Source organism: Frieseomelitta varia, unplaced genomic scaffold, assembly GCF_011392965.1.
Source record: "Frieseomelitta varia isolate USP_RPSP 00005682 unplaced genomic scaffold, Fvar_1.2 scaffold_195, whole genome shotgun sequence".
Classification (NCBI taxonomy): Eukaryota; Metazoa; Arthropoda; class Insecta; order Hymenoptera; family Apidae; genus Frieseomelitta; species Frieseomelitta varia.
Window position 1 is genome coordinate 45,573 of NW_025109694.1, and position 107,442 is coordinate 153,014.

At 33.4% G+C, this 107,442-nt stretch overlaps 11 protein-coding genes across 23 annotated transcripts in view; 4 read left to right on the forward strand and 7 right to left on the reverse strand.

Moving 5' to 3' along the window:
* The window catches only part of LOC122526824 (voltage-dependent calcium channel type A subunit alpha-1), a gene marked incomplete at its 3' end in the record, with an annotated part of 65,162 nt that extends 42,486 nt beyond the window's left edge, over positions 1–22,676 (reverse strand). The window contains exon 1 of the mRNA XM_043650385.1: positions 22,438–22,676. Coding sequence (XP_043506320.1) covers positions 22,438–22,652 — 215 coding nt within the window. The remainder of the gene's footprint in view (positions 1–22,437) is intronic.
* A 32,020-nt stretch (positions 22,677–54,696) lies between these two features.
* On the reverse strand, positions 54,697–58,343 carry LOC122526816 (F-box only protein 25-like). The gene is made up of 3 exons (XM_043650369.1): positions 57,830–58,343; positions 55,509–55,555; positions 54,697–55,311 (listed from the first exon to the last, which is right to left on the reverse strand). Exons 1-3 carry the CDS (start codon positions 57,949–57,951, stop codon positions 55,214–55,216), a joined length of 267 nt encoding a protein of 88 aa, XP_043506304.1. The 5' UTR covers positions 57,952–58,343; the 3' UTR covers positions 54,697–55,213.
* A 38-nt stretch (positions 58,344–58,381) lies between these two features.
* LOC122526814 (18S rRNA aminocarboxypropyltransferase) lies at positions 58,382–59,795 on the reverse strand. Its single transcript, XM_043650367.1, has 4 exons — positions 59,387–59,795; positions 59,135–59,307; positions 58,681–59,068; positions 58,382–58,605 (listed from the first exon to the last, which is right to left on the reverse strand). Exons 1-4 carry the CDS (start codon positions 59,508–59,510, stop codon positions 58,490–58,492), a joined length of 801 nt encoding a protein of 266 aa, XP_043506302.1. The 5' UTR covers positions 59,511–59,795; the 3' UTR covers positions 58,382–58,489.
* Positions 59,796–59,897: 102 nt separating this feature from the next.
* On the forward strand, positions 59,898–63,725 carry LOC122526812. Of its 2 annotated transcripts, none has more exons than XM_043650364.1 (5): positions 59,898–60,130; positions 60,654–60,963; positions 61,041–61,336; positions 62,116–62,340; positions 62,436–63,724. In XM_043650364.1, the coding sequence occupies exons 2-5, from the start codon at positions 60,713–60,715 to the stop codon at positions 63,440–63,442; spliced, it is 1,779 nt and encodes a 592-aa protein (XP_043506299.1). In that variant the 5' UTR covers positions 59,898–60,130; positions 60,654–60,712; the 3' UTR covers positions 63,443–63,724. The 2 variants fall into 2 exon arrangements, with proteins under 2 accessions (XP_043506299.1, XP_043506298.1); XM_043650363.1 differs by lacking the exon at positions 59,898–60,130 and adding an exon at positions 60,161–60,324 and having other exon boundaries at positions 62,436–63,725.
* Positions 63,726–66,165: 2,440 nt separating this feature from the next.
* On the reverse strand, positions 66,166–68,396 carry LOC122526815 (nucleolin-like). Its single transcript, XM_043650368.1, has 5 exons — positions 68,157–68,396; positions 67,138–67,395; positions 66,912–67,052; positions 66,706–66,830; positions 66,166–66,599 (listed from the first exon to the last, which is right to left on the reverse strand). Exons 1-5 carry the CDS (start codon positions 68,262–68,264, stop codon positions 66,581–66,583), a joined length of 651 nt encoding a protein of 216 aa, XP_043506303.1. The 5' UTR covers positions 68,265–68,396; the 3' UTR covers positions 66,166–66,580.
* A 467-nt stretch (positions 68,397–68,863) lies between these two features.
* LOC122526813 (dipeptidase 1-like) lies at positions 68,864–72,045 on the forward strand. Of its 2 annotated transcripts, none has more exons than XM_043650365.1 (8): positions 68,864–69,030; positions 69,280–69,406; positions 70,082–70,253; positions 70,335–70,772; positions 70,943–71,201; positions 71,303–71,387; positions 71,526–71,601; positions 71,673–72,045. In XM_043650365.1, the coding sequence occupies exons 1-8, from the start codon at positions 68,947–68,949 to the stop codon at positions 71,905–71,907; spliced, it is 1,476 nt and encodes a 491-aa protein (XP_043506300.1). In that variant the 5' UTR covers positions 68,864–68,946; the 3' UTR covers positions 71,908–72,045. The 2 variants fall into 2 exon arrangements, with proteins under 2 accessions (XP_043506300.1, XP_043506301.1); XM_043650366.1 differs by having other exon boundaries at positions 71,526–71,591; positions 71,673–71,878.
* Positions 72,046–73,974: 1,929 nt separating this feature from the next.
* On the forward strand, positions 73,975–85,654 carry LOC122526818 (neprilysin-4-like). Of its 8 annotated transcripts, XM_043650372.1 has the most exons (18): positions 73,975–74,326; positions 76,302–76,344; positions 76,589–76,791; positions 79,057–79,127; positions 80,945–81,120; positions 81,355–81,600; positions 81,717–81,922; positions 82,043–82,219; positions 82,289–82,387; positions 82,504–82,648; positions 83,561–83,826; positions 83,927–84,103; positions 84,160–84,322; positions 84,403–84,451; positions 84,531–84,598; positions 84,748–84,884; positions 85,127–85,291; positions 85,413–85,654. In XM_043650372.1, exons 3-18 carry the CDS (start codon positions 76,783–76,785, stop codon positions 85,587–85,589), a joined length of 2,331 nt encoding a protein of 776 aa, XP_043506307.1. In that variant the 5' UTR covers positions 73,975–74,326; positions 76,302–76,344; positions 76,589–76,782; the 3' UTR covers positions 85,590–85,654. The 8 variants fall into 8 exon arrangements, with proteins under 8 accessions (XP_043506307.1, XP_043506312.1, XP_043506305.1 ...); XM_043650377.1 differs by lacking the exon at positions 76,589–76,791 and having other exon boundaries at positions 78,974–79,127; XM_043650370.1 differs by lacking the exon at positions 76,589–76,791.
* An 812-nt stretch (positions 85,655–86,466) lies between these two features.
* LOC122526819 (p21-activated protein kinase-interacting protein 1-like) lies at positions 86,467–87,973 on the reverse strand. Its single transcript, XM_043650379.1, has 3 exons — positions 87,556–87,973; positions 87,278–87,440; positions 86,467–87,180 (listed from the first exon to the last, which is right to left on the reverse strand). Exons 1-3 carry the CDS (start codon positions 87,631–87,633, stop codon positions 86,495–86,497), a joined length of 927 nt encoding a protein of 308 aa, XP_043506314.1. The 5' UTR covers positions 87,634–87,973; the 3' UTR covers positions 86,467–86,494.
* A 2,066-nt stretch (positions 87,974–90,039) lies between these two features.
* LOC122526820 (mitochondrial enolase superfamily member 1-like) lies at positions 90,040–92,014 on the forward strand. The gene is made up of 6 exons (XM_043650380.1): positions 90,040–90,248; positions 90,345–90,447; positions 90,529–90,644; positions 90,716–90,870; positions 90,987–91,570; positions 91,640–92,014. Exons 1-6 carry the CDS (start codon positions 90,165–90,167, stop codon positions 91,936–91,938), a joined length of 1,341 nt encoding a protein of 446 aa, XP_043506315.1. The 5' UTR covers positions 90,040–90,164; the 3' UTR covers positions 91,939–92,014.
* Positions 92,015–92,799: 785 nt separating this feature from the next.
* On the reverse strand, positions 92,800–93,862 carry LOC122526821 (histidine triad nucleotide-binding protein 3-like). Of its 2 annotated transcripts, none has more exons than XM_043650381.1 (4): positions 93,740–93,862; positions 93,295–93,412; positions 93,018–93,211; positions 92,800–92,939 (listed from the first exon to the last, which is right to left on the reverse strand). In XM_043650381.1, the coding sequence occupies exons 1-4, from the start codon at positions 93,845–93,847 to the stop codon at positions 92,901–92,903; spliced, it is 459 nt and encodes a 152-aa protein (XP_043506316.1). In that variant the 5' UTR covers positions 93,848–93,862; the 3' UTR covers positions 92,800–92,900. The 2 variants fall into 2 exon arrangements, with proteins under 2 accessions (XP_043506316.1, XP_043506317.1); XM_043650382.1 differs by having other exon boundaries at positions 93,634–93,831.
* Positions 93,863–96,716: 2,854 nt separating this feature from the next.
* On the reverse strand, positions 96,717–101,138 carry LOC122526822 (phosphatidylinositol 3-kinase 3-like). Of its 3 annotated transcripts, XR_006306221.1 has the most exons (7): positions 100,842–101,138; positions 100,477–100,714; positions 100,060–100,215; positions 99,214–99,552; positions 98,644–99,094; positions 97,293–98,225; positions 96,717–97,149 (listed from the first exon to the last, which is right to left on the reverse strand). XR_006306221.1 is itself a non-coding variant. In XM_043650384.1 (6 exons), exons 1-6 carry the CDS (start codon positions 101,121–101,123, stop codon positions 98,021–98,023), a joined length of 1,650 nt encoding a protein of 549 aa, XP_043506319.1. In that variant the 5' UTR covers positions 101,124–101,138; the 3' UTR covers positions 96,717–98,020. The 3 variants fall into 3 exon arrangements, 2 of the variants coding, with proteins under 2 accessions (XP_043506319.1, XP_043506318.1); XM_043650384.1 differs by having other exon boundaries at positions 96,717–98,225; positions 100,060–100,194; XM_043650383.1 differs by having other exon boundaries at positions 96,717–98,225.
* Between the last annotated feature and the right edge of the window lie 6,304 nt (positions 101,139–107,442).

Here is a 107,442-nt window from a genome sequence, read left to right on the forward strand (position 1 = left end):
AAGGTGTTTAAAATTTTTTTAAAAAAAAAAAAAAAAAAAAAAAAAAAGAATAATCTCGCGTCTGCCGACAAAATCGCGTCTCCAGAGGAAGGTGGATATCTGGCAGCAAGTACCTATACATATATCTATTGATCGTTCATTCATGCCGCCCTTTCGGCCCCTCCTCGGCCGACCGAGCGATCCTCTTCCACCCCCGTCGCGTGTCCTCTTCCTTCGTCCACGGCTCCTCCAGCGTCGTCGTACTCCCCGTTCTACGGGCGTCAGAGTCAGTTCTACCAACTGCGAATCTAAGCTTGCCTGCTCTCACACGTGCCGCGCACCAACCACTCTTGCCAACCTCCTACACTTGCTACGCTCGACCCATCTCGAGAAAGAAATCAGCCACGACAATCGGTCTGATACGAGTCGACGTAACACTTTCCTAGAAATTTCGACCCAATTTCGTGGCTTTTTATCATCCGAGACGTGATCGATGAGAGGTGAAAGAGCGTCGCGTCACGGACGGTTGTCCTCCTTCCAACCTCCCAAAACGTCCGATGCAATTTTTGGGTCGTCACCTAGGCACGAGCTTTCTTTGTCGGCTGAGAATTTTTTTTTTTTTTTCTCGTCTAGATAAGAAACTTTGCCCATTTTCCTTCCTTTCTCTCTCTCTCTCTCTCTCTCTCTCTCTCTCTCTCTCTTTCTCCATCTATCTATCTATCTTTTTTCTTCGTAGCAGCGACTAAGTTCAGATTGTGAAAACAATTCCGACAGGAATTAAAGGTGCCAAAAGTCTCGAGTCAAAATTCGGGGAAAATTCACAACAGACGAAACAAGATGAAAACGTACGTGACGCGAATGAGAAAGCGATCCGTTTTCTCGCACGATTCACCGATATCATCCTGGAGATCGAAAGTATCCATGGGATCAAAATTGAATGCACGAAGGACGCGATTAGTCGAGTGAACAGCGAAATGACCGACCAGCACGCCTCGAGCCATTATTTAATTGATAGTTACGTAACGCTGGCTTTTACGTGACAAACCAGATCCGCTAGTGTCTAATAAATTAACATCCGCACGAAATACTTAAACCGAGATCGTCGACCTCCTTTCGCAACTCTGAACGAACCTTTCAGAAAAATTACTTCGTCACATTCGCACATCCGTGGAAACTTTCATATTTCATTTCATTCTGGGGATGCGTTTTATTCTCGTTGCGCTGGCATGGAAATTTCGATTGCACACGAACTGTTGTAGTACTTGACAGTTTGCTTAGGAGGAGCAAGTTTTCGCTTTTAAGTATTCCACGAAGCGCAAACTTGGTGCGTGGAGTTTCAAACTTGAATTGTTTCGAGTGCAATCTTCGATATCGCGTTCGACACCTTCCTGACATCGCCCTATGAACAATTTGACGATGTTCAACATTATTGTGTCCCGAAACAGGTCGCGCAAAATCTCACGTTCCAGCGGATGAAATTAATCCCATTTGTTTCTAAGTTCGTTAAATATTGCTGTTTGAGCCATTCCTTTTGCACGTTTATTTTCATAACACGGGACGCTGATTTAAAATCGAGAGAGTTGAGTCGAAAATGGAAACAATTTCGCGTAACAGACAACTAGTGCTGCAAATGAAAGGGACGTTGGACAAAATGGTGAAAAAAAGCGAGTTAACTCGAGGATGGCAGAAGTAAAAGCTTGTTACGTGTGTTAACGACAAACGTTTGCGATTGCTCCACGTTTTAATGAAAGCGATAAATCACCCCGTATAAAATAAATTTCTAATGCGGCACACGAAATTACAACTGGCTCGACGAGAAATTCAGAATGGATGGTCCTTTTTATATCTCTCGGGACTGTTGGCCAACAAGAAAAACGACATCGCTATTTGTTCTTAATTAATCTTAGACTTCTACAGATTATTCAACAGGCGCGATTATACGACACGGACGTGAGAGATGTGTACTCCATTTTGTACGATTTCGCGTGCAAAATGCCAAAGATAGAATTCCCGTTTGACGTGTATCGAACTACTGTCTGATCAAATCTAGAGATTTCTACTGCGGCCGAGGGTGGCAGTCGAATTGTCGTAGATCGAAAAGCTAATAGATGGGCGGTGAATTTTTTCTATCGATTGTAATTCCAGAGATCGATACAGACGAGTGTATATGGATATTTTCGAATACGAAAAGTAACGAACGAGTCTACAATATTTCATTACAATCTGTTAGTGTTTAAGTATGCATCCCTATGGCCTCGTAACATGGCAAAAACTTCGAACCATTTTTTGCTTAATTATGTTAATGTTGCTCTGGAAAACCGGTTGGATTTGCCAATTGTACGACCAGATTCTGCTTTTAAACAAATCTTTTCACCACTTTCTATTTTCAATATTTTCAATTAATTTAAAAAAGTAACCGACAAGCTCCTGTTTAGCATAGCAGTGAAATAATTATTTATGGAAACCATTGGAGCAATTATTTATGGAGAAGTTACGTTCAAAGGTGACACATCAAAATTTAATCAATACGATTAAAGGGCAAAAAGAGGACAACCTGTAGGCGTGAGCGTAGGTTTATTGCAAAAACTCGAGAATTTCTCCTTCGGGAAATGCAATTGTTTCTTTGGTGAATATTTAACAAAGAGAGCTAGAAGAGAAACAGAAAGAGAGAGAGAGAGAGAGAGAGAGAGAGAGAGAGAGCGCTGAGAAGACAAAATGAAAGATTCAAAGCAACGAAGCGAATGTCTGATATGAAACGTCAACAAGCGAAAAGTCTTTTTGTGCCTTCGTAATTTCTTCGGAGCAATCGTGACGTTCCCTTTAACTGGTCAGCTGCGTTGCATTCGTGAACACGAATAGACAACACGAGCTGATAAGTAACGCGATGAAAGCTCGATAAGAATAGTGGAATAAACGGGCCGACGCGATACGACAAACAAAGACGGAGAAACTACCTCCCATAGATAGATGAAAGATACACCTCGTGGTATCCGCGCTATGTCGTTTATCGGTAATTTTCTTTCCAAGAATCCGCCTTAGCTCGCATTTTCGGTTCGCCGAACGAGGAAATCGATGAACAGAGTCTCCAACAAATGGAAATAGGATTGGCCTTTGACAATCAGTCTCCCATGGCTCAAATATTTTGTACAAACGGGCAAATGAGATACCGAAACGATAACATAAGCCGGTGCTCTCGAAATGTTTATACGTCGAATGGATATAAGGCGATTGATCTTGTGCTGGATTCGTAAGGAGGTCAAACCGAAAACAGCGACACATCATTTAATTCGAATTTCAAAAGCTTCAACGGCCACGAGTATCAATTGATACAGGCGTGTAGCAATTTGTTGAGCGATTCTTTTCTTTCGCATAGCGCAGTACGAAACGTGGGGAGAAAAAGGTCGAGACGGTACGACTCGTCGAAACACAAAGAGTCAGAGCACGCTCGTGTATAAAACGAATGATCAGACAATTTCGTAGACGTCAGTTAACAGATCCATCCAGAATAAGTATAAACGTTTTTCGGTAGAATAACGTAAAGAGGGGCACAACGGACGATAGTGCCCTGATTGATCTACCGACATGAATAGGTTATAAATTTGCGACGAACAGGCATTAACCACTTTTGTAATCGCGTAACGACGATCGACGAATGACAGATAAGGGAACGATAAGGTATTCCAGATAACAAAGTGATTTCGCAACGAAATCGCCAAAGCGAGGAATCGGAATCAAAGACAGTCCGGTTTCGCTGGACTCACCTCTAGAGGGAGGCAGGGGCTGGTTGCGGCCATGTTCCTACATGCGTTCGAGCCTCTGCCCTGTTGGCGATTCTCTCTTCGTGCTGAGGCACCACTTTAAGAAACCACACTACACTCGACGAAAGGCTTCGTCTCCACAACGAACACAGAATAGTCCTTCCCAGTGAAAACGAACGGAAAGAAACGAAAACAGGGGAGGAAAAAAAATATCACCACATACCACTTTTCTCTCTTCGATATCCTTCCTCTTTCGTTTCTTCGTTCCCTTGTTGCTCGATCTGTCGATGTACACACGTCGTTCTTATCGTTCCTTCTTCCTGTTGACAGCTCGTTCGCGCAAAAACGATCACTCGGAGAGACTCAGAGAGACTGGAGAGAGGGAGAGAGAGAGAGAGAGAGAGAGAGAAGAAAAGGGGGGATGTGCCTCTCTCTCTCCTAAGCTCTAAACTCTCTCGATCTCGGCAACGAGACAAGCGGAACCAACCACTACCTTCCTTTTCTTCTTCCTCGTCTTCCTCCAGCACCTCTCTTCCTCTCCTTCTTCCTCCTCCTCGTCGTCGACGTCGTCGTCTTTCCTCCCTTTCGAGTCTCCCTCCCCTCCTCCCCTGCGACAACACACCAGAACGCTCTCTCGATCGGTCGCGCAACGAGGATGACTCTTTCCTCTCCTCTGCTCCTGCTTCCGTTCTCGATCCCGATCTCGATCCCGATCCCGATCCCGATCCCGATCCCGAACTCGCACCCAAACCTGTACTCGTGCCCGCACCTGCACTCGTACTCGCGCCTGTTCCTCTTCCACCGCCACCGCCTCCTCCTCCTCCAGCTCCTCCTCCACCTCCTCGTCCGCGTCCACGTCCTCCTTGGAAGCGGTCGCTGCTTCTGATCCTGCCGTTCCTGTTCCTCCTTCTTGTCGTCGTTCTCGTCGTTCTCCTCGTCGTTGTCGACTTGGTAGCTCTTCCCTTTCCGGTGGTTCTCGTTCTCGTTCTCGTTCTCGTTCTCGTTCTCGTTGTCGTCGCCGCCGCCGCCGTCAACCGCCACTGTACCACGTTCTGGCACGCATAACAAACGCACTCGCGTCCCTTAGCGTCTCCAAAGGCGATCGAGCGGCGACCACGAAAACCCTTTCACCAATACCCGCACACTCTCTCTCCCTCTCCTCTTCGTCGCGCAATAACCACTCGTCTGCTCTCTTTTCCACTAAATTCGATTCGATTCACGCTCGTTCACGTCCACGCGTCCACACACACGCACACGCACACGCACACACACGCACGCACACTTTTCGCGTCTTTGTCTTCTCCTTTCCTCCGATCTTGATCCTGGCTCCTCCACCTGTTCCTGTTTCCCTGCACTTTCTAACTCGCTTACGGAACGAACTACACTCTGTTTCGTCCTCGCGCCCTCTCGTTTCTCGTCCTCGTCCGCGCGCGGCGAACGCTTCTCAAGGGCCGTCGTCGCGGATCATCACCCCGATGCGCGCGATCATAAAATCCAAACCAAACCGGAGGCAGAATTCCGAACTTTCCAATGGAATCGAATGGTCCTTCTTTCTACTCCTTATCCCTTTCTCTCTTGTCCATTTCACTCGGCCGGAAGTTCACGCACTACCTACGTTCCCCGAGCGTCGGAGCTCGTGGCCACAGCGGGACGGTCGCTCGACTACGCTCTCTCGTTCTTCCACCACCACCTACACATACCTCCTCCATCCCTTTTCGCTATACCTTCCATCCTTCTCTCTCTCTCTCTCTCTCTCTCTCTCTCTCTCTCTCTCTCTCTCTCGCTGCCACCACTACCAACCGTTCTCTCTCTCTCTCTCTCTCTCTCTCTCTCTCTCTATGCTCTTCTTCTTTCTCCCTCAATATTGTGGCGGCTCTCGTCTTTCCTCGTCAAGCCACCCTCTCGCGTCTTTTCTATTCACTTTCTTCCCTCCTCTGTGCGCTCCGTTCTCTTCTTCCCTCCAACCGATTTTTACGTGATTTCCTCTTTACTCCCTAGCCTTGTAACTTCGCGAGCTTCTCTCCTCTGCTTCGAAATTCCGTGGTTCAGCATTTCTGTTTGCTCGCTGCTTTCCACGTATCTCGCCTCGACATTCTCTATTTCTCTCGCGACTTTTCCCCTTCTCTATATACATTTCTCTCTCTCTCTTTCTTTCCCGTTCCGATTCCCTTTCGCTCCTGCGATACCGAGTATTCCCCTCTCCTTCTAATCGACTAGTTCGCGCCCGTTCGCCACGTTGCTCTATCCTCGTCTCTCCGTCTCGCGCCGCCAAGTGGGGAGGAACAGGTGCGTATCGCCATCCATTGGACACCCGGGAGATATTTTTCGAAATTCGACACATCGGCGAATTTGGAAAGACTCGATGTTATTCTCTCAAGTGTACTTTTTACAAGGGACATGAATTTTTTCGAGATAATTTGAACATTTATTTCGTGTTTTGGTAGATTGTTCATACTCGTGAATTGAATTCTAACGGGCTGCTGATAGATCACGGGTATAGTTTTTCCGCTGTTGTCATCGTAAAGTTCGACCGCGTCTTAAACCGGGCAGCGACCAAAGTTTGCAAACTACTTTCTTGCTTATAGCCCCGAGTGCAACGTGGTCGATGCCTATTAGTCCGTTGGAAATGCGTGTCCTCGCACGTCACGCGTCCCGCTCAATTCATTTAAATTTGAACGGTGCGCCGCAGCTTTGGCACAATTTCTAAGAAGGAAAACGTTGCATTTGTAGAAAAATTTCCTACCTAAAATGACCTGTTTATTTACCAAAACGAAAGAATATACACGAATGTTATTTCATATTTCTTATTTAATGTCTCGAACGTCTTCGATAAATCGCTCGTAATCGAATTTGACAAGAGTCTTTTCGGCCTTGAAAACGCAGTTTTCAAAACAGTCGGCGCTTATAAGGAAAAGCGCTTACCAAGTCGCTTCTTTCGAACATGCGACCGCTGTGCGTAAGAATTCGTGACCATAAGCGAGCTTTCGCTCTCGTAGGTGTACGTCGAACCGATACTGCTGGCAGCGTCAAGAGACATGCGCCACTGCGCTGGCTAAGGGAAGGGAAACGAGCTTTCGGGGTGCATGAACGTTCCATGCAGTCCCGGCGCCCCGTTCACCCTCTCTGCCTATCGAATAATTCATAGAAAACCGTCGTTGCCAATACGGATCTATTTCTTGCCGGCGACCGTGATTCGAGTTTCGCGCTCGGAAATCGCGGGACGTCACCAAGCGCAGATTATCGAAAATCCTGTCAATGGCAAGAAATGTATTGGCCACACCGGATGATGCAACAATTCCATTGCGCGAGCATTGTCTATGCAAATGAGACGAATTAACGAGTAGATGGCCTTTTCTTCTGTTTTCTCTGATCGAAACCGATATTTTAAGAATCTTCTACGTCATATAGAAGGTATTTGTATTGCAATGTAATGACTAAATGTAACTTCAATACCAGATTATTTGACTGAGCAGGTCTGAATATTTCATTGTGAATCTCGTTTCCCATTTTCTCATTTTTTAATTAACAAGATCGGCGGGCCTGCAGAAAAAGGGGTGGTTTGTAATACGGATGTACGAGTAAAGTAATTACTGGCCGATGTCCGAAATTGAACCAGGTTATCGACACGGTGCAAAACAAGCGCAATCGATGAATCTTGGAACACCATTAAGTCCCTATTTCCCGATAAACAGTCGATCCATTGTCAGTGTTGATCCAATCTCGGATGGGCCGAGTCGGAGGTTTTTTTTTTTTTTTCTAAGAGGAAGAACCGAGTACACGGCTTAGATGCTCGGTGGAGAGGTTCTGTCTTTGTATGCGCTCGTATATTTAGAAGAAAAGAGAAAAGAAAAAGAAAAAAAGAAGGAACAGAAAAAGGAAAAGAAAATCATAGCGTTGCGATGCGATGCGCCCGGATGGCTGCGCTGTTCCGCGCGATTCCACGGTATAAAGGATTCAGCTTTAAATCCGCGAGACTGTAGGGAAGCGAGGGTATATAACGGTAGCAGAGGGGAGTGCTAGAGAGAAGGAGAAAGAATAACAGGCAGGTTTGTAGGAAGAAGTGAGAGAGGGTTAGTGGTCGAGGGGTAACAGAGTCGAAGAGTGAAGGGGTAGAGCGTTCTGGGTTTCTGGGTTCGCTCCGCTACGAAGTTCGAAAAGGCTGCTGTGTGCGACGAATGTGGAACAGTAGGTCAGCGCACTCCGTGACCCCCGCCGCGGCCTACCCCTCTTCGGTACATACACCCTGATGCGATACGTACGACCCTCTGATTCTCCCGCTGCTTCCAACTATCCCCTTCCTCCCTCTCACTCTCTCTCCCTTCCCTTCTTTCTCTCTCACTGTCCTTCTCTTCGACGATTCTCTTCCTTTCGACGATTCTCTCCTTCTTTCGCATATTCACCCAGTACCTCTCCAACCCCCTTTCACACTCGTCAACCCTCTCCTCTTTTCTCCTGTTTTCTGTTTCCTCCTTTTTTTTCTAACCGATCGCGTTACCTTACGCCACACTACCAGCCACGTACATAAACGCGACATTATACATTAACGTTCTCGTTGTTTGGCAATCGTCCGGAATATTGTACGAGATTAGCAAGTTATTCCTCTTGGCTTCTTAAACAAACCGCGAGCGAGAAACCGTTCACACCAATTCCAAACGGGTCTTGGAAGTCTGCGACCGATTGGCCATAACCTATCGTTGTCTCCGTTTCTCGTCTGGATGCAGGTGATCGTCCCGGTTATTGACTTGTACGGTTCTATACCCAGCATTTTCGGCTCTTGCGCATCGTTCATCTGACGTTCAATTCCCGGCATTGATCGTTGTCATAACAAAAATGTTCCAGAGATGTCATGCTACCTGTATAACTGCTCGTTGGTTGCTTCAGTTTCTAAACTACAGAGATATTCAGTTTCTTTGAGTTTCTAAACCATGGACATCCGTTCGTACGGCTTCAGAATGTTAACGTGACAAAATTGAGACGATCTGTCACATCGAGACCCGTGGTTACGCGTCTGCCCGGCATATGCACGCGTGTATATTCCCCTCCAACTGCTTTTATTTAAATCGTTTGGCAAACTATGGCTCGTGGCACGCACGACTTGCTCGAGGACCGAGATTATACGATCCGGTACACGCGAACACGATAAAATCAATATGTTTCCTCTCCTCTCTCTTTTGTTCTACACGCTGTATTATTTCGTTTTCCTCGTTTCTGGCCGAATTCGCATCGCGACGCCATCGATTAAACTTGCCCAAGTTCGGCAACCGGCTAGCTGGCTGCTAGGTAGAGATCGATGCGCGACAGGTACTAAAAACCACCTAAATCTTTTCTTGTCTTACTCGAATGCTCTGCTATGATTGTTCGTCATCTCGTCCCAGCCATGAGATAATCTACGATGGATGATAAAACGTACTTCTACAAACCCGTGCAGCAATTGTTTCTGTCGGCTATTTCAGCGTTTCTTAACCACTTGCGCTGGCAACTGATTGCGGACCATAACGAGTGACCAAACCGTATACAATAATTCGTCGTTTTCTTTTTGAACTCGTCGGTCACTGATATCACTGGATAGAAATTATCGAGAAGCAATAAATTTATTATTTGTTTTGCCTTATATTTCAATATACTTAAAACTGAGGAAATATTGCAATTTTGGGACAAAAAATTCTCGACGTGCGCGGCACGTCATTTCAGCGCAAGAGGTTAATTTGTGGAATGCCGCAAAAAAATCTTCACTCACGCATGCCTATGACTGAGAGGAAGTGGACTTGGGAACATATTTGAAATGAAATAGAAATAATTAATAATTATTTCAAATAAGCTAAATAAGATAATATAACTGTAAAAATAAGATGATATATTATTCAATTCATCGTTTTTGAAACATATTATTATAGTTGAGGGAAAGCATATCTACTCACAGACCAATAAAAAAATGTTTGAAAGCAAGAGAAATTAAGTAAAATTTTGTTCATCAACAATCGATTAATCAACATCGTAATCTTCAAGTTTTTCAAAGTCACTCGTTCACGACTGCCTTCGACTTTAAATTCAAAGTTAATTTATGGATAATAATCACATTGAAAGAATGTTTATAATGAAATTCGAGTACGAGAAAAAAAAATTCGATCATCGCTTTCGGAGGAAATATGCAACCCTCCCGATTAGGTATATATGTATGTAGCTAGACAGATCGTTCGCTATGAATAGTCGTTCGCTTGGAGATATATCGGACAGATGACGGTTTCATCGTAGCGTCACCGGTGACGTTGTTCTGGCAAGAAAAATGTAGAGGAACGTATCTGTAACGCCACCACTAACCTCGAAATCTGAAATATGAAATACAATGCCTGTGGGTTTTCGGTGACGCATCGTAATCACTTCTACGTTGCTCGCCCACGCGTGACATTCTCATTCCAGAGATATTAGAATTGCCCATTAGATCTTTGCGGAAACACTGTTCACGGAACACATTGTTTCTAGGAATAAGAAAGACCAATTGTTCTTTTCCATTTTCCATTGACTGTCATTTTATAATAATAAAATCGACCAACGTGTTTATTTACAACTAACTTTCTCATATTTATGATTAATGATTTCTTTTTCGAATAATTAAGTCGTGGATGTTACGAGAAATTCGCCTTTTATATTTGGATTGGTGGCAGAAACCACAATTCGATTGATATTTCGATGGAGTAGAAAAGACGCTGATTAACACTCGTGTATAAGCGAATGATCAGCGACGCGCGAAATGTGAATGTGAGATACTTGAAAATCGCGACATCGCCAGTTCCTGATCAAAGCCATTCTTCGCGGACGTTTAATTTTACATTTTTCGTATAATTGATCAAAACCCAATTGGCCATTCGAGAGTTTTCAACGTGGTAATACGTGTTAAAGTGAAACTCGTTGAAATAGCGCAATGAGTAATAACATGGTGCTTTTTTTTTTTTTGGCCGAAAAGATATTTAGGGCACGTTAGACAGTAGCGAGACTTGGAATTACTTTGTAAAAATCTTAATCAAGGTGATTTACGAGCGCGTAAAGTTCAAGTGCCGAAAAAGCTTTAAAGCGTCTCTCTCTCTCTCTCTCTCTCTCTCTCTTTCTTCATCTTTTTTTTCTATTTTCCCTTTCCAATATACACGTGGCAAACTTTGCTCATACAATTTTTACACGCAGCAATTTCTGTGCTCTGTTTACTTGGTAGGAACTCGTGCGCGACTATCTGTTTGGAGGCAGATTTTCAGACTCAGGTACGGAGAATCCACGGAGAACAGGTTCCGAGGGGATAAAATACGATCGGCCGGCTGATTTACACGTTTTCACCGCACGTGACGTCAGTTGGACGACGATCGATGTTATCACTCCTAGTGATATCTCAGGGAAACCGACGGACCGTCGCTCATCGATCTGTTTTTCTACCATACGCTAAACGCGATATAAATACACTCTATTTATAAGCGCAAATATTTGCAAAGAATGAACTTTGAACGAAAAGTTAGATAAAAAAAAAAAAAAGAAAAAAGACAACATTGAAAGCAAATCAAAAATTTAAAATTTTGATCTCGCCAAAAAGCAATTTCGCCGTGTATCACCCCCGTTCGTACGTTAAAAGATTTATGCCTCTATAAATATATTCGACTATAAATATGCATATATCGGGCGATTTACCCGTTCGAAAGAGAAAGTAAAAGAAATACGATTTCGATCAAGGCGAGGCTCTAATTATAAGGGAACAACAGCACCGGAATAAATTCAACCTCAATGCTCACGATGTACAGAGTTTAATAGGTTATGGGAGGGTGACACGCACTCGACGCGAACATGGGGATTTTCATACGCAAAGGTTGCGAACAAGGGGAAACGGCGAGGCGAGCGAGGGAGGGAGAGGAAGCGACAGGGCAAAATCTGGGTCGCCCTGCACCGCGTGTGCCTCGAAAACTCGGTCAAGTTTTCTGCACCTGCAGGTCGAACGCCGGGACATTCGCCACGGTCTTCATCGCCATACTTTTTCTATTTGCGATACCGTCTACCCCACTCCCTTTTTATTTTTTTCACCCCTACGCCAGTAGTTGTTGTCTTCGTTCTTCTTCTCGCGTCCTCGCTGCCACGCCAGCTGGAAATCGTTCCATAAACCTGCTAAAAAACCGATTCCAACCAACACTACTCGTCGTATCTTCCCTTGGACTCGCTGCTGGATCAACTACAGTTTCACATATTTCTGTTGGTAGTTATTCGAAATAGTTACAATAGTTGATTTCTGAATAGTTCTCCTTGTTAAAGTTTCCCTTTAATATTTGTATGAAGAACGTCTCGATCGGTAACGAACCTCTTGGACATATTTTAACTGGGTCCACGCTATAAAATACACGTGTCCTCGTTTGGAACCGACTACTAGCTGCTGTGTATCATATACAGCGGAGATGAACGCCCCGTGCAATCTCGCATGATATCTTGCCGCACCGATTCCAGCCCATTTACTGTTCCACATACGATATAACACCTCTCGAGCAACTTTTTATCATAATCGTCCTTAATTTCCATATTAATTAGCAATTCAGGTTTTGTCGTGTTTGCAGCTCTGCTGGCTGTGGATCGAAACGAGGATTGATTTCGATGATCTCAAATCGCACCAAAGGACAGTGCAGTGAAACGATGATGAAACAAGAATTGTGCGCAAACGTTTGCTAAAATGCGCAGTTCCGGCTGGGACGTGAATTAAGCGGTAAATTAATTATGGTTCGTCTTGAAACACAGTGGTTCGATGTTTACGCAAGTATCGATTACTAATGGCTGCTTGCCCAGGTTTCGAATCTGCTCTCGCTGCCTGCCGGCCTCTCTGCCAGCCTATAGACACCATAATCAATCCATACTGAATTCCGCGAGCTCGCCATTTTGCGCGCGTATGCGTGCGTTTCACTATTTTTCTTTGAAACTTTGAAAAACACTAAATCCATTATTTTTGCAGTTTTTCTAATATCACATTATCCACGTATTTACCAATTAGCTATTTGTGTCAAAGTTTTTAAGTAAAGAAAACTACAGGTTTCTACAATTAAGAAGACAAAAATTTTGGAAATTTCTTTCTTCCTTCACAATCGACTCATCTAATCATAATTCAATCATTTAAAAAAAAAACACTTATTCAAATCGTCATCAAGATAACAAGGTTCAATGAAACTTTAATCACGATTCTGGTGCGAATAATTTCTGAAATGAGCGAAAATATCATAGATTTTCAATCTCATGGAAGCAAGGAGTTGAAGGAAATTAGCAGAGTGGATAAACAAAGGGTGTTCCGAAAGGGTTGCTCCGAGTTGAGATAAAATTAAGTGAACGGCTCGATTCTCCAATTATGGCTTAGCTAGTACGAAAGTTTCGATCGGATCACCCGTACTCGTACGGGAACAATGAAACGGTTAACTATGCTATCCGTCTCCATGGTAAACGTAGCTTCGATTCGAACAATTGAATAGACGTGCTGGTTGTAGTGTTTTACGCGATTTTGAAATGAACCAAAACAGAAAGCTGCATCGAGTCATATCGACTCGAGCTTTGGAGACTTGTAGACGAGTATTACAAGGTAGAAACAACATCGCTGTAACCAGACGACGATCGACATTGGTGTATCGCGTGACGTCGCTCTCTGCCAAAAATTATTATCCCAATTATCTTAATTACCGCGGTCTGTAAGCTTTTCGTGCACGAATTCGGGTGAATGAGGCTGGCTAGCCGGCCAACGAAGGAATTTTCTCCCTAACCGACCGTTCGCTTGCAAGTATTTTCAGAGAAGTGAGATGAAAAGTGACAAAAGCGACGAACGATGGAGGAAAACGGAAAAGAGCGACAAAGAGGGCGAAAGAAATCGATCCTAAGTACGCGTGCACCTTGACAACGTAATTATGAAGATGTTTTCGATGTACCATTACGTCCGTTGATATTCTTCTTTTTATCTAATTTAATATAATTACGTAATTTAATTTATTAATGTATCTAATTATACACTAAAATGTAATGATATAATTTTATTAGATCCTAATGAATCCAAATTCTTATAATATATAGCTAAGCAATAAGAATTGATATAGAAGAGAGTATATAAAGTTAGATTACGTAATTTAATTTACTAATGTATCCATTTATACACTAAAATGTAATGGTATAATTTTATTACATCCTAACCGGTCCAAATTCTTATTATATATAGCAATAAGAACTGATATAGGAGAGAGTATATAAAGTTAGATTACGTAATTTAATTTATTAATGTATCCAATTATACACTAATGTAAATGTAATACTACAATTTTATTACATCCTTAACGGATTCAAATTCTTATAATATACAGCTAAGCAATAAGTATTGATATAGAAGAGAGTGCTATAAAGTTAGATTACGTAATTTAATTTACTAATGTATCCATTTATACACTAAAATGTAATGATATAATTTTATTATATCCTAACGGATCCAAATTCTTATAATATACAGCTAAGCAATAAGTATTGATATAGAAGAGAGTGCTATAAAGTTAGATTACGTAATTTAATTTACTAATGTATCCATTTATACACTAAAATGTAATGATATAATTTTATTATATCCTAACGGATCCAAATTCTTATAATATACAGCTAAGCAATAAGTATTGATATAGAAGAGAGTGCTATAAAGTTAGATTACGTAATTTAATTTACTAATGTATCCATTTATACACTAAACTGTAATGCTATAATTTTATTACATCATAACGAATTCAAATTCTTATAATATACAGCTAAGCAATAAGTATTGATATAGAAGAGAGTGATATAAAATTAGATTACGTAATTTAATTTATTAATGTATCCAATTGTACACTAAAATGCAATGATATAATTTTATTACATCCTAACGGATCCAAATTTTTATAATATATAGCTAAACAATAAATATTGATATAGAAGAGAATGATATAAAGTTATACGAGTTAAATACAACTAAGAGAACATGATTACTTAAGTGCATCAAAGACCACGTTTCTACATCGCCTACGTTTTCTTACATTAATTATAAATAAAAGACATTGAAAGACATCAAGTAGTCAGAGGAATCTCGTGAAATGTTCACACGAGACCGATAAAGCGTTACGTTGAAGTAAGCTTCGGTGATTAATAAATTACCGTGAAAGCTCAATTCCATCGAGACTAACTCTTGTCGTGTCTGATTCCGTCTGGAATTGCAAATAACCGAGTATTAAATAACAACCGATTGGGGAAGTTATTCGTAACAACAGCGTTTTCTCAAAAGATCGCGTTGCTTCCCAGCGACATTTGCAGACTTCTCGAAACGTGTCGATCGTTTCGCGAGGCTGATCGCATTACGGTTCATCGTTTCCACTTCTATTCCGCCCGGAGGAGATAATAAATGCAACGAAGTACACCACGTCGTCGCGTCTCCGGTGCGCTGGTAGATCTTCATTCGTTGATGGGATCGCGAAACGCTGTCGAGACTGGAGAAGCTAGCGGCACAGAGGAAGGGGTGGCCGTAGCAGGCCGTTAGAAGGGATGGATAGACGGTGTAGGGGATGAAAGAGATGGAAGAGGAGCCATAGGTGGTGGGACTCGGTGTTGGCAGGGGTTGGAGAAAATGTAGGACATCGAACTCTCCTGGACTGCCTACCCAACAGTCCCCTTTCGCCTCCAACACGTGCGCGCGCGCGCGCGCTCTCTCTCTCTCCATCCCTTTGCTCACAAACAGCTCTTTTCGCCTCGTTCAATCCATTCTATAGCCAACTGATAGTCGCGTAGACCACGAGGAACACCGATATCAATACCACGAATTTAATCGTTTCCAAGATATTAGATCACTCTTCACGTATTGCTCTACGATCCTTTGAGTAAGCCTAATTAGAGAAGTCGTCGATCACGGTTACGAAGGCTTCTCTCACTGATCGGGCAAACAGCTGTAAAAGTTGAAGAACACGACCTCTAATTCTTAGGAATCAGCCCGTGTTACGATTTAGAGAAAATATCTAGTAGAGAGTGAAACGCGAATTCGTTTATTACGTTGGTAATGTCTTTCAAAGTGAGTGTCGTAAAATTCAGTCGGCGAGTTTCTCCACGATGTAGTAGTATAGTTAATATATACACAATCGTAGATATGTACACCGAAGGTAATTGAAATTATAACTTTCCCGCCTTTCGTCGATGGTGAATAAAATGTTGAAAACTGTCAATGAAAACCAAGATTGATAATCAAACGGGAGAATTTAATTATGAGATTAACCGTCCCGTAGCGTTGACGAACACCCGATTCGTATTCCGACAACAAAAAAAATTCTACTCGCGATTAAAAAGGAAGAAATAACCGTCGAATGTATTCAATTTCTTATCCAATATGGTGAATGACTTTTATCGTAGCTCAATACTTTATTGCCAATTATTTAATAAGAAAAATAATTTATTATATATATATATATTTATTTTAATATTTATATATTATATAAATATTATATAATATTTATATATTATTTATAATTATTATATAATTATATATATATATTTTTTTTATTTAAACGATTTTCGAAATTTTTACTGTATGTACCATGACTCTCTTTATTTGCTTCTTGCACAGTAGCCAGTTACTTTTCTTCAATACCTTCGATAAAAACTTGGTGACTTTCCACATTAAAATGAAAGTTACGTAAGGAAGAAACAAGAAATTGAACTCGACGAAAAATTTAGACAGACGTACAAGAGGACATCTGTCCACCCATACATCTTTCTCACTACTTGCCACATTAACTCATTAACGCCTAGCTCTGAAATTTGGAATTATTGTGACAATGTTTTTTCTAAAAAAACTTCACTAGCAAAGTCTTAAATGAAAGGAATACACTTCACAATAATCGTATTATGTTTATTGTTAAAAAAAGCGATAAATTTGCTCGAGTTCTCTCATATCTCTCAAAGAGTGATATACATGTGACGTTGTCATTGAAAGGCAAAAACATTTTTTAGGCTATTGGTACCAATTGCTCGTTAGTCTCTAATATTGCATTATTTTTAAACAAATATATGTAAATATATGTACAATATATTTATCTGCAAAGATTTTAATAAGATGTTCACTTAAAACGTACGCGTCAATATTTTTCGAATATATTGACAAAGTAACAAACAGAGAAACAATTCAAAGTGAAACATCTGGAAATTTCATCGGCAGATAAATAACAGCAATCAAAATATCGCTTATACTTCTTTCATTACAGCGGGCGGTTAATAGATTAATAAATTCGTTCGATCTATCTTATTTAAGTTCGAAATAGATTTAACTTCGAATCTTTTACCAAACTGATTTTTTACTAAGTTGCATTAGCGCATTCGGTGTGTTTGTTTTTCGATTTTTTGGATAATATCCAAAATATCTTATCAAATATTACCAAGAAATAGAAATAATACCTTATCTTTCGAACAAACAGTCGAAGAAACCTTGGCTGCAAAATTGCCTGATTTATTCCTCGAATTTGGTTCCTCGTTTTTTAATCTCAAATCGTTTTTAAAAGCTCAAATTGATTCTTACTATTGATTCAAAAAAATATTCATCATCGGCAGTGAATCAAAGTTGTATCACCATATAATATATAATCAAATTGATAATTGCACATTTTATTTCACTTACTAACGAACAGAATGTTTCTAACCACGCAGAATCAATTTCACTGCTGATCTATATCGTGAAAGATTCATAATCAAAGCTTACGGAAAAAAGTACAATTTTTCATGGCTTTCATTCGAATATCGAATGTTTGTCAATATTTAATCCTTAAATCATTATAATATGCAACGTTCTGCATCATTAATTCTAAACTTATAATTTAGAATAAAAAAAAAAATTGCATTTAAGGACGATGACATTGGCGATTCGAGTTTGAATGCCGACGTGTCTGAGCATTTCCGTCATATTCTACTATAGATAAACTTTTCCAGATAAAATTTGAAAGAAAGAAGGATGAAACATTCTTTTCATTCCTTTGACGGAAATACAAATTTCGGTAAAACGAGGCTACTTGTTTGTTATCAGAACAAGGAACTATGTGTTATATCGTGGGAATAATTATCAAAGCAAAGGGGGCATGGTATTTTATAAATATCGCTTACGGCGCAATATACTTGACGTGAAATTTGTACGGTAGCTACGCAGTCCCGTTTATCAGCTGTAACTCTATATTCAAGCACAAAGAGTTAACTTCAACCCATTAATTGCGGGCGTCCTATTTATAGCATGATACAGCTTCAACTTTCGAACGCGCACACGCGGATTGCGTAAAGTCATATTTGCATTATCGAGCCCCCCTTTGGTTTCATCCCCTGGCAAAACAAGCGATCTTCGCTATCGATGTCTGATCGTTTCCACTTTCGTTGAAACGTGCAATCGGCGAGATTGAATGCTTCTCTCGTAAAATTGCGTTCCGTCGTGACGATATTCAGAATTATACCGGTGTCGAAGCTTTCCCTCTCGTCCAACGAGCGTGAATTCCTATCGATACGAAAGATACGAAACAGAAGATACGTTGTCGTAGTTTTCGTCATTCGGTGGATGTCGCTGGACGCGGTCAGACGAAGAGGGATAAAGCGAGAGAGGTGAAACAAGACAACCTCCGTCGAATCGCGGTTAATCAGAGGCAGGCCTGAACTGGGAGAATTTTAATCGAATTATTCGATCGGTCTGTCAAAGCGTACAGGTGACGTCACTGGGTCAGTCGCCAATCAAGATCGGCCGAGGGCGTTGGATGTAACACAGCCGATCGAGCAGCCTAGCTAAAATCGTCCACGGGATAACGCGCTTCGTTAATTTGATATCTATCTATCGATCGATCGATCTGACGCTGATCGCGCCATGCCTTCTCTGTCGTTCATATACTTTGGATTAAGCCGATGGGCGGCGAAGAGTCACGCTGTTCAAAGATGCTCCACCGATCAAAAGAATGGACAGCTCTCGCGTCAAGCTTTTGATACCTCGGTGTAAGTTTCTCCGTTCCCTTCGACGATCGCTTTGGATCGTGAAAATCAATAGCTTTGGAACATGCTGAACTGGCAATGGACAGCGTAAATAGGAATTGTTGGGCATCAACGATTCGACGAATCCCCTTTAAACGACGAGAATCGAGAAAAATGGAACGCATTCTGTGACCTGCATTCGCGACGACTTCATCGCTGGGGCATAACGAAAGGAAAACGGTACGTTGCACCGTGGCATGGTCGGGGCTTCGTAAGTCAAGTCATCTGAACCCCGTTAGCTTCGTCATCTATTAGTCTTCTAACGTACGGGCTGCTCTGCATCATAGCAAAGCCAAATGGATTTACGTCTCCTTATACCGAGGATAGAACCATAAGGTTTCCGCGTCGTACCATCTCTTTCGCTTTCGATCGGTTATTCGCAAATTAATCCGTTTCTCTCACGTTAAGGTACTTATCGGTACACGTGATACGTGTACTCATTCTTACAAGATTCCTTTTTCCTTTGCGCCTTCCTGTCCCCTACTTTGATGTACATTAGGTCACTGATTCGACATCTCGCGAATAGGGCATCGCTCGTGTTAACGCGGGCCTAATACCGTAAAGCCAATTATCCTCGGGTGCTTATGAAAGTATATATGTAACTGCGAGGTTCATGAAGTCGTCGCGAATGCTTTTGTCTCTGTTAATTAGTTCGTAATTAGAAACTTATGGGCTTGAATTGATCTTCAGATAGAAGGAAGAATTATTCATTACTAGATCAATCACAAGCAGCTGGTGCAATGAAATTCAAATTTAAATACATGTAACAACCGCATTACTGCGTATACATTCGCATATCCTTGTCAATTAATAATTGTTTCTCATTCGTTATTTATTATTCTAGAAATATCGTAACTAACTCCAGTATTATAGTTCTCAGATTCGCGTTTCTTAGGTTTACAAGTCCGGAATAACATTTGAGACGGAGTATCGTTTTATTTTCGAAATTAAATCCCAACGAGTAACCCATCACGTTCTCACTGTCTTATGAGAAAATATCATTCCCAGAAGAGGCTGCGCGAACCTCTGCCCACCACCGCAGCCAGCAACCACAGTCCTCGAGTTTACTGACCCCACCACATTACAGTTGTTTTCATCGCAACGCCATCGAGAATCAACAGTTCTGCGAAAATCTTGAAAAACGTTCGAAAAGAATCGACAGTGTCCGATTCAAGTTGGGACGGTGTTGAAAAATATCAGTGCCGAGTGTTTCAAAATGCTATTCGTCCTATCTATCCAATATTATTCAGAGAAAATCTCTGATTATTCTAGAATGACCATTTCACGATGATCTTTCGTGGTTTCTACAACCCTCGCTTATTTAGCCAAGTCTGTTTGTTTCGGTTTTATTTTTGTTCATTTCTTTCATCCAATCAGAGAATTTGGGTAACTCTTGGAAGTCGGTGATATCCGCCAGCTAGATCCTCCTTTCCACATGGTTCTATCAACTAGACTGTACACGTCCCTTGCTTGTCACTTTCTCCTCTTGCCTATCTTCAGTCTTGCTCCTTTATTTTTACCTCTACCTCAGTTTACTATGTCCGCTTTCTCCGAATAAATAGGAAGAAAATCGAACGAACATATTCGTAGACAAAAGGAGAAGGAACTGAGAGAACGGACTTTGTTATAAGACGACCGAGATAGAAAATATAGAGCAATAAAGATAGGTAGGTAGATAGACAGATAGACAAAGGAGAGAAGGAAGGGGAGAGAGGGAGAGAGAGAGAGAGAGAGAGAGAGAGAAATGAAAGAAAGAAAACTACAGAACCAAAAAAGGGTGCAACGTCGAAAGAGGACGCAGGAGAGAAATACGTAGAAGTGGTGGTTGAAACGAGAAAGAATAAAGGAGAGACAGAGAGAGCCAGACGGTAAAGTGGGAAAGAGAGAATGGCATCGTGAGAGACAGAGACGGCCACGCAGAGAACAGGGTTGGGAAGGGTACAAAGAGCGAGAAGGGAAACGAGGGAAAGAGAAAGAGAGGTGGCACGCGCAATGCGGGTATTGATTCACGACGGCAGCCGGCAACCAGCCTGAAACACACGACCGAGTCGACTCGACTTCACGACTCTGAGACCCCGACTCGATTCACCACAGTGACATACCAGCAACCATAGAAGGGGAGGGACCAAGGCACGACTTGGCTCTACACTTTCCTACCGATCGCGTCTAAACCGACAATCGTATGTCGGACGTCCCCGAATCTATTTGTGGTTTCACACAGAATCTACCAGTCCTTTTCTCTCTTCGTGAGTCCAACGCGTGGATAAACGGACCACGTAACCAGAAACCTCTAAGAGGCTGTGAAGCACATTGCCCGACTAAGAATGCACGGATTCGATTGCGACACGGTTCGATTTACTTACGCAAACTATGCTTCCCCTCTCGTTGATTTTGTAGTTGCACGCTCGTTGCAATGTGTTTTTTAGGTACGTTTAAACATATAAGCGAAACGTGTCAGTCTAAGTTCGGGAATAGTTTCGAGGGTGATTGATTTAATTAGAAATCTCTGCGTGATTGTAACTATTTCGTAGGTATCATTCAGAATTCATCTTTGCGAAATCGACAATGACATGTGCATTGGCAACGATCCGTTTGTTAACTGAGACAACGTCGATTCGAATAAAAATAGTTAAGGGATGTCTATAGCCGTTTGTCGATAGCAAAGGTCGAGGACCTTGATGATTTTGGTCAAGATAGCGCAGATCTACTTGCATGTAACGTCGATTTTCATTATGATAAATACGATAATGTGTTGTTATTACTGCGAGAAAACATCAACATGTAGGGCGTTTTCAATTCATAAGTTTAGGATACAAAAATAATCAGTCGTTTGATTTATCAAAAATAGCTAAGTAACGCAAGGAAAGAAAGAGCTTCACAAATGATCGAATATTGCACTTAAATTTAACGAAACGGACAACGACAGTCTGTGCTAAAAATAAAAAGTAATGGCCAAACAATCGAAGACTAATCGATAACATAAAAAGCACCGAAGACCGCGCCGAGAGTACAGACACCTCACTATGTACATTAGACCTTAATTCAGCTGCAGTAGTACATGCTCCAATATGATCAGCCGCAACTTACGCCTGCCGCCATCTTACAGAGCGTAAAATGCACGACAATTAATCTTACAGAGCGTAATTTTTACGATAATAAATCGATTACGATAAGTTAATTACACATCGATGATATTAATGCATCGATGATATTAATACATTGTGATTAAATTTACGAATGTCACAAAGTCCAAAGTGTTACTATCAGTAGTACAAGCAAACTATGATCAGACGTTCTGTAAATTTTGCTGTATCTCCTATCGATTATCCACGTCCTACTATATCTTCTACCGATTCATAACAGTTGATACTCTATATTGCTCGTTGAGTTTAAGTTTAAGTTGTGAGGGTAACTACCCTATAGTCTGCTATAAACAGTATCCTGCATAACCGATAGTTCAACTTACTAAAGGAACACGAAAGGTCTGGTGAGAATATTGAAAACATTGCTGTATTATCGACCGGTTTACCATTGTTTCCAGCTTTCCTGGTAAGTAGATACCGACCGTGTGAGTCAGACTACCTTACCCTGCCGAGTCGATTGGATTATATAGAAAAAGGGAACGAATCGAAAAAAAAGATGTAAAGCGAATGAAACTCACATGATATCGCCGAGCTTGATGCGAGTCTGCACAAGAGCGCAACTCTTGTGATCGCTGGTAGTAACCGCCCCGCGCCTCCTGGCAGCGTATCTTTGTACATCCGGTGGTATCGTAGCAGCATCGTTGGAATTTCCAGAGGCCCCCGGTCCGATATATCCTGCGAGGCCCGCACTTCCACGCACCAGCGGGCTACTGCCACGCCGACGCGTAGACATGTGCCGGCCTCCCACACCACCCAACATCCTAAAAATAAACCAACATCATTTTTTTAATAAAGCGCCAGGTATCTTAAAAATTTTCATAGAGTATTTCTCTTTTCTTTTTGTTCAAGTTGTAAACCAGTGATTCTTTTAAGGGAAATAAAAGTCGTAACAAAAGTGCTAACAAAAGGAAGATATGAACAGAGAAGAAAAATTGTATAAATATTCAACTAACGTTTTATCAACGGGGAAATTAGCACATCTGATGAGACGACAGATCGAACGAGAATCGAGAAGATTAGGAAGAAAGAACCGTCGGTAGAACCGTTTCGCCTTAATTGGGTTAGGTTGACTAGCCTAATCTCGAGGTATCAAGAGCACGTCAAGTCACGCGATCTACCATTTGTACTCGCGCATTTATTTAATTTCCTCACATACTATGGGTAATCGATAGGTTTCTCCGTTTTCAACTTTCAGTTTTACTTTGCCTCTGTGCAAACTCCAATATAGAAAAGCGATACACCGAATCCGATTACCAGTTTTTGTACGCTTCTAACACAATCGTCGATATCAGTTTATCGCCGTTGCATAGGAGAGTTTGATACTATCATTCGTTGCCCGATGCTGTTCGACGCGGAAAAACTAATGCGTCAGAGAAGCGAGACGGCTCTTTTAATTTAATTTAATTATAATCATGTTTATCGAATCATCGACAAGTCACATCGTGGTGTCCACTCGTCCTTTCATCGAAATCAATTTAACTAGCAGCGAATTCGCGTATAAATAAAATATATAAAATTTTTAATATTTAAAATATATATATATAATTTTAAATATATAAATAAAATATATATAAAATTTTCGTTTAATTACCACTATCTACAAAATATTGAATTTCACGATTCCTCGGACACTTGAATGACCATTTCTTTGATTTTACTCTTCTTTTGAGTCTCTCAAAAGATTATAAAAACTAATTAAAAGACTAAAATATTATGTTAAAGATAAATAGAAACATAATTATATATTAGAGCAATCAATACTCCCATAAAATAAGAATAACGAGAATTAATTTCTGGCTAATAAGATTGTAACAAGTGAAAGAAATCTTCGCCTCAATAAATTTATTTGCTTCGTGATTAAACTCCATATGTGGTCAAATAGCGAACTAAAATACAAACTGGATAAATTTCTTTGTTGTTTTGTTCAAGAGATTCTTAAAGTTTGAAACTACAATGACACAATATCCAAATTCTTCTTTCTTTTCCACGGAGAAAAAATTGTTGCAAAAAACGTTCAATGTTTTTCGTGTCATTTTTTTAGCACGAGAACAAACATTTGAAAATAACATGGGTTATTTTAAGAACTCTATTATCCATTATCTGGAATAAGCAAAGTTAGTATCTTTAGATTAAAAATATTAGTAATTCAGTTATCAAAACACAGAAATATTTTACACATCAGAATCGTATAGTTCCGTGAAACTGCCAAATAAAAATAATTATTCGTCGGCATTTATGGCGATAGTTAAAATAAAGGCGAAGGTTGAACAGTCTAATTATACAATATCACTCTCTCTCTCTCTCTCTCTCCTTCTATATATAATAATCTGTAGATATGAAAAAAAAAGAAAGGAATCAGTAGTCATCATAAATTTCATTCTCAGTCCTCTGTCACCACGCAAACCCTTGTTATCATTATATATCTCTCCCCTCTCAGCTATCTAACGGTACGTTCCACTTATTGCAACAACTTTCTTTATCTACTCTAATCTCCTTCTGGCCATTTGTCCTTATTATGACACTCCATACGAATGTATCGTGTGTTCTTTATCCGCTCTTAAACTGGTAACGAATTTCTAATACCATTAGTAGCCAAAATAAAGGAAATGTTCTGTTGGACAATAAATTACGAATTTTAAACATTATTCTCTGAATCGTTCCGCGTCATCTTCACCGTCGGGCGGTCGAATCGATACTAATATATTTTTTTAATTAACCAACCTTTTCAAAGTTCCACAACGATCGTTTGAAATTTATATACACTCCGCGGACTTGGAGGTAACAAGTAACTAGGAGAATCCACGGTTGCGTGCATCCGGCAGCTTTGAAATCTCATTAAGAGTTTCTTCGATTTCCGCTTTAAGTAAATTGTATCGAGAATCTGGCGAGGCTCATTTTGACATTACGCAAAAGTAATTGAACGCCACTATTGTGATAAAAAAAAGATTGAAACATTTAAATTAAACGAGCTCTCAATAAAAGAAAAAGGAAAGAGAAAAAAAATCGTTTGTCGAAACAAAGCATCGACCAGCGATTAAAAACGAAATACTATTCGATTTGAACAATATTCTCGACGAAGACAACAATGCGTGATTTTCGATTTGATTCGACTGGCAGCCGATAGATTGAATCGTGCCATGGAATATTCATTGACGATAATTTCCGCACTAACACACCACATCGTCGTTATTTGCACGAACGAATTAATACCTAGCTCGTCCATTACCTGTGCAAAATAAATTCCAATGCATTACACGCGTAACTAACTTATATCTGCCTATCTAAAAGTAATTGTGTGCACTTTCGATAATCTCGAACAGGGATTTATCCATTTTTAATTGTCACCGAAATATTAAAAATGTACATAATTTTCTAACAATGTTGTAATTATAAAATTAATGTCCATAAGAAATGGCAAAATAAAAGAATATATCACTTTTCCATATTTATGGTAATTTCAAACTTGTTTATCTATTAAATGCATTTCATAATAATTCGTTTGACTATTTTTCGAAAAATATGTATTAAATATTTGTCGTACTTGTCTTTCATATTGAAATGTTGCAAAACATCAGTTACCTGATATTTCCTCCTCTATTTTTTATTAAAGGTTTATTCGTTTTCCACGTTCTGCGTTTTAAAATTCCACTTACGATAAAATGTACTGGTTCTGGCGACCGTTACCAGGTCGCTTTATCAATAACAGTGCGATTGACGTTATAATCGCACAACTGCTGGACTATAGTGCGTTAATTTACGCTCGTAGACCTGTCCGACAACAGCTTTCGACAGAGTAATGTGCAAGGCATTAAGATGCGGTCGTCGATGGTGTTCGTGCAAACATTTATCGAGCACACTCTTAGTAATAGACTTAGTAACAAATAGCACTTTCTGCAGCCTTAAACACGCAAATAATAATTACAGCAAAACACACTTCAACTAAGGACGTATTACTTTTTGAAGTTGCTAACGTGAACCTTTGTTTCTTGCTAAAGAAATTAATACTGAAAATATATACAAAAAAAAAATATTCATTTTGATGTTCAATTGTTTGTTTGTTTACACCTCCATTCAACTAGAATTTATCATAGTTACAATTTCTTTCTAGCGGAGACTCAATTTGAGCAATATAATTTTGACAAGAGCACCCGGTATATTTATAGGTACTCTCATCCCCACCCAACCACTTCATTCCTGCCGGTCGAAATTTTAGGGTAGCAACCTGTTGCTAGGCACCCCTGGGAACTCTTATCCCACCACTCTGTTACCCAGCAACCCCTGTTTCCCCCTCTCTGTCCGCCTTTCTCTCCCTCTCTCTCTCTCTCTCTCTCTCTCTCTCTATACAACTCCCCTTCATTGACGTATACAAAATATCTGAAAGAATCGCTTGGTTCGTCTCCGTCCGATATTTCCTATTCGAATCCATCGCCATCTCGCTTTCCCTACGATCAAATTTATTTTCTCTGGGCATCCCACAGTGAAAGAGAAAAATGAGTCGCAAGGGCGACAATGAGCTGCCTACTGAATTAATGAAGATTTAGATAACCAATGACGTATATGCTCGCGACGTATTCCAACGCTACATCATGGACATAAACATAATTCCTGGATTATTCGTAACTAAGCCCGGTCGAAACACGAAAAGTTCAATTTAACCTCTAATCTTTTGCAAATGGCTGGCAAAATTTATCGTGCTTGTTTTGGTTATGCTCTGTTGTAAAATTATGTCTTTTGCGTTAATCGTTTTTTGGAACATCATGTTTATTCTCATTCGATGTCATTGTACACGCAAATCAACATTTATTCTGACAACACAAGAACTGAAATATACTTTAATTTGCATATCTTTTCATACATCTTTTATCTTCCTGTATCGATTATATTTTTTATTATATTTTTATATGTAATTATATTTTTTTATTTCGCCTATTTCACTTTGTTCTTTGCTCCGATTAGCTTTTCTTTTTCTTTCAGCAACTTCCTTTTCATTCAAAATTTTGTTTTATTTCTCCCTACCAGTTAGCATTTCTTTCTTTTGCCGCCATTTCTAAGCAAAACTAAGGGACTTGTTCATTCCGTTAATGTACACTAGTCATGATGAAATCTAATAACAAGGCAGAAGGATCGAGCGACTCGCCGTGAAATTAGTTCCGCCCTCGTAAAACGTGGCCGAAGGAGCGGGCCGAGCCTCGAAAATCTGACCTCGAAAATCCCTTCGAGGGCTTCACGATAACACCGTTGTCAGGGCACGACGAAACAAAACAAACATGGTCCCCGCTGAATCAGAAATTCGATATTTTCCGACCCCTTATGATCATAGATCCAAATATTACTCGTTCCCGGTAATCTTTCAATAGTTTTTATTGCGAGAATAAATTCGTTCTCTTCCTTCGTTTATCTGTAGAATCGCGATACAACTTTTTATCACAGGATCACTTTGACAAAAGTTCTGAAATTTCAAACACGAACGTATCGCCGTGTAAATCACGAATTACTGTTGATATAAAAAAAAAATTTCTATTAAGGAGAAATGCTTTTTTAAACAATTTTTAATGTACAAGATTTTTAAATAATTGTGAGCTGAAAGGCCTAAAGTATTTATACATATTTGTTAATATTTAAAATAAATATTTTTTAATATACTTTTCGCAATGTTACGCATATTTCATTCGTTTGAAACAGGGAAACTAAAGAAAATCTTAATTTACATAAGTATCATTATCATCTTTATATATTATAAGCAATGTATTTTAATCAACAGCAACAAAAGGTAAAAATATCCGTGTTGAGATTATTCAAGTTTCCTCAAATCACGTTTCAATCACATTTCGATTTTACAAGTACTTACATGCAAAGTGCTGTCTATGGAAAATAGAACTCCAACAGAACACTAGCAATAAGCGTAAAGTTTTGCTCAAGAATATTTGATCAATCTTATACTTTTTATTTTTTTATATTCCATCATGCACAATCACGGCCTGTTAATTACTTTTTCCTTTTTTAATTGAAACGTGGAAATTGCTTTTTGATTAAAAAATATAATCCCAGAACGAATGATGTGTGTCGCAAGAAGAATTGCTCACGAAATGAACCCTAATACATCTAGAGAAACGAGATAGCTTTTTCCCTCGTACTCGTAATTTTTTATTACATAGCAGATTCCGAGGGAAGGAAGAAATGTATCATAGTTCGAGATAATTTCTCTTTCTGTATGTTTCGAACTTTTCATCTAAAATAAAAATTCCATTAGGTTCGCGACAATTTGATATTAGTATTACTTAATATTAACATTATAATAGATATTCCCTATAATGATTACAAAAGGAAACAACATGACAGATTATGGTTACAACATAACAGAATTATCTAACAAGCATAGATTCGTTATTTTTCGTCTACATTCGATTTCTCTCTTCACTTCTTCTCTTTCTCACTCCTCTTCTTCGTTGACTCTATATTTCCCTCGCTAACAGGATTTAATTTTCCTTCTCTCCCGATCGTCGACCTCATTGACTATTAATAGGCAAGAGGAAAATCTCCCGACGAGACCCTGTAGGATCCGTTCGGTTATCATCCTCCTGCAACCGACACCTGCGGAATAGATCGGTGGTATATAAACGTGTGACGCACACTATTACGCTCCTCACACGGCAGAAAGCTTCTACGACTATTGAGCGCGATACGGTTATTTCTCGGCTCGCGTAATTGAGCTCGGATACCTCTCATCTGAATTTTTCTACGTAAATTGCCGACCTTCGCATCATTCCTGGAACTCCACTTATCTTGATTGAAAACGAGACAAGATTCATAAAATCACCAAGAGAAAATTGCCAAAGAAATAACCATAACGAACGATACAAGGGACGTGGGAGAATTATAGGAGAGAAGTTGTTGACGTTGCGCAGATAATTCTGGGTCACAGGTTCGTGTCACTGAATCTTGAACAGACACGTGTAAAACTGTCTCTTGGGATGCGTCACGCCTCGTGATTACTAACGTCGAATTATATAACGAGTAGATACTTCGAAGGTACGCGTGATATGCTGCATTTCGTTACAAATTGATGAACAGTCTAACAATACTTCAACATAACAAAGAACGTCTAGATGTTTGACAATCATGTTTTATTTTAATGGAACGACTCCGAAGCCAATCAGTGTGAATCATTTCTTTTATTGTCAAAATCTTCAATCGATGGAATTCGTTCAATTACACTATAATTATTACAATACTACAATTAAACCGTTCCCTTCCATTAAAGGTTTTGATAACAGAAGCATGCTTGTGCGAGTACAAGTCATTTTTAGTGAAAAATAATTTACACCGATTGATTTCAGAGTAAGCCCTCCACATATGAATGTGTAAGTATATTTTAATTGATAATAATTGATAAATTTAGTGATTATACTGCAAATGAATTGAATTCGTTAGATTTGGATTGGATCGCTGTAATAAAAGAAGAATAAACTATAATTTCTATCAAAGACTAGACTCAAATACAAGAGTCAACACAATGAAAAGATTTCCAGAAAGGAGAAGCAAAAACGGATAGCTTGAGAATCAAAGTAAAATTTTCCGATTTCTTGATCGATCGATACATCGATTTTCAAGAGTTTTGTAAGCAGAACAAAATTAACCCCTTGCGCTGGCCATAACGAGTTCGCGGATCATAACGAGTGACCGAACTCGGAATCCAATAATTCGTCTCTTTCTTTTTCTTTTGCACTCATCGGTATGATATCACTGGATAGAAATTATTAAGAGTAATATACTTATCATTTTTCTTGCCTAGGTTACGTTTAAATATAACTTAAAACTGAGAAAATGTTGCAATTGGGGACAAAAAATTCTCGACGTGCGTGGCTTTTTCTCGTCGTTCTAGCATAAGAGGTTAAGAGTCATTAAGAAGTCATGATAATTTTTGAAATGATGCTTCTATCTACTCTTCTAACTACTTCATTTCCGGTTATTTGTTTGAAATATATAATTTTTATCATAAAAATATAAAATAAACACGAGAACAATAAATAATATGGGTAAGAGAGGATGTTTTTTTGCGGAAACGACAATAACAACTAAGAAGGCAGCATTAGAAATATCTTGGTACTCTCAACTCCGCAATTTCCAGCGAAGTGATCTGAACGACTTTCATAAAAGGCTTTTCTAATAAAACGGAGAGTAGATCAGGACAGTTTAATTCCAGTAAAGTTCACTTCGCTTTTCTATGAACTGAAGGCACATGTCAGATATAAAGCGATGTTGATTTTTTTTATTTCTTGTAGCTGGAACGTAATGAATGAACGCTTGAATAATTCTTTACTCTTCCACGTGTGCCAACGTAAAACTAAAAATTATCCGTATCATATTCCACGTTGTGCGTTAAACTTGATATTTTTTTCAGATTTGATGTATCGTAATTTATCAGAAAGCATTTCGATATTCAGAAACAATGAATTTTCCACCAGTACGGAGTCTAGATGCAGATCAGTAACTCATACTCATGCATTTTTTCGTTGGAAATTTTTGCTAACCCGCTACACGGGATATTAACATTTTTATTGCGTTTCGTTGCGACCATTTTTATGGTTTTCATAATATGACAGAGATAGTCTATAACATTTTTATGAAAAGGAGCATAAAATTGAAGATAAATTCCAAAACTCAAGTACATTAAATAAGCAATTTTTGGAGAATCGTCTGTAGTTCCGGAAGAATCTATGTAGTTCCGTAGATCCGGAAGAAACTAGCCCCCTAGTTTTCGTGTACGATTCGTTTACTCGACTTTCGTACTTCTCCATGTCGAAAATTTGTCCCACGGCAATCGCGTTACGAAGTACTGAATAGAAGATCCAACGCGAAGAATCGAGGCAATTGTTTCGTCGATTCATCGAGAGATACGAATTCGAAGCATGAAGCACAGAAGATTAATGACATTTGACCGGCACGCATCAGAAATGCGATGACGCAGCTTGCATTACTCTGGCATGCCCCTATGTAATTTGCAAAAGAGCAACCATGAATTCCATTAGTGTTAGCCATTGTACAAAGGCAAATATGTATCTACGTTATAGTCGCTCCGAATTGTTCTTACGAAAGCTACCATTCAAATCATTCTCATTACCAAACCGTTGCTTCGTTTAATCATAGGAAAAATACGCGCTCCACCAAGCGTGTTAATATTCGTTTTTAACATGATCGACGGTTGAAAAGAAGGCTGACGAAGTATTATTCTTCATAATGAAAGATTATTTTCTCCTTTTACTATATCCTCCGTTTGAAAGAGGATTGTCGAACTTTCGTGTCGCTGTACAAAAATACACACACTCGCACTTATATATATGAAATACACACACAGCTATTGAGCGTGCCGACGTGGCAACGAAACACGAACCGATCGAGAACGGCCAATTCGATTAGTCTCGAGTTGCTCGCAACAATTTCAAATACATTCACAATTGGGGATTTTCATCGACACCACGTTCTTACGAATATACGAGCACGAAGGGATATATAGAAGACGAACTGGTAACCGGCAAGAGATTGGCAGCCTATTGTCGGATCGTATATGCAGACTTCAATCGGAAAAGCTATTTCCCGATCGGATTCCACGGCACGGGCCGAACGAATCGAACGGTCGAATCGAACGGTCAGCCGGTAGGAGCGCAGTGTGCCACACTCAGCTATTAAATTGACTGAAGCGGTCGAGCTTTCAAAGCAAACGCGCGATATCAGAAGAAAAAATATATGAGAGCCTCCGAAGAAACACGAGGAGAATCCACCTTTCAGTGCTTCGGCCGAACAAACGGATCCAACAGACAGCCTACTGATCGATTCTTCGTCAATGTACCTTTTTTATAGAACTACTCTGTGTATTGTCTTCCATTTCTCACATTTTTACTTTTCTTGCGTCTCGTCGACGATTTAAACTATTCTAACGGCGAACGTGTCCGTGTCAAAGGCTAATTGCAAATAAAATCAATGGAAAACCAGCGACGATACAAATTTCTCGACTCTTTTCGTATTCTTCTTTCGTCCTTGAATTATTTCCCGATCGCGAATAGAGAACGGAATTCTCCGATATATATATCGAGGAGACGTCTTCTCTCTCCTCGTTAAACTGCCACCTAATCGAGTTTACGTGCATCAAAGGTTCGGACAGTGACCAACTCGAATCTTGGGAAGTCGTGGAATCTCAGAGACCGTGTAACTTCATTTTGTCTCCGGCGCCCCTTTATTGCCTCGCTTCCAGTAAACTTTGGCCGCCTTTCTTACCCGTTTCGGCTAACGCGAGAACTCCAATTATCATTCAATCTTTCGTTTTATTGAAACTTCGCTATCTTATCGCGGTTGCAGTCCATATCAATCGTTTCACTATCGGGAAGCCTAAAGTGCGGTGATAAAAGGCGAAAAGATATCGATCATCGCATCGCACTTTTTAACCGTAATGTTGTCCGTGTTCATCAAGATTGCGGTAATTTACATTCGTTGCACACGATCCAGCTATTACGACATAAGGGACGACGCCGTAAAATTCGTCGTTAAGGTGCGCACACTTTTAAACGATCTCCGAAGCGTAGAGAAATTACAACACCAGCAGTAACTTGCAAACTTTTTACTATACGAAAAGCTACTTCTCATTTCCAGGACAACGTAAATAATAAAGTAATCGCCTTGGCTCCGCTGCTAGACAACCAACTTTGATAAAAGATAACTTTTTTTCTCTCCCCTTCTCAGTTTTAATTTTTTCTTTTAACCGTAAAATTCACGTTCTAAGGATAATTAAAGTTTCTCTTCCGCTTTAATTATTATCTATTTAAAGGATTCTAGTCGAAGTACTGGATACAAATGCGCGATTAAAATATCATGATATTATCAATTTATCATAATATTTTTATCAAATATCTATGAAATTTTTAAGAAATTATAGCAGGATAATTTATCGTATTATTCTTTTTTTTTAATCTTTTATCTGGAAGAAAAATTTACCGTAATTTAGTAATAAAATATGTTTTATACTCGAACAAAATATGTTCAATACACAAAGACTATAGAACTAAAAATAATTATGAACTTTATATTCTGACAAAATAAATTACTATAAATAGCACGTGCATGTGTCAAACGTATAATTTTTTACAACACATAATAAAATGAATATCAAGTACATAATGCACGCATGATATTGGCGTACTATATTCTATGCTTCTTTCATACGACTATAAAAATTTCATACCACCAGGATGAAACGTTGAATCTAATAAAAATACATCTTATTGAAAAATAAGGATATGTAATAAACACTGTACATATGGCGATATCGTGCATTTGAGAGTTAAAACTGGCTAGTAATCGCGTCGAAAGTAATCGCATTTCCATAGCAGGCGTGTAACGTAGCAGGTTGCACGATCACGCTGATGCCTCGAGCCAACGAGTTAAATGAAAAGTGGCAGGAACGCTGAACAATTCCATTACGCGCCGGCCGGAACCTTCGTTTCCGAGATATTATTGACACGAGCAAAGGCGATTGGAAATAGCATAGGTGGTAAGAGGTGTTATGGCTGACTAACACCCATACACTTTCCGACGACAAGCGCAGCGAGGTCGAGACGCTCTGCTTTTGCACCAACGGTTTCGTTCCCTGTCATTTCCTACACCTTTCCTTACGAAACAACCACCACAACGACGGATAATCGACCGTTAAAATGTGCCGCGGTTAAACACATTTGCATGCACACGCAGTCGCGTAATTTCCTGAAATTCTCTCGTTTTTTCAAAATCTCTCGATGTTAAATAATGTTGAAAATTACGGTAGATTATTGAAAGGAACGAGAATTCTTAAATATTATAGTTTCGTTATAGTTGCAAGATTGTCAGGAGACAAAGGGACAAATTTATTCATTAAACAAACTATATAAATGAAGTTTCTCCTGGTGAACCGATGAACAAAGCCAAACAATAATCATGAACAGATATGTATATCAATAGTGGGATTTACGACACCGAAAGCTCGTTTTATCGCCAACGAAGGAACTATCTTCTCCCATTTCGTGCATTTCGTCCTCTATGAAGTCGTACGAACTCGTTATATAGTCTTAAATATAAGTCTTCAAACAATTCTTCGCTATTGCAAATTCATTTGTGAGATCGTGCATAATCAATCGGCGAGAGCTATGAATATTTGTATATGCGTTCAACGTTATTCTTCATTTGTATCGTGAATCTTCGATCTAGCACACAGGCAGAAGAATTACGAATTGTATCGACATAATTCAATCTACTCGATATTGTACTTTACATTCTGACAACCGATTAGTCGGACAATCTAAGTTTTGGAACTTTCGTAAACGTTGCTCGAAAAGGAATTGTAACAATCGAGGAAATTCTATAAATTAGAAAACTGCTCGACAAAGCGTGTTTTGGGCACGTTTAATTGTCTCGCTTGCAAAACTTGTTGGATGCGAAATTAATCGCGTTGCCGGGGCAACGATGTCTAACGAATTTAATGCTTATAAGCGGTGAGCTAAATTACACGGCTGTTTTACTTCTTGATTTCAACCTGATTAAACGGCGCCGAGCCATCCTTCTGCCCTGCCTTCGAGGCAACCGCGTACGCACGATGCGCTACCAAGTTTCCCAAAATTGCTTTCCGATAAAGAATCAACCATGTTCTCGTATTTTCAAAGAATGCACAAGCCGAGTTTGCGGACGGAATTCATCTCACGATCGAAAAAAAAAAGAAAAACGCAAAGCCTGAGATTTTCATGGAATCACTCTACGCGATTTCTATTGCAAGATTTTATAAATTGTATAAAATAATTAAATTAGCTAATAGAATTTAATCGGAAACATCCGATCTGAGAAATCGGATAACGAGTCGCATTACTTTCGATACAATTCGATTAACAAACAATCCGATTTTATAATTTTACAATACTTTCACTTCACAAATGTACAATTGCAGATACTATTGGATGCAAAATCTTCAGGGCGCTTTCCGAGTTATTACAGTATTCTATATATAAAGAAATACTACATGTGACTTAAACTGTGTTAATGAAATTGTGTTGATAGAAAATATTAGATTTTCTGTATCGAAAACAGTCCTGCAATAACTTCGCTACGTATAAGAAATATTTGCTTTTTAAACGTAACTGACTTTAAACGTCACTTCTTGCATCCAATAATATAATTGTAACGAGAGGTCAACGATTAGCCGGACGGAAATATCGGAGATACTCGCTGACGTTCGTCGATGTATTAAAAATTACTTCGATTCGTAGAATCGTGGAATTAGTTACCCGAAGCTTCGTCGAAAATTAGTTGATCTCATGCTGTGCGCGACGAAAATACCCTGTGCAAAGTGTATCGATAAAGATGTTTTTCTTCTACGAAAGGAGGATGTTACTCTGGCTGCAAATAGGTATCTCATAGATATTAGAAAGTACTTTTCTCGACTAGCGACTCATTTCATATCATATTTAGAAAAATACAGCGAGAAAAAATAAACGCAAAGCCTGAGATTTCATATTTCAACAATTGAAAATTAAAGACAGCACTGCAGTATATTATCAGCTGATTAATAAAACTCTGTGTATACGAACAAACGGTGATAGTGCAAAGTTCCTGAACTATACAGTCATCCAAAGGAAGATGCCAATCACGAAAACAGGCAAATCGACAAGTAATCGATTGACAGGAGCGTGCATGTATTGGATTTTTTTATTATATTACCGAGATCGGGAACCACGGTATATTGCACAGAGACGTATAACGGAAACCGACAACAAGGTTAGACGGTGAGGTCGCCAAATTGTCGGTTTAGTCGATATACAAATTTCCAAACAATCAGAAAACGAGATAGATGTATTGGCATCCTGTTGCTTCTATGTATCCATTCCAATGTCGATCGGAAAATCATGCGTGGTTCTGCGTTCTCGTAACAATGCTCGTCTCCCACTCTTCTTCCCTCTATCCCTCTCTTTCCTCTTTCTGTCTCTCTCTTTCGCAATCAGCCAGTCAAATATCGTCCGATCGATAGTGTCTGGGTCAAAATAACAACCATCTCCGATACTCGCGAACGAGCGGCACCAAGAATTCGAGTATTGTTAAAGACTTTGCTCGATTACCTAAAAGAGTCGTTATTTCATTTCATCCCGATGATTCATTACAGCAATTAGTTTTGCCAATATTATGTTGGTTTTATCGAAATAGATACATATATATATACGCCTGAAGAAACGACTTTTTTATAAATACAATACGACGCGACACACTATTTCGAATTTTTATAATTTATTTGACTATATTTTTGTAGATTTGTATTCATTTAGTAAATTAAATTATTTTTATAAATAGTCACTGTAATTACTGTAATTTCCACATAATAATTATTATTGTTTCACTATTATTGTATAAAATTATTCTTTTTATTATTGCATTAATATTGTTTTTTTTTTTATCGAAAAAAGTCAATATTTTTATTTCTCTAGATACAACGCATTGTATAGTCTTCAATTATTTATTTATACATAAGTAAATAATTTATAATAAATTATTGTATTTTGTATTCTTTTCATATGTAAGTAATTAATTAAATTATAAAATTTAAAAAAAAAACATTCTAGTTTCTTCTTCTTACGAATAGCTTGAAAACTATATATGTATATTAAAAATAGATCTATTCGTAATAAGTCATAATAGCCGCCAAAAAAAATTATTAAAATTGCTAAAAAAAAGGCCATAAGATGGTAGAGGCAAGTAGGTAATTTTTGCGTCATATTTTACAAGCTACATATCTATACATATTTCCACTAAAAATCATGAAGGAGGTTTGAGAAATATTTTTTAATAGTTTAATCAAAAGCGTTTCTTTGATCTCAAAGGATAGTAAAAAAAAAGTACTTTCTTTCACAACGCGATAGAAAAAAATTAAAAAATTTTGCTTTTATAAAACAGGCACACTAAAACAATTCGAATTTCAACAAAAACTTTTGATTTGCAAATAAAATATCCAGACTGATAGTCATTTCTTAATTCTAATAACATTGCTTACATTTCTAATGCATAGGAACATTCTGATAGGATTGATTTTTTGACTTTTATATATTGAACAATTATATTGAAAAACATACGTTATATAAATACTAGATCTGTATTAAATTATTAAAATTGTCTCTTACTTATCAAACAGTAATCAATATCAAATTCAATTTGATAATATTGACTGACAATATATTGCTAACTAGAAAAATCAAAAATTAACTTACTGATTTATTGAAACTGATTAATTCTCAATAAACAGCTTTTACAGATATTAATACATTCACATTAATACATTACTGAAATATTGAAATATTTTTATTCAATTGTATACACGTAAGAACGTCAAAAATTATATTTTTTATGTTAGAATTGAAGAGTATAATGTAAAATAAAATATCGAATATAGTTTAACAGATAACTGCGTAAACTTAATGATGTCAGCTTACGCCGAACAGATTTTCTAGACGAGTGTTGACTTCAGTGTGACACAGAAAGTTTGCAACACTTAAAAAGTAAATCCAATACGGCACGTGAATTTGACTAATTATAAAGTTAGCTCATGCTAAAATGTCCTTCTAGTTATTATAATTTTCACTATGATGGTTCCGTAACGAGGTATAAGGCATAATTGTATATGACGCGACTTTGTAAAATGAGTTGGGAAATGTGATTAAAAACGTCTGCGCATAAGTTGATAAATTACGTAGTTAAATGAATACGCGTGAATATGCATAAATAATATAGCATGTCATTAAAACATAATTTAAAGTTAAAGAAGTAATACTCAGTCTCCGTACGCCCATCAAAATGAAATTAAATTAAAATTTATTATCGTTCATAATATCAAATCGTTAGAATATCCAAGTTTCTTGAAAAAGAAGAACTGATACGATAGAACGAGCTCTCTCATTTCACTGATTCGTTTAATTAACAGAGGTTACAACTCGTTAAAATTCGTTCGTCATTGGAGATCAAGTATCTCCCATGTACTAAAACCTACTTCATTGAAATTATCGAATCAAGAATCAAGCACAATATATAACCAGAGTAAGAACAAAATAATTAGAGAATTACACGCGTAGTAATTGTTATTGTCGTTCTTTTTAACTTTACTTTATATATTTCTTTTTATATTTAGTACGCATGTTTCAAGATGATTCACTCCCGCTCAAAAGTCTTAGGATGCCTTTATTTTTTACATTCAGTCATACTTATCGTTCAGTATTATTATTGTATATACGTATTTTATAATACTATATATTGATATTATATTAACAGAGTCTTTATTGTATAATGTATGTTTTATATTTATATTATTTCATTTTATTTTTATTTTTATTAAAATATTTTATTTTATTTATATTAATTTTTAAACTTAAATAAATTTTTAACTAATAAATTTTATTTTATTTATATTAATTTTTAAATGTAAATAAATGTATTTTGTATTTAATTTGATTTTATTTATATTTTTGATTTTATTTATATTTTATTTACATTTATTTTTATTGATATTTTGTATGTATGTATTGTAATATAATATATTAATATATTAACAAAATTTTTATTGTATAAAGTATGTTTCATATTGTATTTAATTATATTGTATGTATTTATCGCAAATACAACAATTTGTATTGTATATTGCATATTGTGTATATAATTTATACTTTTATATTGTGTAATTTGTATCGTAAATATTGTATTTATTGTATATAATTTATAATTTATTGTACTATTTTTTATTACATAAATATAATACTTGTCCTAAGATTTCTGAATGCGGGTGTAAGTATTTACTTCCGCAAAGAAACAAAAGATTTCGCGCGATATGGAAGCAATTCTCATATCTTTCGTCTGGTTTATTGAAACTTTCTTTCTTTATTCTCCTCTGTGCCCGTATAAAGCGCAACAAAACTTATAAAGAAGTTCATTCGTGTCACTTTTCGCGAAACGAAAGTTCACGAAAAACATACTTCTCGCCATCAGTGCCAAAGTCGAGGAAGGTTTATTAAAAAAGGAGAGAAACGAAAAGAAAAGAAAAGAAAACTGGACGCAGAACAATCGTGACTCTTCTGCGTTTAAAAAGTTGGAAATACAGAAATAAATTATGTGATCTTATCAACGATGTAATTCAAATAATTTTTCACGGAAAGAAACGAAGGTGAGACGAAGTACACTGAAACTTTCGCGTAATTGTTTTCGACGAAGAATAAAAAGGACCAAATAAAGTTGAAACAAATGTCAAAAATAAAACGTTCTTGGCGAATTAGATGGGATCGTGGCAATGATACAAGGCAACAATGTGAAGCAGCTTGGAATTACTCTTAATTTTTATTTATTCACAGACGCTTTCAGCAATTTCTTTTGGCATCATGAGAAATCTTTGTAGCTAAAACGTTTCGTTATGGACTACGCGAGACGAACGTGACCAGCATTTCAGAGTAATTTTCTAGAAAGGCAAGACACGGACGCTTGTAGCAGATTCCTCTCCCTCTCCCACCCCCGCCCCTCCGCTCCAACGCCTACAAAAAAAAAGATAAAGAAAACGATCATACGCAAAAACACCAAGTTTCATATATTTTTCTCACAAGGGAAACTTTGGTAACCCGAAAATTCCGATTTTTTTTTAAACTTTGCAGTTTTGAAAGGAATCTCAAGAGAAGCATCAGACAATTTTCTTTTTATTCCTTTTCAGTTTTTCAGGATGAAAATAACCCCGGAATGGAAATGAAGTGTTATTCCGTTTGCCTTTTTGAAATTATAACAAACAGAGAAAAATGTTTAGAATAAAAATTGAATGATTTTTTTTAGTCTTTACGAGACAGTGTTATCAAATTGATAAAAAGTTTTTGTTTGAGTAAAATCAGCGTTATTGTGAAAAATTTTGATAGAATTTGATTTCATTGTTTTATTATTTTTGAAGACTTTTAACAAAAAAACTAGGTAAATTCAACACGAATTGATAAGTGGTGTGAGTTGAGTAAAAATCAGACCTGTCAGAAGGTATATTTAATGACTCTGCAGTTTTATTGATTGATAATTTTTACCTAAATGATTGCTTATTGTCCATGAACTAGTATTGGTGAAAATTGTTGTATATGTAGGAAATAACGAAGAGATGCGTTCCATTTTCTATGCAAGAAATTACATTCAATCAATCAACGTAAAAAGAAAAGGCCTTGTACATTGTACATGTCACAGAATTTTTGTTCTTATTACGTCAAAAGTAATATCACCAAGATAATTGATGATTTTCCAAGACTTAGGTTGAAATTACTCGAAGAATATCAGGATTATAAAAATGGAGCAAAAGATTACGCAAGATTAAATGGATTTCGAGGTCCTACCAATTCATTGCTAGCCTGCTAGCTTCCATTTTCTAAAATTTTATAACTTTACCAGTTATTTTGACATATTAAATCATGTAATTACTCACAAAGTACGAGATATCATAAATTCAAGAATTAATGACTACGTTTTCTTTGTTGCTTTTATAATAAAAAATCACACTCTGTTAATACTCAAACTAAATGGGAGTAAGACCATCGATTAAAAAGGAATGGTACAAGAGTCTCGTGTCGGTTATTGGCAATTAGTAGTTGCGTTACATGCACAGTTAGAACATGAATATAGTGAGCAGATTGCAAACTAAAAGTGAAAATAAGAAAATGTATTATAGCGAAACTACAAGGTGATTAATCACGCATTTGTTTTAATTGCTTTATTTTTTTCAGTTACCTGATTAGTCAACTGCATCGCCACGATTATTTTTACCCTGATTCGAAGCTGCAATAGTAAATAATTTATCTCGCGATAAAATTCTGTGCTCACGAGAAATCCAGTCGATCAATGGCAAAAATTCTAATTAACCCTTTAAGTTATAATATCGAGTTACACTCGTAGAAATTATGGTTTCGATTTGAAAGAAAGAGCAAATTGTAGTCCTATGGAATGTGAATTTGAATTTGAATTTTCAATTTTAATTCTACAAACTGAAGATTAATAAATGTGATTAATAAATACATGTTACATAGAACGCTTTCAGTATTTCACATCTGACACAATATAACATGTTATAACTAACTGTAACTGAAGACTGAAAAGAAAATCGAAAGACGTTAAATGAAGGAGTTAAAGCAGAAACTGAAAGTAAAATGAAAGTGAAATCATTTTACGTATCGATAATCATTTAATCAATTACATATTATTGCTCTTAAAAATTAAATGATAGAAGAATTGTACAGAATTTATACGTAGATAGATTTAATTCATTCGAAGGAAAAATTCGAAGTAGGCTACTTTCGACATTTTTACAACAGCGATTACAAAGAACTGTGAATTATTCGCGCAACTTGAAAAGGTGCAACGAGTTCGCGTTTAACACGCAAACGTGTGACCAATAGCAAATACGATCGTTAACATTATTTACGTGAAAATTGTTCATCATCCTAGTTGGCCTATACTATATGTAGAAATAATCGTGTTTTCGTTGGTGAATTTCTTCTGTTGTTCGCGTGACTGATTGTTCTTTAATTTCTCTACATTTGGTCAATCGATCATATATGTCAATTGACATGTTATTGGAACAATGTATTTGAATGTATCTCTAATAACTTTTCTAATAACTGAAAACGCATGATTGAACTGTTCAATTTATCAAGAGGTTCAGTCACGAGTATTTATTTTATTTAAAAAACAGTCACCTTCTCTGCGACTGCGTAATACAACGTAATCAAGAAAAATCACTCCTATTCATCTTTTGTATTATCTTCAATATCTTCAAATTTTATTCGCTTTATCAAAGGCAATTCGTCATTTGATAACATCGAATTAAAGACGTCTCTGCTAAAGGAAGAATCATTTATCAAAAATGGCGTCATTCAGACATTTGTTGAACGCAAAGAAAAAAGAGTCAATCATCCTTGTTTGATGCTTCATTAAAAAACACGTTTCTCATCGTTTCAAAAGTATTTATAATGAAATAAAATGTAATTTGTTTTACTTAATCGAATTATCAGGCAACTTTAAAATTTTTTACATCACGATTACGAAATGATTATTGTACACATGCCGAATTTGTATAGAAAGCCTGTTGCACAAATAATTTTTTCTTGTAATTTTATTACGCCATTATTGGACAATATCAACGTATAACATTAATATTTCAAGAAATACCTAAACAGACTTTTTTTTCTCGCTAAATTAAAGAAAACGTACAGTGTTTCACAGAGTGTAGAAAGTATTCGTACGCTGATAATTTTCAAGCAAGCCTTAATATAATTATTGTTTATTAAATAATTTTTGTAAAAAAATGAATCTTTGTATTCATAGAATATTTCATTCATAGAATACATGTCATAAAAAAAAAGTATGAATCATTTGCATAATTTTCAAAATTGACAAAGAAAATGATAAATCAATTGATAAATCAGTAGAAATATACGAGCAAAAAATATTCGTACAATTCTTATAGTGCTCTTGATATAACAGAATTTCTTATGTTTACACACTTATAGGTTTATAATGTAAACATCGTGTCATCATTTTCTAATGATTAATCATACCATTGTAGTGAGAAACGTTATAGGCTTCACCAGCTTCATATTATTTAAAAAATAGGCGGAAAAGGTACGGAACTCACAATGGAAGTACAAAAAAATTATTAATTTACACAACTAGTGTAAAAGTTTGGTACATATTTTACAAATTGTTACCAGACTAAGATCTACTATACAAAGTTTAATTGATAAATATGCACTAAGAAAAACTCTAAAAAATAAGTCAAGAGATGGACATCCGCAAAAAAACCAATTAGCACATTGATCGGATTATTATTCAAGTAATTAAATAAAATCCAGAGACAAGTTCAATAAGTATTGTGGAGCATTTGAAAAATAATTTAAACAGTGATTTATCTGTTAGCATTGTGCGTAGCTTAAGGAATCAAGAATCAAAACTATCACGATAAAGTGGCCCGGAAAAAGTATTTGTGTCAGTGCACAAACAAAACGAAAAGATTAAATTTTGGAAAGAACAATATAAATATACCAATAAAGTATTGCAACAAAGTAGTTTTCGCGGACAAAAATAAGTTTAAGATTTTTTGGTCGGAAAGAAAAAAAAAAATGAAGAATTAAATCAAAAAAACTTACTATTCACTATGAAACACGATGGTGGTTCTATAGTTTTTTGTGAGTGTATATGGGTTTATATTGAGATTTAAAATGTAATCTTCTCTCTAGTGTTGAAAAAATTAGGAAATTGAGGATTAAAGACAATTTTATTGTTATGGACGATAATGAGTCTAAGTATACTGCGTTTATTACGAGAATGTGAATCGTACACAATACGCCAGCATACTTAAAAATGCCTCTAAAATCGCTAAATATTAATTCTAGAAATTTTTCCAAAAAAATGATTTAAAAAATGCACTTGAGGAATGGAACAAGATTCCTTCCTGCGAAACAGCAAATTTAGTAAATTTAATGCCTAGAAGAGTTATTGTAAAATATTGCAGCTATTGTAAAATCAAAAGAAAATCCTACGAAGTATTAATTAAGATAATTCATGTACATTTTGCAGCGAATTTAATTTAAATTATGTTTTTCTTAAAACTTAAAAGTAAGTGTTAACTTATTATTGATTTGTCATAGTCGTTAATTGTACGAATTTTCGCTCGTATATTTCTGCTGATTTACCAATTTCCTTTGTCAATTTTGCATACGAGTGATATTTTTTTTATAATATATATTCTACAGAATATTTCAGATCCATTTTTTTGTAAAACTTATTTAATAAATAATAATTATATAAAAAATTATTTGAAGTATTTATCACTGTACGAATACTTTCTACACCCAGTCTATTTCGTATTCAAAGTAGACATCTTCCAGCATTGTTTTCTTAATAATTTAACAAGTAAATCACGTTCGGAATGATTAAGGATGATTTCTCCGAATATCCTCCTAAAATATGTCACGGAAGCTCAATACGATTCGATTTAAAACGAAGAGGTAGAACTAAGCCTAGCAACAGGTGGAGCCGACGATTCTCCAACTCATTGCAGACCGACGAGCGCAAACGAGTCCGCGAGAATCGATAGTAATTATCCACTCGCTCTTGCGCGTAAATATCTTCGAAAACAAACCCCGCTGTTACTGCTTCTTTTCGTACCAATCAGACTTCCTATACGTGTCGAACTCGAACATGTCACTCTAGCTACAATGGAAGTAAATCAATTTACCACTTCGCACCTACGGTTCAGCCTCGCATCTCTGACTAACCTCCCTCCCCCCTCAACAAGAGGTACTTTTAAATTTAAAATGTTGAAAAAAGATACGGCGTGGAAGTTATTGAATTAATCGAACGATGTACATATTGCTGTGTATTGTTTGGCAAACATTTGAAACATTATTGTGAAGATCCACTTCTTCACAAACGAACAAACGAGACACTCGATGAGAAGTAGAGTATAATTTCTCTCATGCGAGCGTACAGCAATGCCACTCGATGGTATTTTCGCAAAATTTCAGAAGTGTTCTTATAAGATGAAGAAGTACAATGCCCTCTGATCGAGTTTCCTGTTTGTATATTTCTAGAAATGAACGACACATGCAATTTTCTCCGAGCAAGAATAAACCCGACTCGGGAGTTCTTGTTCCAAAAGTTATTTTATTCGCTTCGGAATATGGGCCATCGCACTAGCCTATGGCAAATGACCCCAATCGTCAAATACATTATTTCGATGACAAGACAGAAATTCCACAGAAAAATTTTACTATTCGAGATAATTGACGTGTTTTGAACTGACCCGACTTGCGTCTATCTCTGTGTACCGATTTTTAAAGTTCCGATATCGTTCTAAATATAAAATAACGACAGAAAGTATAAATAATGTCTGGTGTTATTAGCTTATTTCAATACTAATTCTTCGTATTGTATTTCAATTCAATGTCTCCTGTTTCATCGGATCTCCAATGGAATACTATCTATTCTTTGGTCGTTTTTGAAACGTCACAAAATAAATGACAATGACAAATAGAATATTCGATATACTCTGTTAAGGAACGACATTGATACTAAGAAAATAGCAAGCTATTAGAAAATCGAATAGAGCTATTCGGATATAATTATTCCGATTGGTTGCGTCCTTCGAGAACATGTGTATACAAAGTGCATACGCACCTGCATAGCATTAACTATGTTCCGGTGTACAAGATAGTACAGACGAAATGACTCCCACCCTCCTTCCCCTCTTCCACCCGTTCCCATCACCCCTTACACATAACCAAAATATTACTGTACAATCCCGTGCCTTATTGTATAATAATAATAATAATAATAAAAAACATAACTCTCATAATTAAGGCAAAAATTAACGATTGTTTACTGTTAATGTAGCAATAAGTGCAATGTAGTAAATTTCTATCTTAAGATTGCGCGTGCTCCAGGGCTGGAGCCTTTAATCTAAGAAGACTTCAAGCCGATAAGCTTTTACTCGTTATACCTTTGTAAATATGTAAATACTGTATATACTGGCACAAAATAAACGTCTGTTAATAAAAAAAAAAAAAAAAAAAAAAAAAAAACATAACCCCTATAGTTAAAGCAAAAATTAACGCTTGTTTACTATTACTGTAGCAATAAGTGTAATGTAGTAAATTTCTATCTTAAGATTGCGCGTGCTCCAGGGCTAGAGCTTTTAATCTAACCGAAAAGCTTTTACTCGTTATGCTCTTGTACATATGTAAATACTGTATATACTGGCACAAAATAAACGTCTGTTAATAAAAAAAAAAGAAAAAAAAAAGGTTGTATAATTCGCAAGCAATTGCCGCAAACTGTTTTCAGCCATAAAGAAAAGAACAGCACAACCGCAACCAGAAACACAAGTTCCACCAAACAACAGACACCGACACTGCCAAGATCAGCTCCAATAATCCATGATAGCTTCTTGAACACAGCTAACAGAAGCTACGCTGGAACAGATCACAGCTTCAACAATCCAATTCCTTGACCTGGGGGACAATAAATACGCAACCGAACCAAAAGATAACCTGCAAAGACTTTCCAAAAAAATTCCAACACTAGCTACGACCCAACACCCGCTACGAATACCTCACATACTGCAACAATACCGAACAATAACACACAAACAGACCAACATACCATCACGGAATCCGCCATAAACACACCAATATCCTTAAAAGAACTCACGTCCACGTTTCAATTAACAAAAAACTCATCCCCTGGACCAAACAACATCTCCAACGCTCTTATAAAACAACTTCCCGACGTTGGAATCGAATATCTGTTAAAAATATACAACTGTATATGGACCCAACAAGCATTCCCAGACGAGTGGAGAAAAGCGATCATAATACCGATTCCCAAACCAAACAAAGAAGACAAGCATATACCGGAAAATTACAGACCTAGCCCTGCCTATGCAAAATCCTCAACAAACGATTAAGATGGCATCTAGAATCCAATAATATGCTCACACCTAACCAGTATGGATTTAGACAATATCGATCAACCACAGACATCTTAATAAACATAGAAACAAGCATAAGCGAAGCGTTCCTAAACAATGAACACCTCGTTAAAGTATGCCTAGACATCGAAAAAGCATACAACATGATACAAAAAACCAAAATCATAAACACCCTGATCTCGTTGCGAATAAAAGAAAACATGCTCGTCTTCATTAAAAACTTCCTAAAAAACAGATACATTCAGGTTAGAATCAACGGACACCTCTCCAATCCAACCATAATACAAAACGGGGTACCACAAGGGTCGGCAATTAGCGCCACCCTATTTCTAATAGGCATCAACGACATAATCAGAAGTATAAAACCTCCGGTCCAAGGAAGCCTGTTCGCAGACGACCTTACCCTCACATACAGTGGAAAGAACATTAACACGACAATCGGGCTACTACAAACAAGCCTGAACGAGCTAATAAGATGGTCAAAAAATTCAGGACTCAACTTTTCCCCCCAAAAAACTAAATTTATAATCTTTTCCAAAAAATGAAAATTGCTCCAAAATATACCGAAACTATATATGGAAAATGTCGAGATAAACAGAGTCAACAACATAAGGCTACTCGGATTAACTTTCGACCAAAAACTGATATGGCTTCCCCACTTAAAAGCTCTCAAACAGGTATGTTCCCAACTAATCAACATCATAAAAGCCCTAGCCCACTGGGGAGCAGACCAAGAAATTCTTTTAAAGACTACCTACCAAGCACTAATAGAAGCAAATTGGATTATGGATCAATAGTATACAATTTAACCAAACCTAACATAATCAAAATAATAGAACCCATCCAAAACACGGTACTCAGGCTAGCCACAAGAAGCTACCGCACAAGTCAATAGCCAGCATACTATTTGAAGCCAAGGAAATGCCCCTCGAACAAAGAAGAAAACTACTCAGCTTAAAATACGCTATAAAAATAGCATCACCACCGAATAATCCAACATACAACAACACTTTTGCCGGCAGATTAACAAACCATCACAACAGAAACTCAAGACTCCCGAAACCATTCTGTACAAGACTAAAAAAATCCCAATACAACAGAAATTACTTCAACACCAATCATTGAACGCAACCACGGAAAAATAGCCCCATGGACATTAAAAACACCAAAAACAAATACCGACCTGGCTAATTACAAAAAAAATGAAAAAAACAACATAGAACGCAAACAGGATTTCCAGAAACTAAACTACACCTACAAGTACTACCACAAGATCTATACAGACGCTTCCAAAACCAAACACGGAATAGGATTCGCAATTGTCACAGAAAACTCTACGAAAAAACAACGACTCTCCAACCACACATCCGCCTCCAACCACAAACACCAACATCGCCAAAAAGAATGAAGTCATACAAATGATTCAGGAAACATACACCGAACTTACCAATGACCACAAACAATCACCTGGGGATCCCGTCACACCAAGGAATTGAAGGTAACGAAAAAGCCAACTCCTTAGCCAAAGAAGCAACAACAGACCAAACAAAAGAAACCAACATTCCAATCCCACACCAAGACCTATTAGCTTCAATGACCAAAGCGGAAAGAGAAGAATAGAACAGAATTTGGATTACGACAAATAGAACCAAAATACACGACATAGCACACCATTTCTATCAAAAAATACCAAACAACAATCTAAGCAACAGAAAAGAAAGGATATCTATGACTAGACTTCGAATCGGACACTCCAAGATCACACACGAATACCTCCTAAGCAAAACAGAACCACCTTTCTGCAACACCTGCAACCAACAAATCACCACACAGCACCTGCTACATGAAAAGCAGAAAATACCGAAACATAAGAAGTAAATACGGATTAAACTAAAACACTGTCCTAACCAACAAAAAAACGTTATCAAATAATTATTACCTAAAGGAGACCCAACTACTAGACCAGTTATAAAGAGACAATTTCAACACGTCGCTAAAGACCCCGTAGTTGATGCGACGCTAAATCCCCATTAAAAGAAAAAAAAAAAAAAAAAAATAAGGAATAACATTAAATACCACTTAGACAGTAAAATCACACTTGATTATTTCCAAGCTATAATGATTTCATTAGAAACCTTAAATGGACCAACACAAATGTCAGCAATTTACTCTCTCCATCTAAACATAAGGTGACTCCTGAACAATATAAAAATATTTTCCAAACAAATTCCTCGTTGCAGGAGATTACAACGCAAAACATAACTTATGGGGATCAAAAAGAATTTCACCAAGTGACAGAACTTTATTGCATGTGATAGAAAAATTATCGCTAATCCCGTTTTCAACTGGTAAACCAACGTATTGGCCTGCAGCAAATAAGAATATAGATATAGATATATAGATATATAGATTTTGCTGCAATAAAAGGACTAAATAAGTCCACTTCCAACTATCAATAACTTTCGACCTTGTCTCTGATCATATATCCATAATCATAAATTGCCTACAAAAACCTTCAAAAATAGAAACTTACCTCCATTCTATCCAATAACACAACAGACTGGGAACAATTCAAGTTCCTAATTAATCAAAATCTGCAATGTCTCCTTAAAAACACCTGAACACATCGAGAGTTGAGTCGATTACCTAACACAAACAATTCAAGAATCAGTCTGGTCATGATCAAAACTAATAAGAATAGCAACAAACTATGGTACCCCAGCTACATATTACAAAAGATAAAACAAAAAAAAAAGTGAAAGCGCAATGGCAGCAAATATAAAACTGCTGAATCCAAACGACAGCTAAATACATATATCAAGAAAACTAAAAAAATTATCCACGAACATCGAAATAAAGAAATTGAAAAGTATTTACTGAAGCTCTCACAGGGGAGGATACAAATTACTCACTATAGAGACAGCAAAAAGGATAAAAAGGCCGATAATTCCAACTCCAGAAATAAAAAAATTGGATAATACTTGGGCTAAAATTTTCTCAGAGCAAGCTATGGTCAGAACACCTCAGACAAACTTTCCAACCAAATATTATCCCGGAAGAAACCAAAATAAACAATAATGACATCGAGGCTGAAGAACAAACTAGCACAATACGCAAAACTACCAAATCGGAAATAAAAAAAACTAATATCAACAACCAAAACAAACAAAACCCCGGAATTCGATCTAATCACAGAAAAATAGTTAAAAAAACCTAACAAGACTATTAGATTCATAAGAATATTATTTAACGCAATATTCAGAATCCACTACTTTCCAAGCACATGGAAGCTGGCTGAAATAATTATGCTGTCGAAACCAGACAAAAATATTCACGAACCACCCTCGTATAGACGTATCTCATTCCTGTCGAAAATGTTAGAAAAAATATTAGAATTAAAAAAATAATAAATAGAAAACTAATCTCTAATCATCAAGTTGGTTTTAGAGATAAGTATGTTACAATCGAACAAGTACACAGGCTTACCAACAAAATTATTCAGGCTCTTGAAGATAAAGAGTACATTACATGCCTATTCTTGGATGATCTTGCAGAAGAAGTATTTGACAAAGTCTGACATGAAGAACTCCTAAGAACTGTCAAAAGTCCCTTCCTTGACGCTTATTACCAGCTATTATATTCATACTTCACAAAGAGGACATTTTACATTAAAATAAAAAATTCTAGTGTATAACACATAAATGCAGAAGTGCCGCAAGGAAGTATTGGGATCTGTTCTCCACACTCTTTACACTGCAAATATTCCAACAACGTCCAGTAGTACAATATATGCATTCGCAATACTCACAGCACACGAAAACCAAGCCGACACAGTTCAAATCCTCCAAAATCACATAAAAAAGCTAGAAACATGGCTACTGAAGAAGAAAATAAAGGTTAACTACAATAAATGCAAACACATCACCTTTACACTACGAAGAGCAGAAATCCCAGAAATTACACTACATGGTAATCCTGTCCAGCAAACAAAAGTAGTCAAATATCTCAGATTACACCTAGATTCAAAACTAATCTGGAAACAACACTTGCACAAGAAAATAGAATAAATCCGAAGCAAAAGAAAAGAAATCTGAAAAGAAAATAAATCTAAATTCGCAATCCGTTTCCAGGATTTATGTACAGTCAAATTAGCTGAATCTCAGTGCAAAATAAGGATACTGTTCCAATTGATACCCTGCTCTGAGATGTTTACTCAATTGGAGAATTTAACCGTTCGGACGATAATTTTACGATACCAAACGTATAAAATACAACGAAAGAAAATGGTATAAAAATTAGATACAGGATTACATCGTGGTAGTGTCTCCGGTCGATTGCTATTGTCCGAAGACGGATGTTTGTACGTACATATGATAATACTTGTCCCCATTTCTATTGAGAGTTACATTTGTGTGTTCTGTTTATTCTAGACTAGAAATGGATAAACTAGCAGGCAGCAGGGCGCACGTGACCCTTGCCCTTACTTTTCTGATCACTAGCCCTATTCTCCCTTCACTGCGTCGCGGTCATCACACAATCGCATTAGGTATATATGTAAATTGTTTTCTTCACTGTAACTGCTAAAGTTAAAAGAAGATAGGGAAAGTAGTTTGTATTGCCCGCTGCAGAATAGAGTGAAAATTAATTTTCATAGTGGAGAAACCGGCAGTCATTGTGAATGAGTAGCTCCGTGGCGGAAAACAACCGCCTCTGATTCTAGACATTCGAGTTAAGCTCGGTGCAGACGAACAGTCTGAGGGCGGCGATGCTTTGGAAGAACAGAGACACAAAGTTCTTTTGTTTCATAAAAAGAAGGATGAAAGAATATTATATTTCTGTTTTTTCAAAAGAAAACGATGATTTGCCGCAAATTGCTCGTCTGTACAGGTTTAACGTTGTCTGCTAATTGCTTATTTTTTTATATATAATAATTTCATTATTATTTTTTATAATAATTTTATATATAATATATAATAAATTGAAGGATCTACCTTCCAAAAAAATGAATTCTCGAAGCCAAGATTTTATATCTTTAGAGTTTTACATCCTTCATAACGCCTTTCAAATTTCATTTCGATCGATGGCTATTCAAATTAAAAAAATATATGGTCAATATGACAATGGCCAATGGCCAATCAAAATAATTTTAAGAAGTAATTTAATTAAAAATTATTTTAAAAAATAATGAAGTATAAATTATTATATATTAAAAATGTGTACTAATATCAAAAAACACGGATAGAGCTCTTTCTGATATGTATATAATATACATAAATACATAATATAAAATGGAATAGTTTTAGATTTCTTGTATCAAAGGCTGGAGGCATAGACGAGGTATATGTATTTTTCGTCTATGCTTGGATATATACAATTAACAACACTGTAACAGATATCATTTTCATCAACCAACTTCTATCATTTTGTAGTTCTCCAATTTACCGTTGTTTAAGCGTAGAGTGCGCTAAAAAACCAGTGATATTTTTCCTAGTCGGTATTTCAGACCCTGAGACAGTTCCATTTAATGTCCGGTCTATCCTATTTTTAGTCAATGCTACTAGTGATGAGATAAAATAAAAAAATATGGACAGTGTTGCCAGACTTGTTTCGAGAATTCTTTATTGGATTGAACGTGTACTTCATCAATGAAGGAATATAACGATTAAAAACAGAGATTGACAAAAATTGAGATAAAAAATTTAGTGTATATTTTACTATTAAGATCTATTTAAAAGTATCAGAAAATATTGATTGAAAAATGTTATTTTTATGAACATAATTAGATATGACGTTTTTTTTATTTACAAATGTGTAAATTCACAGTCTGAATGAATTACCTTAATCGCGTAAACTCGATTTTATGAAAGATTAGACTAATCAATAAAATATTTCTACAAATATTGTGTGCTGTAAATTGGAATAAAGAAGCACATTGTGTGCTGTAAATTATTTCTTGCAAATTTTGTTTCGAAATTTTAAACGATACCATACGCATATTTTTTTTTTCATAGTACGAAGTTACTTCTTAAGATGAATTTACTTTGCAGTTGCATTTTCAATGGCCGAAATCATTTATTATAAACAGTTAATAAAAATGATACAAAGTACGAGTGACTTAATGATATATATTAGTGAAGGAATGATTAATAACAAGTTTATTAATTAAAATTTTATGAGTTTAAAATATTGCTCATTTTTCCTCCATTCTAGTTGTGAACTAGATTAACCACTCCTTCACTGATTTCGACGATCCCTAAATATTATTTAAAAACCGATACTCCGATTTTTTGCGTTAACAAAGTCCAATACACCCGTTAGAGGAAAAAACTGTTCGAAATATCTTCACAATACATTCAAAAATCATTGAAATCGGCAAATGAATAGTCAGACCATCCAACTGTCTATTTTATTGTGCGTACAAAAGAAAAGCTAGATAAAGGAACTCAGATAAGTTTCGGATATCTTGACGAAAGCGTAGTTGCTAAAACCTAAAAGTCTCACATGTTTGGTACATTTCTGTTACTGTTCTGTCCGTCAACTCGACGAAATGATTAACCTGAAATAGGCGAGTCAGACATAATTCATACAGTATATCATTGTAGAAGGACAGCACTTTTAAATTTACTGTGACGACAATAACTTGTAAAATTTAGGTAAGGTATCAATGTCAATTCAAGGTCATGTTTTTAACATATCTGAACGTACTTTTTTACCAATTATACGATGTAATAAAAAATATATATATATAGTTGTATGGAGAAAAAACATCAATGACCTTAAAAAGTCTTTGAAAAACATGACTTTCAAAAAATAAATTCTTGCCAGTTATAGATCTTTCGATACTATTCACGATAAGCAAAAAATATTTTTTATATAATCACAATTCGAAAAGATATTTAGGTGGCCTCGCTTAAATGGACCATCCTGTATAATATAAATTTTCAATATATATGTGTGAAGAAGATAATACATATGATATATATGTTCTTATTCATTTTTATGAAAAAAAAAAATATACATATATGTATTATGTCGCTCAGATATTGGATCGGAATTTCAGGCACATTTTTCCACAGTAATAAAAATATATCTTTTTTTCAATTCAAAAAAATGATAAACGTACATTGCTTCTTCAATCTTGCCCGACTGTTTCGAGGAAAAAACTGAAATAGGCAAAATTCGAAAGTTATTAAAATACATATTTATTGATCATATAACATTATTATTTATTATTTATTATTAAATAAAAACTGTTTCAGATTATCCCCGCATATTAATAAACATTTCAGAATCCGATCGGATCAAGTAATTTTGGTTGAACTCAGTTATCCGAGACATCAGAACAATAATGCAACCTGTCTATTTCGCTAATTTAACCATTTCGATGTATTATTTTAATAGAACAGTGATAGAAATGCGACAATACGTTAAATTTTTAGGATACGTATACGTTTTGGCAACTATGCTTTCATTAGGAAATTCTATATCTCCTGTGTCCCTCTAACTTGCATTTTACTTATTCTACATGATGGTAAAAACAAAAGGAATAAGTCAAGGAAAATGAGAAGTATACATATTTTGAATTCGTATAAAATCTCAATAAAACATGCTATAATATATAATTAAATCTTCACTCATACTCTATATCAATTTTATTAACTCGCAAGAATGCTAGGTTATTTTGACCTTACTGTTGTGAGCGTCCGATACAAAAAACGTAAAAAGAAATAAGAAATTTGATCTCATTTCACAACGTGTAGTCTACTAGCTATTCAAGCTTATTTGACATTATAATAATTCACTAATTCATGGCAATTAACTTTCTAACAATTTACAATAAATGAACTCGTTTCAATAATCTATCATACTATAAAAAAACAAATATTTATTTATCATTTAAAAAAATGAATTTAATTTTAAAAATTCACTAAACGACTTACAAAATGTCCTTCTTTACAATATCTCTGTAAAAATATTTTTTGATTGAATTCTTTACAAAATCAAATTTGATGGATAAAAAATAGAATCATAATATAAGGTATAAAAATGAAAATAATTCAATTCATTCAGACTAAAATCTGTACACAGTAAGTATAAAACGTCATATCTAATTTATGTTTAATTGTTATTAATAAAAATATATTTTAATTAATTTTTTCTGTATCTACTTTTTCAATAGATGTAAATAATAATAGATTAAATATATAATAAAAATTATGATAGAAATTTTTCGTTCGAATTTTTATCAATTGCTACTTAAAATAACCTATTCTTTTATTGACGAAATGTCACCACGTTTAATTCAATAAATAATTCTCAGTGCAGATGTGGTAACATTGTTCATATTTTTCGATTTTAATTCTCATTACTAGTAGCGCTGCAGTGCAAAACTTGCCTAAATCGGTAGGGCAGAATGCGACGCGAAATGGAGCCCTCCACGAGCGTGTGACAAAAAAATGTATTGCATGTTAGGTCAATCCATATAGCTCATCTGTGGTGCTACTGAGCAGCCTTGTCGATTGGCGTATAGCGTATGCCAATGCAATGAAGACGCACCTTAACAATACATATATTATTTGGAATCAAATAGAATTCCAAACCCGAATTTTGTTCTTCTTTATTTTCTTCTTCTTTGTTTTCGTATCGTTTCTACCTTTATCCCTTTTTTTCATAGTTCTCCTTTCGTCTCTCCTTTTTCTTCTTCATTTCCTTCAAATCTTTCTTAACGACCAAAGCTCATTTCTGCTCTTTTTTTACGAGGTTAAGGTTAAATATAAACATGGATGGAACAAGTCACTCACCTCACGGGTGCATTTCAGCGTAATGCGGCAATGCGGCTGGATGACATTTTCTAAAATTATATGGAAAAAGAGAATTAGTTAAAGAAAATTTCAAATGATGCTCATATATTTTGAGTAATATTTTATTTCTACAATCGAGTAATATTTTATTTTTAGCCATTTTTAATCGTGCACGATATAAACTAAAAACAGAAAGTATACATATAGGAAGATCCATAGCTTCAACTTTTACAAATATTTTACTCACCTTTCTTTTTATCCTTCTCCTTTTTGTCGAGCACATCCTTATCGCCACTACAAAAATAACAAACCGTTAATATTACTATTCTCTGTAGTAAAATTACTTAACAAATAGTGAATGCAATTCTTGCGAATATATACAAGTTTGTAACAGTCTATCGATTTCGATAAATCAATCTGTTTAAATATCGCATTATTTAAATATCTTGTAAATTCATTAGCCTATAGATCAAAAGAAAAATGTAAATTTATGTATATACGCACTTTATGCAATTATGCATTTATTAAACTTTAGAAATAGGATAATTGTTTTTCAAAATTAATTAAAACTTGACGTAAAGTTTGTTTCATCAGTTTAACATTTTTCCATTTGATTGATCTTGAACACAATACAATGTGACACGCATTTACTTTAACATTATATGTAAGACATTTACATATATGTAGTAGTAGCGAAAACGGACATAAATGTCTGTAAAACGAACTTTCCATTCTCAACAATTTTACTAAAACCATTATGTAACAGAAAAGACTAAAATTCGAACAATTTTTTTTTAGACAAAATGAGTAAGTTCGGTGAAATAATCAAATTGTCGAATCACGACAATATATGATTATCGAGGAAGACCTTGCAGTAATATGTTTGCACATCGCGGAGGGAGAAATCTCGCGCCAATAATCCATAACATTATATAACTATCGGTAATACTTCATTTGTGCGTAAAACGAATCGTGTAATAGATAAGCAAATACGATGCAATAAATTTTAAATGCAACTTGCACTTGCGTGTTGTGTGACAAAAATTTAAATCTCGCTATTCCATGTAGATATATATGTCCGTATATATTTAATCCGTTTTCTTGGAAAAATTTATATTTTATCTGAATTAAAATTCGTACATTAGACTGTTATCATGTAAACGAATTATATGCTATACACGTGTGAAATGAAAAATATACGAAGCTATAGAAAATTGAAGATGAAATAATTTATATCGGTTTACATAAATTTTCTGCCATCCTTTAATTTTTAATTATATTTCCCACGGCGATTTTCAATTTTCAACTTTTAACGAACTGTTCGTCAAAAAGAACATTGTGACGTGAAAGATTTGTAAAATTGATACAGATCACATTAAGTTAGATCACGACCTACTTTAGGCAAGTATAACATTATGATTGAACAGTACGAATAACAGTACAATTTTATCGACATTTCATTTCTGCAATTTTGGCAGTTCCTTTATCCAAAGATAATATACTTAACTGCTAACTATTATTTTGGTATATTAAATAAAGCTCGCGAAACAAGTAATAATTTCTCAGTGATGCCTTGCACTCTACTTCTTTTTTTGTAAAGAAAGTATGACTGTGTACGACACTTTTTCTCTCTCGTTCTTTGTTATATGCTTTGATATACGTAAGCTTTCGTGGTTTTGCTTACCAGTTCCAAAAAGGAACATGAGAACGAGAATATGTCCAAAGTCATTTTATATGTACCGAAGTAGCAAGCTAAAAGAGAAGACGTTCAGAGTATATACTATACGGCATACACACGGTCACACGTACACGCACATGCGCATTTTTACATACAATGAATAAGAAATACAGTACAATCAAGCATCTACTATTAAATAAAAAGTTCAATATTTTATTGTTGTAAGAACTTAACGAGATATAACACAAAAATTCGTGTTATTTTAGATTAAATCTAGAATGTACGAACAATGCAGTGATGTTATTTTTGAGACTATATAGTGATACAAATTGAATAAGGAAGTTAGAAACTTCTCTTCTTCGGTTTTGTACTTACTCGAGATTATATTTTGTTATGTTATACTCGATATTATATTATATCAATGAATATATTTAATATAAATCAATGAAAATATAATTGACGAAAATAATGTATATTAAACAGAAATCAATCGTATCGTGAAAAAAATGTTTAAAGGTCCGTCGTTAGGATCTGTAACTTCATAATTAGAAAAAATGCATACGATAGCTAAGATTCAATGTGACATTCACAGAAAATGCAAAAATCAATAAAAATTCGATTTCCACATTGACATTGGTCCTTCATTTTGCATCAATTTCGTTTACATTAACCTAATGTTGGTGTCTATTTAATGGTAAATGAAACGCACCGTAGTCAAGTTCGCAACAGTAAACAAACTGGAAAGTGTCATTCGATCGATGTTAACAGCTGTGAGACAGATGGAATATTCGAACGATTTGGTTACGTCTGTCTGGTATTATATGAAAACAAAAAACACATTCTCAGCGGAAATTAAAAAGAAAGGGAAAGTTGACGATGGCAATACTAACCGAAGTAAAAGAGAAAGTGTTTTATTGTTGGCGCATTCGAGGATTTTCTTCTTTTCCCAACCTTCGACAGTTTTTACCCATTCTTCACCAGGACTGCGCCAATCTTTTGATATGAATGGCATCGTTCACAAAGTAATTGCACGAGATATTTGCTTTGCTTACGTACGTAAACCACCAGTAATCTTCGGTATTAACAATAAAAAAAATATTAAGGAACGCACCTCACCGAACTACGAACGCTCAATGTTTGCTTACTAGACAGTTCGGTCTGTTCGGTTTATTTCACGGTTGCGATCGACCGCGCATGGCTTTGTTTTACTGACGTCACTTTAGTATCAGCTGTGCAACTGACGAATCGCTGCACTTTGAACACATATTCCGCCATCTTAAAATTTATATATTACGCATGCGCGGTTAAACTTATTTTAAAAAATGTGACACTTAAAAGCGAAATAAATTCACTTTGGTCTTTAATCTCGATCGATTTGTTTTTTCGTTTTATTTTCTGCCTCTTCATTATTTTTATTTATTTTTATCAATTAGAAAGAATTCATCGATTAGTTTTTTTATTAGTCATCTGCAAAAGTATAATTTTACAAACGCGTACTATAACGTATATATTTAACAAGGAAGTTATATACAATTACACTTCAATCATCTTTATATTATGTTTAAATCTTTTACTTGTTCATCTATTTCGGAAATAATATTTACGGATACTGATTCTTCTTCCTCTTCTTCCGTTTCCGAATCGGTTGGTGGAAAATCTGCAACAGCTGTTAAATAATTTATTGATAATAGATGATACGATGTTTACACATGTTAATAATCAAGAAGATTGCAAGAATTACCACGTCTATTTAATTTTTCTTTTCTCGCCTCTATGAGAAATTTTTCTTGAGTAGATATAATTTCCTCTGCGTTGGTACAAAGTGAATATTTTTTTAATAGCTCGCCGTTCAATTCCAAGAATGAGTGACCCCAGGAAAATTTTCCAAGATAAAATTTTGCTTTTTCAACAAAACCTGTTATAATCAATGTAGCAGCTATAGCTTCTACACAACTTAATTGACACGATTTGCCATAATTTATTGGATTTGCAGCAACTAGAAACGGTAAAAGACGAGGATTGGGAGTTCTCATTCTATTAAATGGAGTATCATCCAAACGTGCCCAGCTGCAATCAACGACTGCACAACCATAATCTTGTATGATATCACGATCTGTGGGGCTCACACACTACAATATTTCATTTGAACTATTAAATCATGATTTATCTGCTACATCCAAAGAGGCGTCCCATACCTTTTGACCAACCGGAGTAAGAACTAATCCTGAGAATCGAGTACCTAACCTTAATATTTTTATCAAGCCATGTCTAACCAATTTTTTGCCGGAACACTTTTTAGGATCACAATGCTCGAGATCCCACATAGCGACAGGGAAAGGGAGAGGCCCATCTTCTTTCTCTTCTTTATCTGAAAATTAAAACATTTGAATCAATTTCGAAGTTTCGTTTCGAAATCTTTGCAACATAACCAAACATTTTATTCTAACCTGATAATTCATCCTCATTGTCCGATTTATCTCTTTCCTGGCGATATTTCTCTTCTTTTCCAACAATATGTCGCGGCCGCCTCGTCAATATTCTCTTTCTATTTTTCTTTCCGTAAGACGACATTTATACAACTTCAAAATATTTCGTAATACGAGACACATAAATATAAATGTGCATCAAACTGACTTTTTCAATTCAAAAGTTAGTTGTTGTCAACTTAATGTGTATGTTCAAACGTTACTAACAATTATATACATTGCATTACTTACTGTACATTTTGTATTGCATAAAAATAATTGTTATAACATAATATTATGTCATTATCATATGAACTTTTCAACGACTACTCAGCGACTCTTTTATCTGACACGTACAAGCACTTACATTTCTTTCATAACATTGCTTACTTCATTTATTAATCTATTTATATGAAGTTTACCAATGACTATAAATAATTATATTAAATTTATTTACAGTATAATGTTATTGTAATAAAAATATAAAAGTTTAATATGTATAATAATTAATTATATTCATATGCTAAATTTTTTAAAAATGCCACTGCATTAGACGGCCCTGAAATATTGTTAGAGTGGTTAACAAGTGGCTGTTCTGTTCTTAATCGCTCCGCGGAACACAAATTGTTCAGTGAATAAAGATTCTTCAAACATGTTTATAAACACGATTTGATTCGTACAGAAATGTTTCCTTTATTCTTATATTGTTCTTAAATCTAATTTAAGGTAAGCATTGGTTTATATTATTTTATATCTATGGTTTTATACTTCGTCGTATACGTATTACTAAATTATTATTTCGTAATCGTATGTAAAAACAATGACTGTTTAATGCGTATTTGTGCAATCGAATGTTTCCAGTTTCCATTTAACGTTGATATTATTTATATTATTTGCGCTGCTTAAGGATATGGACTCAGGTATATTTTATTAAGGAAAACACATCGTTTGTTATTTTATAACATGTTCGTGTGGATATACGCTGTATTACAATGTCTAAATATTTAAACTATTATTAATATTAGATTTATTTAAATTCTTTAAAAAAAATTATTTAAAATATTTATTAACTAACATATAGAGTTTTTATAGATTTATAACAAATTTTTTTGCATTTTGTAGCAATTTGTATTAATTTATAAATCGCAGTTGAATCTGTCATAATTTATTTTAAATGCTATATTATCCTTTATTAATTATTATGCCCGTAATAATTTAATAATTTTATTATGTATCTGTATTTTATAAGAAAACACAAGGAAAGAAACAATTATAAAGGTAACGGATTGGTTACGTGGAATTTGGGAGATGAGACGTCAAACTGGACCTGTTCAGCAATGGATAGATTCAATACCATCACCTATAAAGTCCAATTTTTCAATGAAAAATGAAAATCAAGGAGAATCAAGTAAAAAACCTAATATTTCATTGGCCTCAACAGAACCTAAGGACATTCCATATTCTATAAGAACAAAAGAACAACTAACTATGACGATGTCTGCACCTATTAATGTTCCTAACACAACATCAAATAATACAATAGGACCTACTTTACCTAGGTATATAGAAAAAAGATATATAATAAGTTTATACATAAAATGTATAATATATAATTACATTTTTATATTTCATACAGTTCATTGCCCCATAAGTTAGTTCGAGATCTGAGCCTACAATCTGATAGTAGTCACTGTAGTAGTGTAGAAAGTTTATTAGAATTAAGAAAAGCAGATCCAGAGGCAATTTTGCTGGGTCTTGGATTTGGTGGTTGCTCAAGCAGTCCACAAGAGAATGGTTCCTTTTCTCGTATACCAAAAAGATTTCTGCAGCCATCAAAATTAAAAGGCATAGCTATTAATGATTTTATGAAGCAGCAACAAGAAACTAGTGAATCTTTTGATTCTGTATCGTTAGGATATAGAGGTTTGACAGGTGAGATATTTATCAAAAACTGATACTTAAAAAAAAACATGCGGTGGAATTGAGGAGAAAAAATTATAATTTAAAAGTTGTTACACTTAATGTGGGACAACTAAAATAAATTTTATATAAAATTATTAATTAACTTAAAAATAAATTTGTGTTACATAAATAGTAATGTTATAGGAAGTGATGACACATTATCTGTGTCTAGACTTTATCCACATCGCAGACATTCTGGACCAATTAATTTTGTAAGTTTTGTGGCAGTTAGGTCTTTTCCAATTTTTTTTAATCTTAAAACAATTTTTATTTAAAAAATTAAAATTTTAACTTTTAATACAAAAAAAATATTCGGTTTGATTATTTTTTTCATGTGTTTAATGCTTATTTTTGCCTATTTAATGCGTATTTAATTATTTTTTTCAAGAATGTTTGTTTTGATCATGGAAAACAAGGAAACAGAATGTGCATGAAAAAGTTATGTTGCTATTATGAAAATTTTTAATGTCTAAAATAAGTATGTCATTACTTTAGTAGTATAAATATGACTATTTACTTGAATTAGACATTAAAATATGACATTTTAATTATCAATCATTTAAATTCGTAATATATTTAAAAAAAATAAAGTTGCATAGTTTTTATAATTTGCGTACTGTGTTGTGTTTTCATAAATTGTCATTGCTTCTTATTTACAGAAAATTTTAATATTATACTATAGTTATCTATTTACGTTAGCATACAGTGACAATATTACTAAACATCAAATCATTGTCCTTGTGTGATAGGCTCACCGTATGTAGCGCCATCGGAAATTGTACAAAAGATTATGCAACGTTTACGAGAACACGAAAATCATGAACATGATCCACATGCGGTGTACAATTCGTACGAACAATACAATCCATTATATTGCGATGGTACATTTTCTGTATTATCTCCTGATAATAGACAATTTTTGGAACGACCACGTTCGAAAAGTCCTGATATGCGTAATAAACGTATGATTATTGGTAAGTAAAATTTTTTTTATCTTTTTTATTAAACATATTGTATTTTGCAAGTATACATATTGGAAAATATAGTATCGAACATCAAATATTTTCAGGGCAAAAGTCATTTGCATTTGGTCATGATGGTGATCTAATCGAAATCAATCCTAACGCAAAAAGATCATTTGAAAGTATTCCAAATAATGATTTCAATGTTGTAGAAAATTCAAAACTATCTAATGATTTAGGTGATAATAATAAAATATTTAAACAAACAGCTGTTCAAGAAGTAGAAAAAATATTACTAAAACGATTATCTTCTGATGATGGTACAGAATTTAATGACATTGATGTTAATTTATCAATACAAATGTTCGAAGACTGCAAGGACGCGCAAAATGAATTAAATAAAAATGTTAAGAGATGCAATAAAGACATTTCTTCAAATATAATTTCAGCAAATATATCCGATATTCGAAGAGCTAGTGATGGATTTTATGATATGAAAGATAGAAAAATATCGGTGATAAATAAACGAAGATACAGCGATGGTTTTATGCAAACTATTGATCGTATTGACGACACTGCACTTGCTCGAAGAAGGAAAACTTTGAAGCGACAGACTACAATAAACGATACCGATGCGGCAAACTATTTAAATTTCTGTAAGTCCGATATGCCGCAATGCAAGGGATTGGAATATAATTTGAATGAAAATTTTTGTGATATTTATAAGCGAAAAAACATTTCTACAAAATCAATTCGAAATATTGATAAAAAAACGGAATTTAAAAATGAAACTAAAAAGTTTGATGTGTACAAAAAGTGTGTACAAAAATTATCTGAAAACACACATAGATCAGAGGACAACAATTTAAATAAAAAAAAAGAATGTAACAAGGAAAAAAATGAATACATTGATGAAATCCAGCTTGGAGAACAAGTGTGCATAGATAAAGAGGAAACAAACTGTTGCTGTTGTTCTGGTACTAAAAAATATTGGAAAAAAATGGAGAAAATTATTCAAGAAAACAAAAATTTGACAAAGAGTAGAAAAGAAATGGTAGAAATTCAAGAAATGTTAAGTAGTGTGTTATCTGTACGGTTGGAACCTGGTTTTTGACTTAATCTGGTTTATAGGTTTATGAAAACATGTTTCATCAAATATGATATTAAGATATTTACTTAATTTTTATATATTTTCAGACATATTCCGCGTATTTTAAATAATTACTAATTTTGGAAAATACTATACACTTAAAATGATTCATAATATTACAAAAGGTGACAAGTACCATAAAAGATATCAATATAGCAAGAATGTATTTTTGCTTATAGCAGTTACATCTTGTATTCTTTTTAGTTTCGAATGTAAATATTGTTTCATAACTTAAAATTTTTATTTCTTAGTAAATATGAATAAAATATTAATTTTTGTTATTTCATATATTTACAAATAATATATATGGTTAGTTCTATTATCATGAAATAATTTTAGTGTTTTGTTATATTTAAAAATTATTGCTATTATATATTTTACTAATATATATTTTGTTATTATTCTATGTTTAAAACATATTATAAATTTACTTTATTATGAATCATTTTATTTTTATTTAATCATATATAATATATAATATATGTATACATAAATATGATTGAAATGATTTTTATAACTCCATTTTATATTTGATTAAATTTTAAAATTGTACCAGTGGCAAACATATTAAATATTTTTAGTGAACAGAAAAAAATATGAAATATAAAATTCTATATATTTTCATATTAATAATTCAAACATATTATAAAAAGAGTTATAATGGTGATGATGATGATAACGATAATAGCAGTAATAACATTTGTAGTAATATTGATAATAAGAATAATTTAAAATTCATTTCTTTAAATATCAAACACATTTTTTCAAGTGTATAATTAAATTTTAAAATAATTTATAACTTATCAAAAGAATTAGGATTATGCAAATATTTGAGAAAAAGAAAATAAAAAATGAAAATAATTTTGCTTTGCTTTATTATAAGAAATAAATTGCTTATTATAAGCATTTGCTTTATTAAAATTTATAATTTTGTAAGCATTTGCTTTATTAAAATTTATAAATTTATAATTTTCTCATATTTGAATGAATATCTTTTTTTAAGAACATACAGAGTGTCCCAATAACTTTGTCCACTTTAAATATCTTCATTGTTTTTGAAGATATGAAAAAATTTTATTAATTGAAGTTATTGAAACAGAGAGAATAACACATTCGTAATATTATAGTAATGATTTTTTTGTAGTGTAGGAATTTCGTAGATTTTAAGGTTACCTCCACTTTTTTAAATTGAATATGTTTTTCTATTCAATCAATGTAGCTTGACATTCTCTGTAAAAAAAATATTAACTTATGTATGTTGAAAAATTATTAATTTCTAAGATATTTTATCATTAAATTTTTGTAAAATTTATATACAAAACGAAGTACGTTTATGTTCGTGTCATTGTCTTTCATGTATAGTTTTTATAAAATTAAAATTAAAATATCTCCCAAATTATTTATTTTTCAACATACACAGGTTAATATTTTTTTACAGAAAATGTCAGATTGCATCGATCAATGGAAAAACATAATTTCATTTAAACAACTGGAGATGATTTTGAAGTCAACAAAATTTTTCTACCTATAAAAAAAATCATTACAGGCCTCTCTGTACTTAATAACTTTCATTAACAAAAATTTTTTCATATTTCCAAAAACAACGGGAAATTTAAAATGAATAAAATTATTGGAATGTCCTGTACATTCAAAAGAGACAAACTCCTTTTTGAAATCTGTTTATAATAGGAAAAATCATTACGTATAATTATTTTTAGAGTTATAATTTTATAAATTCATTAATTGTCTTTAATGCTCAAGTATTATATGTATTTTTGTTATTGTGAACTAAATTTTGTTGGGGTCTTTTGCTAATATCAATTACATTTCAACACATAAGTCTTTGTAATCAAGTTAGGCAAAATTACAAAAATTATATTTATGTCTTATTAATCAAAATATTTAAAGTACAAATTAAAATGGAAGTTACAACAGAACTTATTTATATACGTGTGTATATATAAATAATATGATATATTATATATATATATACATACACACACACACACACACACATTTTTTCTTTGTCTAATGTATCATTTAATGATTTTAAATTTATTAAATTCATAATGGAAATTGTATTCCATACTATGCACCTACATTCCAATGAATCTGCATATGCATACAAATTATACAAACAGAGTAGGAGCTTTGTAGAAAATATGAAATGTACAAATAATATAGGAATATTGAATAAATATTTGATACGATTATTTTCTTTATCTCTTTCTGTCTTCTCTCACCCCTTCCTTCTTCTCTTTCCTTCTTTCTTGCTTACCCTTTTTTTCTTTGTTTTATGCAAGTAAAACACAATTTTTATTTATAAAGCTAGATCGAACATAACATACTACTGAACATGATTAATTTCTTATTCACACCGTTGTTACTAACATAAAATCATTGTACATAATATTTATAGCCATGAAATCTTTGAAATCTAAATACAAAATTTAAAGTAATTAAAAACAATGTTATTAATATGATTTTCCATGAATTTATACGACAATAGGAACACAAGACCACAACGGTAACTGACACTGTGATTTATTTTCTATATCTAAGGTTAATATTTCAAGGACTAAACATAACACGGAATCTGGTTATTGAAAGTGTTCTTATAACTGGACATCAAATTGTTTAAAGTAATAGAGGATTGAATGAATTTTGTGATTAAAATTACACGAAAATTTGCATATCAAGATTATTACCAATACAGTAGTATTTTAAAATTAACATGTAGTTTAAATAATTAATTTTAGATTTATATTAAATTTACAAAACACAAAATATGAGTGGATAACGTACATTTAACGGAAATAAATTTTTAATGTCACAAACTTTTAGATAGCTTAATTGAAATATACACAAATATGTTGTAGAATTATTAATTATACATAAAACTACTCTTAGTAAAGAACTGAGGTCCATGGTCCACTCAATCTTATTTTTAAACATGAATCTGCTAGAATATTATTTTGTAAACTGCATGTATTTACGTAATATGTCTGTGTAATGTTGACGTGTACCTGTGATTGTAGATGTATTCTTCCTTAGCATATCTTAAAATGTATATAAACAAATATGATCAAACATGATCTATATTTAATCTTCTTTTTCTTCTCTGAAAAAATAAGAAATAAAAGACCAATTACTTCTCTGCATTATTCTATGATTATAATGAAACTATTACATGGTAATACAAAAAGGAGCAGAAGGAAAAAGCATACTTTACAACTTCTTGTTGATGCTGATCGAGATGAAGTTCAACAATAGTTTCTGTTCTACTTTGCACTTTGAAGGTAACTTGTGCTGCTAAGTACTTATCTTTGTTATTTGCTGACCATCCAGAATACTGTAAAATATAATACTTATTAAAAACAGAATAAAAAGAGATCACATTGATTGGAATTAAATATTATATTAAAAAACTTACTGTCGATGTGCTTTTATATAATGTTTTTCCATCTTCTTTGAAAGGTAAAAACTTTTGAAGTAATGCTTTCCCATCTATCCTCCATAATGTTGGATCTGTGTTTCCACCAATGTCAGCTTTTGCAACAACAAATGCACCAGACTAAAATAACCAATACAAATGATATTATGTTCTTGTTATTTAGAATAAACCAAACGTATAGAATTTTATGAACTAAATAACTAACAGTAAAATCTTTTGGTGTTTCTCCTGATGATTCATTGAAGCTGTTATCATCAGAATCTTCTTCATCCTCGTCTTCCTTTTCATCGTCTTCTTTTTTAGACCGCCTTTTTCTTTTAGGTTTCTTTCCTGTATCTGAATCAGATTCATCGTCCTCTTCATCATCGTCGTCTTCATCCTCCTCTTCTTCTTCATCTTCTTCTTCTTCTGAGTGTTGTCGTTTTTTAGCAACTTCCCTTTGTGGCCTCTTTTTAGCACCGCTCTAAATATTGAAATTAATAATCGATCAAAATGTTACTTTATTGAATGTCTATTTACACTAACAGAACTGAGATAAAAAATAATGTATTTTAACAACAATATTTCATTTTACATCATAAGAGTAAGGCTAGATAGAAAAATTACAGATGTCACAAAGTTTCATTGTTTTGAAAAATGTATAGTTCAGCGCCATTAACCGGTCAACAATAATTTGTCTTAGTATTTACAAGAATAGTTGATTTTATTAATAATAAGAATTAGGATTTAATTATGTTTCTTGTTTATAACAAGGATTAAGAATCATTTTATGATAAAATGCATTTTTCATGAGACATTTGATTAGCAATAACATTTAATAGAATAAAATATATGTCGTGTTTGACACAGAAACGATGCATCAACGATGTGGTCTCTCTTTTTATCTATTTGGGTGGATTTATCGATTAAAAGATCATTTATTCTGACAATAATGGAAGGCACGAAATTAAGAGAACGGTGCAAGCATCGGAGGTAACAAGTTGAATATAATTTAGAAACATTCGTGTTTTCTCGTTCTTACTCAAATGAAAAACAATATATCTGAGTAAGAACAACCAGCCGATTGACAGACGTTTATTTACGAACGACTATGTATATATAAAAATTCCAACTAATAAATCAATAGAAAACGAGAAAATAAAAGCAAGAAACCGAAGTTAATTTAAAAAAATCGGGAAAACTTATTTAAGAATAGCAGTAGAAGCATTAGTAGCGTGGGCTTACTTCAGCTCCGGCTTCAGGAGTCCACTCTTCTTCAGAGGCTCCTTCCACTTCTTCTGGATCATCTGCAGAATATTCATCCTCGTCTGATACGTCCTTGGTTTTTTTCATGTTGCTTTTTCGTGAAATGTTTGCGATCTTTTTCCCGAGGGATTCACCGAACAAGAGAAAAACTCGAGACCACGCAAGCCAGACCAATTACATGCACGACTGTCGCAAACAATATGGCGGTATATAACAGTAGGAACCGGTTCTCACGCATATACTCTTGCGCAGCCTGGAAACGACGTGTGCTTTGCTATTTCCTGCGCGTCTAGAAAACCGCGGGATATAGAATTTTTCAAAGAGTGCATGTAAATTGTTTACAAAATGTTCGCATCGTACAGTAAATTACAGTAATGCAATGAATTAGCATTGCGAAAGAAGGAAAAGAAAATAAGAGAACATAAGTAAAAGAAAGGAGAACAAGAAACAGGTGGACAGAATGAGTAAAATGACTTAAGAACGATAATATATATTTCGTAGCGATTTGAAAACACGCCTTAGTTGTGTAAGTAATCAATTTAGTTATAATATAATCAGGTAATTAGTTATTTTTAACGCGTATGCCACTTATCTTTGAATAGCTTGTATTGTGTGAATTCGTCTGAATTTAAAATATTTTTCGAGTCGGATCGATACAAGAGTTAGCGCATGCGTTAATATTTCAGAGATTAGGACGCTCCCTTTGATATTTACGGTGAGAAGATCGCAATGTACAGAGGGGATAAACGATTGTAGAAAGAAGGTAAAGATGTTTGAGTTATATGGTATGAACAAAGGAGGTATGGTTTATCGGTCTCCGCCACCAAGGAGAAAAGAAGTTGACATATTAGAGGTAATTCGGTAAAATTGCCTAAATTTAGTTGCTTAGTTACTAGTTAAAGATCATTATGTTTATTAATGACAATGTTTAAATCTAGTTGATATATTTGTGTATAGGATTTTGTAATGTATTTTTTTATGTGTATAATAAGTGTCATAGATTGGGTCGTTGATCAAATTTTACTGGTATAACGATGAACTATTATGGTTGTCTATTTTTAACACGTAAAGTGGTAATTGTTTACAATTGTTCATTTTGCAGACTTGTTTGCAACTATCGTCTCCTGAGTTGATGAGAAAATTGCCAAACGGTGACGCAGTACACCATACAAAGGACTCAGTTGTTTCCACTTCCTTCAATAAAAATAAAGATCTACCAAGGGAAAGCAGTAAGTCTTAACGTTTATAATTCGTTGTATGTTCTTAATATAAGTGATTATACATAAATAGTGTAACTTCTGCATATACAGTTTATTGTAAGAACAGAAACGAAATTTTCACGGTTGAAATGAAATGTAATTTAAAAAATAATTAGAAGAGATCATGTTCATTGTAACACAGACGAGATATACCCATATATCTCATTTGTGGTTGTAATTTTTGCGAATATCTTGAAAACTGTTCATTTCCATGTCAAAAATGTCTTTAATTTTCGACAGTTTACTCCCAAAATGAAAAATTTGGCTTCCCAGATATCATATTATAGTGCAGCTATGGCACTATAATATTCTAGTTTCATTTCTAATTTTACACGTTAATGAGCTTATCAAACGCCGCGTAACTTCTTTAACAAAGAAACAAAGATAGAACAGAACATAAAGGCGATTAATCTTCAAAAAGAAGAATTTTACAGAGTTCGGAATTGGATATGCTTTTCATTTTCACATAGATGGTATTATCAATAATTATTAATTAAAATCATATTGAAAAGAATTAAAAGAAAAGTATTAGCATTTCGCTAGTGCGATCTATCTAAAAAATCACAGCGAAAGAGTTGATAATCATTTTGTTGTTGTTTGTTCATTCACATTCATCGATGAAAATATACATGGTATGATATGCAGGACAGAACGTATTAAAAAAATGGATAGTGATGATTGGTTTCTTCTTCCTTGGATGTGCTTTGGTCGCTGGTGTCGGACTACCCTTAGCTTTAGAATTACGAAGCTCGCATTTATTAGAAGCTAGGCTTCAAGTTGTACGACGAATGCTCTCCGAAGTACCATTAATCGATGGGTAAGAGATTATCATGTAAAGAAAAGTAATCGAAATAATTTAAGAATTTGTAAATTCAAACGATCATTCTCCTGATTTTAGGCACAATGATTTCGCATGGAATCTCCGGAAACATCGGGGGAGCACAAAATTAAAAGATTTCCCTTTTGACGAGGACTTGTCGCGAAATATAAGTTGGGGCTCTCAGTGGCAAACTGATTTGGTGCGGTTACGACAAGGTATCGTGGGCGGGCAATTCTGGTCCGTTTACGTTCCGTGTGAGGCGCAATTTCTTGATGCGGTGCAGCTCACCCTGGAACAGATAGACGTAGTTCGTAGGCTTGCCACAAAATATCCAAAGAAAATAAGAATGGTAATGAACAGCAGGGAGCTTGAAAAAGCGCATAAAGATGGCGTGATTGGGAGTTTAGTAGGAATCGAGGGTGGTCACAGTATCGGGACATCCATGGCTGTGCTGAGAAGTTTTTATCAATTAGGTGCTCGATACATGACCCTGACACATAAATGCAACACTCCATGGTAAGTTCGCACTTTTCTCATTCTACATTTTGTTCGGTATCTACATTTGTAACATACGAGTATAAAAATAGAACAAGAAAATAAAATGAAAACGATCAATGTGTGTCGGCCTTCGTATATAGGTACATAAATAAATAACGACGAACCACAATTGTCGCAATTGTTCGCAGGGCAGATTCTTGTTCGGTAGAAGATTCAAATTCAGACGCACGATTGGATTTTCATAGCGATGGATTATCGGCATTTGGCAAAGCGGTGGTGAAAGAATTGAATCGATTAGGAATGCTTGTAGATTTATCTCATGTTTCGATAAGAACTATGAGGGATGCATTGGCGATAAGTAAAGCGCCAGTAATATTTTCTCATAGCGCAGCCAGAGCTCTCTGCAATTCGTCCAGTAATGTTCCAGACGATGTACTCCGTAATTTGGTGAGAAAACCTGTTTCCTTTTCCTTTATTTGTGTAAATCTATAGTTTTTGATTAAGTTGATTTTCTCTAATTTATTCATGTGTGTTCTCCTTTTTTCAAGTCGGTGAATGGAGGTCTAGTGATGGTGAGTTTTGACAGCGCGCATTTAAGCTGCGGCGATAAAGCTTCTATGTATGATATAATAGGTATGTGTGTACCAAAATTTAAAAAATGTTAAAAAATGTTATTTTTTACTACAACAAATTATTAAATTATTAAACAGAACTAGAAAGATACAAATAATATGTAAAAAAACGAAATAAAAGATATACTTGCTTTTATAGCTCACATCAATCACATAAGGGAAATAGCTAGCGTTAATCACGTGGGTCTTGGAGCTGGTTACGATGGTATATCAAAGTGAATATGAACGATCTACAGTCTATTTTAAAATTAAAATTTCGATGGATGAGCATTTTGTATATTTTCAGTCCGCCGGTTGAATTACCGGATGTTTCCGGTTATCCTTTGCTACTGGCTGAATTGACCAGAAACCGAAGATGGTCAGCTCTAGATATCAAGAAATTGGTTGGCGGAAATTTATTAAGGGTGCTGAAAGAAGTGGAGAATTATGCAGCATTAATGTCGCATCAATCTCCGACGGAAGAATTGATCCCTCAAGAATTGATAGAGGACACTGCCTACTGTAGATATCATGACGCCTAAAAATATTTCAAGAATATCGGTAATCATCAATCTTTGATTCATCAAACATCAAATCGCCTGTTCCTTATCGTTTTCTCTCTTTGTACCTGGATTACTCTGTTTTACATATTTTAATAAAGCAGGCACGGATCATCCGAACCATCGTTTTTTCTCTATTCCATGCATTTCGTTAATCAATATACTATCTCAACATACTACTACACTAAATATGCTATGGTTGTTTCGTGTTCATCACTTACACTTGCGAGTAATGTCCTTGTATTAGAACGAATTTATTTTAAATATTTTTCACGGTTTTCCTCATGTTATGATAAACGAGTCGCAGCCTTCGTATTTAATCATAGTGTAATAGATAGAAAATCAATTATAATTATGATTATGTCGTAATCGACTTGTCGTAATCGACGATAAACGTAATGATAAAATGAATATCGAATCAACATATAATTATATGCATATACTACGTATATGTACGTTTTTTGCACGAATAACGTCAAGGTTTTCGTAATCCGGTAATTATAAAGTTTACAATGAATCATATTGACAGACACAATGCTCTAATAGATTTTTTGTACAGCAAATGTGTGTACTATTTTTGTAAACATAGTCCATTACATTGTCAATGTGTTATCTGCTCTTAAGACCGAAAATAGAAGTTGTTCCTTAAATATTGGAAGAGATGAACAAGAAAAGACAATTGTAAAATATCTAATGATGAATGATGCGTAATGTATTTATCATAGCGATAAGTGAAAAAGATTAAGATTGGATCTATAACTTGCTGTGAAGACAAGAGAGAGACCAAAGGAAACGAAGACAAAAATAAAAGTAGTTTTGCAGTAAGAATAAAAGTAATTTACAGTACAGCACAGTTATATAATTACAATTGTTTATTAATTACTAACTGTCGACTATTGATTAATAAACAAGTTTTCCTGGTTTTTTAAAACGTGGCTACATTCCTTACGTTACTCAGCACGAAATCAATACGCCGTTATGCATTGATCCCAGTGATGCGATGACGGGAATATATTTCACATAATACTTTTCTCTAGTTGGCAGCGTCCGGTAGAATCAAGCATTCAAGACGGCCAGGAAGGACAACGATAAACATTTATATAATCTGTTCATCGTACAACAAAATATTTGCATTAAAAACCTTGGAAAAAATTATTTTTGTATGCAAATTCAATTAAATCTTGATGCGAACTAAGTAAATGCGATAATTTTTTCATAAGAAAATATTTTAAGAATATTTTTCAACTAATACTACTTTTTATTTATAAAAGTAGAATTAGATAATTATATTATTTTATTCTATTTTATGTTATCTAATAACACTATACTTATCTAATACTATCTAATTACAATATATTTATCTAATTATATTTTTAGCTAATATTAAATTGGCTAATATTACTGTTTATCTGAAAATTATTTCCATAATTCCCTGAAATCAATTTTCATTCTCTAGTTTAAAAATTTCATTCAAATGGACGATTGTGTATCCGTTTTTTCCGAAAGTGCTCAAAATAACGTTCGTTGTTCCTTCTTGGAATAATTCGCATATAATATAATGATAAAGGAATCGTTGAATTATTGTTTATTTTTAAATTTCACTAATTACAAAAAGAAAAATGATAGAAAAGTAAAAACTGTTTAAAAGCGTTGCAAGTATTTGAAAATACTTACATTATGGAGGAATTTGTACAACTTTATTAAAACATATAACAATCATTAGTAAGTTATAATTAAGAGAAAACGTGAGTTATTAAAATTCTTAATAAACAGTGTTTTATGAATATACAAATGAAAGGGAAAATTTTTGATATTAATTTTTTTTTTTTGGTTTTTTGGTACATATTGTATAATGTACACTATACCTTATTGTATAATATATAATTTGGTACCTTATTGTACAATGTATATTATATAGATACGATATAATATCCTAAATCAAAGAGAATCGTCGAGGATCGATCACAAGTCGATTGTAAGCAAAAAGAATCCGTTTCATCACGCGGAAGTGGTAGGGGATTCAAAGATTATATTCGCTGGTTTGTTCGTCAAAAGATCAGTGTAGCTCACTATCGATTTCAAGTTACATTGTTTCAGTTTCAAATTTCAGAATGTTCGAATTTTGAATGACGATAATCAAAGTTGGACATTGAATGAAAGGAAGAAGAAAGAAGGATGCGGATCGATGAGTGTTCAACGAATTTTTGAATTTATTAAATTTCATGTGTACCATTGAAAATTAACTTATCGTGGATTGTCGTATATGTGAATTTCGCGTAATCAGTTATGAACTAATAAAGATTCGCGGAAAAAAAGAAAGACGCATTAAACATTGAGAGGAAAAGATATTGAGATTTAATAAATTTGTATGTAACGGACACGAACATCTTAAGAAAACGAGGTGAGTTCAATTCATAGTTTAGTCGCGAAAATAAGTACGGAAAATACGAAAAATAATATACGATGATAATGATTAAAATACGAAAATCATGATTTGATAATCGATAACCACCCTAAATCGTGAACGCATGTTTTTAGTCTTGTAAACATTTTCTTCTCCTTATTACGGCATACACACGTTCAATGAACTGTATACTATACGAAACCGAAGATTCTCGTAAAAATAACCACGGCTAATTTTAAATAAGATACGTGCAAATCTTTCTTCATTCGTTTCCTTTTCTTCTTTCCCCTTCTTTCTTTCCGACATTACAAATTTTCGTCAAATAAGAGTTTAAGTTTAAGGATTTGATATAGTATTTATGTAATATGATACTTAACTCGATATAATATTGAACATGTATTAAAGGAAATATTAAATATACTGTATCACGATGCAATTTCAATTATTGCATAATCCACAATATATATGATAACACGTCTATGATATTGTTAATCTAATTTAGATTGACAGATATTGTCTGTAAATAATTCACGTATAGTAATTCACGTATCTATAGCAGTCGAACAGTGTCACTAGACAATATAAGTTGATTATTTACAGACAATGTGCATGCATTCTAATTAGTATCTCCAATCTATGAGTGAGATTGCTATTGCGGTTTGTAAAATATTGTATATTTTTAAGTTTGGGAAGAAAACGAACAATTTTAGAGACATAAATCTTTAATCCAAAGTTATCAATCTTCAAAAGGATCTTCTTCTAAAATTAGAACAGCTTAAAAATTTTGTACGAATGTTTAAAAATAATTTTATTACAAAAACTTAGTTAGAAAACAAAGAAAATATTAATTTTTTGTTCGTAGCAATTTCTGCTTCTATAACATTAGCTCTAATTTTGAGATAGCTAGCACTAGGATTACAGGAGATTCATTTAATAATTTAATATACATTTTCAAAATATTGTATCAAATCCAAACAAGATATTACATTACAAGTGTAAAGCTCTTTAATGTTTTGAAAAACTTTATTAAGATAGGAAAAAAAATTGATATAAGATATTTACTGCGTAAAAATTACAATTAAATTGTGCTGCGTGTTGTCATTAACATTCGAACATTAAATATTTAAACTGTCATAATTAAAAAAAAATCGTAAGACAATAAACCTGAAATTTATTTTAATGTTTGAAGTTTCTACTTTTAAAAAATAATATCATTTTATTTTAAAATTTTCACATCGAGTAGCGGAATTCTCTTCTCGAAAATACTGAAATTGTCATAATAGTCAAAATATTGAAAAATTGTTTTCATGATTGAATCTAAGATGATTTTGAAGAACGAAGACCCCCGAAAACTTGATATGTGATATTTTTTCGTTATTTTATTGAACTTTGAGAAATCATATCTTCGCCTGATATTTAAAGTTCAATAAATAAAGGAAAAAAGAACAGAGAGTTTTCGTTAAAGAGGGTATTTTGATCTTTAAAATCAATATTTTTACATACTCTGACAATTCGTAGCATTTTCGAGAAGGAAAGTGTCTTCACCTTGCCATCTGCTACATATGTAGCAATATCTAAATATAAAAACATCTTAGAATAAAATGAGAAATGTATTTTGAAAAAGGAGGCTTCAATCTTTTAAATGAGCCCAAATTCACTATTGTACGATTTCTTCTTACAAAATTACATTAAAGTTTCAATATTTAGTATCAAAATATTAATGGGAATCACTGTATGTCTCCTGTTACAATGGAAAATAAAATACAGCTTAATACTTAACCGCAGACTGTTTCTCAACTTGTATTTTGTTTTCTGTTATCTGCAGATTATTCGCGAGCAACGTACGTAATATGTAAACGTGGACTATCATCGCATCGCGTCGGTAGAGCGTTCGTAGAAAATGTCTGCAGACAGCTGTTTGTCAGTTTGAAACTTTACTAAATAATTGCTTTTCGACTGTTCTTTGTTTCAGATAATTCCGGTTAATAAGCGAGAGAAAAAGGATGAAATACAAGGTAAGGCAAAATTGAGGCAATAATTTTAAATTCTCGTATGTATGTTATGCACGTAGTATATAAAATGCAGATAGTGAAAAATCATGTTGAGGTATAATTTCCTCGTTCTATTCTCGAGTAATTGTAAGATTTGAAAGAAGATACACACATTAGCATTGGCAGCATTACAAACGACATCATTTAGTTTCAACTGAAATGTCGAGTATTAAAAACTTTTTTATCGTAGCATTCGCTTTTTTTCTAGTTGCGTCACAAGTTGCATGAATAAATCGATGAACGAATAAAGAAGTCTAAACTGTAATGAATAATCGAGGCAAGCATTTTAAGGAAAACAGCGTGATACAACGATTATGTTCGTATCGTTAATTCACACTCATCTTATATCATCTTGTATCATCTTGTTTAAGTAATACAAACGAAAAAAGTGGCTTGGTACAAATGGCTGAGGTAAAAATGTCAAAATCGTTTAATTTGAATATATAAATGTACAACGCTTCTCAGCAAGATCAATTGAATTTTCATTTGTGTAATCATGTAACCACGTAATAGATAAATTTTGCTAAAAAGATCATACTTGCCTCAAACAAATTCTTTTACAGATATATATTACCATATCGTAGCATATATATATATATATACTTATATATACATAGAATATTTATCTCAATAAGTAGATATATAATATCTCTATCAATAAGTAGATACATAATCACTCTATTCGTAGCACAAGGATACAATAATTGACAGAGGATATAACATTCAAACTATCTGTTGTGTGATCTATTATATCATTTTTTTTTTTTTTTTTAATTAGCCATTTCGCAACATTTTCTCAAACATCAAAAATGACTGTTTATTAACTTTCTTACTTCTTTTGTTTGTTTCGATCAATCTAATTGGAGAATTTTTTTTTTATGTTTGAATAGTTTTCGTTTACCAAATAGAGCTTTCACATTTGATAAATGTCATTTTCGATAATTTAATTACATACGATATTGTAACCGCAGCTTTGATTTGTTTTTGTAGACATAGGTTTAGAAGTCATATTATTGATAAAAACTAATTAAAATTAATTCATCGATTAAGTTTCAACTTATTGTTAGATCCATACCTCCTTTAACTATATTACGAATGGAGGAAAGGGTTAGAAATCTCGCATAAAAAAAATAATATTAAAATAATTTCGTTTTTAGGAACTATGATTTAAATATTTAAATTATTATAACAGGGTGTGGCACGTAACTGTCGCCACGACAATTTTTCAGGCACTTCTGATTGTAGTAATAAACTTTATTTCGGCCTCAGAGCGATGAAATGTGAACTTGGTATACCTATTTTCCTCTTTTCTCACTCACTTGTTTCTCTCATTCATTCCAATACTGTTTTGCAACGCTGTATTACTGTAAAAACTATATTGCTTTGACTATTTTTAAATTTTACATACATTTTACTTCTGTAAACTTATTTTCTATTTTCTTATCTATTTGCTTTGGTTTTAATTTTTCCTGATTTCCTTTATCCATATTATTCTATTTCATGCATGTAAGAGTATAAACTCTTCTAAATTGTAAGCGTGTTGACTCCATTACACGGAATCCAACAACTTGGGTGAAGGGTGAAAGTCATGTTGATATTAATGTTATGAAAAAATATTAACATAACTTGTACTATAGTGTCAGACCGTTGCATCGACAAAAGTATCCAAATAATGTATAAATAATCCGTCACAGACATCATTTCTGGTTCAGAGTTGATCCTTACTAGTTCAGAGAACATAATTTTCAGGAAAAATTTACAATGAACAATTTCTGTTGAAAACCTAAATTTCTGAAGTCAAAGACATCTGAAGGTCAGTATAGTAGGTCGTTGAATTCGTTTTTTCAGAAGCAATAATCCTGCAAAAATCCTGTCAAAAATACACAGTGCCATTTAAAAAAATCAATGTGACCTTGATTTTTTATCGAAAAAAAGAGTTTCTGGAATTTTTTATATTGTACCTTGTAGCCAACTAGAAACTTGTTCATTAATTAATTTTTGTTCAAAACATTTTTTGTCACACAATCAGAAGAAGTGCCTGAAAAATCGTGGTGACAGTTACGTGCCACACCCTGTATATATGTATGTATATTAAGCCGTATTTAAAAATGCGTACACTTTTGTTACCGTTTTGTTACCATTTTATTCCGTTATCGTTGCACAATGTGTCATGGCAAAACGCGTTCTGTATTGTACATCATGATTGTGATTTGTTACTGATTGTTAGTTCGATTGTTCCGACGAATGTCAGTAAAGTATTCTACTCCAAAGGATTTAACGTGCTATCTTTTGTACGAGTGTAGACGTCCGCGCGTATCAAAATCGAACCTTGATTGCCATTTGTTCAACTGAAACTATTAAATTCAAAAACGAGTATCATTAAAATTTAAATTAATAAACATCGACTCTCGTACTACTAAAATAAGTGCATAAGAACGTAAGTAATATATATATTAAGTAATAGTAACAAATGTGCGCGCATCTTTAGGGTGTTTAAGATATCGAGGCATACGAAACGCGACTTATCCTGTATTATAAATGTACAATCATAAATGTGCTACTAATTTAATCATTAGTATTTGAGAAATTACAGATTGAACGGAAAGATGTACAAGTGTTTCACTTTGAGGCAAATTGAGAACAGCGATCCTATTACTTCTATTTTTATTTATTTAGATGAATGATGCGGAGGCAAATAACGAAAGGAATGCTATAAGTGAGATGAAACAAGAATCGATGTTCTCATGGTAATTAGCAAATCATAATTAATGCTAAAACTGCTGTTTAGGTTCCAATAACTCCATTTCCAATAACTCTGATCTTTTAATATAATTAAACTATAACTTCATAAAAAGAAATCACATAACAATTTATTTGAATTCTTTTTTGAAGCGTAAAACTTCCATTTTGACTACTCTGAGTTTTTTAAAGATGTTTTTATAGTGAAAAAAATAAAAGTACTGTTACTCTTGAAAATTGTCGAAATTCAAACACTTTTAAAAACATTAAAAATTTCTTTTCATGATTTGACTTACCTCAGACGAAAATTAAATTTTCTCTTGACAACGACTACCTAAAATCATACAGAAGTCAAATAAATAAAGAGAAAATTTCAGTCGATTTAATCATAAAAAAATATTTCTCAAGATTTTTATAGACGTTTCAATTTTTATAATTTTTTTAAAAGATGAGTTATAAGTTATAAAAGTTTAAAGTTATATAATCTTGATATATCTTTGGAAAAAAAAACGAACTCAGGATAATAGAAGCTTTACTAAAATGTGATCAAGTAGATTTGTTATATTGATTTTTCTTTTTATGAAATTATGAACAGTTTAAAGTATCGAATGTTTTATCAAAATTAGTTGTGATGCAAAACTGATTTCACAAAAACAATTTGTATCTGTCAAAGCGGCAATAGTAACGAGATTGCAAAAAATTTTGTTTGGAAAGCCAAAGCATCCTACAAAACATTACATATTTTGTTTCTTTTTTTATATTCTACATGCAAATAATCAAATTGTTATTTATATTAAAATTCCATATGTGTTCAGTTTTACTCCTTTTATATGTTCTCAAGGTACCTAAGATATATTCATTCTTTAGTTGTTAATTTTTAAGAGGTTTCAGTCGTTGTTCTTTTAAAGGTCATTAACAAAATAACTTTACAAGTAAAATATCTTTTCGACATTGGGTATATATTTAAAAAATAATATAACATGTTGAGTTTAAAAACCGAAAATATTCAAATGAGCAAAAAAAAAAAAAAAAATGGTTTCAAAGAACAGTCATAGTACAAAATTTCACATTCTGCATGCTTTTAAAGAACCTCAAAACTGCTTTGAGCTTAATTTGTGTATTATGAAATAATACGCTTTCATTTCATAAAATATCCACTCCAAATTATTTCTAGCTGAGAATTAGATTTGAATTGTTTTAGAGTTTTATTTAGGTAATTTCTAATCAGATTAAAATTAAATTTGGGTTGGGTTATATTTATTTCGGGAAGAGGGGAGAAGTTTTATCTTTGCTATATTTCGAATACTAAGAAAAAAGAAATAAAGGAGAAAGCTATTCAAAATGTTGAAGTTTACAACATATTCAAAAATCGAAGAGGCGTCTCTGTAACTTAAATAATTATCCATAATTTTAAGAACTAAATCTCGAATGAACTTCTCAATTTATAATTTTTATTTTAATCTTAATTGTAATCCTAATCCTAACTCTAACTTAAGTGTTATGTAACAAAATAATTATTATAGACGCAAATTTTTTATTTTGCAACTTGAGCGACGGCTAAAACCTTTTGGAAATTACTTAAGAGGACATCTTTGGTAATATAATGTATTATGTAAAGATCAAAGTCATTGGACATTGGAGATGGATTCCTCAAACAGCACCTAATTAACTAAGAAAGTAAAAAAAAGAAAATAAAATTTTAAAACGTCTATTTTTTTACTTTGTGTTTTTACCGAGTCGTAAAATACGTATGCTTATTCATTATTTTAATGGAACTAGGAATGAAAAATATTGGCATTTAATTTTGATTCTCAAACTGTTTTAGGCAATGTGAAATGAAAGATGCAAAGAAATTATGTGAAAGTAAAAGAAAATTGGTCACAATTGGTATATTAACGGTAATCATGATTGTTTTGTCAATAACGCTGGTCTCGCAGATGGTTATTTATTGCAAGGGAGACTATAATGAGATATGCCAGAGCGAAGAATGTGTGAAGACAGGTACCATAAAATCAAAATTTTTCTTCTCTGTATTTTTAAATATCTAAGAATATACCTCCATCCGATATAGCCTCAAGATGTAGTGTTGAAATACAAAAATATCACATTTCACTTTAAATTGTTCTTACGTAAGAACAATTTACATTTATATTGATCTTGCATTTATTCGTAATTGCAAGTATTATTATCTGTAATTACAGATAATTACAAATAAGAATTATTCTCCTTATCTAGCTGTTAGAATAATGGACGCGATGAACAGATCCGTTGATCCTTGTCAAGATTTTTACGAATTCGCTTGCGGCGGTTGGATTTCAAGGAATCCTATACCGCATAGTCAAACTTCCTGGGATCAATTGAGTGTTCTTAGAGAACAATTGCTAAAAGATCTAAGAATATTGCTCGAAAAAACGGATGAAGAGAACGATTTGAGACCCGTCAAGTTGGCTAGAGCTTTATACAGAACTTGTATGAACATAAGTAAGAAAAATGCCAATTCTAACTAGACAAAATATTGATAAAGAAAGAACTCATTGTCAGGCAAGCAACAGGACCAAGTGCGAAACAAAATAATTTTAATTATCATTGTTCATTAGCGGGCATCGAAGCTTTGGGAATGAAACCTGTCTATGAAATGTTTGATAGGCTCGAATTACCAAAAGATCCATTTGCACAAAACGAAACTTTGTCTTTCGATCTTCCTGATATTGTCGGAAGAATACAGAGAGTTTTAGGTTTGAATGTGTTCCTAAATTTTTACATCAGCGAAGATATACGAGACACGGCGAAAAATAAAATGATGGTAAAGTCTGTCAGGTGGAAGAATTCGATTAAACGTTATTTTATTATCAGATCTCATCTAAATCCTACAATTTTATAATGGTTCCAAATCTCGACCTTAAATTAATTTAGACAGTTTCAGATAGAACAAACGTCGCCAGGATTTAACGAACGTTATTTGCTTGACTCGTTACGATTTCAAACAGAATTGACAGAATACAAGGACTATATAAAGAACATGATCGAGTTGGCTGGCGTAGGGAACAGAAGTATCGAATTTGCTAACGAAATCTTGAACTTTAGCAAGAATGTCGCGCGTGTAATTATTACATAAAAATTTTCATTATTCCATCAAGTATATGTAATAAATCTATGAATTGTTTTACAGATCATGGAAAGTCCAGAACAAAGACGCAGTGTAGATCATCTTGTTTACGATATAACTATCGACGAATTACAACAGCTGACAGATTTGTACACACAACAGGTAATCGAATTAATGCTTGTGAAAGTTAGGGAAGATATTAAAAAGAAAAAAAAAAAAAAAAAAAAAAAAATGAAGAATATCGATTAAACGTATTCTTTTTAATCAACCTGTTTCAGTGGAACTGGACCAAATATTTCGAAGCGGTATTCAACAATACAAACGTAACGATAAATACTACACTGGATCATGTAGTCGTGATGGATCTAGAATATCTACAAAAATTACCTAAACTGTTAGCAATTACTCCATTCACTACAATAGGTATATATATAATACATATACATGTATATAGGATGTCCCAAAACTGTTTGGCATTCAAAAAAATATTTCAAATGAAATTTGTTCGGTTTCAAAGAGAAAGTACAATAGAAATTCATTATCCGTACGAAAATGAAGAAAATAACTTTAAAAAACTGGATAATATAGAAATGCAATTTGTTAACAAAAATAAAATATAGACGCAGAACATACAAAATATATATGTACATATGTGTACCTGATTGATATTAATTTAATTTTCAAAATTAATAAACATAATTGACGGTAGTCGAAGAATAATTGATATAAATGTACTGATTAATCGGATGCCTAATTATTATAAGAATTTTATAGGAATTGTACTATAGTTAGTTTGTTTGTTGATGGACGTATATAAATTATATGAAGCTCAAATTTGCTTCTTTAAATGGAATTATGTACTTTTTGGTGTACAAATCGATTCATTTTGGCATTTTCTACAAAAAAAGTAATAACCTGTTTATGTCGGGAAATCATAATTTTAGAAGATATTTTAACTTTAATTCTAAAAAACTTTCAATATGAAAGACAACAATATATATAGTTTATATCTTTCTCTGTTTTTCACACGATAAATTTCAATCAAAATTAAAATTAAAATATCTAATAATTTATTACTAAAACTAATAATTTATTACTTTTTTATACAGAATGCCTAGATGGATTGATTTGTATATCAAAAATTACATGATTCCATTTAAAACAACAATATTGACTCGCATCTGATCTTTATGCATTCATCTACAAAAACAATTACAGTTAATATACCTACTATATTGAATTATCCCTTACCGAACAAATTTCGTTTGAAACATTGAATAAGGAACAATTTTCGAGATAATTATATATGTACATCGTTTCGTTTTACATGCTCAGTTTGCATCAGGTTTAGATCATATCAACAATACTGTAATCAAAACGTTTCAGCGCGATTTGTATGGTGGAACGTTTATTCGACAATTGCTCCGTTAACGTTACAACAATTTCGTGACCTTGGTTTTAAATTCTCACAGAAAGTTTTCGGTTTAAAAGAAGAGACACCCAGATGGAAAGCTTGTACCGGAAATGTGAACGCAAATTTTGGTATGGCTCTCAGTTACATTTACGCGCAAGAACACTTCGATGATAGAGCTCGACAAGAGGTTCGTGTGAAAACACAATTTTCTTTTATTCAGCGATCGCTACGTAATTATGATAAGTATGTAGAAGGAAATAGAGAAAGGAATGATAGACGGTTTTCAGGCTTTAGAAATGTTGTTCGATATTAAAGCAGCATTCGAGCAAATGATTGCCGAATTAGATTGGATGGATGCTAACACGAGAGCTCGAGCTCATGCAAAGTTACGCGCAATAAGACCGTTCGTAGGAATTCCAGATTGGATTAATAATTCAGAAAAATTGAATAAATTTTACGAAGGAGTGAGTTATATTAGCTTGCATCTCTCGATCACATTCAAGGCGAATCTCTGTTGCAGATAAATATTATACCTGGAAAATTGTTCGAAACATTTTTATTGTTAATTGATGCAGCAACTAAGAAAAGTTTAAACAGTTTGCGTGAGAAACCGAACAAAAATCGATGGATATCGACCGGAACAACAGTAAATGCGTTTTATAGCGCGATATTAAATTCAGTCAGTAAGTATTTCGGTGTTACTATCCAGATATTATTTCATTCTTTTACAATCATTTTATCATTTCAATTTTCTGGCTCATAGCATTTCCAGCTGGTATTTTGCACCCTCCGTTCTACGGAAATGGCCTACAGTATGTAATTGGCATTTGATTAACGAGTTAATAATCAAGTGTTGAATTCGAAATTAAAAGGTCAAACGTATATTTGTAGATCTATCAATTATGGTGCTATGGGCGCAATTATGGGTCATGAATTAACACATGGATTCGATGATCAAGGTACAAGTATATTGAAAGTCGATGTACTGTATCAAATGCGTAATATATTATAGAAAATTAGATAAATTAGATAAATAAATTATAGAAAATTAGATAAATTTTGAATAAATCAAATAAAATTCGGAAGTCGATTTGTTTATGTATTACAGGGCGTAGATATGATCAGAATGGAAATCTTCGGCAATGGTGGAGCAACGAGACGTTACGACATTATCACGAAAAAGTTCAATGTATAATTCAACAGTACAGTAACTATCATTTACCAGAGCTCGCTGATAATTTCACAGTGAGTACCTCCTGTCTTTCTAAAACAGATATAGCGATATTACGCCAGTAGATAGTGTATATAAGTATTTATATGTGGTATATTTAAAAGTGGATATTGTATATAAATATTTATATAATGTGGATAGTGTATATGAATCAATGAATCAATGAATATTGTATATAAATATTTATATAATGTGGATAGTGTATATGAATCAATGAATCAGTGATCACATAAATCAATAGCGTTTGAACGCTTAGGTGAATGGCGTGATTACACAAGGAGAAAATATAGCTGATAATGGTGGTATACGAGAGGCTTACAAAGCGTATCAACGATTCAAAAAGAGAAATACTGATCGACTAGTTTTACCTGGCCTCGTCAATTATAGTCAAGAACAATTATTTTTTGTGGGCTTTGCACAAGTAAGTAATCACTGTTGATAAACAGCAATATAATCGTAATTTTTACTTAAATTTAATATTTTATGAACGAGAACATATACATTTTGCATTACATATAAATATATAATTTTATATCTTCCAGGTTTGGTGCGGCAGTTATACAGATGGAGCATTAAAATCTAAATTGATACAAGGAGTTCACGCACCAAATCATTTCAGAGTTATCGGAACTTTATCGAACAATGCAGATTTTGCGAGAGCATGGAATTGCCGGGCCGAAAGTTCCATGAATCCATCTCGCAAGTGTGTTCTTTGGTAATTGTTCACAATTGGAGACGTAACTGAATGTTACGAACAAAATTGTATTATTTTTGAAAAAGATAATAGTATTTTTTTCTAACTTTGCACTTTGTTGTATAATATTTATAACAAAAATACATGAATTAATTATAAACAAAGTATTATTGTAATTGTAGAGCATTATTGTAAACTAATTTCATAAGAGTTAATATCATACAAGCATCTTGTTCAGTCGGGCAAGGAATAAAAAGAAAAAGAAAAAAGAAATTAAAAATTTAAGGCTATCATAAACAAAGAAAATAATTGAAAAGAAATTTCTATAATAATTTGATAAAATTCAATTATTCCAAATGATGGAGGTTTGAATAAAAGTATTAGATATCATGTAAAAATAGTAAATCACAGGATTATCCATTTTCATGTCTGAATTAAATGTAGAGTTACATATCATAATAAATTAATTAAAAGATTGTAAAGTTTCTCATTAAAATTATTGGAAATTATTGAAAAATTATTTTTAAATAAATCTCATTTTATTTTTAACAAAGAAGTCGAAGAAAAGAAGAAATGTGTAAATGAGAAATGCAAATGATCTAAATGAAATCTAAATAAAAAATAGATTGGTTCTGAAGAAAAAGAAAAGAAAGAAGATGATGTAACACTTGAACTTACATCCAAGAAGAGTAGAAAATTGTCAAATAATGATAGCAAAGATGGAATCTATGATTTAAATGAGAAGAAAGAAAAGTGATTTATCTTTATAAGGTTGTAATACATAGAATAAATAGTAAATACGATGAAAAGAAATTACAAAACAAGATGTTAGTAAAATATCGAAAAAATTACATTCGTATTGTTTTATAAAATCCACAAAAGGTAAACTGATAGAAAATATTGTGTTTTATAATATATTTAATTTAAATACTAATTCGTACACAATATTGCAAAAGACAAACAGGTAATTCTAAGACCACAATTAACTTTTTGCAGCATATCTAATTTGTTTTTCTTATACCTCCATAGTTTAATTTCTCCAGAACTTGAAGTTGTGACTAAAAACTTATCCTTAATAGCTATACATTTTACACGGTTATCATGCGCAACTGCTTCTACAGTGTACACTGATTTTTTAAGATCATAAAACTTAATTTGACCATTTTCTAAACCTACAGCAATTAAATCATTGTTTAAAAATTCTACGCAAACAATTTTTGAGTCAAATTTAATTTCTCTTTCAATTCCTGCTAATTTTACGGAGTACACATCTATTGTTTGCATTACAGCCAACAAATACTTATCACCATTAGGACTCCACTTAAGAATATGCACATTTTTAGCATCTAATTTCAATCTTGGGGTTAAATTTGTGGCATATGCTTGTCTTCCTTTAATTAGATTCCATGTTCGAAGAATTCCATCTGCTCCAGTAGATAGTGCTATTTTTCCTGATGGATGAATAGCTAAAGTATTAACAGCTAAACCTTTGTGTGGTTTTTGCCAATGTTTCTCCATTTGCCAATTTCCGCATCGAATTGCAGCTATAGTTCCGTCGTTACTGCATGAAAATAGGTGAGATCCGTCAGGGGCAAACATGATGCAATTAACAGTATCTGCATAAATATATAAAGAACATATAAGATATACTAAAACAGATGATACTGATTTTGACATGATATGCAAATAACAACTGTATATGATTATACCTACCATTATGGTGCATTAATCTACCAAACTCTACTCTGTTATTTAAATCATATAAATAAACAGAATCATCTGCTCCACTGGAGGCTAAAAAATTTTTGTTACATGTAACGCTACGTATGCTATTGGTATGGCTATGCGTAGCAAAACTTTTTTCTATTTTATATTCCTAAAAATTCACAGAATTTATCAATCAAACATGAAATTACATTAAACTCAAATTACATGTGACCGACATAACCTACAATATAATATCCTATAATAAATAGAAGTTGTTCACTTACATTATTATCATTGTTTATTTTGTAACCGAGTAAATATTGCTCGTATGTTCCTACGATTACTTCGAATGGATCTGCCATAATAAAATAATACGCACTAACTAATCTTTTTTACTCGTGAGATTGAATACATTTGATTTCGGTGCTAATAACAAAATGTAGGTAAGTATGTACTACAAATTTATCGCTGAAAGCATTGACTAAAAGATGGCATTTGAAGCGATACAATGTGAAGGTTTACACCTTTTAATTAATAAATATTACAAGGTTTAATATCAAGACAAGAGCGGTTATTTATTTAATTTATATAATGATATGGTTTCCAGAGTGTTTGCTTCTTTACAACTAAATTTTTAAAATATTCATTACAATTTTTTTTCTTCTATCTTCTTTTGCTATTGGCGTCACCACTGTTCCACTCATTTAAAAAATATGTGCATCACTACAACAATGTACAAAGATATAGAAAGGAATCCTCTCTTATTTTATTCTGCTGTCATAGTAATAAAAAAATTAACTGATCGATAACACTCGAGTTTTATCAAATACAGATTTTATCATTTGTCATAGTTAGATTTTGGATTTTTATGCATTTATGGGAAATTAGAGGATGCAAAAATGAAAAATATATAAAATATCAGAAATAAAGCACTTGTTATAATATTTAATAGTGGACAAGAATTTCGGTAATATTTTACTAAATATTTACTAAATTTTAACATGTTTAAGGAACTACTTAAAAAAGCAAAATTTCTTAGTAAAAAGTGTTCTAATTATGATAAAATTTAATTATAATTAAGAAGTGTGAAATTCGAAGTTAGGTACGTTCCTAAAACTACCCAAATTATTCAATAAGAATTAAACTGAATTTTTGTTATTTTGTTTAGTTTTTATTTTTGAATGCATAATTAAAATTGCATTAGGAATATATATATTCCTAAATTTAACCTTAATATTAATTTAACCTTAAATTCTGTACTTCCCATTTACTATTAAATGTACCTGTAATTATTTGCAAATCTTTCTGATATTTTTGGTATCATGGTTTTTCTTGCTTTTTTCTTTAAATCAGAGCGTTGAGTTTCTTTCACATCATGGGCTACAAACTGTTCAGTCTGCCGGTTCCCCCACCATGAAAATTAGTTTCCACTCTATACATTATTTCTTGCCGCAGCCATACAAATTATTTTTCCGATTTTCTTTTAAATTATCTACGCCAAAATAGAAAAATCGATATAGTGGAGCGGATTGTCCTGCCGATCAAAAAAGTAGGAACACGGACAAAAACGGGTCCGCGGGCCGCCAGTTCGCCATCTCTGCTCTAAATAACTTTTTCTGTCGTGCCCTTCAAATACGTTTCTCAGTCACTCACTTGTGTATGGATTAGAAGTTAACACTAATCTTCGGATCACAGAATTTCCGTCATTCCGTTCTCTACAAATAGCAAGTCTCTTCTAAGCGTGAAAAGTTGTCCACGTTATGCAAAAAATACGCACGTAATCGGCCCACAGATTGTGTTAAAAAGTGCTGCTATAAGAACTATACTATAAATATGAAACTTTCAATTTTTGGCTAATATTAATACATATGCCTATTTCTTATTATACTTATTAGATTTATTAGAAATAACCAATCTGACCAACATTTTTTTTTATCTTCATAGAATACGTATACACAACGACTTAAAGACGACTTAAATAATTAATTTAACTGATGAATATTCATCATAATGAAATATAATCAGCTGTATATGTACCTTCTTGTGATACGTGGTTTAATCGAATAGATTTATCACTATCATGCAACTGAAATATTGAGTCGTATGCATACATATACATATGTAGATCGAAATCTAGAGTGTCTGATACTAATTTTTCCAAAAATTAAAAGTGTTAATTAGTTATTTCTCAATATTTTGACAGTATAATGTATAATTTAATAAAATCTATTAATTATTACACCATGCTTCGTCTATTTTTTCCTACTATTTCCTTCTCCAACGTCCAGATATGAATTCTAATGAAATTTCAACCACAGCAATATTTGTTCGTACAGAAATATAATAATAATTTCTCATATAATAAGATATAATTTATATAATATTATTATATCTATAAGATATAATTTCTCATACAAGATTCTCAAAGATATATATGTATATAGCGATATCTCAAAAGAAAATTATATATTTGGAAATATAATTTATCAAACGAACAATTCCTGTTTCGGCGAGAAATAAAATGAATCATTTAAATTAAGTGACACGTTAATTGTTTAACTAATTAATTAATTAATTATCAATTATAATTAATTAAATAATTAATTTATAGAAAATCATGGAAACGAGTACATATAGCATTTTTAATTTTTCAAAGTCGCACGTCAAAGTTCTTTATCTATAATTACATTTCTTTGTTTTCTGTATGATTCTGTATCAAATTTAACAGAGATAATGTTATATTTATGTAATATGATAAAAGAGATGATAGCTGACGTGAACTATGGTATCTTACTAATATTCAGGAAAACGTCGTCTAAAAACATTTCATTGAAAACGTTGTCGTAAACTGTTAATTAAAAGAAATTGAAAGTTTTCCGAAATTTTTACGTAAATGATGGAGATTCTAATAACAGAACTTGATGTGAAAGACATAAGGTTTCCAACATCGTTATTAGCTGACGGAAGTGATGCTATGGTATGTATTTTCCTTTCGATGAAATACTGTGCGTAGGTATTCTAGATTGAAATTTAATTTTATAAACAGTTGTTGTAATATAATATTCAATTACAGCACACTGATCCTGATTATTCTTGCGCGTATGTTACGATCAAGACTAACAAAGGGATCGAAGGATATGGATTAACATTTACTTTGGGCAGAGGCACAGAAATTGGTATAGATATTTATTTATTTATTTATTAAAATAACTATTTATGAACAATATTATCAAAATTTTCTTTAAAATATTTCGCAGTTGTACAGGCATGCAAATCAATGTTCTATTTAGTGAAAGGACAAAACGCTAATGAAATTTTTGCGCACTTCGGGTCTTTCTGGAGAAAACTGACAAGTGAACCGCAATTGAGATGGGTAATATATTACAAATATAGCAAGTTCAAATTAAAATCGCACGTTCAATATAAATAGATTAAATGCATTAGATTGGACCAGAAAAGGGCGTTATTCATCTTGCTACAGCGGCTATAATAAACGCGTTGTGGGATCTGTGGGCTAGAATAGAAAATAAACCTGTTTGGAAGCTACTTACGGATTTAACTCCTGAACAACTCGTCTCCACGATTGATTTTAGATATATGTAAATTATATACCTACATATGTACATATGTACATATAAATTAATACATATATTACGAAACAAATGAACTACTGTAATTATTTGAAATTCAAACGAATTTTTGTTGTCTCTCATAGCACTGATGTTATCACGGAAGAAGAAGCAGTGGAATTGCTGAAAGTTAATCAAAAAGATAAAGAGAAGCGTGAAGAAATACTACGGAAAACTGGATACCCAGCATACACAACGCAAGTGGGGTGGCTTGGATATAGTAATGATAAAGTTAAAGAGCTCTGTACTAAATTCTTGTCTCTTGGCTTTACATCTTTCAAAGTAAAAGTTGGCCAAAATTTAACAGATGACATAAGAAGATGTCAATTGGTACGCGAAACAATAGGATATAAAAATAAATTGATGCTGGATGCTAATCAAATATGGAATATCAACGAGTCGATCGAATGGATGAAAAAATTAGCAAAATTTAAACCAACTTGGATTGAAGAACCAACGTCTCCGGATGATGTATTGGGCCATTTAAAGATCGCAAATGAATTAAAGCCATATGGTATTGGTATCGCAACCGGTGAAATGTGCGCTAATCGCGTGATGTTTAAGCAATTACTACAAGCAAAAGCAATTGACTATTGCCAAATAGATTCAGCTAGAATAGGAGGGATCAATGAAATATTAGCTGTTTATTTGATGGCAAAGAAACTGGGCGGTAAGTTGCATTATAATATACTTCGAACATGCAAGAACGATCATTTTATCGTAATTTTTATTTTATTAGTTCCAGTGTGTCCTCACGCTGGCGGAGTGGGCTTATGCGAAATGGTTCAACATCTGCAAATGTGGGATTTTATTTGCCTAAGTGCATCTACTGAAAATCGTGTGATAGAATACATCGATCAACAACATGAACATTTTGAAAATCCTGTAGTTGTTCAGAATGCTTGTTATATGCCACCTATCAGTCCAGGTTATTCAACTAAATTCAACGAAAACTGTATTAAAAATTACTTGTATCCGAATGGAGAAAAATGGAGGAATATGTATGAACAAGGGCTTTTCCATAAATTATCTGATTGAGAATATTATAAAATTGAAACATATACTTCCATATTAACTGAAATACAATATTTTGATATAAATGTATTTAAATGAGTAGTCAAAATTTTGATTTATTATTCTTACATTGATTCAACTTAAGATTATTTCAAAATTACCAATAAAATATAGTGTAATTTACTAATAAATTATTTTTCTTCATAGATTGTATTAGGATTTTTGTGATTGGTTTTTCTGATTGTAGTTCCGGAAAGCACCAATTTTGATATAAAATCGATATAAGATTTTGGTGGGAAAAGGATAGGGCAAATTTTATATTCCAAATATAAAATTTTAATTTCGGATATTTATTAGTTTCCGAGATATTAATAAAAACTTTCGGTATGAAATTCTGTTTAAAATTAAAATTAGTTCAAACCCAATTTTTGTCTTTTACTTATAATTGCTCATTTGTTTTGCATGTTACAACACAATCTATTAAGTAAAGTAGCTTGTCTATATATATTTTTTTTTCATGGTCTGATGAAATATTTCTTTTTTTTTATTCTTAATTTTTCCGTCATTCGTATGTTATAACAAAATGTTTAAAGAAAGTCTCATTAAAATCCATGATGCAGCGATCTTTCGACCGAAGTTGTTTTTACACTAACTGTAATAAAACATAAAAAGCAAATCTTAATATGTAAAAACAGTACTAATAATTTTAAAAATAATATCGAAAGTTTTTTTATTACTGTCAAATGCATGTTTTAAAATAATTTTTAAACTTACTTACATTTAGCAGTATCTTTAATAATAATGGAAATAGTTTACATAGATATTAAATTAATATAAATTCTATTCATATAGTATATGTTTTTAGTGGAGTTCATTTTAGTTTTCATGAACAGTTAACATGTTATATTTATATAATCTTCTACAAAAAAATATCACAGTTATTAATCTTGGCCTTAAGCTTGATAGGACAGCCTAATATAACAGAATTATTTCCGATTTTTAAGATAAGACTTCACATAATCCGTCTGTAAAACAATATTCATTAATTTTAAATCAATTTGAAACAAAGGATTTATGATTTTCAAAGTATGCATTATACGTACGCTTACAAACCAATATGAATTTGGTTTAAAAATAAATTTTTTAAAAAAGTTTATATTGCATATAGGAGAGATAACATGTAAATGCAAGTGAGATATTGTATTAAATGGTGGCCAATGAAATCCTGTACGTGTAACTGTAAGATCTAAACCTTGTTGTTCTGCTATTATGTCTACTGTGGAAAGAATTCTATCATCTAAAAATTATTACTGTAGATGAATGATTTTTACATACAAGCTTAATTTAATATTTCAATTAGATTATCACACTTAAACTTACAAAGTTCATCATCTGTTGAGCATAGTTCTTTTGCATTGTTTATATGTTTATTTGGCAATATTAAATAATGATGAGTTGAAGCTGGATTAATATCTTTAATACATGTCACGTAATCGTCCTAAAATAAAATATAATATTACATATTTACTAAGTATGAGTTACTATAAATGAAAATATTTTTTTCCAAATAGGTGTCATTACATATCACGAATAAAAGTTTATATATATATATATATATATATATATATATATATATATATATATATATATATATATATATATATATATATATATTGAATGTACTTATAGTTTAGTTGGGTTAGGTTAATTTTTTCATACCTCATATATCTTTTCGCTTGGAGCTTTGTTACTTATAATATCACAAAAAATACAATTATTTAGATGAGTCTCCATGTAGACTAAAATATAATTGTTAAATAATTACCCGAATTTTTTCTTTTGGCACTTTAACGAAAAATTTGTGACCCGACTCTGTACATACACGTACTTGTAGTACATGTGTGTATTTAGTATGATTAGCAGTGTTTCTCATTTTTTTTCTGTTGTGTAACACTTTTAAGTATTTAAAAGTTTTACAGTACACTTGAAGAAAAAGTAACTTAAAAATTAAAAATATTGAAATAACTGATATATATATATATATATATATGATGTATTATATATGATATACATCATGTATACATATATAGAATAAATACAAAATAATAATTATTAATGAAAAAATATATTAATTCAATTACATAATATTAATTTATTAAAAATAACAAACGACAAGTAATAACAAAGCAATCGAACAAATGACGACGATAACAACCAACAGAAAATTATCTCTATCCTATGCTCTGGACTGATTAACTATTGGTTAAATTTGACAGCATACTAATAATAATCATTTTACGGCATTTTACAGCATACTGGTGTGTTGCTGCACAATGGTTAAGAATTACAACAACGATAGACATCGATAGATTATCTTCATCGATCGTAAATTGACACCTTCATTGACATTTTTTTCTTGACGTATAGGATGATCCATTTAAGTGAGGCCACTTAAGTATCTTTTCAAATTGTGATGATATAAAAAATATTTTTTGCCTATCGTGAATAGTATCGAAAGATCTATAACTGGTAAAAATTTTTTTTTTTAAGGTCATTCTTTTCAAGGACTTTTTAAGGTTATTGACGTTTCTTCCTCATACAACTATATTTTTGTTTTATTGCATTGTGTAGCTGATAAAAAAGTACGTTCAGATATGTAAAGAACATGACCTTGAAATAACATTGATACCGAAAAATTTAAGTTTTTATTTATTTAAATTTTACAAGTTATTATCGTCACAATAAATGTTCAAAATACTGTCCTACGATGATACACTGATGAAACGAATAACAAGTGATTGTAGTGATCTTTCGATTGTTTCTGAATCAACAGCAGCAACAGCTGTAACTATTCGATTTCTCATGTTTTCAGGTATAGTTGGACGTTCGTCGTAAACTGTTTTTTTTCCCCCACAAAAAAAATCCATTAGAGTGAAGTCCAGTGAATGCAGTGGCCATGCAACAACTCTATCACGATCAATTCATCGATTTGGAAATTTGTAATCTAAAATTTGCTTGTCTAGGCTTTAAATGGAAAAAACTATGCAACATTCTTGCAAAATGAACTAGAAATGTTCGTGCATGATGTACCATTAAATATTCATCTAACATAAGAATATGGTGCCAGCATGATGGTTGTCTGGCTCATTCTACATGCCTTGTCAAGCAAATTTTAGATTACAAATTTCCAAATCGATGGATTGGTCGTAATGAATTTGTTGCATCGCGTTCATCAGCCTTCACTCCAATGAATGTTTTTTTTTGCGAGAAAAATTGAAACAAACGACTACACCTGAAGATATGAGAAATCGAGTAATTACAGCTGTTGCTACTGTTGATTCAGTCAGTAACAATCACTTGTTACTCATTTCAGACAGTGTATCATCGTAGAAGGACAGTATTTTGAACATTTATTGTGACGATAATAACTTGTAAAATTAAGATAAGGTAAAACTTAAATTTATCGGCATCAATGTCATGTTTACATATCTGAACATACTTTTTTATCAGCTACACTAATCAGATGCAATAAAAAAAAAAAAATAGTTGTATGGGAAAGAAACGTCAATGACCTTAAAAAGTCCTTGAAAAAAATAACTTAAAAAAAAAAGAATTCTTACCAATTATAGATACTATTCACGATAGGTAAACAATACTTTTTGTATCATCACAATCCGAAAAAATATTTAGGTGGCGTCACTTAAGTGGACCACGCTGTATACTTAAAGTGTGTGTGTGTGTGTGTGTATATATATATATACACACATACCTGTTTCAACTTTAATATAAAAATGACATTGACTTTGTATGAGAAATCATCAAACTGTGAATTTCTGTGTTTATAGGAAATTTTAGAATGCAAAAATGCAATGTATATAATATGAAAAGAATATATAAAAAATATAAAATGTATAAATACAAACAAATATAAAATACATAAAATATTTCTAAATGTTTTCTATAACATTTCGTAAGTAATATAATTTTTTTTACCGAAGTTCCATTTCTTTAATTGTATAAATATAAATTGGCTACAAAACACTCTATATTTAAATATTTATATATATTGTACGACACGGTATACGAACATTGCAAAGAAGATATTGCTATACATACGCGTATGTCGTTTAGAATCATAATATTACATATGTATATATATATATATAAAATAAATATTTTTTATTTAACGTTCTATTTAAATGTTTCTTGATGATTAAAAGTTTTTATATCTGTAAAATAAAATTTTAAATGAAGATCCGATTCAATACAATATTTATTATACAGTGTTAGACTCTTAAAGAGCATCGATGCTATTTTTCAGATAGCTATCAAGATGTGAAATAAATATACAAAGTACTGCTGAATGTACAAGCAGATGAGAGGTGATTCCTTGTAAAAAAATAAGAAAGAAATATGAAAAATTTTTTCTTTCGAATCTTAGTTTTCGAGAAAATCGAATTTGAAAATGTATCAAATGTAACGCGTGCATCAAGGCAATTTTTAACGAAACGTATTCAAAGTCTATTTTCTTGAGAATGAAGCTTTAAATGAAAAAAATGTTATTCTCCTTTTTTTACTTATATTTGCACGTAGAATAACCTTCTATTAATTATTCTTTTCTGTCATGTCTAGAATTAGCAAGAGTTCAAATGAACTCGATAAATTTTTAAATTCGATTTTCTCGGAAACTAGGTCTCAGATGAAAAAATTTTAGCCTGTAGTTCCAAAAAACATCAGTTCCCAATCGATATGAAATTTTGAGGAGATGAACGAGAGGGGAGATAACTTTTTATAAAATGCTATAAAATTTTAGTTTCGAGTTTTTATTAATTACTAAAATATTAATAAAAGATTTTCGATACAATACATTGAATTCTGCCTAGATTCGATGATGATTAAAATTAAACAATAGTGGGTATTAAATACAAAGATTTATTTTGTCGCATTACTTTTTAATTTAAAATATATAAACTGTACATATATATATTTTTATAAGTAGTATATATTTATATGTTTTTATATAATAGTCGTGAGCATGATAAATTAGTAATAGATGCAATACATTCTTTACATGTGGCAGTTTAGTTTAATGAAAAAAGTATTTTTGCTTTCAGAAATCAATCCTGTAGAAATTCTACGCACTTTTCCTTCAATTTCGTTTGTTTCATATCTTTGAAAAAATCCGAAAATATTTTGACGTTTTCTTAATGTAAATGCGGAGGAAACAATTAGAAACTTTATATTTTTGTTTCATTTCTCTTGCGAACAAGTCATTGGTCAAATATAATAGAATAAACGATTTAAAACATAACAAAATACGTATTTTAATTTGGACCTGTATGTGAGTAGAAAGTTTTTCAACAAAATCTCTTCCTCACTTTTATATTTATGTAAAATCTTTCTTTTTTCAAAGATATTGTTACAATGTAATACTACTGTATATAATACAGTGTCTGATCATACAACAACTTCACTTTTGTGAAAAATTTATTTAGTAATCTTAAAGAAAGAAAGTAACCGATTAAAAGAGACATAAAAAAAAAAAAGCGAAAATCAAGATAACAGAAATTCTATTGAGAATTGAAATTTGCTCTTGAAATTGGCCAATTGCATCGTCAACTTACAGACTACAATAAATTTACCGGTAGTATTCCGACTGTACAGCACTTTTTCTCTTTTATAAATAATTATAAATTATAATTAATTTACGTTTCCGATTCGACGTAATTGTCATACAATATACATAATATTTGCTTACGACAATCCATCTGTAATACTGCAAACTTTTCACGACTCATTTTCTGCAGTGACATCGTACATCTCGTTTCTACCACCTTAGATTCCGTTCGAATCCATCGATTGTCACTGTCATTTTACGATGTCATAAGTCCTTGTTTTTCATAAATCTCTAAGTTATTGAGAAGAATTCGTTCGCCAATCGTTTTTTGATTCAACAATGAGTTTTTGATCACTAACTTTTACCATCGCTCGTTGCTTGCTTGTTCTCGTTCTCGTTCAAAGAACGATGCGACGAATATTGCAAAATTGCAGCAAGAAATTGGAAAAACTGAAATTAACTCAAAGCAATCTAATAAAGAGGTAAATTTCAGCTGCCTTGGTACGGCATTTGTTCGGGTATAGCGGACGAATGGTTTTGACTCGGGCTTTGATGAAAATGAGGACTGCTACCGTCTTGCGATATTTCACCCACCGCTGGTTCTTCGTATTTTCCCCTCTTGAAACGACCGTACAAGGAGGAGTATGGTAAATTATAGTGGATTGCCGCTTGATTAATGCTCATATGGCCTAATCTGAAAAATCGTAAATAAATAAAAGAAATCACAGATTTTCCTTTTTCTACTAAAGTAAAGAACATTGCGATACGAGCTGTTAGGCTCATTGTCTACGAAGCGTTAGACTATCACTTGCTGTATATGCATATACTTTCATGCAGTAGGTAATGTAGGAGGAGAGTGAAGAACAGTCGTCAGTGAAACGATAGAGGAACACTATAACGCGTCTCATCGCACAATTTTAATAATAAGACAAAATGTATCTTGTTATGCGGGCACAGACGTACCATCACGTCTAACAGACTACATTCTATGGAAGCGATTCTTCGTGGACAGTAGGCTTTAGTCTTAGAAAGAAAGAAAGGAAAAGTAGCGGAATAAAACGTGTCGTTTGGAAGAATAATAAGAACGACAATGTGGCGAAATGTTACTTTACCTGACAGCTTCGAGAGCTTCGGTCATAGCATCTTCGCTCCAAGGTGTGGGATTACTCCTGCTAAGTTCGATGCCCTCTCTTTTGCATCGACCGTATAACGTTCCTGTTGGTATACCGAATTCAGTCGACGCCCTCTGGACAGACGTTTGGCCGGAGCGTATTGCTTCGAGGGCACGATCGAGATCGGCAGGCGACCAGGTGGTGGGACTTGCATTGAAAGGTGCAGCCAGCCTGATGCCTTCCCTTCTCGCGATTTTGTACAAGGTACTCGACGGTATACCAAATGCTTTCGAAGCTTTGTTTGCTGATATTGTTCCAGTCCGTAGTGCTTCGAGCGCGTTGTTTAAACTCTCGTCGCTCCACGATTTTGTAGGTCCATCTTTTTTTGGAGTATCGATTCCCAGCCGATGCGCTCGTTGCCACAGAGTCGTCGAGGGTATACCGAACGTTGCTAAAACGATCGCGACACCACTGGATTAAATAAGAGAATACTGAAAAAGCTTGTTAACGAAGGAATGTTTCGCATGTATTAGCGGAGCGAAAGAAAGAGGATGCATGCTTTTGAATTACCAGAGGCTTTTGTAAGGCTCATATCGTGATTCCGTAAGGCTTCCAAGGCAGCGTCCATGTCCTCTTGGGTCCACGATTTTGAACCGTGATGATGAGAGCTGGATTGTCCGGAATGGCCCCTCGAGTTATTCTCACCAGAATCCGAGTGTATCGAACTTCCAGATGGCATCAATCCGAGCAATTCCGGTGTGATCATCATCATGTTGTCGCTATCGGCTGCGTTCTTTGAACTGACGCTCGCTCGATCTGACATGTGGCTATCGATATCAATTGTGTCCGACGAATCCATTGTGTGCAACGTTTCAAACTTTATCTTTACACTGTCACAATTCTGAATCTCTGCGAACAAATGCGAAAAACAACACAGTTCTAATGTGTTCTCTGGCTGAAAGAGTTGCATAGCATTGAATAGCAGTATCGCATCCGAATAATTAATCACGGTGTTTTTTTTGTTTTTTTCTTTTTTAATTTCTCGTTTACCTAACCCGAACTTTACGATTTGGGCGATGTCAATATCAATATCAACATCGTCGCCGTCGTTGCTATCGCCATGAACGTTATATCGGAGAAAGGAACGCCAACGATGGCAAAGTTGGGCGCTTTGACTAAACGAGCTTGCGTGGGTGGTTGCGAACCGAGCAACGTAAATCTAATCGCAACTAGTTAAGTTCGATTAGACTGATTATTTTAATTCTCTCCCCGTCTAATAACCATCTACGGTTTTATTTCACAACATGTGATTCACGCCGAGTTACGTAGCCGTCGAATTGACATTTTATATATATCGTCGGTATAGTGAAAGCGCTAGCGAAAAACAGTCGTTGTAAATATTATCAGCAACACCACCTGTGGAATGATGATCCGGGTCCCTTAAATGCGTAATTGTAGTACCGACCAATGTGGCACTCGGCGGTGTTGGTTGAGTTTCTGGAGGTAGATCAACCTCTCCGGGATCCGGATGATGACCGTAATGACCGAGACCTGTATGACAAAACATATCACCTTTTTTAATTAAAGTGAAAATGATCTGTCCTGCACGTTGTTGTAAATTAGTAAGTCGCCCCACACCTAAAACCCGCCAATTTTTTTAAACCATCTCAAGATCTTCTTAACAAAGAAGGAGAGAAAAAAAAAAAATTTGAAACAACCGACTACTAATATTATTTATATCATTGGTAAACGATGTTGTCTTTACATACTAGAAATCATAGGATTCATAGGATCAATAGGTGTGGGGCCCGTGTCTCCTTATCGACTACTTACCGTTGTTATTGTTGTTGCTTGTATTGTTACCGTTGCCGTTGGAGTTGTTATTGCTATTGTTGTTGTTATTGTTGTTGTTATTGGTGGTGGTGGTGGTGGTGGTGGTGGTGGTAGTGGTGGTGGTGGTGTTGCCAGTAGTGGTACTATTGTTATTGTTGCGTTGGCAAGTTTCCAGCACTACTGCTCCCGCAGTTGCCTCCGTACACTCCTCATCTTCGGGTTGCCAGTCTATGTGATTCTGCGAAATATTCGGTACGAATTTAGCGACGTCTGTGACGAGATTGCCTCGTTGCTTTCGTGAGGGCTATCATGCTTTCTTACGGTTTTTCCAACGCTTCGCGTTCATTGACATTATCAATGCTTACCTCTTTGTTCTCCCAATCGTAATTTTCGTTCGATTCCTCTTCTTTATATCGATCGTAATGCCTCGAATCTGTAGCGCGAGGTTCGAACGTCGTTCTAGGCCTTTTGTACCTTTGATGATGTCTCTTCAGCTTGGTGAAATTTATTCTAGGAGTGCCGGGTTCCCTTGGTGGCGAACTCAGGCTTACCGAGGGTGGCCCGTCTCTACTTTCGGGCACCTCGCAAAGTCCCTTGATCTTTAGTTGATCGGCTGTTTTCAACAGTGACTGCAACACAAATAGCATACAATTGCAAATATATTTATTTATTCGTCTAGCAAACAATGTATTCGATTTTTCATTGATTAACTTTGCGCATTTCTCAATTTATACGATTCAAATCATAACCATTAGCAACGCTATCGACGAGAAACTAGCAATTAAATATTCGTTTAAATGGACAATTTTAGATGAAAGTCCGAACGATGGAATCAGCGCGGTTATTGGAGTAGTATTCGGAAACCAGACTGTTTTGCTTGGACGAGGCAGCATATAGGCAGCATATGCGAGATTCGTCGATTACATTGAGAATGAGATAAAAAAAAAAAAAAAAAAAAATAAAAAGTATAAAAAATCATATTTCGAAAAAAAAAAAAAAAAAAAAGAAAGAAAAAAAAAAAGGAGGCACGCGTAAAATAAAAATTCTGTAGTTCGACATAATAAAAGCTGCTTCCACGCGCAATAATTCAAATAACACAAACTCCAATTCAAAATTCCATTTAATTCTAAATTGTAAATTATACTATGAAATTCACGAGAAATCAAACAAAACTATCGAGTTCACGTGAAATCACACAGAATGAGATCACGCGAACAGTAATTCAAATAACAAACCTCCGTGCCAATTTCGTCAAACCTCAATTCAAAATTCCATTTAATTCTAAATTGACACGGAGATATATCAGAAAATCAGTTCCAGTAACAACCATCTTCCCCGTCTCCAGTGTCTAAAATTCTGACTGCAATTCCAGATTGAAATTCTCCGCTTGAGAACGACACAAACGATAAGATTCGAAAGAAAAAGCTTTCACTCTAATCTCATTAAACAGCTGAAACAACGCTGCGAACTTTAGTTCGCGAACTGGTCCCTTTAAATTCAAACAGCGTGGGACAATGAACGCGAGTAAAAAGATACTGCCCGGCGAGAAGCCGCTTGAATTTTCATTAAACGAGCCCCGAAAACAATCCTCTTTCGTCAACGTCTTTCCCATTCGAGCGAGAAAATTGTGGAAATCCTGAGATGGGGATCAGAGTTCGCGAGAGTTCTTCGCTTTAACTTTGCTACAGTCTTTCCCTCGATTGATTTTCGACTGACTTACAATATTTTTTAAATATAGTATTATTATTTTTTAAATGTAACATTACTTTTTTTTTTAATATTGAATTATCTCTTTTTAATATCATATTATTTAAATGTAACATTATTTTTTTTTTTGTATTAAATTATCTTCTAATATTATACTATTTAATGTTAAATTATCTCTTTTTAATATTGTATTATTTAAATGTAACATTATTCTTTTTTTTAATATTAAATTATCTTCTAATATTTTTTTAAATACTAGAACCATCAGAATGGTCAAAGGTGACCAATTTGTCACTTTTCATCGAAAGTTTCGTAGATCTGCAACAGTGGATTTTTCAATAATTTTTTTTTTTATAAAGTGTAGAAGTAAAAGGTAAAGGTTTTCGTAAATAAATTTTATTTGTTAAGAATTCCAAATTTTTAACTTACGATCAGAAAAATGACTCTCTTTCTATTTCGTGCATTTCAATTACTCTGATACATGTTTTATATATAAAAATATGTCAAGCGTGAACGAAATGTGAAAAAACTCTTATTAGTAGATTTCTTAGTTAAATTTTATCTGAAACGTCATTTTAAATTTCATTCTGAATTGAATTTTCATCACGTTTTTTATTGAAATGTTATCTCAATCATCTTCTTAAAATACTCTATTAAATTAAGTGTAAGACTCTATTAAATTAAGCACAAAAATTTGAGGATCGCAGAGAGATTAAAACGAGCGTCAGAAATTCTATTATAACATTAAAGAATATCTCAATTATATATCAACAAAATATGAACAAAATTCTTCTCATCTTCTCAAACATTCTGAATCTTTCTTCTCCACTAAATTGAATGTAAAAGTCGTAGCGAAAGTAGCAATATTTGAAGTATGAAGTACAAAATGTGGAAAAATTCACAGTCAACGTACATAAAATGATTTTTAATTAAATCGGTCAAATTTACGTTACGTTTTATAATATCTCCTATTTTTTTTTTTTTTTTTTACTAAATTGAATGCAAAGTTAAAGTGTAAAAATTTGAGTCTACCATAGTAGAGTAAGAAATAGATATAATTCGTGAGAAATTCCAAATATGAACAGAATACGAAAATGTTTTCACCGGTATATGCAATGATTTTTCACATTACGTTAAACATTCACAATTAAATTTTACATTACGTTAAACATTCTTCGAGGACGTTCCAAGTCTTTCTTCTCGGACAAATTGAACGTAAGATTGAAATATAAAAATTCGAGGATCGCGTCAGGGTTTAATAGGGTGATTCTCCGAGCTAGTAGCTAATAGCTCGAGACGGTTCGCCTGTGAAATCATGCAAAAGTAAAATTGTTTTCAGCGGGCGTGTCCTCGCATTCGGCCGGCTCTGCATCCTTTAAGTTCGAAGTTCTGCCCGTGTAATAAAAGTTTACGAGACGCTGTTCCCGTATCCACTTGCCAAACCATTTTGCCACTATTGTCTGGCGTGTTCTCTTCAACGGCGGTTCCAGCTGTCGTCTATCCCTGTTCTTCAACTTCAATTACGTTTACGATTTAGCTTCTAGCTGGAAAGTTAATTGAACTCTCTGGATATTCGAATCTTAAGGAATATTAATGTGAGATGAACGATGGTCTCGATAAAATTCTGCAATTGCATCAAGATATTTAAGATAATAATAAATAAATAATAAATTTATAATTAAAATATTTATAATAATAAATATTATTAAATATTTATTATAATAATTAAAATATTTATAATAATAAATTTATGTTAAAAAAAAATAGAATGTTTAATTCTCAGAGAATTCAAACATAGTAGTTTATTTCAAATTTTAATTAGTATTCTTGTTTGTTATACTTATCCAATCAGTGATAATCTTCTTTCTCACAAATTTATGCTTTCCTATTTCTATATCTTTTTACCATTCTTTCCACGTGATTATTATATGACACATTTCAATCTCAAGTATATCATGTAAAAAATTCGTCACTTTGAAAGTTTATGATATGATTTGCAACAATCATATCGAGAGTGAACAAACGATAAGCACATGAACAAGAATATTGTCGATATTTTAAATTAATGCAAATTTGTAAAAAAAAAAAAAAAAAGAATCGTCAGACAATCCAATAATTTCGTAGTATTGAATTTTTTCCAAAAAATATTTTTACATGACTTCAACACCATTTCAAGGAGGATACATTTACTTTCTCTCTCGTGAAGTTTGCAAATTCGAAATCCTTTATGGACAAAATTGAAAAAATTTTTTTTCGTAATTAAACCTACCTCGAAAACTAAAGTTTCCTCTTTACGACAACTTGAAATAAATTGATTTGTCGTACGGCAAATTTGTTTCTTTCTCGCAAAGTTACAAAATTTCAGAATATTAATAATCTTTCATCGACTGTACCAATATTTTCTAAACTCAATATATATTTTCGTCACAAAGTTACAAGAATTTGGAATATCGACAATCTTTCATCGACAAATACTTTTTGAGCTCACTGTACCTTTTTTTCGTTCGCAAAGTTACAAAATTTCAGAATATTAATAATCTTTCATCGACTAATACTACGATTACTTCCTAGTCTCAGTATTTTCATTGAAAAATGGCAACCTTTGCGAACATTTCGCATCCAGAACATTCAACACGCATTGATTGGGAAACTCTCTAGCATGCCATCGAAAGAAATAAAGAAATCCAACTCGACATATCTTGCCGCTGATCTCCTATCTCCACGTTGTTAATTCGACTAATTTCGCACTGAATGATGGTTGTCACGGGGCAGACAGCAACATTTATTTTGACATGCCGATTAGAAGGAACGATCGAACCGAAAAACAAGAACGAAAAAAAACAAAAAAGAAAGAACGAGGAAAAGAGATATATATATATATATATATATATATATATATATATATATATAACGTATGTTCGGGCTGACGTCGAAAGGTAATTAAAATACAGCGTGGATATCGCGCCGGATAATATTATCGAGCGTATGTAAATTGAAACACGATATCAGTTAGCGATACTGTCTGCAACGCATGTGCATTCTCATTACGGCTATATTAAGCTTGATTCAATTATACGATACACCGATTGCGCAACCGATCAACGAGCAACGCTTGAAAATTAACGATTAAGGCGATTTTCGTCGCGGACCGCGCGGAATAACGGTGAACGCTGTTGGAAAGGTGTGTAGAAGGAGAACACGCGATTAGGCGTTGAGAGATATTCTGTTCGTTGTGTATTTTGTGTGGCTACGTATTTTTGAGTTATTGAGATTTTTTTTTTATTAACTGTATTGTTTTTTATTAACTATAGTATATTATATTATGACGTGTGATACAGTATAGCGTATTATGTTTAGCATGGTGCAGGTTTGATTCGTGACAAATGTTATCAAAGTTAAATTTCCTTTATTTTTATTTCTAGAAAAAACATTATAACATTGCCAAATGTTAAATTTCCCTTATTTTTATTACTAGAAAAAAAAATTATAACATTGCCAAAAGTTAAATTTCCCTTATTTTTATTTCTAGAAAAAAAATTACAACATTGCCAAAAGTTAAACTTCCCTTATTTTTATTCCTAGAAAAAAAATTATAACATTGCCAAAAGTTAAACTTCCCTTATTTTTATTCCTAGAAAAAAAATTATAACATTGCCAAAAGTTAAATTTTCCTTATTTTTATTTCTAGAAAAAAAATTATAATATTACCAAAAGTTAAATTTCCCTTATTTTTATTTCTGGAAAAAAATATAACATTGCCAAAAGTTAAATTTCCCTTCTTTTTATTTTTAGAAAAAAATTTTCCTTATTTTTATTTTTATTTTTAGAAAAAAAATTATAACATTGCCAAAAGTTAAATTTCCCTTATTTTTATTTCTAGAAAAAAATTATAACATTACCAAAAGTTAGATTTCCCTTATTTCTATTTCTGGAAAAAAAGTATAACATTGCCAAAAGTTAAATTTCTCTTATTTTTATTTTTTAGAAAAAATTTTCCTTATTTTTATTTTTATTTTTAGAAAAAAAATTATAACATTGCCAAAAGTTAAATTTCCCTTATTTTTATTTCTAGAAAAAAAATTATAACATTACCAAAAGTTAAATTTCCTTTATTTTCATTTCTGGAAAAAAATTATAACATTGCCAAAAGTTAAATTTCCTTCATTTTTATTTCAAAAAAAAAAAAAAAAAAAATTACAACATTACCAAAAGTTAAATTCCCCTTATTTTCCTTTTCTAATCCATCTCAGGTGAATTAAGCTCGTATACGAAACCAGAGAAGATAGGGGGCAGCAACGGGGATAAAGCTCACAATTCGTTTCCAACGTTCCCTGCGTCGAATCGGTTGTTCGATCAACGAGAAGCAGTGTCCAAGAAACGAATCGCCCGAGGTGCTAAACTCCAACCGATGCACCCTACATATTAGCATGTAAATATATGTAAATACGGGAGGTGGCTCGCGTCTCAAAGGAGAACAGGGTTGCCAACTCCGTTCGCTGCTGCCGATGTTACGTAATTGTTCGTTGCACCGGGGCACGGCCCCAGTCGCTTTCAAACGCGAGAAACATCGCGAGAGACACAACCCGACGTTGATGTTTCGCAACGTAACCTCTAACGAGCCGCGAATTTGCCGCGACCTCGCGCGAAAATCCGCGCGAAATCGTTTTCGTCTCGGGAGATTATTTATCTCGTCGTCGCGTGACCATCTAACTCTCTCGTTCAGTTGTCGCGAATGAAGTAAACGCACGTCGGAATATCGGATAATGGTGATTGATGAAAAGGAGTGGAAGAGCGAATGAGGGAAGAAGTGATCGTCGAGGTTGTTTGCGTTATTTTTTGAAAACGTGGGTGTAAGTTGCATCAATCAGTTGGATTAATACTAATCTCTCTTTGTTAGTGGTATTTCATGTTACACATTTCCTATATCCTACACTCACATTTTTCCATATTTTATATAATTCATTACATATTATATATTATACATATTAGATTATATATTTATATATTTTATTTTATACTTATATAAATATAATCTCTCTTTGTTAGTAGTATTACAATATTACGTATTATATTATATATTTATATATTTTATTTTATATTTATATAAATAACCTCTCTTTGTTAGTAATATTATAATATTACATGTTATATTATATATTTATATATTTTCTTTTATACTTATATAAATAATCTCTCTTTGTAGCATTTTATGCTACACATTTCCTATATCCTACACTCATTTTTCCATATTTTATAAAA

Excerpts from the sequence above, each read along its gene's own strand:
- LOC122526816 (XM_043650369.1), bottom strand. The coding sequence starts at position 57,951 with ATGCCATTCATATCAAAAGATTGGCGCAGTCCTGGTGAAGAATGGGTA. Across the intron at positions 55,556-57,829 it reads ACACTTTCTCTTTTACTTCG|TGGCGATAAGGATGTGCTCG; the intron begins GTTAGTATTGCC and ends TTATTTTTGTAG. Across the intron at positions 55,312-55,508 it reads GGAGAAGGATAAAAAGAAAG|AAAATGTCATCCAGCCGCAT; the intron begins GTGAGTAAAATA and ends ATATAATTTTAG.
- LOC122526814 (XM_043650367.1), bottom strand. The coding sequence starts at position 59,510 with ATGTCGTCTTACGGAAAGAAAAATAGAAAGAGAATATTGACGAGGCGG. Across the intron at positions 59,069-59,134 it reads TTACTCCGGTTGGTCAAAAG|TGTGTGAGCCCCACAGATCG; the intron begins GTATGGGACGCC and ends GAAATATTGTAG. Across the intron at positions 58,606-58,680 it reads AGAAAAATTAAATAGACGTG|CTGTTGCAGATTTTCCACCA; the intron begins GTAATTCTTGCA and ends ATTATTTAACAG.
- LOC122526812 (XM_043650363.1), top strand. Across the intron at positions 60,964-61,040 it reads ATAGGACCTACTTTACCTAG|TTCATTGCCCCATAAGTTAG; the intron begins GTATATAGAAAA and ends TATTTCATACAG. Across the intron at positions 62,341-62,435 it reads TAATAAACGTATGATTATTG|GGCAAAAGTCATTTGCATTT; the intron begins GTAAGTAAAATT and ends AAATATTTTCAG.
- LOC122526815 (XM_043650368.1), bottom strand. The coding sequence starts at position 68,264 with ATGAAAAAAACCAAGGACGTATCAGACGAGGATGAATATTCTGCAGAT. Across the intron at positions 67,396-68,156 it reads CTCCTGAAGCCGGAGCTGAA|AGCGGTGCTAAAAAGAGGCC; the intron begins GTAAGCCCACGC and ends TTCAATATTTAG. Across the intron at positions 67,053-67,137 it reads AAACACCAAAAGATTTTACT|TCTGGTGCATTTGTTGTTGC; the intron begins GTTAGTTATTTA and ends TGGTTATTTTAG.
- LOC122526813 (XM_043650365.1), top strand. The coding sequence starts at position 68,947 with ATGTTTGAGTTATATGGTATGAACAAAGGAGGTATGGTTTATCGGTCT. Across the intron at positions 71,388-71,525 it reads TTCTATGTATGATATAATAG|CTCACATCAATCACATAAGG; the intron begins GTATGTGTGTAC and ends TTGCTTTTATAG. Across the intron at positions 71,602-71,672 it reads GGTTACGATGGTATATCAAA|TCCGCCGGTTGAATTACCGG; the intron begins GTGAATATGAAC and ends GTATATTTTCAG.
- LOC122526818 (XM_043650370.1), top strand. Across the intron at positions 84,104-84,159 it reads TGAATAAATTTTACGAAGGA|ATAAATATTATACCTGGAAA; the intron begins GTGAGTTATATT and ends TCTCTGTTGCAG. Across the intron at positions 84,885-85,126 it reads AGCTCGCTGATAATTTCACA|GTGAATGGCGTGATTACACA; the intron begins GTGAGTACCTCC and ends TTGAACGCTTAG.
- LOC122526819 (XM_043650379.1), bottom strand. The coding sequence starts at position 87,633 with ATGGCAGATCCATTCGAAGTAATCGTAGGAACATACGAGCAATATTTA. Across the intron at positions 87,441-87,555 it reads AAATAAACAATGATAATAAT|GAATATAAAATAGAAAAAAG; the intron begins GTAAGTGAACAA and ends GTGAATTTTTAG. Across the intron at positions 87,181-87,277 it reads TAGATTAATGCACCATAATG|ATACTGTTAATTGCATCATG; the intron begins GTAGGTATAATC and ends ATATTTATGCAG.
- LOC122526820 (XM_043650380.1), top strand. The coding sequence starts at position 90,165 with ATGATGGAGATTCTAATAACAGAACTTGATGTGAAAGACATAAGGTTT. Across the intron at positions 90,249-90,344 it reads CTGACGGAAGTGATGCTATG|CACACTGATCCTGATTATTC; the intron begins GTATGTATTTTC and ends ATTCAATTACAG. Across the intron at positions 91,571-91,639 it reads GATGGCAAAGAAACTGGGCG|TTCCAGTGTGTCCTCACGCT; the intron begins GTAAGTTGCATT and ends TTATTTTATTAG.
- LOC122526821 (XM_043650381.1), bottom strand. The coding sequence starts at position 93,847 with ATGAGAAACACTGCTAATCATACTAAATACACACATGTACTACAAGTA. Across the intron at positions 93,413-93,739 it reads TGCCAAAAGAAAAAATTCGG|GACGATTACGTGACATGTAT; the intron begins GTAATTATTTAA and ends ATTTTATTTTAG. Across the intron at positions 93,212-93,294 it reads CTCAACAGATGATGAACTTT|ATGATAGAATTCTTTCCACA; the intron begins GTAAGTTTAAGT and ends AATAATTTTTAG.
- LOC122526822 (XM_043650383.1), bottom strand. The coding sequence starts at position 101,123 with ATGCTATTTGTGTTGCAGTCACTGTTGAAAACAGCCGATCAACTAAAG. Across the intron at positions 100,216-100,476 it reads AAGCAACAACAATAACAACG|GTGATATGTTTTGTCATACA; the intron begins GTAAGTAGTCGA and ends TAATTAAAAAAG. Across the intron at positions 99,553-100,059 it reads CCCGGATCATCATTCCACAG|AGATTCAGAATTGTGACAGT; the intron begins GTGGTGTTGCTG and ends ATTTGTTCGCAG.